Source organism: Martes martes (genome assembly GCF_963455335.1).
Source record: "Martes martes genome assembly, chromosome: 9".
In the NCBI taxonomy this organism is placed as follows: Eukaryota; Metazoa; Chordata; class Mammalia; order Carnivora; family Mustelidae; genus Martes; species Martes martes.
Genome location: NC_137896.1, coordinates 85,177,422 through 85,321,600, shown reverse-complemented (window position 1 = coordinate 85,321,600; position 144,179 = coordinate 85,177,422). Strand labels below are relative to the sequence as shown.

The 144,179-nt window shown below is 39.4% G+C and overlaps 3 protein-coding genes and 1 pseudogene across 4 annotated transcripts; 1 reads left to right on the top strand and 3 right to left on the bottom strand.

Moving 5' to 3' along the window:
- Nucleotides 1-11,568: 11,568 nt before the first annotated feature.
- On the bottom strand, nt 11,569-20,691 carry PROKR1 (prokineticin receptor 1; the record flags this gene model as incomplete). The annotated part of the gene is made up of 2 exons (XM_080814153.1): nt 11,569-12,265; nt 20,207-20,691. The coding sequence occupies 2 exons, from the start codon at nt 20,689-20,691 to the stop codon at nt 11,569-11,571; spliced, it is 1,182 nt and encodes a 393-aa protein (XP_080670279.1).
- A 30,389-nt stretch (nt 20,692-51,080) lies between these two features.
- Nucleotides 51,081-125,538, bottom strand: APLF (aprataxin and PNKP like factor). The gene is made up of 11 exons (XM_080813733.1): nt 125,255-125,538; nt 110,846-110,917; nt 101,084-101,256; nt 97,074-97,221; nt 96,627-96,759; nt 89,527-89,708; nt 76,913-77,268; nt 75,922-76,047; nt 61,139-61,185; nt 51,390-51,591; nt 51,081-51,284 (listed from the first exon to the last, which is right to left on the bottom strand). Exons 1-11 carry the CDS (start codon nt 125,348-125,350, stop codon nt 51,245-51,247), a joined length of 1,575 nt encoding a protein of 524 aa, XP_080669859.1. The 5' UTR covers nt 125,351-125,538; the 3' UTR covers nt 51,081-51,244.
- LOC308349206 (small ribosomal subunit protein uS2-like) lies at nt 98,653-99,478 on the bottom strand (annotated as a pseudogene). The gene has a single exon. The product of its transcript is annotated as a small ribosomal subunit protein uS2-like (transcript).
- Nucleotides 125,539-125,778: 240 nt separating the features above from the next.
- Nucleotides 125,779-129,714, top strand: FBXO48 (F-box protein 48). Its single transcript, XM_080814422.1, has 4 exons — nt 125,779-125,871; nt 126,546-126,689; nt 127,791-128,207; nt 128,578-129,714. Exons 3-4 carry the CDS (start codon nt 127,827-127,829, stop codon nt 128,737-128,739), a joined length of 543 nt encoding a protein of 180 aa, XP_080670548.1. The 5' UTR covers nt 125,779-125,871; nt 126,546-126,689; nt 127,791-127,826; the 3' UTR covers nt 128,740-129,714.
- The last annotated feature ends 14,465 nt before the right edge of the window (nt 129,715-144,179 follow it).

Sequence of the window (144,179 nt, the reverse complement as noted above, 5' to 3'; positions counted from 1 at the left end):
TGCTCAAAATGTTCTTCCTTGAAACTCATGGAAGACTTTGGTCGACCTACTTCCTAAATAAAAAGGTCAAAGAGCTATAGGAATGCATGTTAATGCCTTATGCTGAAAACTGTTCTAACGCTGGGTTTCTGCAAGCCTACTCCAAACAAAACATCTATTAATTTTCGCTCTCTGATATAAACATTTCTGAAATCCTAATTTTGAAAGAGTCCTCGGTGCTTACTTCTCTACTATCTGTAGCATCGGACCTCCCATCTTGGTGGCCAGTTGGGGTCTTAGCAGTGTATGCAAACTGACAGATTCATTAGATCCACTGCCTACCTGTTGCCTTTTAGCTCTGGGGACAAGGGCAGAAACTTTATGTGCTTAGATAGAATTCTCATTATGATGGAGCCTTAGCTCATTCTCCTTGTCCTCATCTTTTTTTTTTTTAAGATTTTATTTATTTATTTGACAGACAGAGATCACAAGCAGGCAGAGAGGCAGGCAGAGAGAAAGGAAGGGAAGCAGGCTCTCCGCTGAGCAGAGATCCCGATGCGGGGCTCGATTCCAGGACCCTGGGCTCATGACCTGAGCTGAAGGCAGAGGCTTCAACCCACTGAGCCACCCAGGCATCCCTCCTTGTCCTCATCTTGATGTAATTCAGAGGTATCCATCCCAATCCATGGCCTTGTCACTTTAAATACAAAGATGGAAGAGACCCCATAAGTGTAGTCTACTGACCTCATACTCTGAAGTCAAACCAGCCTGGTTTTGAATGGCAGGCTGACTACTTACTAGACAAGTGACTCTCAGGAACAATACTACCACACACCTCATAAGGTTATGAGGATTAAATAAAATCACACTTATAAACTACTGAATACAGTATATAGAAATACTTGATTAACTGGAATTAATAATGTAGTATGTTATTATATTCCATGTCACAATAGCTAAAAACAACATTCAAGCAAGTCTTATCCATAAAAAGAAAAACTTGCCCATGATACAGAAGATACATCTTGAGGTCAATTATAAAAAAAATTTTAAAATCTTCATAGATGTGGTAGAGATTAAATTAGAACTGTTCAGTTTAGATTTTTATTAAGGTACCAATTTACTAGGGAATATTGATATCTTTTTCATGCAGTTCAACAATGCAACCTTTCTTGAAAAGATGGGTATTATGTGGAAGACAAAATGTAGTTAGACCCAGCCGATATTGAGTCATTCTAGGTGCCCATTTAGGTGGGAATAGAACTCCTTACACAGGAACTTAAATCAGATGGAGGTTTATTTTTATCTCACTTAGGAGAAGTGTAGAGAGAGTCCACTTTTGCTATGGACACCCAGAGTTACCATTGGCCCAATATCCTTCTAGCTCTCTGGTCAACCATCGTTGTAGTGCAAGCTTTGTTTTCATTGTCCGAGATGGCTGCTGAAGCCATTACATCCGCATTCTAAACTACAGGATTTTGCAAGGTGAAGAGAAAGGCATTTCCCTTCTTGGTGAAGTAAGTTCCATACTTTCATAACTTTCCTCTTAGGTTTTTCTTGGTAGGCACTTGGTCATAAGATCACCTTTAGCAGCAAGGGGGCCTATGATATATAGTCTTTACTTTGAAATAATAATTTGGTTCTCTTACTAGGAAAAAGAGAGTACTAGAGAGTAAGAGGAAACTAACCTCAGCCACACCCAATTCATTTTTCTTCTCTGAGTACTCTTTATCTCTCTTTTCATTCCTGGTTCCTCTCTCTCCTTTTCCCCAATGACTATTCTACTTTTCTTTATAGATTCTGTCCTTTCAATTTTCATCCATTCCAGATGGATTCAATTTCTGAGTTTATGTGAAGGGAAGAAGGTGTCAAACCAGTTGGTCTGTGGTCCATTTCTCTCCCTATAATCAGAGAGATGTACCCAATGTGAGAAGACAGGTGGCCCAATCTAATGTTCATATAAGCCTGTTGATTACGGGATCTCCTAAAATCAACCAAAGATTTTATATGGAAAAAGTCCTCATCTGTAAAATTCTTTTAGCAGGATATCCCTGTTTCAGGATCACTTGTAAATAAAATTAGAGTCTTCGCCAGAGGAGAGGTAGGTGGGGAATGGGTGAAATGGATAAAGGGGATTAAGAATAAACTTACATTGATGAGCATGAGAAATCTATAAAACTGTCAAATCATTATATTGTACACTTGAAACTAATATAACACTGTATGTTAATTATACTTCAATTTAGAAAACAAGAAGAGGGGCACCTGGGTGGCTCAGTGGGTTAAGCCTCTGCCTTCGGCTCAGGTCATGAGCCCAGGGTCCTGGGATCGAGCCCCGCATCGGGAATCTCTACTCAGCAGGGAGCCTGTTTCCCCCTCCCCCTCTGTCTGCCTCTCTGCCTACTTGTGATCTCTCTCTCTCTCTCTCTCTCTGTCAAATAAATAAATAAAATCGTTAAAAAATAAAAAACAAAAAGAAATGTAAAAAAAAGAGAGAGAATCTGTAGATTTATGAGTCATGACCTCTAACAAATGTCATAAAATCCCTGTAATGATTTGTGTTTTAAAAAAAAAAATTGAGATGGGAGCACCAAGGTGGCTCAGTCAATTAAGCATCTGTCTGCCTTCAGCTCAGGTCATGGTCACATGTCCCTGGGATCCAGCCTCTAATGGGGCCTGATGCTCAGCAGGGAGTCTGTTTTTCTCTCTCCCTTTGCCCCTCCCGCCACTCTTTCTCTCTCTCTCTCAAATAAATAAATAAAATCTTCTAAAAATAATTGTGATATTTCATAGCTTAAGTGGTCTCCACCCAGTATCGTGGTCTACAAACCATCTTTTATTTTGGAGCAAAGACTATGTCTCACACCAAAAGGAAGGATATGCATAGTCATTGCATTTTGTTAGACAAGCCCTGTTCTATCTGAGCTTCTTGATCTCTTGAAAATGAGATGACTGGCAAAGCTTGACACTGAATAAGAACTTTAATTTATGAGTCTAATTTGACAATCTGACCCTTCATGATAGTTCAATGTGGATGGTAGCCACATCTCCCTAACTTCCCCTTTTCTCCTAAATGCCTCCTGAGGATTTCTAACTACTTGCTGGCTATACCACAATATTTTTTTTTAAGATTTTATTTATTTATTTGACAGAGAGAGATCACAAGTAGGCAGAGAGGGAGGCAGAGAGAGGGGGTGAAGCAGGCTTCCTGCTGAGCAGAGAGCCCAATGCAGGGCTAGATCCCAGGACCCTGGGATCATGACCTGAGCTGAAAGCAGAGGCTTTTAACCCACTGAGCCACCCAGGCGCTCCTATACCTCAATATTTTATCAGTAGGTCAAAATCAACATATCTAATAATAAACTTCTTATCTGCCCTAAACCAGCTCTTGCTCCTGAATTTTCCATCAGCATCTTCCCTCCCTATGCCTCTTTCCTTACCTCCGGTAACACTATAAAACCTTCACTACATCCTTCTCTTCCTTTGTATTTTTCCCCCTCCTTTTTAATCTTTCTGATTCCAGTCCTTCGGGATACTTATCCTTCCACATATTAGTCTTCTTATAGCACTCTTCTACACAAGCACAATAGACTTCTGGGGAAATACAATGAAAGAGACACGGGATCATAAAATCTAATGAAATAAACAGCAGTAACATATGCAGTTGACCTTGAACAACCTCGGGAGGTGGGGGAGGGTCACTGATCCTGCCCTCCCCACTCCCTGCACATTCAAGAATCCGAGTGTGACCTTTGATTCCCCCAAAACTTAACTACTAATAACATACTGCTGACTAGAAGCCTTACGAATAACATAAGCAGCTAATTAACACATAGCTGGTATGTATTATATACTTTGTTCTTACACTAAGGTAAGCTAGAGAAAAGAAAATGTTACTACAAAATGATAAGAAAGAGAGAATACATTTATAGTACTGTACTGTATTTATTTAAAAAAAAAAAAACTGCCTAGGGGTGCCTGGGTGGCTCAGTGGTTTAAGCCTCTGCCTTCAGCTCAAGTCATGATCTCAGGGTCCTGGGATCGAGCCCTGCATCAGGATCTCTGCTCATCGGGGAGCCTGCTTCCCCCTCTCTCTCCTCTGCCTGCTTCTCTGCCTACTTGTGATCTCTGTCTGTCAAAAAAAAAAAAAAAAATCTGCCTAGAAGTGGACCTACACAGTAAAAGCTTGTGTTGTTCAAGGGTAAACTGTGTGTAGATATAGAGGTAGATGGATAGACATATAGGTAGACAGATGGACTGATAAATACCTATAAGAATAGCCACCTTAGAACCAGATATAACATCAAGTGTATTGTCCAGGGTGAGTAAAATGAAAAGAAGCAACAGAAAAACTGTACACAATTATGCAAAAAGGAAAGGGGGTAGGAAAAAAGGAAAGAAGGAAGGGAAGAAAAAAGAAAAGACGGGCACCTGGGTGGCTCAGTGGGTTAAAGCCTCTGCCTTCAGCTCAGGTCATGATCTCAGGGTCCTGGGATCGAGTCCCGCATCAGGCTCTCTGCTCAGTGGGGAGCCTGCTTCTGCCTCTCTGCCTACTTGTGATCTCTCTGTCAAATAAATAAATAAAATCTTAAAAAAAAAAGAAGAAGAAACTGTCAAATGACTTTTTTATTTTTTATTTATTTTTTTAAAGATTTTATTTATTTATTTGACAGACAGAGATTACAAGTAGGCAAGAGAGGCAGGCAGAGAGAGGAGGAAGCAGGCTCCCTGCTGAGCAGAGAGACCGATTTGGGGCTCAATCCCAGGACCCTGTGATCATGACCTGAGCCAAAAGCAGAGGCTTTAACCCACTGAGCCACCCAGGTGCTCCTGTCAAATGACTTTAGAAAGAAAGAAAGAAAGAAGACTAGAGCCTGCGAAAGAAAACTGAATAGTCTACTCTGAAAGAAATAAATATCGTGGGAAAGGAAGGAAAACAACAAATCCTGGGAATTTTAAATATGTAAGGAGAATACGGAAACAGTGACCCAAGAGATACACATACCAAAAATGATGAAATAAAAAGGTGTATTTCAGAGCTCAGGATGTTCTGCATTTCCAACCAAGAGTTAAGCTCTGTTCAAAGGAAACTCATTCCCTTAAAGTGACACAAAAAATAATAAAAACATGTGTATGTTCAACTCAATATAAGAAAAAACCAAAACATTAAAGGGAGGAAAGCATGACAAAATAGAGACAGAAAGTAAAAAAAGAAACAAGAGCAAAGCAGGCAACTTGACAAGAAATCTGCAATGCTGTGCTTATAGGATTTTCCCTTGCACTTCTCAACAACCAAAACGTCCTATCTCCTTAAGTCGGATCATTACGCAATGAGGGCTAGCACTGTGTCATTCATTTTTGTAACATTACAACCTAGGACAATAAATGTTTGTCACATAATTGTGTAGAACGGTCCTGAATCTCCACGCTATAAAGAGAGACCTTGTCTGGTTTCTCAGAGGAATCTGTCACACGGATGAGGTTTGGAGGCACCGAGAAGGCACAGGGCAGAGTCGGTGAACCCCAATGCCTACAGAGGTGTCTTCACAAGAAGAACACCCAGTGAAGATCTACTGATTTAATTCCATTTAAATGTGTGCGCCTCTTCCTGCCATCTCCATTCTACCCACTCCAGGCTGTGCTTGCCTTGGTCTTCTTCAGGGAAGATCTTCTTAACCAGGTCAAGAGCTAGGAACATGGAGGAAAAAAATTCATTGTTATTCTCACTAACCTATAACCAAGCTTGAGCCTGCCCCGCCATTATGACATAGACAGCAAGCCACTCTGGTCTTAGCAGTCCCTGAAGTCTCCCCAAGAGAGATCACAGATATTTTATGTCATGTTGCAATTTGGGTAAAGACCTAAAAACTCATTCCCGTTCATCACTACTTCAAAATCATGGTAGTTGTTAGCCCTGATGCTAAATCTTGTTGTTCGAGGCATTAAATAAAGATTTAATATAAAGAAATCTGATTTAGGGGCTCCTGGGTGGCTCAGTGGTTTAAAGCCTCTGCCTTTGGCTCCAGTCATGATCCCAGGGTCCTGGGATCTCTGCTCAGTGGGGAGCCTGCTTCCTCCTCTCTCTCTGCCTGCCTCTCTGCTTACTTGTGATCTCTCTGTCAAATAAATAAATTAATTAAATCGTTTTTAAAAAAAGAAATCTGATTTAAAGATTTATACCATTTTATCATAAACTTTAAAAAATATTTTAATCACAGCACACCTGTGTGACTCAGTTGGTTAAGCATCTGCCTCTGATTCAGGTCATGATCTTGGGCTCCTGGGATAGAGCCCAAGGATCGAACCTGCTTCTCCCTCTCCCTTTGCCCCTCCCCGTTTGTGCGCACACACTCTCTCTCAAATAAATAAATAATTTTAAATAAATAAATATATTTTAATAACACTTCAATATAATTTATTTCATTAGCATTCATTAGAAATTTTCAAATAAATTTGAAAACATTATTCTGAGAAGGGACTCTAGTCCAGTGGATTCCAGAGGCACCCATGACACCAAATGTTAAGGACATTTATTGTCCTAACATTAAATATTATGGTCAGCTGTTGAGGGTGAGCAAAACTTTTCACAGAAGGAAAAACAAAGCTGGGGGGTGCTGTTCTCAGTTTTTGAGACAGATCTAGTTAGATTTAGGAGATGATTTATCATTTCATGTTTGCCCTCACGGAGAGAGGCATTTATGGGGTTTTCTAGAAAACACAAGGAAGAGGGAGGAAAACCCGCTAGAGGCTGCAGCATGCTGAGATCAAAAGCGTGGGTTTGGGTTCAAATCTCAGAGCACCATTCACTCCTCGTGTGTTCCTGAGCCACCCCTCTGAGTGGAGACTTGATTTCCTCATCTGTAAATGAGTGTCCTTCGAGCTGGGAGGGCGGCTGTGAGGACGCAGTGAGATATCCCAGTGCCCTGCTTGGATCCTCCCCCGCACACGGTCGATGCCCCTGGCTGTTAGTGTTCCATCAGCCACATTTGTGTCTGCCAGCTTCCCCTTCCCTAGTCCTTCACTGAGTGTCTTCCCATTGTGAGCAGCGTCCCCTCACCCCATCATACAGACCTGTTTCTGGAGGCTAGTTTCTGTCTCTCCTTATGTCCCTGTTTTTTTTTTTTTTTTTTTTTTTTTCAGTTTTTCGGTTACCTGTTCCAGGGATGACAATCTCTTCATTGTGTGAGAAATCTACCCCCATCCCCAACCCCAACCCGGAAAAAGTCCATTTCTGTTTCCAGGAGCAGGTGAAACAGACATTTCTCTCCTGTAGAGCATCCCCTCTCTTGCTTCTCTGCACCCCACTTGTCCAGTTAAAGTCGCCTCTCATCCAGAATGCTTCCGCATCTCCGTCCTCCCCCCCAGGGGCTGGAGGTAGGTTCTGATGCCAAGGAACCCTGAACACAGAGGCCCGCCCTCTAGTGTGGGCATTCAGAAAAGCATGGCTTCTTTCTCGCTTCTGCTTTGCTAGGGCAGGGTCGCCGTGCTCATGAGCTGCCTTGTATATTTCCTTTTATATTCCTAGGCACCCTAAGTTGGGCCAGGTGAAGAAAAAGCAGCAGTAAACAGTCTTCAGCAGTTCTTCCCTTAAAACCTCCTGATCTCCCTGTCTGTGCTGTGAGCTCCTGGGAGTAAGATGAGTTAAATTTGGCTTGCAAAAGAACCAGGAATGTTTCTTCTTAACTCCTTAAGGGTCTCCAGAGAGGGTCCTACTGAAGCTGACTAGTCACCTCAAGGATTCTTGGAAAAGATCCTTCCTTTCCGAAATTGATGCTTCCTGCATCCGTGAAAGCTGGGGTAGAAAAATCCTTAAGTCTCATAACTGGTCATCCTGTCCTGGTGACCAGTTATGAGACCAGTTATGAACCTCTCTTCTCCATTCTGGGTTTCAGTTTCACCAACCATAAAATGAATTTGATGTATTTAATATTCTCACTAACACTCTAGGTAGGAGAACTGGACTCATTCTTTGTGGATACATTCCAAAGCATATCAGATGTTTCAAGAAACAGGATTCATACTTAAAATTTTCTGGCCATCTCACAAATTCTTTAGCATTCTTTTCTGTAAGCATAGAACTTGTTTCACACTTGAAGGCTCGCCATGGTGATGACCACCTTGCCGTGTTTTAGTGTCTTTTTTTTTTTTAAGATTTTATTTATTTGAAAGAGAGAGAGGGAAAGAGAGAGCACAGCAGAGGGAGAGGCAGAGGGAGAGGGAGAAGCAGGCTCCCCGCTGAGCAGGGAGCCCAATACGGGACTCGATCCCAGGAGCCTGAGATCATGACCTGAGCTGAAGGCAGACGCTTAACTGACTGAGCCACCCAGGCGCCCCAGTTTTAGTGTCTTAAAAAAATTATTTTTAAAATGTGTAATCATTAGGCAAAATTTCCAAAAGCTTTGTTGTGAATCTGCCCTTCTCTTCTGCTTTGGTTAAGGAAATGGTGTGATTTTTATAAAATCACATCTTTATCCTTCTGTATATGACGACATGCACATCTCTTTGCATATTGAAAGTACGTAGAGAACGGCAACAGAACACATAATCACCTGTGTCACCTTGTCGGACTCACCTCCAGTTTTTGGAGAAAACATCAGCTGGGCAGGCTACCACTCAGTTCAGTGAGTCAGCCACTCATCTGAACCTGGTGTAGAATCTTAGGTTCATCTCCTGGTCAGTTTCTAGTATGCAGAGACATTAAGCCTATTCAAAGGGTTAGCCTTAGCTTATGTAAGAGGCATGAACAGGTCCTCAGATTTCAAGTCTTGGCATTCACATGCTAAAAAGCATTAATGGTTTTACCAGAGCAGACTTATAGGAAGAAGACCTAAATCAGTGAAATCTCTTTAGGACAGAGAAGAGAGGTTTGAAGGCAAAAAGGGTATGAGTTAGTACTGTTCTCACAATTGCTGTGATCATGGAATCAGCGTCTATTCAGTGCTCACTGAAAGAAGCACCACACCGTAACTGAGAAGGGGGTGGGAAAGAGAGGTGAAAATTACAGGCACACTATGGTCTGTGATTATATATGTACCTTTTTTTTATTTTGTTTGATCACAACACAACACTTTCATTCACTGTAAATTCACAAGCAGACACAACATCTAAAAATATTACAGACGGCTCAGCAAGTGAAAAGTTGATACATTCTAGGCTGAAAAGCAAAAAGAAGTTTGGTTGTCACATATAAAAATCTCCTATTTAACCATCGATTCTTGCTTAGAATTTCTAATGGAAAAGGTGAACAGAACAACAACAAATTATGTCCTTTTATTATTTTTTGGTCCAAAGCTAACTTTCCCAATTTTGGAATGTAATATGTAATTTTATAAGAAATAAGAATTGCCTTCCAAGATATGTTGGATTTGGGCTAATAGTTTAATCAGTTTTAATTCTCTGAGATCATTCCCATTACACTGTAGAATAAGTCTGCTGGATGATTAATAGGAAGAAATAAATACGTTTCTGAATGGGTCTTTCAGGGAAATAAAGTAAGTATTTAAAAAATGAACTTTGCTGCCAAAAATCAAGAGTTGACTATATTTGGGGAGGAAACGCCATATGAGTGTCAATTAAATAGCCTTAGAAATGTGCTACTCTAGAATCATTTGAGAGGAAAAGAACACGTCTACTCTTTAGGTGCACATACTCATGACAGTAAAAAAATTGAGAAATAATATCACATTGCCCAGATTCATGCTGGCTGGGAAAAGGCACAGGAACATGGCCAACACTTCCATGATTTTAAAGATAGTCTGATTCTGAAATTCCTAAAACCCTGAGCTCATCTTCTGACTGGAGACACTCTACCACTTCCTGTTACACTTTTACCACCAAATTTCACTGCCTTGTTGTACCAGCATGTGTTAGGAACGTAACACATATAACACGGCTAAAAGAGGTAAAGGACTAATTCACACAATGATTAATAAAAAGTGGGAGATGGTAAAATTTCTAGATACATAAGCCAAGGTGACAAGTTTTTCCTTGTCAGGCATGTTACACAGTTATTCGTCCATTCCTTTGATGACTCATGTGGCTGAAGAGTTTACCCACATATTATCTCATTGATTCTTCACAACCCCCTCATCAGGAGCTATCACAGGTATTATATTTGTCCCCTAGAGAAGCTTTACCAAGGGTCACACAGGGGACTGAGCCACGAGGCTGGATCAGATCTTCTGGTTCCATGAGTTCAAATTCCAAATTTGAAACACCGAACAATGAGGGTGCGTTAGAAAGTAGGATGAGCCCTCCATAAGTCTGTGGAGTCACTGAATCTCATTGGGCACCGACCACCCATTTGTATGTCCCCATCTTTCTTGGGTGTCCAGGGCCGTACCACCAACCTTCACCATCTGCCACTAGATCACATGGCTTCATTTACACTGAGGAGTAGAAATATGGCAGGTAATCTGTCCCAAGGGTATATCCATTTTAAAAGAAAAACAAGTCTTAATCCAAAGGATTAATAACTGTGATGGACTTTGGGCACTCGTGACAAACACATCTTGCGTGAGAGCTGGTGGAAATGGAAAATGGCTGACAGCTATATCCATGAGTTGTTGTGTCTACTTTCAGAGATTCTATGTTTCACAAACATGGATACAAGAGGAGGAAAAGAAGGACTTAAGAAGAAGCCTAATTGGTTCAAGCCAGAATAACTGAGAGGTAGAAGCAGTATCATCCTTTGACCCAGAAAATCTGAGCTCCTGACCTGAGCTGTGCAGGCTTTCAGAGGTCTGCCATTTGCACTTCTCCCCATGGGATGAGAAGTCCATGGAGCCAAGAGAACATATCCATCCTGAGCCTAAGCCTTCCCTGGGACAAGTCGAGATACCCGGAACCCCTTAATACCTTGACCAAATGGCTTCCAGGGTCTGTGTGGCTTCTCCTGATAATGAGTCTCACCATGTATGGACACAGCCATAAGCCCAAGGGGTACCCATGGATCAGTGCTGGAGAAGAGGGTTTGGACAGAACTTGCCCGTGCATAGTGCGGTGTCCATGTGCATGCATGTAAGACTCCTCCCAGTGAAAGTCAGGAACAGAGATGAGAATAAAGGGTTGAAGAAAGAACTAGGAGCCTGTTTTGTATTCTTGCTCCAACTCCACAAACGTTAGGAGTGAACTCAAGCCTAAGGACAATCCTAGAGATGGGCTACATCAGTACCTGATGAGTAGCTGAGATGGTCAGATAGACCATCACCCTACAAACACATGTACCACAGTCCTAGATGCCTACTTGGGTTCCTTCCGGAGAGCCTCTCATTTCAGGCTCTCTATGCCCCAATATTTTTCTTGGCTTAATCCTTATTTCTTTCTGCCAATTAAATGTTGTCAACATACATAAGTTTCACCAGTGCCTACTCTGCACAAACGAGACTTTCAGTGAGTGTTGGCCACTGGTGCTGGTATCTAGTCACATCAGGTTTAGAAATGCTGAGCTCCTTGAGCACGGTGCTCACACTCTCGTCCATGCACTCTGCCCTCTGCAGCAAACCAAGGGTTCTTGGTTGATGGTTTGTATCAATGTCAATTGGTCAATGTCGCAAAGGTCTTTGTTTAAACTTTGAAAGGTCCACCAGGTTATTTCAGTCTGATGCAGTCCACCTCCTCGGTGGCCGGTACCCCTGTGGTTTTAAGATCAAGGTCTGCGCTGGACTTACTCCCATTGTAGGAAGACTTCCAATGGAGCAGCATGATCTTCTTGAAGTACTTGACGGTGTTGTTCTTGACGGTCACGAAGCACAGAGTGTTGATCATGCTGTTGCTCATGGCGATGCACTCAACAACGTAGAAGGCGGTGAGGTAGTGCTTCTCCTTGACGAACACGGCGGGGAAGAAGTCGCGCACGATGGTGAAGCCGTAGAAGGGCGCCCAGCACAGCACGTAGGCGGTGAGGACGCCCATGAGCACCAGCACGGTCTTCCGGCGGCAGCGCAGGCGCTTTCGGATCTGCTCCGTCTGGAAGCCCGGCACCGCCTTGAACCACAGCTCGCGGGAGATCCTGGCGTAGCACAGGGTCATGGTGACCACGGGGCCCACGAACTCGACGCCAAAGATGAAGAGGAAGTAGGACTTGTAGTAGATCTGCTGGTCCACCGGCCAGATCTGGCCACAGAAGATCTTCTCTTGGCTCTTGACGATGATGAGGACCGTTTCGGTGGTGAAGTAGGCGGAAGGGATGGCGATGAGGATGGACACCATCCACACCAAGGCAATCAAGCCAGTGGCTGTTTGATACTTCATCCTGGGTCTCAGCGGGTGGACAATGGCCAGATATCTAGACCAAGAACAGAAATAGGGTCAACCACTGCCAGAGGGGAGTTCTGGGTGATGGTACTGTTTTGACAATAACAGAAGGTGCACGTGTGCAGGATAAACAACTGTGTGGGCTCTCAAGAGAAGCAGGCTGAAGTGCAAACCACAGTTCCGCCCCTCACTGGCTATTACAAGCTCAGGCAGGTTTTGTTCCATCTCTCCGAATCTCAGTTTTCTTACCTGCAAAATTAAGGTTGCTTGTTTGTGCCAAAATGTATGCAATTTTTTGGCACAGTTTTAAATATGATATATCTGCAATAAAGGGTAACTGTTATTAAATGTAGTAGTAATGACTTCCATTGGTCTCTGGGCTGGCACTATTCCCAGGTCCTTCCTGTTTCCAGGGCCATTCCATCCTAATTACCCCACCGTTTAAAGGTAAGAGGGCCTGATAATTACAAAGAGTTGTCAGGAGAACTTGCCCTTTCCAGTGGAAGCAGTGGGCAAAGTTTGGTCTTCATTCCACATTTTTAAAAATATTGCTCTGTATGCAAAGGTGAAGGAAGAACATGTGACCACATTTCTTATTTTCCAGGTGTAAAAAACGGAACCTGGAGACAGATGAGTGACTCTCTCAAGGTCATATACCACAGGACCCTTGATAGAAAATATTTAGCCCTATCTCATGACTGATGTGAAAAATCAATCAAGAATATACATTGACTGTATTTTTTTTTTAACCACAAAGCACCAGACAGTAAAAGATATTGCTTTTGCCCTTTTGCAAAAAACCACACTGCTGTTGCCGTAGTGGTCCAGGAACAGAGAGAGAGCACTTTCTGGGGGATGTGAGTCATTTGTGTGGTATGAAAGCCTCCTTCCCAGAGAGCTCTGGTTTCCTGGAAGACTTTCTGTGTCTGGCAGGGAGTAGAAGTTGAAGAACGAGAAAGATGGAGAGTGAAGTGTGAGGGAATGGCTAAACAACTTTGGAAATAAACACATTCTCACGTGTCCATGGCTTATCCCAGGTAGAGCCAAGAGCAAATGTGAGAGAAGCCTGAAGGAAAGCCAGACCGAGTCTATTTCCTTCTAAACAAATCTCTTTGAGCTCATTGTTCTTGGGATTTTGATTGGAAGAAGAAGTTCATTCCTATGGTTTTTTCTTGATTATACTCCTGCTGTTTGTGTCCCTCTTCCCCCAAACACAGGCAGCCAACTCCACTGAGTGTCATTTGGAGAGTTCGCTGGAGTGAGATTCCTGCTCTCTTCCAGAGATGAGAGATGAAGTAGGATGGGTTGGGTCCACCCTCTGTACACTCAACTGGCTGTTCGACATGCTTGGCCACTGGCAACAGTCCCTGTCACTCTTGCCAGTCCTCCGAGTGCTGAAGGGTGGAATGGGAATGTCTATAGGGTGTTGGCAATGCTCCTGTCAACACACACGTATGGCCCTTCATAAAGACCACAGAGCTCCCACTCTAATGAGTGAACGAAACTCACTCAGACTCATAACAAAGTCTAAGAGTTTGGCATCTTTGCTCTCACTCACTCTCTCCCTCTTTATCTGCCCCACCATGTTCTGTTGATTATTCTGTCGAAGAATATTTCTATACTTGTTTACTATATGAATTTTCACTAGATAATTCTATTCCTTCCTTTCTCAATGGCAACATCCTAAGTCTTTATGGTGTTTCAAGATCTGAGTGTTTTTTTCAATGAACGAGCAGAAGAGGAGTCTGAAGACCAAGAATCTAATTCCAGCTTGGCCACAAACTTGTTATATGAATTTGAGGCATTTTTCTTAGCCCTTAGTGGGCTCAGTTTGCTCCTCTCTAACATGGGAATATCACCTGCCTCGCCAGCCTCACAGAGATACTGCGAGGCTCCAGTTAGACACTGTGAGAGAGAGAAACTCTAGGACTCCATAAAAATCTGCCTTTTTGCCCTTTTCCTGCCTCTATTCTTGCTAGGAACCGCACCCCCACTTTACACATGCCTCACAACTCAAAAAGTATATATCCTCCTTGGAAGGGATAAGAAGTCAATGATTTTTTTAGAATAGGTATCTCCTAAGGAAGGACCTGGTGAGAATGACCCGATGAAGCCATCAGATGCATATTCCAGAACCCCTGGGCCCTGGTCTTTGTTCTAACCAGTTCTTGGATGCCTGAGAGGACACATATACTAGACCACAGTTCCCACTAAAAAACTCCAGACATCAAACAAAGGAGAGATTCCCTCCTTTCCTTTCTGAGTCTCCCACTCTGTCTGTCCCTGCACTCTCCCTAAACCTTCAATAAACAGCTCTCCCCTCGTACTGGCTCATGTTTGCTTTCTGTCCTGCGTGCAGCCAGGACACCTCTTGGCTGGTCCTGTGGGACCCCCTCGGGGTCCTCAGACCATACGCTTCAACTGCACATAAATAACCATAAGCTTCAAATTTACAAGAAATGGTCGGCAACATAAAATGTATTTTTTCTGAGCTATTCTGTATACGTAGCAATTTTTTTAACCTGTTATTGGCAAATAGTTTGTTTTCAGGTTCTCTGCTACTTTCTATTTTATTGGATCTATTTACCTTCATATCAAAATTAATCTTCAAGGTAACCTGACTTCCCATCAGATGTTCATCCCATCCTGGCTCTCTCGGCCTTCACCCTGACTCCATCCCCAGGGTTAGCATGGGCTGTGCAAGAGGCCCTCCAAATCTATTTACCGAAAGGAAAATCGCTAAACTGTTTCATGGATTGCCAGCGGCTTTGGCGCTGCTGGGATCAGAATTCCAGAACTCTAGCACAGTAACACTTGCTTGTGTTTGTAAAGCAGCTTACAATTTACAGAGCATTCTTTTTTTTTTTTTTTTAAGATTTTATTTATTTATTTGACAGAGAAAGAGATCACAAGTAGGCAGGCAGAGAAAGGGGGAAGCAGGCTCCCGGCTGAGCAGAGAGCCCGAAGCAGGGCTCGATCCCAGGACCCTGAGACCATGACCTGAGCCGAAGACAGAGGCTTAACCCACTGAGCCACCCAGGCACCCCATTACAGAGCATTCTCAAGTCCACTTTCTTATTACATATCCCCAAGTCTATTGAATAGGTAAGAGAACAAAGATGACCATTTCACCGATGAGCAAACTGAGATCTGGAGAAGTTAAATACCTGCCAAAGGCCACACAGCTAGACAGCGACAGAACCATGATGCAGACCCATTCATATCTTGCTCCAAGTCCGTCTGGGTCTCCAATAAGCCACTTGTCCCCTCCCTTTCCCACTGGAGCAAGCAATACTCCTTCTTCCTACCCTCCTAGCATCCTAGCAGAATCTTAGCACCTTTTTTTCTCTTTCCTCTCCAACACAGTTGGTTTTTAGCTATTGATGTGCCAAGGAGTTGGGCAACTGGCAGCTACTTTTCTCTTCTTATGCATATGCCCTTGGCTTGCCCTATGTGTCTACCAATATAATGGCTCAGGTCCAGATTCCCTTAGAGCCAACATTTCACAGAGAACAAAGAATGAAGGCTGCTGGACAAAGAAACATCCAGGCAGGGATTGTGTGATGATGGTAGGCTGAGTGATTAAGCAAAGAGTATTTGGGCTCCCTCTATCCCCACCCAGGACCCCGCCCCCCCAGATCAAACCATGGAAATGGTGGTCACAGCAGCTTCTAGGCCATTCATGAGATCATCAGGGAATTCAGAACCTACTCTTTGGGCCAGTCAGCCCCATCGGTGAGCTCACTGGGGAGCATCTGTGTGTCCTGAGACCGAGTACAGGTACTCAAGCCTTAGCTGGTCCCATGCAGACAGAAGAGAAGGGAGGTCAGTGGGCAGGCTGGCTGGCCATTTCCCCTGGGATTCTGGGTAAAGAAGGGAGAGTTCCCCAGTGCCCCACATGTTGTGGGATCTATGGATTACACATCAAGGCCAGTGCAGGTGTCTCCACATCCAATAGGGAACCCAGAACTTGGAGGACATAGTCCTCTGATGATCTTTTTCAGCTTCCTGCTCCATCAGGTCTGACTACCTATACCTCGGTCTTCTGGAATATGACCCTATCCTTTCTGATCTCGACTTTGCTTCTGTTCCTTGCCCCCAAGGATCCCACAGACCTCCCCAAGGGACCTCAGACCTCAAGCATTCCCACCTCGTCTTTTGCAAAAAATGCACTACCCTCCTGGAAAGCCTCGCCTGTCCTTAACTGACTCATTTGTTGAAGGCCATTTAAAAGTCCTCCTCCTCCCACTTGACTACTCTAATACACAATGATGTTGCCCTTCTGTAAACTGCATTTAGAATTTATCCTTTACTTTTACTAAGTGTTAGTTCACCTGCCCCCATCCCTCCCCCTGACTGTAAGCTCCTCCAGAGCTCAGTCTTACTTCTTTTGTAACTTTTTGCTGACAGTGAATGCTGGGCACCTAGGACTTTGGTAAAACTTCACTCTCAGCAAGTGTTTGGCGCTGAATGAATAGAGATGTAAAAAGCCATCGTGACAGTTCTCAAAAAGATTGCAACCTCTTTTAGAAAACAGGACATCCATGTGTTTACCTAGCCTGAAACTGAGAGGAGCCTCTGGGACTCAATAATCATAATAAAAGGCGAAGGGATTTGAGCCATATTTTGTAGACAATGGAGTTCTTAAAGGTCTTTTGAGTAAGAGAGGGGAGATGTGTAGGAGAGGGAAGATTAATTTAGCTGCAGCCTGGCTTTCTTCCCTCGGGCCACAGGAGCCTTTTCTCTGTTCTTAAAACCCTTCATGTTTGTTCCTGTCTTGGGGCCTTTGCACTGATAATGTCCTTTGTGTGGAATGCATTTTCCCAATCTTCGCAAGGCTGGCTTTATTTTTTTTTTTTTTTTCCGAAGTTCCCTTCAAATGCCTTCTCCTCAGGGACATTTTCCTGACGAGGTACCTGGAGCAGCTCCCATCCTCCGTCACTTTCAATGTCTGTCTTTTTTGTTCAGAGCATTTCTGAAATTACCTCTGTTTATTTGCCTGATTGTCATCTCTCTCCACTTCTGTGGGTAAAAGCTCCACTAAAGCGAGAAGCTGTTTTTTCTCCTGCACTGTCGTATCCCCAGTGCTTGGACGGGTCTCTGTCACATCGTAGCTTCTCTACAACAATGCGTTGTTTGGATGAACGAGCGTTTAGCAAGGGCTGTGAGGACAGGAGCAGTGGGAGCCAGGCTGAGCCAAGAGACACTGAGCCAAGGACCCCTAGCGGGAGTGAACAGGGTGTATGTAGGTGGGGGATGGGAGGGTGGGGGAGGGGGAGCACTGACCCGTCCTGTCAACCAAAGGCTTGCTGGAGAAGGGGGAAAGCAGCTGTGACAAGGGAGCCTTGCTACTATAGATGTCTGCGAGAACCATGGAACCAATCACAGAAACAGAAGCTAGAACGTGAGTAGTTCTTTCTGCTCCACGACAGCGTCACAGCTGCATTTCTTAGAAACCTTGCATTACCTTTTTTTGAAAACAGTCACCTCAATGAAAACGAATCATTTCAATAGAAAATTTTCATTAGCTTACTTGGGTTTGTTTTGTTGTTGTTCCTGGGAGGGTTAATTTAAGAATTATAAGATCCACTGTTAATTGGTTGCTTTCTCCAGTTTAAGCCTTGTTCCAGACAATTACATATATGACTTCCTTTCATCTTCAAGGCAACCAATCCTTAGGTCTTACTATTACTCCTATTGTACCCATAAGAAAACCGAGGCAGAGAGATCTTTAAGAACTCTCATGGGGCCCGGCTGCTAACACCGCAGCAGTGGGGGTTTGACCCCTGCCAGAATAACCACTAACATGACTCCTCCGATTTCATTAAACAAAAATAAAGGCATTTTTATAACTGGAGTGTATTTGTTATATCGAGATACAAATGAGTTGCCCCAAACTAACCAAATAGAACCTGAAAACCCCTAATCAAATCCTGAACAACACACAAGGCCACACAATAATCAATGAGGTCCTGTCCCACGAAACTGAAACTGGAGGGTAAAAACATACAAATACCTCGAAGCAAAGATCACAAACATCAGTAAAGGAACTTCACACCTTGGAGCAGCCAAGTTCATTGGCCAAGACCTCTGGACGGCCTGTGTAGGCAACGGTGCTTTCCTCCAGTGTTTGGTTTCAAGTCTCTAATCACAACCCCACCGTAAATGCTAGCAGTCCCACGAAGCAAAGCGTGTTCTCTTCTTATTGTATCTAAATTCTATTACAGAAACTCACACTGCCCGCAGGATTTCAGAGAGCGGAGTTTGGTATAAAAGTAGGGTATGAATGTGAAAAAATGCAGTAGATGGAGGTGGACTGGGTGACGAAGATATCACGTCTTACATGTTCAGGATAACCGGATGCCCCTTAACTTATCCTGGCTTCTGTCGCCCTTGAAGCCACTCCCTCCTGCAGTGTGACCCCCTTCCGACAAGTAGGCCCCTACAACCTCAAACGGATCTCGTCCAGGGATCAGGAGCCTGCCCCAAAGCAGGCACGAACCTACCCACTTCTAGTGGTTGAGAGCACGCCGTCTGCAAAGATGTCCCCCTGGAGTGAAACTGCAGGAAAGGACCCTCTATGTTTTCAGCCTCTGCCTTCAGAAAGGCCAGAGACAAGGTTCCTGGAGTCCCTCCTTGACAGCCCTGAAAGGGGCTGAGGGGCAGATACTCGGCTTGACTGTCCCCTTCCTGATTCACCCAGGGTCTGCTCCTGGATGGCTGAAATGCCGAGAAGCTCCAGGATTCCTGTGGAGGACCGTGGCCAAAGTAGCCCTCTTCAGGGATGACGACGCTGAGCACCTTCTTTCCACAGCTGATAGAGCCGGGACTGCTTAAGAGGCAACTCCCTGCCGTTCTTCCAGGAGAAGGGAGACAAAACCCCAACCCTTGATGCTTTTAAAGCCAGGCTTCTTCTTGAGAATGGGGTTTGAGCCCCTGTTCTGGTAGTGGCCTGTTTCCAGGTTATCCAATCTTCGGGTGTTCTGCCTTTGGTATCAGAAAACAGGTTCCATCTGCTGTGATCTTCCCTGGAACACTGCCCTGGGAAGTCCTGATGGCGAGGGGCAGGCTAAACTCCCCCAGAGCCCTGAGGCCACGAAACTGGGAGGGCATCTGGGCTCTAGGCTCTCTGAGTTCAGGGAGAGAGACAGACTGTTGAGATCTGAGGCCCTGACCCTCCGGCAACCGGCTCTGGACTGTACTAAGGTACTTCGTAAATGAGAGTAAACTTTGGGGAGAGGGGCTTGCAAAGATTGTCCTGCGGGAACAAAAACCACCCTGGTTCTTTAGCACAAGTGATTGTCCTAAATGAGAAGAATAAACACAACAGAAGAAAGATTTACATAGACGGCTCCCACTGCTTTGATTTCCCATCACTGGAAGCAGGTCTTCTATACTGTTGCATGCAAATGTATGGAAAGGAGCAAACTGATTAATGCAACCAAAAAAAAGAAGTATAAGTATGTTATGTAAAAGTATGTTACATTTTTTGCGTTCTTTTCTTTTTCTTTTTTCTATTTTGTTTAAAACAAATCAACAATCTTATTTTAAAATCAACTGGTGCTGGGGTTGGGGGAGGGGTGCTTGTATTTTGAGAAAATCTCCCTCAGGCTCTCCAAGTTGACTCAAGAGGTACCTGCCTGGAACTTGAATTTGTCCCTCCACACTTCCACTTACCTATGGACCTCTAGACCTTGAGCAGATACGTCTAAGAGCATGTCCATAGCAGAGGGATCAAAAGCCTTCCCACCACTCAGCTCTAGGGAGCTCTCCTACCTCTGTCTGCCCACAGCTGGAAAACTAGAACATTCCTTACTATTCAGTCAATGGGCCCACTTTTGAACCCCCCCCCCACACCCCATGCATCCACACAGATGAGAAATAAAGATCTCTCTCATCAGTCTACACCTGCTGTAAAGGAAGGGACAATTCCAATGCCCCTTTCCTATTGTCTCTGTGCCCCCTTACTCACCTGTCGATGGCGATGGCCAGCAGGGCATTGGTGGAGACATAGAGAGAGACAGTACGCAGGTAGTTGACAGAGGCGCACATGACATGGCCGTGCTCCCAGGACAGCTGGCGCACCACATAGTAATCCATTTCAAAGGGGCAGCAGACAATGGCCACCAGGAAATCAGAGATGGCCAGGTTGGCGATGAGCAGGTTGGTAAGGTTGCGCAGTTTCTTGTAGCGGGCCAGAGCGGCAATGAAGATGAAGTTGCCCATGCCACAGACAAGCATGATGCCCACGAGGGCCATGCCAATGACAATCTTGGCAGCAAAGAAAGTGCGGGAATTGGTCACATCCTCATCTTCATCCAAAGGCATATCATAGTCACCATAGCTGAAGTTGAATGGGAAGGGAGCAGCTTGGGCCCCGTGGGAGGCAAGCACAGAAAGGAAGTCGGCGGAGGTGTTGGTGGCATTCTCATCCATGACCCCTGTGGTGATCTCCATCTGGCCAGGTGGTACTCTAAACAACACTGCTTAGAATTCCTCTAAGGTGACGTGTGGGCGGTTGATGTCTTCTCCCCTCTCTGCTTACAGTCAGCTCTCCTTTAATGAGTCAGAGTGTATCTGCCAGCATCCTTGGGGTACAGTATCCGAGCTCCATTCTAAGCCTTTGAGAGACATACAAACAGTTGGCTACACATGTGAGTGGAACTGGCCAAATTTAAAACCATCCTATAACCCCAGCAGACCCATTAGCCACCTGCTCAGAAGGAACACTGAGTGATGGAGTGGAAATAAAGGAACCAGGGAGAGAAAACAAATGAATGAAAACCACATACCCACTCATACAGGGCAGGCTGCATTGCTGTAGAGACAACCAGATATTGGTTCAGTTTACTTCGTTTCCACTGATGATCTGAAATATTGCAATTTTGCTCAAGGATCAAAGCTAAGTGTGGGGAAGCTAAAGAGAACCAAAGTGAGCTGCTCCAAACTCGACTCCCCCTCCTAACAGCTTGAACTTAGTCTTTGTGAAATTGTACAATTCTGTGGCTTCAAAGGAATTATTCTATCATCCATCAGCTGCATATGAGACAACCCTGTCTGCTCCCCTGAGATGGTCCCCTTCGTCTGGCAGAACACGGCTCTAAGATCCCAGAGCCTATCTAGCAGCCCCCTCACCCTCTTCTCCTGGGTTTCCTGTCCCCACATGCAAGTCCGCTGTGACCCTAGTAGTCAGGCACAGCATTTGCCAAGGCAGGTCCCCAGGCAGAGGCTGCAGGGTTGAAATCACAGCCTAAATCCCTGAGTGACTTAGAAAGTGGGCTCTGGAGCAAAATCCTTCCTTGACTGGTTGTGTGTCCTGCAGTAAATAGCTTAAACACTCAAGAGTTTCAACATCCTCCAGGCAGCAGATCAATAACATCTGTAAAGCACGGAGCTCCCTAGAGAGGAAGGGTGTTACACCCTAGGACTGCAAAGAATTACTATTGAGTGCTCAGGCCTCCTCAGTCAGCCACAAGGAAGGGGAGGGGAATCCTGACCCAGATGACTCCACCACTTAGCACATATTGGGGGGTGGGCGGGAGGAGGGTTAGTTGCCCTGCTGGGGACCCAAAACCAAGAGGAACCCTTGCCTTCTCTTTGCAGTCCAATTCCTGCCCAAAGCCTGAAAACATCAGACCAGGTTGCTGGGATGTAAGGGAGCTGGGGTCCAGAGAGCAAATGTCGGGAACACTGGAGAGGGCAGGCAAGCATGGAAAGCCTGAGGTTCCTGGGAGTGAGAGACACCTAGCTGTCCCTGTACTCTGGGAAAGCCTGCTGCCCACACTCCTCAGCGGTGAGATTTCCAGAGCCTGTCTTTGGGGGACCTCTCTGCTCCCCAATGAGACCCAGCCACCACCCGCCTCTCTCCTCCAACTCCTCACCCCCATTTGTCTCACATTTTCCCCTTCTTCTGAGCCATCAGTTCTGTCCCTCTCAGTCCCTGCCCTTTGCCCCGGTCAGGTATGAGCACAACCGAGAGCTGACAGGTCAGAGGGGGCCAAGTCCCGGGGTCCACACAGGTACAGCTGCAATTCTGGTGGGACAGTCCTCATCCCTGGCAGTCCCCATGCCTCTCCGAGGCACGCCCACCCCCCAGGGGTACTCTCCAAGCATGCTACCTGGACGGCTCCAAGTCAGGTTTTAAAAACAAAGAGTAATAAAAACTTCTTGGGGCGTGGGGGCGGGAGGGGGTGGTGTTGGGAGATTTAGAACTCCGGGAGAAATTGTCCTGCGATCTCTTCTCCTGTGTTCTTACCTCAAAGAGCAACCCCGTTCAGTTCCCACCCAGGGTGCGCCGGGGCCCTGTCCTTCGGCGCTCGGCCCTGGCCAGCCCCTGCAGATCACTGGAAGTCTCTCTGCAGCCCCGGCTGAGAAGCCCTCTGGGGCTTCCAGCTTTTTCCACGGAGTCTCGGAGGCTACTCCAAGGTCAGAGGAACCGGGAGGCCGGCTCCCGGGAGAAAATGAGCGCGAAAGCAAGTCTGTTGAAAAGCCTCCTCCGCCCTCAGAAGCCCCCGTACCCGGCGGCCGCGCGTGCCGCGAGGGGTCCTCGGAGCATCTCTCCGCGAGTGCGCGCTCAGTACCTGCGGCATTCCGGCGGGCGGACGAGGTCGCGGCTCTCTCCCCGGGTCCGGGGACACGAACCTCTGCTCCCAGAGGACCGCAGGGACCCGACCGGTCCCCTCTCTTCCTCCTCTTCTCCGGGCTCACTCCTGGCTCCGGCTGGAGTTGCGCTCCCGCCGCCGCCGCAGATCCTCGGAACGCGGGCCCCGAGGCAGGGCCACCCCTAGCCCGGGCCCGCCCCGCATTGGCGGTCCCCGCCCCCGGTGGCCGCGGGGCGCCGTGGGCACCGCCAGCTGATTAGGAGAGGCGTGCTCGGGCCGAGCCCGCAGGGCTCCCGGACGTACTGGGGTGCCGGCTCCGGGGAGGTAGCAGCGGGAGGCAGGGCGGCGCTGGGCACGTCAGGGTCGCTGGGCAGGCGCGCGGCTGCGGACCCGGGAGTCCGGCCCGGGCCGGAGTGGCGGGGACGCAGAGGCGGCAGCTGGCGGCGAGGACACGCGGGAGGGAGCCGGGCCCCAAGCGGCGCGCGCTCCCGGCGCTCAGGGTCCGGAACGTTGCCGCGGGCAGAATCCGGGGCGCTGGCGCTCAAAGCGGTGCTCAGCGCGGAACCCAGCAAGGAGTACCACCCGCCCGCTGTGCCCGCCCCGGGGCACAGGACTTGTGGACCGGCTCACCTGGTCAGCTCTGGCAGCCAGAGAGGGCGGACACGGCCGGCTTAGCTGGTGGGATTTCAAAGAACCCGGAGGGGCCTCCCCTCTCGCCCACAGCACCGCCCTCGCAGGAGACGCCGGGACCGACCTAAGCCTCGCTTCTTCGGGCAAGCCCAGCTGCACAGCGGGGTCAGCTTCATCTCAGCAACTTGAACCTCTGTGTAAGAGTCTCAGAGAACTGCTTCCCTGAAAGCAATGAAGTCAGGGCATGGGGACCTGTGGACGCTGGAAAGAGGGAGGAGTCCCCCGCCCACCCACATCTGATCAGAAGGCTAGGATGACCAGGGCCAACTTAACAGAGCACGGATCTCCTTGAAAAGTCTAGATTACTCAAGCAGTTAAGTGTAGAATTACCCTATGATCCAGAAATTTCACTTAAAAAAAGAAAGAAAGAAACTCGGAAACTTGTACACCAGTGCTCGTAGCAGTATTATTCACAATAGCCAAAAGATGGAAACGACCTAAATGTCTATCAAGTGATGAACCGTTTTTTCTTACTGTGGTATATACATACCTGAGAATATTTTTCATCTTTAAAAAAAAAATAATGAAGTATAAGTGTTAGTGAGGATGTGGAGACATTGGAACCCTGGAGTGCTGATGGTGGGAAGTAAAAGGAGACAGCCACTGTGGAAAACAGTATGAGGGTTCCTCAAAAGTTAACAAATAGAATCATCGTAGGATGAACAATCTCACTTCTGGATATATACCCGGGATTGTTGAAAGCAGGGTCCCAAAGAACTATTTGTACAACTATATTCATAGCAGCATTATTCACAATAGGCAAAAGGTGGAAACCACCCAAGGATGCATCAGCAGATGGATGGGTAAACAAAATGGATTCAATCAATGGGATATAAGTCAGCCTCTAAAAGGGAGGAAATTATAACATATGACACAATATGGATGAAACTTGAGGACATCATGCTAAGTGAAATAAGCTGGTCACAAAAAGACAGATACTGTATAATTCTACTTACATGAGGTACAAAGAGTAGTCCACAGCAAAGAGACAGAAAGGGGAATGTTAGTTGCCGGTGGCTAGAGGATTAAGGGAAGGCAGAGTGACTATTTAATGGGTACTGAGTTTCAGTTTTGCAAGATGAAAAGAATCCTGGAAGTGGATGGTGGTGATGGTTGCACAATAATGTGAATGAGCTTAATTCACTGAATTTTACACTGCAAAATAGTTAAGATAGTAAATATTATGTGTATTTCACCACAGTAAAAAGGGGGGGGAGGGGAGGAATGAAGAATTGATTCATGCTACAATGTGGGTGAATCTTGAAAACATCATGTTAAGTGAAATAAGTCAAACACAAAAAAAAATATTATGTGATTCCACATATATGAAGTAAATAGGCAAATTCATAGAGTCAGAAATAGAATGGTATGTAGCAGGGGAGAAGGAATGGGAAGTTATTGTTTAGTGGATACAGAGTTTCTGTTTGAGGTGAAGAAAAAGTTTTGAAGATGGATACACTTAAAATAGTTAAAATGATCTATAGAATAGCTCAGTCCTCATTAGCAAGGGATCCAAGGTCAATCCTAATTTGACCTCCAACTGTCCATAATGGAAAGGGAGCTGCTCGGGTTCTGGATCTCTACTCTTCTTGCCACTATCAAGCCTCAGGCAAGTCCCATAAATTTCTGGAGCTCCCTTTCCTCATTTACAAAATGAGTTGAGTTTACCCTGGAAGTTACGGCCAGGTTCCAGTACTTCATGCAGTATCTTCCCCAGGGCCCCTATCCCTTCCTGAACACCTTCTTCTGTCATTCGCACGAAACTCCTGCCATTTGCAAAGATGTCACAATCCTTTCACATCTCTGAGTCTCATGTCCCCTGGGACATGGAACACAATAGCAGTTTAGAGAATGGTATATGGAGTCACCTGCCTCCTTTCCACCTAGCTCTGTACACAGGAGCTGTGTGACCCTGGGCAGTATGGTAACCAAAGCTGAGCTTTCCCATTTGTAAGTTACAGGTGGCAACGTTATTGCATAAGGATGTTGTGAGGATTAAATAAGGTAAAACCCGTCAAGTGTTTGACACAATGCCTGATGGTTAGCAGGCACCTGATAAATGCCAACTGTTACTATCATTCTATAATTCTTTCCCTATCATGCTCCATGAGATCTTAATCTACCAATTTGCTTTCCACTTTGCACTGTTACCTGAAGAAGGGCTGTATCTCGTTCATTTTTTTAATCCTTTCTTGCAATGTTTCTCAGGTTTGCCTGATGAGATTATCCAGGGTGCTAGTTAAACAGACTGATTCCCTGGTCCCACCCCAAACCCAGAGAAGGGGCCTAGAAATCTGTATGTTATACCAGCATCCCAGGTGATTCCTATTATCAGATAAATCTGGGAATCCAGGGACCTAGATCAGAGCCTGGCACAAGATAGACAAATCTTGATTTATCATTTCACACAGCATATGTGGGCATTCCATATAGCAAATGTCTTCTTGACTCTATTCATCTCTACTCAAAAATAAAAAACAAAGCACAGAGTTATCTATTGCTACTAAACAAATTACCTTGAAACTCAGCACTAGAAAACAACGAACATGTATTATCTCACAAAGTTTCTCAAGGTTGGGAATCTGGGAATGGCTCAGCTAGGTGGAACTCGGGTCAGGGTCTGTCATGAGATTGGAGTCAAGGTGTCGGTCAGGGCCGCAGTCTCATCTGAAGCCTCCACCAGGAGGATTCACTCCTGAGGTCACTCATGAGGTTGTTGTCAGGTCTCAGTTTTTCCCGGGCTGTTGCTGGAGACTTTGGTTCTTCATCATGTGAGCCTAGCCTAGGCTGCCCGAGTGATTTTAGTTGGTAGTTGGTAGTTAACCTCTCCCCACACCCCACCTCTGTTATATGTTATTCACCACAAACAACAAGGACAATAACCCTGGTGCAATGTGAGAAGGAACCACGCAAGTGTGTGAATACCAAGGGGGGCGGGGATCACTAGAGACTGATTTGGAGGCCACCTTGGGGACTGGTTACCATACAAAACTTAGACTTTCCTTTTTCCCCATCAAAGACCTACAAGGAATGGTGCCTGACTTTAGCAAGTTAGCCACAATGAAGACATTTTTGAACTTCAGAGTAAGGATAACCTGCATAACCTCTGGAGTTGGAGGGCATAATTGGGATGATTTATCGGCCCAGGACCCCAATGAAAGAAATGAAATAATGGAGGTAGGTACAGTCTGGCAGGTCATATTGGCAACTCCCTTGGAGAAGTCAATCCTTATGTGCCAAAGACGTCAAGAGATCTCCCTTCCATCTGAGGAGCACATGCCCATCAGTGGCATATTAAGTTTGTCTCTATGACAGAGTTAAACCAGGGCTACCTTAGCTTAGAGCAAAATATGGCACTAAAAAAGTTTAAAAAATAAAAGGAAGAAAAAAAGGAATTAAAAAATTAAGAACAAAATCTGCAACTCCAGTGGGGTGTGTGTGTGTGTGTGTGTGTGTGTGTGTGTGTGTGTGTATTTGTTTGTTTTTTGTTTTTTTCAAACTTACAGCCCAAAGGATGCCAACAGCTTGGAAATCCTTCTTACTATTACAATCTACTCCCAGGAACAGCAACTGTGCTTTGCCTCATCCTACCAACAAAAGAAGCCACAGTCTGAGAGAATTTGCCATCTCAGGGACCTCTGGTCAAACAAGATCAAAGAACTCATTTAGGAAGCACTTTCTTTGGAGATGTCCTTCACCCTTAAATAACTTCCTTAGGCTACTTTAGATTTCTTTTCTTTCCTATTCCACTAGCAGGAATCATCCAAAAAGTCCTCTGAATTCTCATTTCTTCATCATTTTAGTCTATAGTTATATCCTTTGGTTTACACATGGAAGTTTTTAATGAATTGGGGCGTTTTTCTGCTATGTAACCCCTGGGATGCTCTAGTAAATACCACATAGGAACTCAGTTCAAGAAGCCCTCAGAATTCATTCAGTGAGCACTCTTAGGTCGAACAAGGAGAAATCAGATGCTGGGGAGGGAAACCCACTAGCCCAATGGAACAGAAAGGGCTGATTGCAGAGCCCAGACTGAAATCCCCATCTCCTGAGGTTGGACCCTGCCCTCTATCTCCAGCGGCCCCACTCACAGCACCTACTGCTACCTGTCTTCATCTACCCCTCTCTCCGTGATCCTTGGCCCCATGGATCCTTGGTTCTGGTCACAATTCCTCCTGGATGGCAAATTAACTAAATCAGCTTATTTTCTGCTTTCATCAGATTTGTTCTCTTGGCACACACTCTCCTCCAGTGCCACGAAAAAAATCAAGGATTCCTGGAAGATACCCAGAGCTGGCTCAGAACCCATCCTGCTTCCTTTTCCAATTACCTCTGCAGTACTCAAGCCAATAGTGTTGATGGGCTTCCCAAAGCTCACTCAGAGGGTCGTGCGGACTGCTCTCTGCCATTCCTCTCCACTTCCCCAAATCCCTCTGGAGGAGTTGTGAAAGAAGATTCTCATAGATACAGAGACATGAGATCATTCTTGATGGAAGCCCAAACACTTCAAAGATGTCAATTCCGTCCTTAATTTCACTGGTTTAATACCATCCCTAACAAATACCTAATGGTTGCCTGAAATATCCCTATGTTTATCTCAAAGAATAAACAGGTAATAGCATATGAGAATTTTTTTTGAAAAAGTAGAATAATACAGAGAAATTCAATCTACTAATAATAAAATATTATGAAGGTTTAAGGAGACAGCAGCTAGTGAGCTTGAGCATAAAATGTGCGTACTCTTGAGATCTGGGTGTGTCTTGACAGGAAGTCTGATAACTCAGTGACCTGCCAATAAAGCATATTTCACATAGGGATGGGGGAGGGGAGAGCTGAGGACAAGGATGGAGCTGGTGCCTGGTATCTGCCTCCGATTCTGGTCTTCTTGGCTAAGCCTGGGGCGTGACAGGGCTAGAGGCAATGGGACTCTGAGAAACGGGGGCACAGGTAGTGCTAGCTTGGGGCCCCTGGTACAGGGAGGGAAAGAAAGGCCTTCTCGCCTTGTTTGAGAAATGTGGCCTGGTTCTAAGGCAGTAAGTACCACATGGAATGTCACAACATCCTCATACCCTGTTTTACTTTCTGAAGCCTTGACATGGGTCTTTCCTGTTAACATGGTGTTCTGTCAAGAGAAATAGCACAGCCAGGCCCCAAAAGTCTTTATGAGTGGATGTGTTGAGGGGTCGGGCAGGAGGGGAAGAATATGAGAACTTGAATGATAACCGCCCCACCCCCCCAGCCCTGCCAGAGACTTCCAGAAATGAAGGTCTGGGATTTTCTGCTTTATGCAGATGGTGGCAAGAGTCCGTTATACCTTTACGTGAGTCCACTGTACCCACAAGTTAGGGAATCCTGGTGAAACTGGAGTTACAGGAGAACACATTACAAAGGAAGCAGTCCCCATCAACTATCTCACCAAGTACAGCACTTAAAGATGGTGGTTTGATGGTTCACAGCCACTGTCTTATGAATATTCCTTATTAATATTCTTGGATACAGAGAGTTCACTTTTGTAGTTTCTTCTTTATTTTTTTTTTTAAAGATTTTATTTATTTATTTGACAGAAAGAGATCACAAGTAGGCAGAGAGGCAGGCAGAGAGAGAGGAGGAAGCAGGTTCCCCGCTGAGCAGAGAGCCCGATGTGGGGCTCGATCCCAGGACTCTGAGATCATGACCTGAGCTGAAGGCAGAGGCTTAACCCACTGAGCCACCCAGGTGCCCCCACTTTTGTAGTTTCTTCTAAGGAAAAAAAATTAAAGGAATATTCAAAACAGTGTAAAAAAATAATGAAATGTGAGAAAGATCCCAACTCCAGCAAAATTGAATTAAGTGCCTATTAGTTTCCTACTGCTGCCATTACAAAGTACCCCAATGTAGGTGTCTTAAAATAACAGAAATGCCTTCTCTCACTGTTCCGGAGGCTAAAATCTGAAATCGAGGTGTCGACAGGGCCGGCTCCCTCTGAGAGAGGAAATCCTTCCTTACTTCTCCCCAGCTTCTGCTGGTGGTTGACAACCCTTGGTGTCCTTGGCTTGAAGCTGAGCCACTCCAGCCTCTGCCTCTCTCCTCACATGGCATGCTCCCTGTGTGTCGCCATCTTCATGGGGCCTTTTCCTCTCATGAGGACACTGATTCAGACTGGACTAGGACCCACCCTGATGACCTCATCTTAACTTGACTATATCCACAAAGGCCCTATTTCCAAATAAAATCACATTTGCAGGTACTGGGGGTTCGGATTTCAACCTATCCTTTGGGAAGACACAATTTAACCCATAATAAGCATATTATGATATGTTTATTTGTGACAAAATACTAGGAAGCTATCAAAAATGGCACTGTGGAATGAATCTATGCTCCTAGAAGTCAGGATGGAAGGGTAAAGGCTACTCTCAGGGAAGGGAGATCGCTGGAAGGAGCCATTTGGAGGGCTTTGGGGTGCCATTAACGTTCTTTTTCTTGGTGTGGTAGCTGGTTACATGGTTATGTTCACTTGGTAAGAATTCGTCCAGCTATACACTTATGAAATGTGCACTTCTCTGAATGTATAGTATGTTTCAGTGAAAAGTTAATTAAGACATAATGCCGCAAAAGTACATTGATTGACATGGAAAGATGGTCATGATGCATTACTGAATGAAAAAATGTCAAGTTACAATACCATATTGCAATATGATTCCATGTGGAGGGGAAATACGTGCATAAATCCATAGAAGAAAATATCTGGAGAAACAAAGCAAATTGCTAACATTTAACTCAGAGTAGAAAGAAAATACAAGTTTCCCCCCCTTTATTTCAATTATTTTTTTTCTAATTTTTAAAAAATGAACCTGTATTATTTGTATAATGCTTTACATTTCATAAATGAGAAAAGAGTGAATTAAAAACAATGACTAGGAGATTCAATGACTACAGAAAATTATTAATTTAGATCTTTATCTCACACTATATTCTAAAATGCTATATGGAAGGATTAAACAGTTGAATTTAAAAAATTTTAAAGTTAAAAAGACTGCTAAAAATTTATCTGATTTCAGACTAGTGAAGGCTTTACTAGGCAAAAAAAAAAAAAAAAAGGCAATCGATGATCTCCCAGAAGAAAAGATGAATAATAGATACTTATATTTATTTCTACATTAAAATTCAAACCATTTGAAAGAAAAATCATTTAAAAAACTAAAAGACAAATGTCAAATCAGGGAAAAATATTTATGACAAATGTTGCAAAGAAAAGGTCATGGTTCTTAATATATAAAGTATTATTACATTGTAATAAGAAAGAAAACCAGTACTTTAAAGAAATAATGAGAATACACAAATAGGCAATTCTCAAAAAGAAATGTCATCTAGGGGCTCCTGGGTGGCTCAGTGGGTTAAAGCCTCTGCCTTCAGCTCAGGTCATGTTCCCAGGGTCCTGGGATCGAGCCCCACATGGGCCTCTCTGCTCAGCAGGGAGCCTGCTTCCCTTCCTCTCTCTTTGCCTGCCTCTCCATCTACTTGTGATCTCTGTCAAATAAATAAATAAAATTAAAAAAAAAGAAATGTCATCTAAAAACAATGAGATACCACTTTGCCTATCAAATAAGCCAACATCACGAGCTAAAAATTGAAATTGAATCAGTAGCTTACTTTAAGAATTCAAATAAGCTCTGTAACTTTGGAAGACTCTTGAGCTTTCTGAGATTCCTCAGCCTTTCCTGCATTGTGTCTAGAGGTGCTTTGTAATAAATACCGGTCGATTCTGTTGATTTCACACAACTGTTTTCTCCTCTTCAAATTTACTTCCTCCTGACATTTACTTGAGTCGCAGCCAGGAGGACAGATGCAGGAACAGGGCCAAGAAGATGATGTCATTCCAAGGAAGGTTAAGTGTCAGAGTACTTTGCTCCCTACACTTAGAGAGAAACCAACAGGACAAGATCGAACTCAAGTTATACCCCAAAAAGGTGTGGTTAATCTTTTGCATGGTTATTGAATAAGTTACAATATTGTCTTATATTCAGACCATTTTCAAGGATGTGTGTGTGTGTGTGTGTGTGTGTTGTGGGGAGTGGGAGACAGGGGATATGAGTGGCAAAGCCCCAGAGGCACTTTATTACCAACCAAAAGCCAGAATGTAGTGACACAACCGACCTAATGAAAACACACTTAATGTTGATTAACCTAAAGAGTATTCGGGGAAGGGGCAATGACAAGAAGGGCAAATATCAAGACAAGGGACTAGAACTTTCTGTGACGTAGGTGAAGTAGAATAGAAGCCATCACTTAGCAGGGTCTGAGAAGAGCTGAACCTGCTCAGACAGAACAATCACCTTGTACAGCAGTACCTTCTCTTCAACTCCCCGGCCTCTTCAACAGCCCTCCCAGAAAGATGGCGTCCCCTCAGCCGTGCTCAGGCATGTGTCTAGAGCTGGCGCTCATCTGCACCTGCTCTCTGTCTCAACCTCTCTTTCTCCCTCCCCGAACCAAATACTATTTTCAAGAACAAAGTGATATATATACACACACATACATATAATATATGCATAGCATACATATATTGTTTAATTAGGAATAGTACATGAAGTATGTATTTCCAATGCCTTTAGGTTTTGTCTAATCACAAAAGTAACATGTTGTCATTTAAAAAATGTAAGCATATTAAACAAAAAATAAAAAATTGTTCACATTTACCTTTATCCCTAATCCCATTATTAACAGTTGGATATAGAGACTTTCCCAAATATAAGTATTTTTAAATAACCTTACACAGAATTCATTAATGTGATAGTAGCTTGTGTTAATGTACATTTTGACAAATAGGATAGATTATAAAGCCACAAATGTTCAAAATAGCTGCCTCAGTGCCAGAACATTAGTTAAACATTCCAAGGTGTCCATGGTTTGTTAGCATAGTTTCTATGTATACGTGTCAAAGAAATCAGATGGAAGGCTGAACAATCCATGCTTTGGTAGAATTCCAAGCTCAAATTATCCCCTCCCCACCCACTTCCCAGAGTTGGTCTCTTGGGAACCCAAGAGGACAAGACAATAACACAGTTACTCTGCATCTCAGTCATACCCCGGCAGGAAATGGATGGGCGTTGGGGTAGGTGGCAGGGAGGCACAGAAAGGCCATATGGAAGAGCCAATAGTGGAAGTGAGCTGGTCTTCGAGAGGCAAAATGGTTGTGTGGCCAGAATTCTCCACTGTCCTGACCGATGGTCAGAACAACCATGAGAAAAGCCTTGACAATGTGTGGGAGCCCTCTTCAGTCTTGGTCCCAAAATGAGAAGAGAGAGCAGGCCTGGATCTTTCCCATATGCTGTAGCCAAGTCCAACCCAGCCCAGCAGCATTTAGCAGAGCCATAGGCACAGATCCATGAGTGTAGCAAAGTCTGATCAGTACAGCCTGTAACGGTTTACAAAGACAAGAAGCATGGAATGCTGGCATATCCAGAGGTAGTCCTAAAGATGCCATGTAGCTCAGTGCTTGTATCTGTTTGCTAGGGCTCTATAACACAGTAACACGAACTGGGTACTTTAAAAAACAGTAGTGTATTGTCTTGTAGTCTTGGAGCCTAGAAATCCAAGATCGAGTTGTAGTTAGAGTTGGTTCCTCCTGAGAGCCATGAGGAAGAATGGTTCTATGTCTCTCTTCACTTCTGGTGGTTTGCTGGAAGTCGTTGACATTCTTGGGCTTGTAGAAGCATCACCCCAAACTCTGTCTTCATCTTCATGTGGTGGTCTCCTTGTATGCATGTCTGTGCCCCAATGTTTTAATAAGCATGAAATCTTTTAATAAGGATGCCAGTCTTATTGGATGGGGGCCCACTCTTCCCTAGCATTACTTCATCTTAACTAATTATATTTGCAATGGCCCCATTTCCAAACAAGGGCACATTCTGAGCAACTAGGAATTAGGATTTCAACATATGAATGGGTGGGTGGGGGCACTGTTCAATCCTTAGCCGTGTTTTCTATACTTTGTTCCTTGAATCAGAGAAAGAAAAGAGACCAAACACCATTATGGTGACCTTCTCCCCCTTGCGCCACTGGCCCCTATTGTAATGATTCTCATTTTGAGAGAAATGAGTTGTTCATGGCATGGTATGTGTTGAAGGCTTATAAGTTCTGGAACCACGATGAGAATCTTGGTATCTTGATATTAGAACATTTCCCCTGTTGCATTCTGCCCTGTTAGTGGTCAGTGATTCAGGGAGGTAACTGAAGCAACAGAATAAAGGAAATAGCCAGGTAGTGGTAGGGAAAGAAAACAACAAGCATACACATTCAAATCACCATAAACTTCATCCACTATTACTAAGGCAAAGTTTCCCAGGCATGAAACCTCTGAAGGAAATGAACAGATCAGTGGTAGAGGACACTTCAGCAGTCAAAAAAGGGATATCAGTATGGTTGTGTAGGAGATTTTCATAATGTGAAAGTAAATTTTTATATGTTCTCATTTTACGGAAATTAGAAAAACTGACCCAAGAAGAGGTATAGATCACAGTAATTATAGATAAATGAGAGAGGAGGTAAAGATTTAAAGGTACCAAGCCCAGATTTATGCGAAAAGTCTATTGTTGAGGAATTGCTGAGGAACAGATAATGGAAATCTCCCCAAGTATTTGTCCATCACCCTTATCAACAAAGATCAAAAAACATTTAGTAAATATTAGCAAAATTGGATACAGCAGGAGAATCATGGGATGGATTTATTCCAGGAATACAAGCATAGCTCAATATTAGAAATATACTATGTAATTCATTACATTAATAGGTGGATGGTAAAGAAATATACTTAGTAGATGCTAAAAATTATGATAAATTCAAAACCGCTCTTTCTTTTTAAAATTCTTTTTAAGCTATGAATAAAAGTAACTAGAAACGTAACTAGAAACTCATTTACAGAAAAAAGCAGATCCAGTGATCAATAAAATATCATGTCACATATTCTAAATGTTAACATTTCAAAGAATTACTTAATATTTTACTCCTCTGGACCAACTCTGGGATCTCTTTACAGGCACTCAGTGTTTGACTCCCTTGGAAAAGATGTTACAGTGCCTTCTTGAATACTTTCTGGATAAATATCATGTGTGTTATCAATGACCTTTCTAAATTAGGACCCAAGTGCCACTCTCACCTTCCTTTTTGAGCTTTATGGGTCTTACCTTTCCCACTTTATGTCATGAGACCCTTTTCCTCCTTACTCACTCTAAAGCAATTCTTGAGAAGCTCTTAGATTATACTTACATTATATATACGTATCTAAAAAAATACCCCATGATTTTAATGCATAAAGGACCAAGCTATTGTTTTTTTTTTTTCCCCCTTCATTTCTTCCTCTATACAATTCTTCAGATAATAGACAGGAGTTTCATTTGTAAAATTCTTTTTGAGAGAGAGAGAGAATCTCAAGCAGGCTCCAAGCTTAGTGCAGAGCCAAGGGGGGCGGGGCTCAATCTCATGACCCTGAGATCATGACCTGAGCTGAAATCATGAGTCATAGGACACTTAACCGACTGAGCCACCCAAGCACCCCCATTCATAAAATTCTAATACCATGATTTTTTTTTTTTTCCTGTAATGGCAACAAGTCCCATACCTCATGGTGAAGCATTGGAAGCACTCCTATTAAAATCAGGAACAAGATAAGGATTCTTGTTGCCACTTCTGCTACCAACACTGTCCTGGAAGTTATAGCTAATTTAATGCAAAAAGAAAAATTAATGAAGTACAAATATCGGAAAAGGATGGGGGCAGCTGGGTGGCTCAGTCACTTAAGCATCAGCCTTTGGCTTATGATCACAGGGTCCTGGGATTGAATGAATCAAGCTCCCTGCTCCACCGGTAGTCTGCTTCTCCCTCTGCCCTGCCTCTCACTCATACTCTCTCTCTCTCAAATAAATAATAAAATAAAATATTTTTAAAAACTTTTAAGGATAAACAAAGCTACCATAATTTGCAGATGACATTGTTGACTAGAAAATCTCTAGAGTATGTGAAAGAAATATTAAAACTAATAAGACATTCCATTAAATTGGGCTGATAAAAGAGCAGCACAGGAAAATGGACTTGTTTTCATATTTACAGCAATAGCAACAACCAATTAGGAAATGCAAAGAGAAAAATATTCCATCCACAGAGGCAACAATAATTATGAAGTACTTAGAAATTAAAGTGACAGGAAATACGCAAAGCCTATTAAGAAAACTGTACTATTAAAGGACATAAAAGAAGAACAAAATAGATCGAGAGGCTGGTATGTTTCTGAACGAGACTGAATTTTGTAAGTATGTCAGCAGTCCCCAAATTAAATTATAAATTTGGTGTACTCCAGTTACAAATCTGAAAAGAATTCCTTACTGAATTTGGAAATCCGATTCTAAAGTCTATCTCCAAGAACAGCCATGACAGTTTTGGAAAAGAACAAGAAGGGTTGTGGTAGGCAGCCTCTAAGATGATGCCCACTGACACATTTCAGCATTCATGCCCTGTGAAATCCCCTCACCCTCAAGCAGGGGGTGGTCCGGCTGCCTCACTTGTAATAACTAGAATATGACAGAAGTATGACATGTGTCACATCTGAGATTAGGTTAAAAAAAGACTATGGCTCCATATTGGGCATGACTTCTAGGTGACTCATTTGGTCTAGAGCCAGCAAGCTGCCATATTGTGAGCTGCACTATGGAGAGGCTTTCTTGACAAGGAACTGATGTCTGACCAGTAGCCACGGGAGACCTAAGGCCTGCACTAGCCACATGAATGAGCTTAGAAGTGAGCCTTGAGACAACCCGGGCCCCATATGACACCTTGACTGGAGTCTTGTGAGAGATCCTAACCCAGAGGCTCCCAGCTAAGCCATGCCCAGATTTCCAAACCCACAGAAATTTAGAGAAATAAGTGTTTGTTGTTTGGGGCAACATGTAGGCCGTGATCAATATTAACATACCCACAAATATTTGATTCCTTTATTTAACCACCACCACCTCAGTCTCATTCAGTTTCTACTGAAACTTAGAACAGACGAGTCACAGGTTCTGTGAATTCAAGGTCCCATGAGAATTAGGCTCCTCAGGACTCCTGCTCACTCCCAGGTAGTCAAACTGAGGAGTTTTATGTAGAAAAGCAGGTCCATTCACCAAAGGAGTGGCTTGAAGGCTGCCGTTCCCTCCCAGGGCAATCACTAACTTCCTGTGTTCACAACCACTCAGGGTAGCATCTTGCAGCCTTACGGGCTCAACAACCTGGTTTTGCAGCCAAATGAGGCGTGTCCACCTCTTAACAGAGGACTCCTATCATTCAAGCACGTGAGACAGAAGCATTACACCAACATTTCCATGGACAAGCTTAAACGAAGAACTCTAACTCCCATGGGATCTGGAACAGGGAGATCCCCAGGAATCAGCTGCTCTCTCTGGGTAAACTTCTTGGGCAGCCATGGAAGTGGAGTAAGTTTTGTTGGTTGGTTGAAGGCATCAAAGCAAACATTCATTCCATCCATTATCGATTGCTGCATAAAAATTACCCAAACTGAGCAGCTTAAAACAACAATCCTGAGCCTCTGAAGTGCTTCAGAACTGAAAATGCTTACTGCAGGACCCAGCGGCTCTCAGCAAACTGTGATGGTCACATTCATCCATCATCCGCGTTCCCGCTGGTGCTTCACTATAAGAGGGGCTGAGCGGAGCCTTGGACGGAATGCCAGCCTTGGGAGCAGATACCCTGGGCTGCCATTTATTATCCGTACTGTCTGTGTCCACTGCGGGCCGGGAGCAGCACTTGGCTTCTGTCAGAGGTATTTGAGAAGTGAGTGGATGCCCTACAGTAGTATTTGAAAGCATCCACATGCCAAGAGTAGTAAAAAAGCCCTAGCAATCTAATACACACTTGCTCAGAGGCTAGAACTGAATGATTCCAACTGCTGAAAAGAAAGGGTAATTAGGCAACATGACAGAGGCGCTCATTATGGCTACAGGGACAATCATATCACAATGTATAAATACATCAAATTAACCTGCTGTATGCCTTGAATTTATGCAAGGTTATATGTCAAGTACATTTTAAATCCATGTCAATAAATAAATATAAAAGTAAAAATGAAAACTAGACAAGTCTAGTTAAATAATCACCTAGAGAAATCCAAGGATGATAAACATAAATACGCCTTGAGGCTGGAGGCATTTTAGAACTAGGGGTTGCGAACTCACATGTCTGCCTAGAAGGCAGTGTAAATAGATGAAGCCTCAGGAAGGCAGACACAACCAGACTTGAGGGTCATTTAACTTCTTCAGCTCTTCCAGTGGGAGCGGAAGTCTTCAGTGCTGCTGTTCATGCTGGCGACTTGGTGAACAAGCCATCAGGGTAGCATGGCCTGTATGCTGTGGCCTGTGAGATGCTCTATGCTTTCCCAGCCATCAGCTTCCAGGGTCCCGGGGAAACGGGAAATGATAAGAGTGTCGGGAGCAGAGGCTGGGCTGCCTTGCCACAGAGTTAGAGAGGAGTCTGAATGCTGGTGCTACAAGGCTTTAGCCATTTAAGGTGTAATTCTAGATCCATGTGTTCATTTTAATATTTGTGCATCACAAGGAATAATTATGTGACTTAAAAGGGGGCTTTTGGACAATCAGTCTGTTATGGACATGGAATCATATGACAGAGGGGTATATGAAAGTCAAAGAGAGTTATTAAATTCATATATCCTAAAAGAGGAAGGCACAGTGTGTCATGTGGGGGACCACTGGCAGGAGTGTCAAGGGAGTGAGCTCAACCAAACAAGCGGGGAGCCAACAGAGAGTGAGGACCTGTGGACAAGTAACTTCACTGTGGTCAAGGTGAATTACACAGCCAAAGGCATGAAGGGATTACATCAATGCAATTGAATGCCACTAGCTCACAGGAAGGGAAGAAGGGGAACCTGTGGGTGCCTGGATGGCTCAGATGGTTAAGCATTCTGCCTTCAGCTCAGGTCATGATGTCTGGGTCCTGGGATCAAACCCCGAGTTGGGCTCCCTGCTTAGTGGGGAGTATGCTTCTCCCTCTGCCTCTACTTTTGCCCCCCACTCATGCTTGTTTGCTGTTTCTCTCTCTCTCTCTCTCTCTCCAGTGAATAAATGAAATCTTAAAAAAAAAAAAAGCAGGGGGGGGAACCTGTGGCAGGAACCAGCCTTATCACACTGGTACACCTGGGCAGGCTGTTCACAGTCTGTTTGTGGAAGACATCAGAAAAATATGAAGTTTTAGAAATGTACAATATGGATTTAAAATTTATTTTGTAATAATCTCCTTGGTAGCAATGAACTTACAGAAAGGAAAAGACTCTCATTTTTTTAGGGATGTTGATGAGAAATGTTCACTATGGGGGTCATGGCACTATCACTGACCATGAAAACAAGAAGATATATACCTGCCAGAAAGCATGAGAATTAGAAATCATTTTAAGAAGATGGGGAATTTGCTAAGTCTGAATGCAGAAGGTGCATTTCCTTACATTCTGTGAGGTAGGGCTTTTTGTGTAGATCAAATGACCAATCTTCTAAGTTAACTTAACTCTGTTTTAATTCAGGGTTTTTTTTGTTGTTGTTTTGTTTTGTTTGTTTTGTTTTGTTTTGTTTTTTGTTTTGTTTTGTTTTGTTTTTGTCTGTGCAAACAAATGAAGCAATAGCTATTAGTGTTTTGGCTCCATTTATAAAAGAAGAATTGTATATAAACATTTCATATTGGTGTCTTCAAAGGATTCTAATCGAAAGTCAGTTGAGCTGATTCCAATAATGGTTTGATCAGCTTTTTTCAACACTTATAGACTCAGAGTAAAGCTTTTGGAAATTCATTCTGACAAAGGCAAACATTTGACATTATAGTAAATGTTATTATAAATTCAAGTAATAAGTTCAACATTGGTGATAAAATTATATGGGGTTTGTGTGTGCGTGTGTATTGATATTCAGAATTTCAATGCAGCACAGTATCATGGCAAAAACTATGTTATTATTAAATAAAGAAATCTATGGAGTAGAATTCTATCTCCAGAATTGGTTTTGTTGCACACATAGTTCAATATTATACTCAAATTTCAATATTTTACAAAACCACATAGAAGGTACAGTTGTCAACATTTATAAATATTATTAATATACATAGAATAACAGAATTTTTAACATTAAGTTACTGCTAAATTAAAAAAATGCCTTTAGCTTAGCAGAATGTTCTCTACTTTGTGTTATCAATCAGATTTTAGAAATGTTTGTATCTTTGATGAACAACTTTGTCAACTAAAGTTATATAAAATTGTATAAAACCATTTTAATAGGACCTCTAAACTTTGGTTGCATTTTGAGTATAAACAATTTCAGATCTTCCATTAAAGTATTCAGTGACTGTAACAGCAAAACAGCTTAAATTTTAAAGCTTTTAGAAAATTACAATTATTGAAAACAAAGTTTATAAGCAGAAATATTGAAGTTTGTCCCTATGAAAGCTAGAGGGTCTAAAAAATTTGAATAAGTTTTAACTGGTATTCTCTGATTGTACTTTGGAATGTCTCTACTTGTAAGAAGAATTTTTTTTTAATTGTGATAAAATATATAAAATATTTACCATCTCAACCACTTTTAAGTGTACATTTCAGTAATGTTAGATACATTCACTTTGTTTTGCAAACCATCTTCAGAACATTTTCGTCTTGCAAAACTGAAACTCTATCCCCACAAAACAACAACTGCTCACTTTCCACCTCTTCCCAGCTCCTGGCAACCATCACTCTGCTTTCTGTCTCTCGGACTTTGACTTACTCTACCATCTCCCCTAAGGAGAATCATAGTGTATTTGTCTTTTTGTAATTGCCTTATTTCATTCAGCATAATGTCTTCAGGTTTCATCCACGTTGTAGCAGGTGTCAGAATTTCCTACTGTCTTAAAGTTGAATAATTTCCATTGTACGTATATACAACATCTTGCTTATCCATTCATCTGTCAATGGACATTTGGGTTGCTTCCACCTTTTGGCTATTATGCATAATGCTGGCATGGAAATGTCTTTGAGACCCTGCTTTCAATCCTCCGGGCAAACTCCCAGAAGTGAAATTGATGGATCGTATGGTAATTGTATTTTAAATTTTTTGAGGAACGGCCATAATGTTTTCAACAGTAGCTGTACCATTTTACATTCCCACCAAACAGGGCACAAGGATTCCAACTTCTCCATGTCTTCACCAAAATTTATTTTCTGTGTTTTGCTGCTGTTGTTTGTTTTTTGAAAGTACACATCCTAATGGATGAGAAGTGATATTTTCCTATGATTTCAATCTCCATTTTGCTAACGATCACTGATGTTGAGCATTTTTTCATATGGTTGTTGGTCATTTGTAAATCTTCTTTGGATAAATGTCTATTCAAATCCTTTGCATATATTTATCAGGTTATTTGTTTTTTGTTGTTGTAGAATTGTAATGGTTCTTTATATTCTCTGGGTATTCACTCCTTAATAGATACACAATTGATTAATAGGTATTTTCTTCAATTTTATAGGGTGAATTTTCATTCTGTTGGTTATGTCCTTTGATGCACAGAAGCTTTACATTTTTTTTTGCTTTACATTTTTATGTAGCCCAATTTATCCATTTTTAATTTTTGTTTTCTGGGCAGCTCCCCACCTGCTCAGTTAAACCCACTCCCTTGGAGCTCCTCTCCTGCAGCTCCCTGCGTGGCACAAAGTTGCTGCATCACCCAGTCTTCCCCAGTAGAGGGCGCTGGAGAGCAATGAGGAAACCAGGAAAGAGCGCTGAAGGCAAGAAAATCAAGTCTACAACTTGAGAAAACTATTTCTTCATATGAGCCAGCATAAACAAAGACCCTAAGAGGATATGGAAAATCTAGGCAGTTCAAAAGAAGTGGGTTTCGGAGGCTCCTGAGAGCAGCAGTCTGCTAGAGCCTTCATTCATTTCCTCAGAAACAAGCCCTCTTTGGGGTGACACATGCGCAGAGAGACAAAGCTTGGCGCTAATTACGGTGTGTCTGCAACGACCAGTCATCCTCCGGAAGTCCGCTGTGAAGTGGAATGTAGAAATAACACAGGTAATCAGATCCACAGATTGCTGGGATGATGCAAACACATTATTCTCTCCAAATTAAAGCACTTTATTCGCATCCAGAGCCTGAAAATGCATTTTCTCCGTAAAGGTCAAGAAAAGCAAACACTGCTTGAATTTAATTAGCAAGCCAGCTGTCAGTCACTGGCAGTGACAGAGGCAGGAAGACATTTTGAGGCAGGAAATGAGCTAACATTAACATGACAAGATCCTTGCACTTTTAATCACGAACTCCTGTTTCAGAAATACTTGATTTGTCACTGACAGAATGACACCAAGTTGGCATATATTTTATTTCCTGAGTTCTCATCCTTTTAAATAGCATATCTAGCAAATGAGAATTTAGTTCACTGAAAGGAGGGATTCAGTAGGGCTGGTCACTGTATTACTCTGTCATTGATTGTCCATTCTAAATTAGTGCCCTGAAGCAAGATCAAAGCACAAGATAAAAATCAGACCTCCTGGCACTTTATTTTGTTTTATGAGTTGAGGTGTGAGAGAATTGGTCAAGGCATCATGATGGTGAATGGGTTCTATCCTTGAACCCACCACTATTAACTAGCAGCAGCTTCAAAAGGTAGAAGGGACTTGGTAGGTTGGAAGGGCATTGTTGAACTATCGACTTAGACTGAATGAGGAGAAGGCCTCAGTCACCTACCATCCCTCTTACAGCCACACGCTACTACTAATTTTTACCCTGTAACTTGGGAGAATTTGCTTAAACTCTCTAATCTTTAGTTTATCAATTGCAAAACAGAGGAATACTCGAAAAGGGGATTACTAGCGATGGTCTGAAGTTGGCAGCCCCTGTGGGTGATTTTTATATTTTCTGCTTGTCTGTCTTCTCTGGTTTTTTTTTATTCTTTTAAGAGAAAACAAAAACAAAAACAAAAACAAAAAACGAAGAACTCTAATTCATTATGAAACATTAAGTAAATACAAATCTCTGAGTACCTAGAGATACTGCTGCCATTACTACTAGATAAATATTTTTTAAAAAATCAAAAGAAAGAAAAAAATTAAAAAATTTTAAAAAAATTTTTGAAAAATCAAAAGAAAGAAAGAGCTCATATTCACTTAACTTCTTCTTCTAGAAATTTTTGGAAACATTTATTCTACCTTTGGAGAGGAACCATATTTCATTTCCAGTAGAGAGAAAAATCTCTACTTTATAGTAGAATACCAGCTAATAAATGGGAAAGGAATGAGAGATTTAGGAAATCCCCATTTTCTAATCCCCCCAGTGTAAGTAATAATTGATTCAGGTAAGGATCATCAATAGATCCTGAAAAGCATCATCCCACAGATAATTTGCAAGTGAGAAAACATCACTTTGCAATGAAGAGATTAGGTGTCACCCATCAATAATGGGATGGCTTAACATGTGCTTCCTGAGGCAATGTTTTTGCCAAAAATGTTTTACTGAATCTGATCAAGCTTTTGAATCTAACTCCCAGGAGACAGGAAGTACAGTGGATAGAGGAACATGGTAAATGACACCACAGTAAAACAATGAGATCAATACAAAATGTGGGAGTTTCTACCTTGTCTCTTAAAAAATAGCTGGGACCACTCTAGACCTAGCATGAAGAATTTTTTTTTAAAGATTTTATTTATTTATTTGACAGAGAAAGACACAGTGAGAGAGGGAACACAAGCAGGGGGAGTGGGAGAGGGAGAAGCAGGCTACCCACTGAGCAGGGAGCCCAATGCGGGGCTCGATCTCAGGACCCTGGGATCATGACCAGAGCCAAATGCAGACACTCAATGACTGAGCCACCCAGGTGCCCCTAGTATAAAGAATGTAAACTACAACAAACAATGCATGAATCTTGATTTGATCCTTGTTTAAAAAACAAAACAAACAAACAAAAAAAACTACAAAAGGTGTATTTAAGACTTTTGAAGAAATTTGAAAATGAACTAAATTTGATTAGATGATATCAGGAAATTATTATTAATTTCCTCAACTACGATAACAGTATTTTGATTCTGAGGAAGAATGTTCTCACTTGTAGAAGATAGACACTGAAGTATTTATAGCCAAAGTAGCATAATAATTTTAGCTTATTTTCTAATGGCTTTGTTTATACACACACACACACACACAGATAATGAAAATATGGTAAAATGTTAATTAATGTTGAATTGAGGTGAGTATTCAAATACTCTTTATACTATTATTTCAACTTTTCTGAAAAGTTGAGATTAAAAAGATTTTATTTATTTATTTGACAGAGAGAAAGCAGGAGAGCACAAGCAGGGGGAGCAGCAGGCAGAAGGAGAGGGAGAAATAGGCTCCTCACTGAGCAGTGAGCCCAATGCGGGGCTCAATCCCAGGACCCTCAGATCATGAGCTGAGCCGAAGGCAGTGGCTTAACCGACTGAGTCACCCAGATGCCCCAAAATCTTATATCAATTTAGAGAAAGGAAAACATGGGGATGATTTCTTTTTTCCTTTTTTTTTTTTTTTTTAAAGATTTTATTCATTTACTTGACAGACAGAGATCACAAGTAGGCAGAGAGGCAGGCAGAGAGAGAGAGAGGGAGAAGCAGGCTTCCTGCTGAGCAGAGAGCCTGCTGTGGGGCTCGATTCCAGGACCCTGGGATCATGACCCGAGCTGAAGGCAGAGGCTTTCACCCACTAAGCCACCCAGGCGTCCCATGGGGATGATTCCTTAAATGTCAAAAGAAAGTGATGAATAGCTCTATCCTAGTTAATCTGAAAACAAAAGAATCCTGTTTGAAAATATTGATTATTTCAAGTTGATCTCATCCTTTCATCCTTTTAAATTTTTAATTTTGTTTGTGTTTTATAGTGTATATAAGATATTAATATAGTGGTACATATAAATACTTTACATCAAGGATTTACATAAATACTTGATATTTACATAAATACTTGATATGAAGAAATGTGCATGCTCAAAATTTCCTGCTCATGCACTATGCTTCAGTAATATTTGGAGCTCCTTCCATGCCTGCAGCTTCTCATGTTTCCAGGTCAACTTTTAAACTTCCACCAAGGCAAGTAAAATCATCCAGCTGCAGGATTGCAGAGCAGAGAGCATGTAAGCAGAGTGAGCAATTAGGATTTGTTAGGGAGGCTTCAATCAGGATTGAATGTTTTTTTTGGGGGGGTCCCACTTAAACACTTAAACAGAAGTTAGAAGGGCAGCTGCACCAAGATTGAGTAAAAGTTGGAGTGCTCTCCAGCCTGCATGTCTGTCTTCAAAGACTTTAACTTTGTCTAGGGGAAATTGGGAGTCTGTGAAATGTAATCGAGATGTTTCCTACAGCAGAGCTCCCCAGGCTCTGACTCTGGCTGCAGTGTTCCCTGGAAGAGCACAGTGATTTTCTGGGGGAAAGCAACAAGTGGCAGTGACAAGCAGATACATCCTGACTCCTCACAGTGTCCTCCAACCCACACATCCTACAATAAGGAAGACTGATGTTGGGAGGATCCTGGAACCAGGGCAAGATTGGAGAGTGCTGTCCTGGAGGTCTGTGAGATCTACGTGAGATGGATTTGGGTGTCATATTGCTGGTTACCATGCGGCTCTTTGGGTTAAAAAAAAAAAATCTCTAGAGTGGTCACCAGCAGACTTCTTTTTCTCTCCTCTGAGTGCCAGATTGCAGGTGCTCCGACTGATGAGAGTGAGGCTCTGTTTCTGGTCTAAGAAAGAAAATAGGAAATTGGAGGCAGGAGTTGGAAGAGAGGGAGCAGGGGATTGCCTAGAGGTCAGAAGATGTCACTCCCCCCTCAAATATCCTCAACAGATTTCTATAGCCAACAGCGGCCTTTCCCAAAGGGAATTCTGATGTTATAGAATGTTTATTAGGTGAGGCTCAAAAAGGAGTACAGTGGTGATCAGTTTGTGAAATGCTGGACTACAGGGGCTTCTCAGAGACCCAGCATAGCCTTGCATAAGCAAATCCATACGGTTGAAATCTTCAAAATTGGGCTTATAGTATTTACTGTCTCTGAAACTTATATAAACATGATTTTTTTTTCCTGGAGCATTCTGGAAATTCTGGAATATCCATTCACTCTTTCATTCAACAAATATGTGTCAAGAAGCTATAAGTGTGGCAGACATTGTTCTTGGCACCAAAGATGCATAAATAAACAAGACAATGTTCTTTCCCGAATGGAGTTTATATTTAAGTGGGAGGGCAGCAAGTAAACAAAACTGGGACTATGAAGCAGTATAATAAGGGCTATGAAAATAAAGCAGGGAAAAGAGACAGGGAATGGTGTGAGGGCTTGAGGGGGTGGCTATTTTAGATCAGTAGTCAGAGAAGGCTCCCTGCAGAGTGATATTTGAGTAGAGACCATGAGTGAATGGCTGTGGCCATGTGAAGATGTAGGGGAACAGTATTCCCAACACAGTAACAAGTCCAAAGACCACAGGCCAGGAGGGAGCTTGAGGGGTTTCAGAAACATCAAGAAAACCAGAGTGTTGAAGGTAGAATGAGTAAGATGGAGACGAGGGGCAGAAGACCAGGAGTGTTAGGAGACCTCTCCCTTTAGTAAAGGTAGGTAGAGCCCATCATGAAGGGCCAGGTCATGGGAATGTTCAGGGAAAAGCTGAGCAGATGCAGACTGTGAGCTCAAGGGCAAGTTCCTGACATTCCTCTTCTCCCTCTAACTCCTTCAGTGAACCTTATCTTTCCATCCCTTAAAATAGTGACACTCAAGATCTCCCCCAACTCTCTTTTCTCTAATATCACTCACTCCTTTGGTGATGGACATGACTAGTGTTCACTCTATCTGGTTCTCATCTTTTCTGGGCACCCCTTTCAGTGGGCTGGACCATGTCACTGCTTGTGGCCAACAGCCTGTGAGCAGCAGTGATGAGTTCCCTTCCAGCCTGCAGCGTTGGATTTGCGGGGCCTAACCCCCCACTCTCCCTACTCCCCAGGCAGTCCTGGTTAAGAAGGCCCCAGGTTCCAGACAGTGCAATGTAGGATGATGGAACCTCTGAAAGCCTGGGATGTCAATCTGCCATGTGTTAGTGCCCCAGAGAGTCACCTAACACAGGAAATCTTGGCTTAAGAAAACTTTCCTGTCATTAAGTCACTGAGATTTTAGGGTTATCGCACCATAACCAACCTAACTGAATGGTGCACTGATATAACGGAGTGGTTCTCAAAATTTGAGCCTTAGAACTCCTTTTACTCATAGATTATGAAAGACCCCAAAGAGTTTTTGTTTATGAGGGTCATATCTATAGTGATGTATCATTTGGGAAGTTATAATTGAGAAATTTAAAATATTTATTTACTAACTCATTTAAAAATAACAAACTGGGGCACTGGGGTGGCACAGTTGGTTTAGTGTCCAACTCTTGGTTTTGATCATGATCGTGATCTTAGGATTGTGAGATCAAGCCCTGTGTTGGGCTCTACGCTCAGTGTGGAGTCTGCTTGAGATTCTCTCTCCCTCTCCCTCTGCCCCTCCCACTCGTGCTCTCTCTCAAATAAATAATAAAGAAATCTTTTTTAAAAAATAAAATAAACAAAAATGTATTTTATGAAAAACAAATTTTTTTTAAATTTAGTGAGATGAGTGGCATTGTTTTATATTCTTATAAATCTTTCTAATGCCTAGCTTAATAGAATACAGCTAGATTTATGGAGCTACTCTCATACATTGTTTTGTTTAAAGTACATAGAGAAAAGTAGGCCTTATACAGATTAGTACTTGGGAAAGGAAGGAGTATTTTAGTAGGCTTTTCAGATAATTATGGATATTATTTTTGGTATGTCACCAAAAATAGAAAAATGGTAGCTTCTGAAAGGTTAGTTACAATATGCAGTCTGAAACTAAATTAATGAACCATACAAATGGGCTCTGTTACATTAAATTCCACTGGTCTATCTTATGCTTTGAATGGATTTTACTCAAGCCCGATTTTGTAATGTTCACTGGTCATTTGGAAAATATTGGCTTGCTCACTTCCACAGCTCTTCCAAATGTTGACATGCTACATTATATTATATTGCCACAATAACAGTTTCGAAAGCTTCAGGAAGCTATCAAGGACACAGTGACAAATCCAGATTTTCCAAAATTCTGACTTTTGCTTGAAAGCTCAAGTTTTACAATTACAACAAATAATGTGGTTGTTTTCCTTGAAAAACAGATTCACTTCATACATTTTTGAGGAAACATCTGCCAAACACTCAAATTTGAATAACCATAGCATATCTGCTATGCTAAACATTCTTTCAAGTAAAAATTGTGTTCTATGGGAAAATCTACTAGTTCAGCTTGCAACTCTATCATACAAAGGCTCTTCCTCAAGATTGAGACTATATTTCAAAATGCAACCAGACGGGATATTTAGATTATAACCCAGCATTTCCTTCTCTGACTAGTCCCATTTATCCACTGTTACTTGACTAAATTGCCTCATTGCTTTGTAAGCTCTGTGACTGTAGATCCATGTCTTATTCTCCCTTATAGCGCCCATAGTATGCAGTAGTCACTGTTACTAAATGAATAAATATCCAACTTCCCAAATAGATTGTAAGCACATCAGAATAGGGATTCTATGCCATTCTGCGCGAAACAGGGCACAACAGAGCCCAACTGTGGTCGCTTATAATAATAAAGTTTATAGATTGTATTAGGGTAGCTGGTCATAATGTCAACAGTAATTCATCTTCATCCCTTTTCTTTCAGTATCTATTGTAGAGGAGCCTTGGCGGGAGGAAAATACATGCATAGACATAGGCACCAACACACACACCCCATTTTAGATTCCTACTCAAGAAAGAGAACTTAATAGGAACAAGGTGGTCTCACAGAGCAGGGCTGAAGACAGCACATCAGCATGCGGTTTCTCCCACCATGGGGTGTGTTGGTCACATTGAACTCTGAAGAAAGTCACTGTCTATTTAATCTCAGCTTTATGTCACCATTCTTGGAAAACTATGCTCCCAATCTATTTGCTTTCATTACATGAAATGAATGTTTCCAACCACAGGATCTTCCAGTTTTAGAAACCAATAGCACTGACAAGGCCATCTTCAACCTGGGGCAAAAATAGAATCAGTGTATGGGTGTCACTGAAAAATCTTCATGTCTAGCTTCCCAAGGTCATAGAAACCACACCCCACACACAAACACATGAGAGGTCAACAAAAAACATTTGCTTTCCATGACAAATCGGTGACAAAGGTCTATGTGACAATTTTTGGCTGAGATACAGTTTAAATTCTGTGAACACCCATGATAGGAAGCATTGGCTCCTAAACACTGTTTAGGATGGCAATTATTGAAAAGAATCAAGTTTTTGTTAACACTGCTCTTGTATCCACTGACCAGCTAATGTCATAAGTTTTCCTTCTATTTTGTAAGTCACAGATTTAAATATAGTCCAATTACAAGTGGCAAAGGTTCACAACACTCTACTCAATTAAGTTATATATTTATATAGCATGCTGAAAAGTGTCTTCGGGATAATTATGGAAGTCACATCAAACTATCCTTAAAAACAGATACCATGAGGTGCGCCTGTGTAGCTCAGTCAGTTGAGCATCTGACTCTTGATTTTGGCTCGGGTCATGATCTTGGGGTTGTGAGATTGAGCCTGACGTTTGTTTCCACACTGGACGCGGAGCCTGCTTGAGTCTTTCTCTCCTATCTCTCTGCCCCTCCCTCCTCTTATTAAAAAAAAAAAAAAAAAAAAGCTACCATGAGCTATCACATTATTGCCAAGAACATATTCTGATTAAATGTTTTTTTCTTTCTGAAAAACTAGCGTCACCTTTTGCATTATCTTTTTTTTTTTAATATTTTATTCATTTATTTGGCAGAGAGAGTGAGATCACAAGCAGGCAGAGAGAGAGGAAGAAGCAGGCTCCCTGCTGAGCAGAGAGCCCGATGCGGGGCTTGCAGGACCCTGGGATCATGACCTGAGCCGAAGGCAGAGGCTTAATCCACTGAGCCACCCAGGTTCCCCTGCATTATCTTTTTATAGCAGGTTTATTAAAATACATAATCCCCATACCATAAAATCTACCCTTTGAAAGTGTACAAGTCAGTGGGTTTTGGTATATTTACAGAGTTGTGCAACCATCCCCACTAATTCTAGAACATTTTTAACAATCATAAAGAGACCCTCTACCCATTAGCAGTCACCCTCTATCCCTGCCTCCTCTGGCCCCTGGCAACCACTAATCTATTTTCTATGGATTTGTCTATTTTGGATAATTCATATAAATTTGTTCATATAATATGTGGCCTTTTGTGGCTGGCATCTTTCATTTAGCACAACCTATTCAAGGTTTATCCATGTTATAGCATGTATCAATCCTTCACTTCTTTTTTATTAACAAAAATATTCCACTGTAGAATATGCCACACTTTGTTCATCATTCATCAACTGATAGGCATTTAGGTGTTTCCACTTTTTGACTATTATATCAATTTTATTTTTATTTATTTATTTAAGTACGCTCCATGCCCAGCATGGAGCCCAACACAGAGCTCGAACTCACAACCCTGAGACCAAGATCTGAGCTGAGATCAAGAGTCAGATGCTTAACTGACTTGAGGCACCCAGGTGCCCCTACTTTTTGACGATTATAAATACTGCCTCTATGGACATTGTGTACAAGTTTTTGTGTGAACACATTTTCAATTATTTTGGGATATACCTGTGAGTGGATTTTAAAATGCTTTAAGGATTAAGTCAGTGCAGGGATGAAAATAAGTTCAAAGTTTTTTTCATTGGCCTGTCAAGCCCCCAAGAGTAAAGGGACATTAGAAGGGACAAATCAGTTCCCAAATAAAAGAGGGAAAGTCAGAATAGTAGGTAATAATAGTCTAAAGAAATACTTATCTTGTCCCGGACAGTTTAAGTTAATTTTAACATTACATAATTAACTTCAAAAGACATTCAAAAACAATAAGAAAACAAATATAAATCTGCCTTGCTCTTTTAAGATATAAATTTCTAGGTTCCCTTAGAATAGAAAATATTACTGTTAGAATGTTTTAATGTAAAGATGGAACATGGAGAGTTAAAATAACCATGCAAGACTTTAGTCTGAAAAGTCTGAAAAAATAGTCTGAGTCTATACACTGTCAAGTCATTTGGATTTTTCTACTTTCAAATTCAGACATAGAGTAAATTACAGATGTGGGGCACAAAATAACACTCCCTGCAGGGTGAACATTTCTATAGTCTAGCTGAATATATTTTCAGTATCCATTTCATACTCATTTCCCCAAGTTTCAAAGAACAAAAGTAGTAAATGAAATTGTAAAGCTCATATCCAGGGTACTAGAAAAATCATAGCCATTATATGATGGCTGTCACTTTCTAAAGCCTGATTCTGCTTGAAGAATTACTTCAATAATAAAAGAAGCATGCTCTCCTACCCATGATGTCATCAGCCTGGTTCTGCTTGCCTAGTGTTCAATAAAGATAGAATCTTTGGAAAAAAGAAACAAGGCCAAAGTTTTGTGCAACCCATGGCTTTTACTTTTTATTCCCAACACACAAAGTACATGAAAAATATCAATTATTTCTCTTTAACTCTCTGCTTCCTATTTCCAGATGCTTTAAATAGGAGAGAAAAAGCAAGGCAACAAAACAAATTCCATCTACTGCATCAAAGGCTGGCATATCAATGTTTCATCTGCAAAGAGTCAACAGCAAAGTCACAACTATAAAAAGAAGAAAAACCAATTATCACGTAAGTGCCTCTTTAGTACCTGAATTTTTCCATAAAGAATAAATGTGAGCCATATATTATTGCAGAAAAAAGTTACTTTCTCCTTTTCATAAACTTTTTTGCTTCTTTCAAAAGCTCTTCCACATCTTCCTTCTCTTGGTCTTCCTGTCCTGGTTCCCAGTCAGAATCTTCATCTGTCGGCTCATATTCTTCTTCCTCATCATCGAGAAAGCTGTCATTGAGGTCATACTCACTGGGTTGCCCAACATTATCACTATCTTCATCTGATACGCTTCTCACTGGAAAAAAAAAAAATTGGTACACAACATATTAACCACCACTCAAACTTGGGAGCAGAGATAGCCAGCTGTAAAATGTCTTTTTCTAATGAGAAGAATTACTTTTACTTAAGAAAGCACTAACCACCACAAGTTTCTAGAAAGGGGGCTAAAATGACTTTGTTAGAATTCTAACTTTTCCTACCATGAGGCTCCTGAAACTAAAATGTCCTGTGAGAATCATATTAACAGTTCCTTAATAATACCATAATTATATTCATCCTACCCTACCCTCGGGGTGGTAGAATATACTCTTGCTCCAGTTACTTACTGTCCCTCCCTGTGATATGATTATATTTAATCAGCCCCAATGGCATCACACTTGGTCAAAGGAAAGTGGGTGGAAATAGTTTGTGCCACTTCCAAGGGGAAGCTGTAAGTGCCTTTCTGGGGTTCTGCTGCCGTCGTTTTCCCTCTGCCACCATCTCCCTCATGTCCCAGCTCAGGGCTGATCCTTCAGCCTGGATTCCAGGATGAGAACACACATTGGACAAGGCCACAGCTAACACGCAGCCATAACATAAAGGAGAAAAACACCTACTTATTGTCACGAGGCACTGAAATCTGGGGACAGTCTGTGATCACAGGAAAGCTGGCACAATCTGATTAACACACCACGTTTGTGATCAAATGAGAAAATATGAGTCTATACACTTCAGAAAGTGTGGTTTAATAGATCTTAGTTTGTTTCAGGGACTGTGACTACTGAAAATATCAGGACTGCTATGATAACAGCCGTTAGAATTTACAGATTTCTAAATAATATCATAGAATTTATAGATTTCTAAGTAATATTATAAAACTAGAATTATAACAGTATAATTCTCTGGTCTCCAAATCCACTTCTTCCCTCATCCCACTCTGTTTTATTTTTTTTCCATTGCAAGCAACAAGCATGTTTTAAAATGAGCAGCGAGAAACTCCAGGATGATGGGGGAACATTTAAGAAACAAGTAGGAAGATTCTATCTGGAAATCTCTGAATAGCAGGGGACAATCCCTGTGATCAACACCACACGTATGGGTTAAAAAAAAAATCACTGTTTGTACTTCTGTATATGCTTTACTTAACTTCTTAAAATGTTCATATGCAATAGATAGATATAACTTAAAAGAAACTCAAGAAATTTGAGGAGGAAGAAATGAGGATGACAAAAAAAAAAAGATAATTTATCTGTCCTCTTAACTCTCATAGCCCATTTACATTCTTCTTGGTATCTCCATTCATTTCCAGAGAGGATCTGAGACAACTTATAATAATGAGGTCATAAAAAAAATACAAATAAAAGTAGACATTAAGAACATAAAAACCCAAATGTTTCATTTTTAACATACTTATTATAAATTGAGCATCAGCTTTCTCCCCAGTCTCTCGGTAGCCAAGGCTAAAAAGGCTAAACAATGATTTGCACAATTCTCATTAGCATAAAAGCATACCAGTGCCTTAAGGGAAATCTATGATTGTATTTATTTGTAAACATTTCTTATCTCCTGTAAGCATCCTGAGGGTATGTTTTATGTCTAGCTAATCTTAGCTTCCCATAAAACTTTCATGACGGGAAACATTTAAAACACATTTCCAGGGTAGTCTGCAGATGGCAAAGGAGGGAAGAGGAAAGACTGTCCACAGCTTTGTTCTTGGCCATTTTGCTTTGGAAGTTATCTCTTATAAATATGTGACATCTCAGTAGCACCCGTCTCCTTTCAGATTCAGAAATTACCCTAGCGGATTCACAAGAAAAACACATATAATGCTGAAACAACTTCAGGTTCTCCTCCTGCTTTATTTGGCTATTCCTTCTCAAGCCTTTGCGGGCTCTTGCTTGTCTTCCCAACCTCTAAATTTTGGAGTGTTTGAGTTTCTGGCTGGGACCTCTAGTCTCTAACACACTCCAGTCTTATATCCTTTATTCCTAAATGTATATCCCAAGCCAAGACTACCACCTGAATTCCACTCTCCTTTATCTCACTGTCTATGAATTCTCTCTACTTGCACAAGGAACAGGCATCTTGAAACATCGTGTTCCCTGAACACAGCTCTTGAGGTGCTTGACCCAAATCTAGTCATTTTCTTATCAGTCTTGAGTCTGTGACTTCTCCAACCTTCCAAGAAACCTTGGAGTCATCCTTGAATATCCTCCACTGAAAACCCAATATCCAATATGTCAAGAGAATCCTATTGACTCTGCCATCAAAAACTGTCTGCCATTTCTCACTCTATCCATTGTCTGGTCTCCATACCATCATCTTCTTTTCTCAGTCAATTCCAATGTTCACCTAACTGGTTTCTTGCTTCAACTCTTATCTATTCTCTACAGAGAAGCTAGATAGCTTCCAATAGCTTCCTACCTCACTCTGAATTAAATCTGAAGTTCTGACTTGCAGGTGCTGGCCTCTAAGAGTCTACACAACTAGCTTTTCTGAGCTCATTTGCCACTCCTTCCTTACTCTCTTTGTTTCAATTCTTCCCTTTTTCTACCACACCTTAAATAGGACAAGCAGGATCATCTCCAGTGCCTTTGGAGTCACCAATTCCCTTGCCTGGCAAAGTCTTCGCTTTGATGATCACCTGTCTTGCTCTCTCCTTAAAGCCTCTGCTCTCATGTCAAACTATCAGAGTCCTTTCACCATCCTATCTGAGATGGCACCTGTCCGCCCCCACCAACACACCCTTGCCATTCTGTCCTCTTACATACTTTTTCTTCTCAGCAGTTTCACTATATGACATCACATAGTTGTTTACATGCGCACCGTCCACCTTTGTAACATTCTACAAGGGCAAGGCTTTGTCTCTACTGTATCCTCAGCTCCTACAACAACGCATAACACACAGAAGACACTTAATATAAATATTTCTTAAATATATGACTGGATGAACAAATGAACAATCTGCAAATCAACTGCTGAATACCTTTAGTTTTACAGAAACCCTTCTTATTATAACCTACACTTTTAATCACTAGCCTGTCAATATAATGAGTTACATTAAAGACTTTTATCTAAATCCTGCTAATTGGAGGGGCTTTAAGCTTCAGTGAACCTTGGAAATCTTCAGCAGTTTACTGGGAAGGCTCATTTCTTGATCAATAAGGTCATTTTATTTATTTTCTCAAAAAATTATTTATATCTATCAAATCTTCATTTATATAAACATCAAATCATATGATTCTTTTATTTTTTATTTATATTTTTAAGATTTTATTTGTTTGACACAGAGAGCTTGCGGGACAGAGAGCACAAGGAGAGGGAGCTGTAGGCAGAGGCAAAGGGAGAAGCAGGCTCCCTGCTGAGCAAGGGGCTGATGTGGGGCTCGATCCCAGGACTCTGGAATCATGACCTGAGCCAAAGGCAGACACTTTACTGACTGAGCCACCCAGGCGCCCCACATATGATTCTTTTAAATAGCAGGTTCAGAATCTAAAAAAACCCATCCATAATAGAACTCCAAGCAGCTGGTAGCAAATTTCATACACTCTACTTCACAGGAATGGGTATTTTGTGCTTTAAGTAAAAGCACCTGAAGAGCCAACTCATGACAAAGGCAAAGTCAGCTCTCTGTCCTGTGTTAGCAGGGCCATGCCATGTGGACACTTCTTAACAGGATATTAAATGTTGACATGTGATTTTCTTTCTGGAATCAATTACATTCGGATCCTCTTTAGTAAATTCAGTTAGTGGCCTTAAGTATTCTACAATGTAAATGCCATCTAGATTGGAGTTTACCTATTTTTTTTGCTAAAGGTGTTTTTAGAAAAATAACAGTTTCTGCCTTTCAAAAGTGTAACTGGGCTACGCAGACAGTGAGACTTGACTTTCTAGGAAAATGCTTTGAATAAGCATACTTGGTGATCTGAATTATTACATGATTTCCTGAATCATAGGAGTAAACTCAGGAAGCAGGGTTCTAAAATAAATATGGCTAACACCTAACCTAGGAATAAAATGCCTGTCCTTAGCACACAATTAAGCTTTTATGCAAAAGGGATATGAAGAACATTGAAAGCAAGAGGAAAAAAACCAAAAAACCCAAAACCCATGCATGTATTTTCCAACTGGGCACACTGAAACATACGGTATGGTAGCTGGATATCTGGATTTGAAGTGGTAAAACTAGAAAAGTTCACATAAACCTTGCTAGTAGCACTTTTTTGCTAGATAAAAACTTCAAAGAAAGCTCATACAAGGAAGTTGGCTGGTAAGAGAACCAGGCAACACTCGAGGAATCCCATCACAGACCATCCCAAGCCAAGACTTCAGTATCGTACAGATACTGTAAATTGGTGAAAAGCTTATTAAAGTGCAAAAATAATAACAGAAGACATAGCAGGAGCTGTTTAATTTTTTTACTCAATAACAAAACATAATTTTTATAGTTATTTTTTGTAGATTTCCACAGAATTAATAATATAATTGCATTTTTAAAAAAATAAGTGCCTACACATAACATTTTCCTATATAATAGCTAGCTGATTTGAAATATGATTTTTTTTTTTTTTTTTTTTTTTTTTTAGAGGGAGAGAGAGTGTGCGGGGGCCGGGGTGGAGGGAGGGCTGGAGGGAGAGAGAGAGAATCTTGAGGAGGCTTAATGCCCAGTACGGAGCCAAGGAAAAGCCTGAAATCATGATCTGAGCTGAAATCAAGAGTCTGGTGCTTAACCAGCTAAGCCATCCAGGTGACCCTGAAATATAATTCTTGAGTGTGTCTAAGAAATCAGAACTGTACTTGTTTCTTCCAAATCAAGGTAAGCTCAGATGAAATAATTTTTTTCTCTCTATCTTCACCTAGAAGTTTCTTGCTGTTAGTTACTTCTATTTTTATGTGATTGTCCATCCCCCTCATCCAACAAAAAGTCTCTAAAAAGCAGCCGTGGTTTAAGAGAGAAGATAGACTGGGGAGTAGAAACCCAAAGATCTATGTCATAAACAAGCCCATAAACAATGCACAAGTCACTTAACTTAATGGCTTAATGGAATTTATGTTTTTTACCTATGAGTCAAAGGATGTTGATTAAATTACTTCAAAAATCTTTTCTGACTCCCAAGTTATAATTTTAAGTCCAAAGTGGAATCATCATTTTCTCTACAAATCAGTGAAGTCATATGAAACGTAGGGATGACAGCCTGACTGCATGAAGCAGCACAGGAGAAACAGGCGGTCACTTATTTTGAAGAACTGATGGGTAACGCTGCACTTCCATGATGGAAAAGAACCACCTTTAGAAAAGTAACAGACTCTTTTAACATCTTTAAAGCAACAACAGTTTAACTATTTGATATTAGGCTGTGGTCATTTCTTAATTTCTGCTCATGTAGAAGGATGTGTCACATCAGAATGACAATTCCTAAATTTGTGTCTAAACTTTTCTTTACAGTTTAAAATTTCACTGTCAGTTCTTACCCTAAGAACATCAGTCTGAAGAGCTGGTGAAGAGTACACTGTGTCAAATGCATATTGGAAGAAATACTGGTTTTTACAGAGAGAAAAGATCGTTCCAAATTGCTGATTTTTCCAAATAGATTTCTGGTGTTAGGATCTAAGACTGTCATCTTAGATGACATCTAAGAGATGCCTCATAACAGATTTATAGCTTAACATCAATAATTCTTCAGATTTTATTGTCCTTTCTTTACTAGTAAATCTGAGGACTAAGTAGGACATTAATTTTCATTAAGTAAAAAATTTTAGCTCAATATTCTAAAGATGAAAATCTACTACATACTACAAGAATAAACACTTTTTCAAATACTTCATTTTACTACTAAAGACTCATCTTTCTCATGTACCAAGCTACTAGTTGTGTATTCATATTTTAGCCTTGGAAAAGCAGCTTGTGTATTCTGGTCTACTTTATTATACATGAAATTTATTCCTCTTTTTAAATTCCACTGCACTAGCCTTTTTTGTATCCCCAAATCTCTCTGCTTTCCCTACACTAAGCATCAGTTTATAGAATCTTATTTAAGTTCCATTAATTTCCATAATAGCTTTCTAGAAAGGAAAGTATATATAAGTTCTACTTCTGGAAGGAAAGTATATATAAGCAAATGTGTGCATACCACTGCAGAACTAGAGATAAATTAAAATAGCTATCAGTAGAACATTTTAAATTTTCAGCCATGGGTGGTACCAATAGCCTAGAATAATGCATATCACATAATAACAAAAGCCAGAATGACTCCAATAATCAAATAATAAAATGCTGATGATAATTTTTTTAATGCTGTCAACAGGTAAGGTAGCTAAGAAAGTATAAAATAAAATTTTCCTGGCACCGATTGCTCTTGCATTCAGTAATTTGTGCCAAAACCAGAGTACTCTAAGAAGAAGTGTGGAAAGTTAGTGAAATTTCAAATCAATTAGATGTATAAGATGCTTAATAGATGACAACAGTCAAACCTACAAAAAAAAAAAAAAACCTACATAAATTGTTACATGTGTGGAAGAACTCTGTAGACAGAAATGTTTTAGGAGTGCTACAATCAGAAGTTAAATATTAAGAGTTTAATGCAGTTATTTTAACACTGGTACCATCTTAAATTTTATTGTCTCATTGCGTAGTTATGATACTCCACCTCAAATTCAACATGTTTAAATTAAAGTAACAGCTACCTGGCTCTTCCTCCTAATCTCTATGATATGTAAATGTCATCCCTAGTCTCCTGGTAAATTGTATTATAATTCTGAGTCATCATTATTTCCTTCATGTCACAGGCGCCAAACCAATTAGTTGGCAAATCTGATATTTCTTTCAAAATCTCACTTGAATCCAATTCTATCTTTCCATTCTCATGGTGGCCAACCAAGCTCTGGCCCTTTATTCAACTGCTTAACATCCAGAAATCTTCCCCCACTCTAACTCTGACAGTTCGTTGTCACCAACTTGATTTGGATAAAATACTGCCTCCCCATTCCAAGCCAATGTACCTGCATCTTTGGTCTAGTTTTCAAGAGCTTCTGTAATCTGGCCTCAATACAACCTTTTAGTATCATCCACAGTTAACTACAGACGCTCTCCATGTTAGTTAAACTTATCTACTTGCTAACCCCACACACCACTTACCATATTCCTCCTTGGTGTCTTTCACTGATCTATTCCTCACTTTGTCTGGGATATCCTCTATCTACTGACCACAAAACTAAGAAACACAGGCGATTCAAATCCAAGCACCTTAATGACCAACTTAGCCTAGGTTCCCACATCATGGTCTACCCTGATAAGCCCCAGCAGAAAGTGCTTCTTCTCTTCCCTCAGAGATTTTAGACCGTCTTTGCCACAAGCATATATAGAACCGAGCTGGTTCTCACTGATCTCTGTTAACTCTGCTCGCTTGGAATACATAATAAATGAATCAATAAGCATATAATGAATCTATATAAATGAGATTAAGATCTTGGGTGATGTTAAACTTTAAGGATTCAGGAGATGAGAAAAACTAGGATGTTAGAATTCACTGTTAGATAACTCTAAATTAAGAAATACAATGAGACCCCAATATTTAAGATTGGAAATACTCCAGACACCTTAATTTATAAGTTTTAGAGTAGGAAGAGTGTTTTGACAATTTGGCCTTGAAAGTAGATTAAAAATATAAAATTAAATTTTGGAATGCCTGGGTGGCTCAGGAGGTTAAGCATCTGCCATGGGCTCAGGTCACGATCCCGGGGTCCTGGGATCGAGGCCCACATTGGGCTCCCTGCTCAGTGAGGGGTCTGCTTCTCCCACTCTCTCTGCCTCTCCTCTCCAGCTTGTGTTCTCTCTCTGTCTCTATCTCTCTCTCTGACAAATAAATAAAAACTTTCTTAAAAAAATTAAATGTTGCTTAAAAATATCTACACTTTTATAAAAACTGGCTTTCCAATGACATGAAAACCTTTTCTTAAAGAAAGTTAGTTGCTATAAAAATATGTTCTTCCTTCAGAAGATTCCCTAATGATAATTCAAAGAGGCTTTTCAAAGAAAGCTCACATTAAACTACTGTACCTGATGTACATTGATAGTTTTTAGGAAATTGGTTCTTATTTCTATAAAGATACAGATGTGTCAAATGCATTTTCATGGGACAGTGTTAAATCTTGCCAATAAAATATGCTTTAATCAACATACATTACATGACTGCTGGTAAGAAAGTTTATTTAACCCCCAGAAATGCTACATCATTGGACACAGCCCCAGTTAAAAAAAGTATAACACGTAACGTGTAACCTCTATAACCTATGAGCTCGGACAAAATGAGTTGTGTCTGAAGTACTAAAGTACGAAAATGTGTTTCAGTGAGATATTTCCAATGGAATTCTTTTATGGTGAAATTCTTTACTCCTGTCACTTGGTTACAAAGGGGCTGTGTTTATGCACACATATGTGCATGTGGTCATAGCCTGCAGAATATGCATTTTCTTCTCTCATTCTGTGGGTAGAAATATTGTGTGCCAAATTGGCCTCTGCATTATATAAACGATACGAAGAAGCCAGAATTTGTTAAAGTTAAAAAGTATTCAAGTTTGGAACGGGGGAAAGAGAAGGTAGGACGGATGCCTGCACCTAAGACTGAAGGACATTTGATGGATGCTTCCCTGGTATCTGTCCTCCCTGCCTCTCTTTCCCCCAAAACTTTAGTTTCTATCAGGAATCCCTGTGGTTCTGAAGAAAGTGACCTATCCTAATTCCAGGGGTGGTTCAAACTCATCAGTGGTCCTAGTGATTCACTCAAGAGTAATAATAGGATCTAAATCAGTAAAAAAAGTAAATTTCATGATTCTTCCTAGGAATAGTGAGAACTGAAGTTGTTCATCCACTCTCTCTCCTGAGATGTAAACATGGGTGCTGAATAAGGATGCATCTAGTCCCTTTGTGGTGGGGAGAAGCCGGTCTTAGGATGATAATGACCCCTTTAAAGACAGAATGATGAAAGGAAATTGGGTCATTGGTGACATTATTGACATTACTAATGAGCCAAAGCAGTAAATGTCTAAATCCATCCACACTTATTGTATTTTTTCACTTAAAGAAGTCAGTCAGTTCTCATTATCACTGAGGATAGTTTGAGATTTTGTTTTCAGATACTGGCCAACAAAAGAATTCTAAAAGATACAATGATAAATATATATTGTTGTGCAACGATTGTAGAAAACATCTGGTATATAAAAAATTTACCACTTTAAAAAAAATTTATTTATTTGAGAGAGAGAGAATGAGAGAGAGAGAGAGAGAGAGAGAGCACAAGAAGTGGAGGGTTAGAGGGAGAAGCAGACTCCCCGCTGAGCAGGGAGCCAGATGTGGGACTCAATGCCAGGACTCCAGGATCATGACCTCAGCTGAAAGCAGTCGCCTAACCAACTGAGCCACCCAGGCGCCCCTACCACTTTTTTTTAATCTAAGAAAAACCATTAAAATCAGCAAATTCATAGAAGCAGACATTAAACAAAAATTCACATAAATGGAAATTGTACCTAGGTTTAACAAGAGAATCATTTGAAGATTTCATCTTGTTACCTGAGGTAAAATTACTTACCTGGAACTGCACTATGTCTGTATTCTATCTTGTGCTGGGGATTCTTCCTAAAAAAGGAGAAACCAAAAATAAGATCTAGTTTTCCAATCACTAAAAATTAGTAGGAATATTTAATTAAACTAGAACAAAAACAACAACAACAACAACAAAAAACCAGAACACTCACTAACCTACAAATAAAATTAGGCCCCAATGAGCGTCTTACTGAAAAGCATTTGCTTTTTTCGTTGTTAACTATAGTCACCAAGCTGTACAAAACCATTTTTTTTAAAAAGGATTTATTTATTTGTGAGAGAGAGCACAAGCCAGGGGAGAGGCAGAGGGAGTGGAAGAAGCAGAGTCTCCCCCTGGCAGGGAGCTCGGCATGGGGCTTGATCCCAGGACCCTTGGATAATGACCTGAGCCGAAGGTAGATGCTTAACTGACTGAGCCACCCAGGTACCCCCAAAGCATTTGCTTTTTAATTACAACATTAAGTGCTTATTACACGCCAGACATATTTCTAGATGCAAAGATATCCTGGTGAATCAGACAAAAGTTTTTCCCTCATGACTTACTGGAGAAAAACAGTATGAGGTGAAGAACAAGATGTCATATTCCCAAAATATAACATATATCTCTAAAATGTCAATGCCATATATCACATATATAAAAATACAATGTATAATCGTGTATAAAACATAGAACACAAAATATCAAATATGTGTGTATATGTGTTTGTAATCTCTAAAAGGATACTTTTATGGTCTTCTTGAATCCAAAGACAAAAGCGTCTAAGTCATGTCTCTAAAGATCCCCAATTGTTAGGAGAAAACGGAAAAGGCAATTTGCATTGAGAAATGTATACGACATACTCCAAAGTCAAACAGAAACTACTGTTTGGGGGCACCTGGGTGGCTCAGTGGGTTAAGCCTCTGCCTTCGGCTCAGGTCATGATCTCAGGGTCCTGGGATCAAGCCCCACATCGGGCTCTCCGTTCAGCGGGGAGCCTGCTTCCTCCTCTCTCTCTGCCTGCCTCTCTGCCTACTTGTGATCTCTCTCTCTGTCAAATAAATACAATCTTTAAAGAAAAGAAAGAAAGGAAGGAAGAAAGAAAGAAAGAAAGGAAGGAAGGAAGGAAGGAAGGAAGGAAGGAAGGAAGAAACTACTGTTTGGGTATCTATTTTTGATTATATGTACCTATGATCCTTCTATTATTTTATTAGTTAAATGAATGTTGGGATACACTATATATATAAGACATCTCCAGATAATACAAAACTGCCCAGGCAGCAAAAATCCAAATCAGTAACTCGTCGATCATGACCCACTTGATGGGTACCTCTCTTAGGGGACTCACACAGGAGAGGTGGGGTACACTGACAATAGGCATGTGCTAAGGTACACAGCTCACACAAAGCTGTTGTGAGGATTCATGAAGAATACAGAGCAAGTCCTTAGTCTAAGGGCATGACAGGTTGTAAGTAACGAATGTTAGCCATTGACACATCCATCACTGGTTCAATAAATAGTCATGGGGCACTAATTACATGTCAGGCTCTGTCAGGTGTCAGGGACATTTCTTATTGCTAATATCTCTTCTTTCTTGGGATCACTTTTCATCTGTGAGCATTAACACATTACAAGATTGCAACCAAACAGTTAATTAGGGTCATAACTCAACAGTTTTGAAAAGTGGAAAAAAGATTCTAGAAAAGATTGTGTATTTGGGATAATTAACCCAAATCTGACCTTTTAATGGAAAAGACACTTCGAAGTTGAAAGAAAGAAACCGGACAACTTCAACGTGGCCAAGAGAGCTGCACATGAACAAAGCTGCAGGGATGATCTGTGGGAAGACTGACTTGTTGAATGCAGTCTATGAAAACACAATTAATGCTGGACGTCAGAGGAGGAGGAGCAGAAACATGAGGGAGAGGGACATTAATACCAATAACCTGGAAAAAGATTGTTGGTCATTTGGGAGTATTTTTGGTAACCTTTTACAAAATCTTTTTGTGTGAGTGTGATAAAATTAAATACACTGGAAGCTTTTTGTTTTGAAAAAAATGGCAAACCTACTGAAAAGTAGCAAGATTAGTACACTGAAATTTCGTATACCTCTGTTGAGATTCTTCAAGTGTTAATAATTCTATATAGATGTCCAATTGTTGTTATTATTATTACTATTTATAGTCTTCTGAGATTTAAAATCATTTTCTCCATTTTAATATATATATTTTTCAGGTCCCAAGCAGTCCCAACTTTTCCCACTTTGCTCTTAATAATTAAGAAGAAATTTACTGAACAGTTAAATGTAATTTAACTGTTTGCTACTACAGCCTCTTTCAAAAGCTGCTTTTAGAAAGTCTCAAGTAGGGACTCCTGGGTGGCTCAGTTGGTTAAGCAGCTGCCTTCGGCTCAGGTCATGATCCCAGCGTCCTGGGATCGAGTCCCACATCGGGCTCCTTGCTCGGCAGGGAGCCTGCTTCTCCCTCTGCCTGCCACTCTGTCTGCTTGTGCTCACTCTCGCTCCTCTCTCTCTCTCTGACAAATAAATAAATAAATAAATCTTTTAAAAAAAAAAAAAAAGAAAGTCTCAAGTAAGTGAATGTCTGTCTTTAGAAATAAGTACAGAAATAGTACAGAGGACCTAAACAGAATTTTTCCAAAGAAGACCTATAAATGGCCACCAGACGCATGAAAAGATGCTCACCATCACTAATCAAGGAACTGCAAATCAAATCCACAATGAGATGTCACCTTACACCTGTCAGAATGGCTAAAATCAAGAACACAACAAATAACAAGTGTTGGTGAAGATGTGAAGAAAAAGGAACTCGTGCACTACTGGTAGAAATGTGAATTGGTGTAGCCACTGCGGAAAACAGCATGGAGGTTCCTCAAAAATTAAAAACAGAAATACCATATGATATTTACCCAAAGAAAGAAACACTAATGTGAAAGAATATATGCACCCCTACGTTTACTGTAGCATTATTTATAATTGCCAAGATATGGAAGGAACCCAAGGGTCTATCAAAAGAAAAATTGATAAGGAAGATGCGTGTGGGGTGTGTGTGTGTGTGTGTGTGTGTGTGTGTGTGTGTGTAATATCATAGACCCATTAAAAAAGGATGAGATCATGCCGTTTGCAACAACATGGATAGCCCTAGAGGATATTATGCTAAATGAAATAAGTCAGACTGAGAAAGACAAATACCATATGATTTCACTCATACGTGGAATCCGAAAAAACCCAAGTGAATAAACAAACAAATAAACAAAAACAGAATCAGACCTCTAAATGCAGAGAACAAACTGATGGTTGCCAGAAGGGTGGAGGTGGGAGGATGGGGAAAATGGGTGAAGGAGAGTGGGAGAAAGAGGCTTCCAGTTATGGAATGAGTAAGTCACGGGAATAAAAGGCACAACATAAGGAATATAATCAATGATACTGTAATAGCTTGTATGGTGACAGATGGTAGCTACCCCTGTGGTCAGCAGAGCATAATATATAAACTTGTTGCACTGTGTTGTACACCTGAAACTCATGTAACATATGTGTCAACTACATTCAAATTTAAAAAAAAAAAAGATACAGAAATGGAACCAAAGAGTTTACAGAGACTCAAGTACAGTTTATGCACCAAATACCAGTTAAAAGACTGCTGATAATAGCTGTCACCACCACAGAGACTGAAACTGAGAATTACTGTTTTTAAAGGCAAACAGGCTGGGGGCCTGGGTACTGATTCAACCTCCCGGTTGTGGAAGATAGTTCCCGCTTCTCCATTATCTTTAAACACAGCCACAGTGGCCCTCATAAACCCCCCGCCTATATATATCATCTCACATACTGCCTAGGAAAAGGCAAACCACTTCAGAAAAAAAGATGAGGAAAAAAGTTTTTACATTTGTATATTCCCAAACAGAAGAGCAGAAAAGTGTATTTTGAAATTTTGTACCCAGAAAAGGGTTCTGGGATCAAGCCCCACATCAGGCTCCCTGATTGCAGAGGAGTCTGCTTCTCCCTCTACCTACTGCTCCCCCTGCTTGTGCTATCTGTCAAATGAACAAATAAAATCTTTTTAAAAAGATCGTAAAGGAAACCAGAAGAAACTAGTCGATTTGATACTTTTCCACATTTAGAGGCCAAACTTCCAATTTCAAACAAAAGGATTAGCATCAGTACAGTTTTTGCTTGAAAACAAAGAAAAAATATATTCTGTGACAAGTCCAAAAGTTTTCTCTTTAGATCTTTAGGATGTATTTCCAAATATATTTTCTTTGTTGATGATAAGTATAACTCTCAGAATGGACTTTAACAGGAAAATGAGCCAAAAATAAAAGATAATACATCACATGCAAAAGCACATACTCAAAATAAAAATGAGTTTTAGACATGTCTTGTTCATGTAGCAATTTAAATGTTAAAAAAAATCAGTATTCTGAATGTTAAATTCTTAAATTATGCCCTTCTTCAAGGTGTCCTGTAATCCCAGTCCCAACCTTTATTTGCAGTTCCAAGCCTTCATTTCTACTCCAGGAGAGTATTTTTGATTTTTTGCCATCAGTAGGTACTTGCTCACAGCGTTTTTGCCAAGAACGCTCTTCCTACTATACACTGCCCAAGTTCAAATCATACCTCCTTTAGGAAGGGAATTCTGATAATCACTGGGACACAGCTCTAGAATACATGGTCCATACCTACCACTGGGTGCTCACTACATAATTTTTTTAAAATATTTTAATTTATTTATTTGACAGAGAGAGACACAGTGAAAGAGGGAACAGAAGTAGGGGTATTGGGAGAGGTAGAAGCAGGCTTCCCACTGACAGAGGACCTGACATGGGGCTCAATCCCAGGACCCTGGGATCATGACCTGAGCCAAAGGCAGACGCTTAACAACTGAGCCACCCAAGCGCCCCTCACTAGGTAACTTCTTATAGTGTCATCTAAATTTTCAACACAAATGTGTGTGTGTGTGTCTGTGTGTATGTGTGTTCTCTATCATCTATCAAATGAACCACTAGAAGCCACAGAGTTTTTCTTGCACCTTTTAATATCTTTTATAGCACCTTTCACAAGACGGTATTCATCTGTAGTTTTAACAAATTTATCTACCAGAATGTAGATTTTTTTAAGTAAGGTAAAAGTTTTTTTAATTAAGCTTTTACATATTTCCAAATTGGTGAAATATTTTATATTTTCCTATTTAATAAGAAAATAAGAAACTTGTTTTTGCTAAATTTACTACTGTTTCTTAAAATAAGTGTTGAAAGGAACTTGACAGAATATTATCAATATTGTATTGTCAATATTGTCAATACACAACGAAGTTTAAAATTCTCACTGGTTGGAGCACAAAAAGCAGTTTCTAGTAATTTTGAGACTGGTAATAAGTGTTTTTGAGTTCATGTTAACACTTAACATTTTCATAGTAATCCTAATCCATGAATCTTAATGTTTTCAGAACCCCATCCTTTGAAAGGTGGTTTTTTTTACTGGAAATTTGCCAGAGAATGCATATTCTCATGAGGTTGGAAAGAATGTCAATGTGCTGAAACTGCTTTATATCCACACTTACAAAGTTAAGTATTACAAGTACTCACTGAATCTTTTTATACAAACCTAAGACTAAAACATGTTAGAATTTCCTGCCATTAACAATTCATATTACTTCCCCAGGAAACAATGAAAATGTAACAATCATATAAAGCAGACTCCACTGCAATCAGGTTCCTGAGATACTGACTGGTCAGCATCACCAGACACTTAGCTCTAGTCAATCAATCATGCATGGAACACAGGAACACACAGTCCTTCACAAATGCTTAAGAGATAGATGCCACCATGTTCTGGATCTGTCCTCATTTGGCTGGTTGAACTTTGGACCACTGGCCTTGCTATGGAAGGGGTTCAGGTTTCAGGATCAGAAGGGCTGATTATGAATTCAAACTATACCTTTTACTGATTGTGTGATTCATGGAAAGTCCTATAAACCAAGTTACCATTTACTCATCTGCAAAGAAGGGATAATACTGCTTAGCTCACACAGGGTTGTTCCGAGGGGTAAATGAAGTAATAGGTATAAACACTTATAGGCTATTTAAGTATATTCCACGTGTCAGCTATTTTTATGGAAACAGAAATTAATTTTAAGACAGCCAACAATGTGTGAAAACTCTGTGTGCCAGTAAAAGTAACTGCCAATTAAAAAGTGCATATGGAATGAAAAAAATAAAAAAATTCGAAAGTCTATTAAATAACAAAATATGGGGGAAAAAGTATTGCCAATTAATACTAAATAGCTGAATTTTGTTTTTAATAATACATATTATTGACAGAATATTTTTCTCATCATACTTCACATATTCATGGAAAATTTTCCTTTTTTTTTTTTTTTAAGATTTTTCTATTTGTCAGAGAGAGAGAGCACGTAAAAGAGAGAGCACACGTGTAAGCTGGGGGAGAGGCAGGCAGAGGGAGAAGCAGACTCCCAGCTGAGCAGGGAGCCCGATGTGGGGCTTAATCCCAAGACCTCAGATCATGACCCCAGTCCAAGGCAAATGCTTAACTGACTGAGCCACCCAGGCATCCCTATAGAAAATTTTCTAACACTCAACTGTGCATATCTCATTTTCAAAAATCAGTCATTTCGTAACAAGGCAGAATGTCTTTTTCATATAACTCTGGGTTAAGGCTAAGTGGCAGTTTTGTGCAGCTCTGTGGGGGCACATGAGCATTTGAGATAACTTTCAAAGATAATGCCAAATTCCATACAGGACTTTTTCCTAATAATGAATGGAAATACTCAGAGTTCATTCATAAAAGATTTACATCCATCTTTTTAGCAAATGGCATTTTCTGTAACTTAGCAGACCTCAAAATCCTTTCTGAGTTTTTTTTTTATTACTCTTAATTATTAATGGCAATATTTGGTTTCTGAACATGAAACTATACACCCATAACCATGCCAGGGTTTCAGGAGCCGTTATATTTTAAAATATACATTTTCCAAAACAATTCTGATTTTAATGATATTGGTATTGGAATAAATAGATATCTGAAGGAAGAACACTCCAGGAAAAGGAAATGGACAATGTCTGTAAATTCGCTAAGTCCCTGAGGTAGGAAACAAGCTAGGGTATTTGGAAAAACACACAGATTTGTAAAGCTCAAAGAGAATGAATGAAAAAGAAAACAGTACAATATGTAGTCAGAGAAGGACTTGTAAGCTACAGTAAAGAGTTTTGTGGGAAAATACCGGGAGATTTTGATTAAGAAAACATGATACAACTCAGTTTTAGAGAATCATTCTGGTTGCTTATGGAAAATGAACCACAGGAGGGCAAGAGGAGAAACAAGGGTATCAGTTAAGAAGCTACTGCAGCACTTCAGAGGCAAGAGGTAGTGGTTATGACTAAAATGATAAGAGGTGGGGAAGAGAGAAATGCTCAGTGCCTAATATATTTTCAAGGACGAAATGGCAAGAACCGCTGATGGACTGAAAGAGGGAAGTGAAGAAAAGAGAAAAACCAAAGCCGTTTCTAGGTTTGGGGCCTAAACACTGTGGGAACGGTGAAGTCATTTACACAGGTAGAGAACACTTGGGAAAGAGTTGTTTTCATGATAAAAATCCAGAGTTCTGTTTCAGATGTACTAAGTTTGAACTACCTATTTTACAACCAAGTGTATGAGTCTGGAGCCATTTAATTGAATCAGATGCCCTCAGGAGTAAGAACCAATAGAGAAGGACCTCATTCAGGGAACCGAGCCCTGTGGCTTGGTGATAATTACAGGTGGGGAAAAAGAAGAGGAGGCAGGAGAGAAGGCTAAGGAAGAATGGGCCAGGAATATGACCAGGCTGGCTTTATGGAAATGAATAAATTGCTCTCTGCTCTGGGTATTGCCATTACTGAGTATAGGACCCTGGAACACAAATGATCCAACCTCTGCATTTCCCATGTTTTCATGAGGAATTGAAGCCCAGGAAAATCAAATGACAAGCAAAGTCATGCTACAGAGTTGGTACAACCATCTAGAACCCAAGTCCACTGACATTGTCTCTCCACCATAAAGTGTCACCTAAAGATTAACTGGGCAATGGTAACAAGAACAGAATCATACTTTTTATTTTTGTTTACTTCCAAAGATTTCATAACTTAATACCAAAACTTAATACTCACAATTTTAAATGAGTGTGAAATACTATTTTACATCAGCTCCTATAAATAGTGACTATTGGCCTGCTGGATGCTCAGTATTTGCTCAGTAAGTAAGTGATCATACTCTATTTTTGTTTTCATTCCAAAATAATTTATCTTGCATTTTTGAAAGTCAATATCTATTTTAAAATCTAAAGCAAAAAACATGAATCCTATGTTATCAAATATCTAAGTCTCAAAATGTAAGGGGAAAAAGAAGAGTTAGTTAATATGGTCTTTATTAAATAATAAAAGAGTAAACCAGCATAAGATAGTAGAAAGTAGCCAATCTGTTAATTGAACATCATTACATTTACTATCCATGCCAAAAGAACTCTGAAAATTCTTATATACATGCAATTAATGCTAAACAAAAAAATTTTCTCATTATGAAAATAGATGTATATTCAAATAAAGAAGTAAGAAAAACAAAACCACAAAAGACATTCCAGTACATTTTTTCAAGGCTACATAGACATAGTTGATGTTGTCACTACTATTTCTAAATATAGTTTAAAAAAAATTATAGCCAAGTCTTATGTAAAACTGCATTAGCTAAGCCTGTGTATGTAGTCTAAGATACTTTCTTCTAAGATGATATTCTTACATGTGATTAAAGAACCACAAGCATGGCAGGCAATGATAGGTTACTTCCTCTATATGCAGATCCTATAAAAATGGATTAAGATTCTAACAATTTTGTTTATTCTTAACCATAAATAAAATGACTAGGACACTTGGATGGCTCAGTCAGTTAAGCGGCTGCCTTAGGCTCTGGTCATGACCCCAGCATCCTGGGACTGAGCCCCACATCAGGCTCCTTGCTCAGCGGGGGGCCTGCTTCTCCCTCTGCCTGCCACTTCCCCTGCTTCTGCTCTCTCACTCTCTTGCTCTCTCTCTCTGATAAATGAATGAATGAATGAATGAATGAATGAATAAATAAAATCAATCTTGAAAAAAAAAAAAGACCGATGGCCTCACATGATTGATTCCGGGAATCTCAACTACCAGACAACTAGAGTTTCCCTATTAAAACCTACTTATTTTGCCTCAAATAAAATAATATGGATTTACGTTAAACACACATTCCTAATTTTTATGAAGCAGCTCCCAAAAATCAGTACCCTCTGGTCTGAAGTCTACATCTGCACATATGATCAATTAAGATAATATTGCAATACTTTGGAATACTTTTCAAAAATAAAAGAGGAGAGGCGCCTGGATGGCTCAATCGACTGAGCAACTGACTCTCGGTTTGGGCTCAGGTTGTGATCTCAGAGTCCTAAGACTGAGCCCCATGTCGGGCTCCAACCTGGATGTGGAGCCTGCTTGAGATTCTCTCCTTCTCCTCCTCCCCTCACCCTGCTCATGAGCACATGCATGTGCACTCTCTCTCTCTCTAAATAAAAAATATGAATAATATAAATATAAATAAATATAAATAGCAAAAAAGTTTAGATCATGGCTATAAATTTGGATCAACAAATAACAAAAGATATGAATTTTCTTACTATCAAATATACTTTTTTAAAAATGAGTTATGCTTGTTACGAAACACTGTGTTCTTTATACAGATCACATTGCAGATTCATGACAGTGAGAGCACTTACAGTTGATAACTAATACACTTCCTTACGCCATCCCTCTTAGAAGGCATTACAATTATAAAAAAATAAAAATAAAAATAAAAAGTAGGTCACTGGCTTCCAAAAAACATCAAGGCACCAACATTTTCATTTGCATAATACATACCTGCCTTACGTGTTTAAATCTGAGGCAATGTATATGAGTTTGATTTCACATTTTTACACTAAACTGGTTGCAGATGGATTCCATTCATTTTAGCACATATATACTCTAAAGTTAGTGCCTAATTTAACAAATAAGAACAGGAGTAATACACTGCATAAAATCCTATTACACACCAGAGGAAGTGAATGAGTCAGAGGCAAGCACAGCAATCACTGGGTTATATTAGACATTAAGTATCTAATGTTCTATTTCCGACAAGTATTAAGCTAATCAAATGCATTAAACTGAGCACCTCTTCTGACAGACTATAGAGTACAGCACAAAAAGAATAAATCAGATTTACTAATGGGCAAAGTACTTAAAATGACAACATTAACTAGTTCTTTCATATTACCATTTTTTCAGGTTGATTTAATTTTGTGGGGTTTAAAGAAGTATGTCAGAAAATTTTAGTAATACTTGTAGTCTAGAAAAGAATAAAATTTAATAATTAAATATCTTTTTAAAACATGAACCTCTTACATGGGCTTTAGGAATCTTTATTTTTACTATAGTATGCATTTAATATGTGATTCATATCTGTTTTTCTGTTTTACTCATGGGAATGAATGGCTGAAAATGAAATATATCTATATATGTGTACTTTGGTGTTTTCATATTTGCTCTATCATGATGAAAACTTTGACCATAGACAGCAATACTTGGAAATACACTATCACATAAATGTAGGTAGCTGACATAGTATAAAACTAAGATTATTTAGTGTACTGTACACAGTTGCAATCACCTATATATTTCAAAAAGAGAAACCGAGTTGCACACATTCAAGGGCTTAGAAGGTAAAACTGGAAAACAAAAAACCAACTCAGTGTTTCACTTGAGAGACTGTTTTTACTTGAGAATAATAACACTTACCCTGCTTTGTGAAGGCAAATTTTCAAAGATAAAAAGCAAACAAAAATGTTTCAGCAATAAACTTCATCTCCCTTCCAAATGTGTTAACAACCATCATGGAAAACAGGCTTATCACAGCTCTACTTTCAGAATACATATATTTTTTTATTTTTGTAAATATAGTAATTTCTGGCTGATTTTTGTGGGTTATTTTATGATCTCTGAGACTTTAGTATTTTTCTTCTGTGGCTATAGGAAAAATCTACCATGCATTTATATAAAACCTTGTTTTTAAACCAGATTAGAACATTTTATCATTCTGATACAGTAGGCTTATATGCTAGCACTGTAGCAATAAAAAATCTAGTCCCAAGATTGAGTTGCTCCTGCCTGGGGTGCCATGTCAGCAAACCAACACTTAGATAACTTTCATGTCCCTACAAATGCTCTCTTTGACCAAAAACATAATATATCCAGTCTGCCGATCCCCAAATGCCATACCAACTCTGGGTTGTATTCTTATTTCCTTGTTTTTTCTCACCTCAAATAAGGTTGAATCTGTGACCCCAGCTAATCAGATATTTTCTATTTTTCTCTTCCTTGTTCTTTATTCTTTATGCTCTAAAAGTTTCCCACCTTCCAACCTATTCTGCATCCTGGGATGGAGCCCAATGTGGGCTCCTGGCTCAGAGGGGTCTGCTTATGCCCCTCCCACTGCTTGCATAGTGTGTACATTCATGTTGCTCTCTCCCCCTCTCTCAAATAAATAAAATCTTTTTTAAAAAATGATATATTCTTGCAAATCAAGATTGTTAAAGAGTAAGTTGCTAAAACTAAAGTGATGTTATATTATGATCAATGACATATCTACTAGAGCATGTTTTTTGCCTATATAATAATAATAATGATGTGTCAAGAAAGGGTATATAAATATATATCATGCTTCCATAACAAGGGTTTCTTCTACTATCTTGATGATCTGAAAAATTCATAATTTCTTCAAAGTAACTTATCTAGAGTTACTTTTTTTTAACTCCAAAATATTACTTTGCCAACTGAATAAAAAACAAACACTGTAATACTTTAGAAAGCCATGAACAGGGGTGCCTGGGTGGCTCAGTAAGTTAAGCATCTGCCTTTGGCTCTGGTCATGATCTCCAAGTCCTGGGATCAAGCCCCCCATTGGGCTCTCTACTCAGTGGGGAGTCTACTTCTCCCTCTCCCTCTGCCCCTCCTCTGTGCTTGTGCTCTCTCTCTCAAACAGATAAAATGTTAAAAAAATAAAGAAAGGAAGGAAGCCAACCAGCCAGCCAGCCATAAATAACAATGGTGGAGTCGGGCCCTGCCACAGAGAAATGCTGGAATGGATCAAGGAAGAGACTTGGTTTTCATCTCACTGGCTTTAGAGTCTTTGGCAACTCATTAACCTTTCTTCTTTCCATTCCTTTAATTCCTTTAGTAGTCAGAGTAAGCAATCATATCTAACATTCTCCAAGAGTCTCTCTGAACTGTTTTTAATTAAAAAAAACAAGGGGAAAAAAAACCTTCAGATTTTATCTCCAAGTTGAACCAACACATCAAGCAGCTCGAGAGATGAAAAAAAATACACTCTATGTATATATAAATATATTTAGATCGAGATCTGAAAGTTTCTATGAGCATATGCAGGTCACTGGACTTGGAGTAATTTCTCTTGCCTACTCACAGTTCTGACCTCTCTTAAAGAGACTGATGACATGGAGGCAGCAATTTTTGACATTATTTTGACAGTATTTCACATTTGATGATTCTTAGGAAGGTTTTATATTTTACATTCATTCTTCTCAAGAATAGGCACATTTGGATTTTGCTTCTAGGAAGGGCACAGGACATCATGGCAGGTTAGTATCTTAACAACTAGGGAAAAAACACTGATAAACTGTAAAAATTATTTTTATGACAGAACTGTGGGAGCAATGAGAATTTTGGATTATCTAAAATTCCACAGAGAAAAAGCCCTTCCTAGGTTAGCTAACAATCACTGGTATTTTCTGGTATTTTCTTCCCTAGAGGTCTTTGCCAGTTCTTGGTGTGGGCTGAAGAATAAGATCTGAGTCACCTGGAGGAACTCTAGTTGAAGAAAGAGAAACTTGTAGAGCTTTTCATGGGCTCATGGGGTTGTCAGGACAATTTGAAAACTAAAAGAACCCCAAACACGAGGCTGATTCTTCCTAAGAAATACCTGCTGAGTTCCTGGGAAGTATAAGAGGTTTAAGGTCTGTGCCTGGAACTTCAAATTGGTAGAATGAAATCTCTAATTCATGCTGTATTTCAGAGGAGAAGCCCCACTAGGGAGAAAGGATCTGCAACAAACACATAACTAGTCTCCTCTCAAGAAATGTGCCAGATTTTAGGATGCATGGGTAGTAGCCTAATTGGCTAAACTCAGAATACCCGAAGGGAAGTTTCAGAGCTAAGAAGACAGAGACCTGCTTTTCTGTTAAAAGTCTAGACAAGCCATGCCAAAGGAACACAGACAAACCAAAGGCATATTGAGTTTTATGAAAATAACAACATAGGTATTACTTATAATCCAAATCTCTGACTGGACAGAGATGACTAGCCCTATCTGCCAAACAGAGTGGGGGGAATGCTCACTGATGGAAAATAACAGGCATAAAATGCAATATCAGAAATTATGAACTCTGTGGATAGGTTTATCAGCAGCCTAGACACATGAGAAGAGAGAATTACTAAACTCTAAGACAAGCAACAGCAAATATCCAATCTGAGGCACAGAGGTTAAAAAAAAAAAAAAAAGAAAAGTAATGGAAAGAATGAAACAATGTATAAGAGACATATGGGACACAGTCAAAAGACTTAACATGGCTAACTGGAGTAGAAGAATGAGGGAAGACATAGAATGGGGCAGAACAGTATCTGAGAGATGAGATAACAGCTAAGCAATGTCCTCAAACTAACAAAGACAAACAACATGCAAAAAAGCTCAGTGAACCCCAAATAGGAAAAATGTAAAAAAAAAAAAAAAAAAAAAATCATACCTAAACACATGCTAGTTAAACAGTTGAAAGTAAAAGCAATGAGGGGCACCTGGCTGGTTCACTTGGTAAAACATGAGACTCTTAATCTTGGGTCATGAGTTTGAGCCCCATGTTAAGGGTAGAGTTTACAAAAAAAAAAAAAAAAAAAAGTCATGATAAAAATCTTAAAATGGCCAGAGGAAAGGCAGGGTTAATTTCAAGGCAACAATAAGACAAACAAGTAACTTTTAACAGAAACTACGGATGCATTAGTCAATAGTACATCTTTAAAGTGATGGACAAAAAACCAAAGGTGCCAAGCTAGAATTCTACACCTAGTGAAAAGAGCCATCAACCAATTGATCAATTAGGACATATTCAGATACACAAAAGCTGAAAGAATCCTTTTCCATAAGATTTTCACTAAAGAAATAATAAAAGAAATTCCAAAGCCTAAGAAAATGATTCCAGATAAATTCTTCAGTGCATGATACAGACATGCTATGAAAGGAAAGAGAAGAAGGTGCTCTTCTTTTAGGATCAAGTTTCATGTGTTGGGAAGAATGGCAGAGTGGCAGGAGTTGAGGAAAGCAGAGATAACATCCTGAATTTATTTATGTCACACTAAGGAGTCTGGATAGAGTGTATGACGGGGTAACATCGACAGCTTTTCAATGATCTGATTTGCATTTTAGAAAGTTAGAAATGAGGAACAATTTCAGGCATTTACAAGGCTAATAACTTGAGCAATTTATAATTATCTAAAAGAAATATTATAGTCCTACCTATTAACAAATTGAAAACCTACTATCTATGGAAGTGTAAAGACTAAAGGCTTAAAGTGAGAAGTTGCCTGCCATTTCTTCTGAATATACCACAGAGACTAAGGAGAAAAGGAGTACAACCTAACACTTCAGGTGTACATACCTGTAACAAGATGCTCCATAGGGACATTCAGGCCGGTCATCAGCCTCATCTTGACACATGACTTGGACACCTCCATAATCACTATCACCAGGGTGACTGAAGTGTTGAAAATGAACAGGATTCTTCCTATGAGGGTGGCAAATATACTGTCAGAAAAAACCATTAATAGGATACACGAGAGTTCTAGATATACTACAAAAACTAATTAATAGGATATAGCAGGAAACCAACTAATGCACATCTAATTATTCCAGACATTGAACCAATGTGTTACATTGTTAAAAATAAAGCTCATGGGGCGCCTGGGTGGCTCAGTGGGTTAAAGCCTCTGCCTTCGGCTCAGGTCATGATCCCAGGGTCCTGGGATCAAGCCCCGCATCGGGCTCTCCGCTCAGCGGGGAGCCTGCTTCCTCCTCTCTCTCTGCCTGCCTCTCTGCCTACTTGTGATCTCTGCCTGTGAATAAATAAATAAAATCTTTAAAAAAAAAAAAAAAAAGCTCATGACATCTGGTCGGTACAGAACCCTCACGGTAGCAAAATAAAAGCATCATAATGATTCAAAAGCACAATTAGAAAAATATAAAGGGAAAGCACAAGTATAGTAAGACACCTTAAACACAATTTACAATTCTTTTGAGAGTTATATTATATACTACAACTATTTATGAGGCCATCTTTCTAATATCTAAAAACACATTAAATAAGCAGGCATTTAGGTATGGGTGATTCAGTTCTCAAGTCTGGATTCCCTAGTTCATGTCCTTGCATTAATCAGCATGTCTACATATGAAACAATTCCCCCACTGCATCCTGAAAGCTTCTAAGCAAGATTTATAGGACTGAATCCTGACAAAGTGTAAACAAGCAGAAACATGATAAAGCTCCTTACCCTCAGCTCAGAGTGTTTTACTAGGCTTTTAATACACATATACTACATAGCCACCTGCTATGGAAATAATGGAATTCCGGGCTACCTGTAATTTCATTTTACCTGTAGCAGTTTGCCCCATACATGCAGGATGTCCTCTTGATCTTGTTTTCTTCAGAACCTTGTGCAACTGAGTCAGTTGCCTTTGCGTGCAAAGTTTCAGGATTGGAGAGTTCAGAGCTGGACTCAGAAGGAGATCCTTGAGACTCCTCTTGGTAGGACTTGTCCTGGGCACTCAGGTGACTCTCAGAACAGCTCATCACCTCGCCTTCTTTACTTCGTGTTTCTTTCACAATACTCTTATGTTCAGGAACCTTACCAAGTTCCTCTATTGGGATTTCATTTTTCTGTGTACCAGCCTTCATATCATTCACCTCTGCATTACTTAACGTGACTGTAGAACACGACCTTGGCATTGCCTACAAAGACAAATCAGAAAAAAGATAATAGAAATAAATGAAAGATGTTTTAAAATATGTAAACTTAAGCAAAAAGGCATGAAACTGTAAGATTCATACATGTTGGATGAAACTGTAAGATTCATCCAACATGTATATTTTTTAAACTTTTAAGATTCACATTTTAAAGTTATTAAAAATGCCACTTTCCATGTCTGTAATTTGGTTACTTTAAACCAATTTACAGTTATTAGAAATGGAATATACAGCGACACCTGGCTGGCACAGTCAGAGGACCACGTGACTCGATCTCGGGGTTGTGAGTTCGAGCCCCACACTGGGTGTAGAAATTACCTTAAAAAAAAAGAAATCTTTAAAAAAGAAAATATACACCTGTATCAAAATTTACAATCACATCAAGCATTCATTGAAAGAGAACCAGAAAATACAAATGAAACATTAAGAGAATATAACTTCGCTTCCATTTGAATATAATTTTTCCCCAAACACTGCTAGTCTTTTAAACTCCCCATTCAATAATGTGTCATACTCTTAACTTGCACTGTCTTTATAATTTCTGTTACTGAAATACTTATTTCTACCCTCTAAATATAATTATGACTTTTCCCCCTTTAGTTGAATGGTAAAATTGCTCCCCCCTCACAGAAAAACTTGGATGAAGCTGTGTCACAACAAACTGAGAAAATATGATTTCTTTGAAGTGGTCGGATAAAAGTTTCAGTTTAACCAAAAAGGTGTTTTGAACCAAGTAAACATTCTCATTAGCACTGCAGAAACTTTTTTTTTTTTTTTAAAGATTTTATTTATTTATTTGACAGACAGAGATCACAAGTAGCCAGAGAGGCAGGCAGAGAGAGAGGGGGAAGCAGGCTCCTTGCTGAGAAGAGAGCCCGATGCGGGGCTTGACCCCAGCACCCTGGGATCATGACCTGAGTCGAAGCAGAGGCTTTAACCCACTGAGCCACCCAGGTGCCCCTGAAGAACCTTTTTAATCTGTACTTACTACCAGGACAAATAGTAAGCCTATTTGTATCCTATTAAAAATGACTTCTTAATTACCTAACTTCCTGTGGAGTGGAAACATAGCTCAGATAAACTTCAGTGCTCCTGGTAACCACTACTGGGATGTGCTGACAACCTAACAGGTATATGTGAAGGTTCAAACCCATTTATAACCAAGGATTCGTGTATGCTGGCTGCCACCTGGAGAAAACTGGTTTTGATATCACTTAATATCCAATGGCTCACATTTCCTGAGAAGATACTAATTAGCATGACTTCTTTGGGGCTAATTACTTAAATTTTTTTTTAAGATTTATTTTATTTATTTGAGAGAGAGAGAGAGCGAGCATGGGAAGGGAGAGGTCAGAGGGAGAAGCAGACTCCCTGCCGAGGAGGGAGCAGATGTGGGACTCCATCCTAGGACTCCAGGATCATGACCTGAGGTGAAGGCAGTTACTTGACCAACTAAACCACCCAGATGTCCAATTACTTAAATGTTTTGATAGTCTTTTCTTTTTTTATTTCATATATATATATATATATATATAAATAAATTTGAGAGTAAGAGAGAGAGTGAGCATGAGCCAGGGAAGGGGGGTGGTGGGCAGAAGGAGAGGGAGAGGGACAATCAGACTCCCTGCTGAGCAGGCAAAGTAGGGCTCAATCCCAGGCCCCTGGGATCATGACCTGAGCTGAAGGCAGATGCTTAACCAGTTGAGCCACCGAGGTGCCCCTGATAGTCTTTGCTTTTTTAAGATATATAGTACATGGGGCGCCTGGATGGCTCAGTGGGTTAAAGCCTCTGCCTTCGGCTCAGGTCATGATCCCAGAGTCCTGGGATTGAGCCCCGCATAGGGCTCTCTGCTCAGCGGGGAGCCTGCTTTCCCCACCCCCTCTGCCTGCCTCTCTGCCTACTTGTGATCTATGTCTGTCAAATAAATAAATAAAATCTTAAAAAAAAAAAAGATACATAGTACGTAAGTTTTTTTAAAAGGCTATCCAAACTGACTAAAGACCTTGCAAAAGGAACCTAGTTCTTACCATGTTTCTTGCATGGTAATAAAAAACCTACGAGAAAGGCAATCTGGCTACCTCTTGGAGCTAACCCTCACCTGGTGGTACTCATGCCACAATTCTCTAAAACACGTACTCTTTTCTCCCAAGCTGCTCAATTACACCCCGATCTCATCTCCCTCCTATAGGACCAACTCACACATGCCAGGGACTGGAACTCTTGGGTAGGAATGGGGCAATCCTGACCCACCTTCCCCTTGGCAGTTCCTCACTGAGTCAACTCGCCAATTTTCATTTTCCCTGTTTATGTAGAAACAGGGCAGGTTAGCAATCCCTTGGCTAAGCAAATGTCCAATAAAATGTCAGTCTCTTGTTCCTGTTGGCATCTCTAAACTCCGCAGTGAATTGTTTTAGAGTGCTTTCTCTCTTGGTTTCAAAGAGAGAACATAACATCTCCCCACAAACAGAGCACTCCCCCAAAACTTAAAATCTTCTGGCCTCTCAGGTTTCTTTGTATAAAGCCTGAGGGGTGGGGGGCGGGTGGCGGTAGGATGATGAACCCTTCTCATTCCTTTCAATAAGCCTCACAGGGAAAGACTTAATTGACTCTTACTGCTGGGGATCCTTTCAATCATGAGATACTTATACGTAGAACTTTTGTCCCCAGCTCTGGGCCTCAGTAGCAGTTTGGAATTGATAGGGTAAAAAAAAAAAATCCCATTCAACATCCTGTCAATTATTATAGGGAAAAAAGAGATACAATTAGGGAAGCAGTTAAGTAAATTAGAATCCATTCTTACCATGAAACACTATGCAAAGGTTGAAAATGAACAGATTTCTTTCTACATATAAGAATTTTTTTAATTAAACAAGAATCTTTTATACACACACACACACACACACACATACATACACACACACACACACACACACACACACACACGATTCCATTTAGCTTTAAAAAAAAAAAAAATCCCTGGGGCGCCTGGCTCAGTGGGTTAAAGTCTCTGCCTTCGGCTCAGGTCATGATCTCAGGGTCCTGGGATTGAGCCCTGCATCGGGCTCTCTGCTCCCCGGGGAACCTGCTTCCCCACCCCACCCCCACCCCCGCCACTCTGCCTACTTGTGATCTCTGTCTGTCAAATTTAAAAAAAAAAAAAAAAAATCCCTGTCCACCTATGTGTGTATTTACTTGTATAAATTCAAATAAAAATGTTTGGAAGGATACAAACCAAAATAGTAGTAAGGCCAATGGGATTGAAGGATAAGGCAAATCAAGATTTCTACTTTATACTCCACATGTTCTAACATTCTTTTTTTGATAACAGCATGCATTTTTTTGCCACTTAAAAAACAGAAAACAGGCCAAAGAAAATAAAAGATAAGAAATGTTTAACATTATTTCAACTCTCTCTACTGTTTTTTTTTCCAATCTTCACAGAGTAATTAACACACTAATTTATTCTAAAAGAGAAAGAAATGATAAAGTCACAGATACCAACACTATGGATCAGGGGTTCTCAAATATATTTTAAGAGGCACAAAAGCTGGAATTCATAATGTCCTTTATGGAACTTCATGAAATATTGATACTCAGTAGGCCCTTGGCATTCAAGAATTTAACATTCATAGTTTCAATTATTTATAAAGGATCCCAAAAATCCATTACATGCAGTAATTTGTAAGTTTGCTGAGACATAAATTTGTCCTATGCCAATTACAAAGCTCATGAGCCAGAGCAAGACACTGAAATTGGCAAGTGAGGGAAGAGGAAAGATGGAAGGTGCTGTGTATTTAGAAGAAGCAGGAGAAAGGCAGAGAGGTCCATGTTTTTAAGCACCCACACTGCTTAGATGAAAAGGTGAAGAATGAAATGTGGGTGGCCGAAGGTTCATGATAGAGAAACGGGGTTCCCTATACTATAAAAAGGCTACAGGCCTCAGGGATCAAGCTGGTGTAAGGTAACCTTGGTGCTTGGCAATGACTGGAATGTACTATTAAGAGTACTATTAAGAGTATTAAATTGTCTTGTTAACTTGCCCAGCAAGCCCTCCCTTGCCCTTCACCCATCTGAAGTTTTTAATGTACCACAAGGGACAGGCTACAGAACTTCTGCCCAATATAAGTTCACCAAGGTAATCTGCTGCCCCTGGAAACAATGTCTGTACTAATAAGTTGCCTTCAAAGTCCTGCATTAGTCTCATTAGCACCCACATACTAAGGATTAAAAATTCCAACCTCCAGCTCCACCTTCACTCTTGAGCTTCAAACTTACAGTCAACCACTAACTAGACATTTCTTCCACAATATCCTATGCACCTCAAACTCAAAATGTGAAAACTAAAATCCTCCCCCCGTATTCTATACCAAAGTTTCTGCCAACGTAGCTTCTCCATTCATTCTGGCCAGAAACTTGGAAGTGCATCTTTCAGTCCTTCTGTTCCCTCACTCTGCTCAGATCCAAGCAACAAGTCCTGCAGTTTTGTTTCTTAAATATTTCTCTGACCTGATGCCTCTGTGTCATCCTTAATGCCACCAACCTGGATCAGAGTCTCTTTATTTCTTGACTGAGATGTCCTCATTTTCTCTCTCATTCCCCTGTCTTTCATTTTGTTCTCTTTCAGTCTCTCCTCTAAAGAGCTTCCAGGATTACCTCTGTGGCCAAAATCCTCTCAATTCCTCCCTCTATGACTGGTCCCCACTGCCAGCTCCATCCTCACCTGGCTTTACAGCACAAATTCTAAAAACAATAGTTCCCAGCAGGCTATCAGTACCTCCTCTGCTCTTGTACCTGCTGCTCATCTACCTGGATGGATTCCTACTTCTATCTCTTCTGTTAAGATTTAGCTCAGATCAGTTCTTTGAGGATCCCTTCCCTGGGAGTTGGCTTAGGCAGCCCCAAAGCCCCCAGAAAAATCAATGTGGTATCAACATTATTTCATGATTTTGAATCATGTCCCCCACAGGACTATGAGCTCCTAATCAGCTATCTCTTATTCATGTTTTATCCCAGATTCTAGCACACCGCCTTGCATGTAACAGAAAGACGGCTTAGTGTAATGATTACCAGAATGGTCTTTGAAGTAAAAAAAAAAAAAAAAAAAAAAATCGTATCTTGAATAATAGTTTAGCCATTTCCTAACTTTTGACTTTGAACAAGTTGATTCCAACTCTCGGAGTCTCAGGTCTCTCGATCGGTTAACTGGGGCTATTATCAATCAACTTTCCAGGATTTTCTAAAAATGAAATGACGTAAGTATAGTTGTGGGTAAGAGCTCAGTAAATGGTTCTGTATGTGTTTGCTTTAGTTAATAGCATTATCAATGCCATGGTATCGCTACTACTTGCTTAATGAATGCTTGTTGAATAAATAAATGAATGAAAAGATGTCTCTGTGGGGCTGAGAAGAGCCATGTCGTAAATGGTATTAAGTGGCCCATCAGAAAAGCAAAGGATACAGGATTCTCTGATGTAGTAAACCAATACTGTGGAGCGCTGGGGCAATACAGCCTTACTTAAGAGATGGCTGGGCAGTAAGAGTTATATTCTTCATCTCCCCTGCTACTTTCATGAAGAAATAGGAGTAGGACTTCACAGCCGGCATGTGTACGGAGAGAAATGAGATGTCTCACAGCTAGCACATAGCATGAGCACAGCGGCATATACATACAGTGCAGGCAGCAACCCTGGAAATGGCTCTCGCTACCAAAGCTTCCACCTCCATATACACCTACACTCTAAATGCACTGTGTCCAAGTTTGCTTCCAAATAATGCAGATATAATAGAACTCTCTCCTTAGTCCTGATTTTTTTTTTTTAAGAGAGAAAGTGTGTGTGTGTGTGCACGTGTGCATGGGAGTTGGGAGGGAGGGATGGGAAGAGCAAAAGGGAGAGAGAAAATCCTAAGCAGGCCCCACACCCAGCCCAAAGCTCTATGCTGGGCTTGATCCCACGACTCTGAGATCATGACCTGAGCCAAAATCGAAAGTCGGACGCTTAACCTACTGAGTCACCCAGACACCCCTAAAGAACATTTTCAATACTTCCTCCTCAATATGCTGTTAGTCATCAGGTTCTGTTAATTCTACCTTCAAAATGTCTCTCATGTCCCTCTACTTCTTTCTGGTCCAGTGCCACTGTCTAGCTCAGGCCTTCATTCCCTGCGGCCTCCCATGGCAGCTTCTTAGGCAGTTCCTGCCTCCACCTTACGTATGGTTGATATGCCATCTTCCTGTCCCCTTATTCTCCTTCCCAAAACACTTCAAAAAGTCTCTGAGGCCATGAAGTACAGTCCTGATTTCTGTATAGTCTGGCATCAAATGCCATCTGAGTTGTTCCCCAGTCTCTTGAGGAAGCTTCCTCCCCTTGCCCCACCCACCCACATCCACACACCCATCCATGCAAACACTCGCGTGACACTCCAGCGCAGATGACATCCATGGGCCACACACATTCTCCTGGCCTCTATGTCTCTGCTCATGCTGTGCTGCTCACGGACAGTTTTCCTCCTCACTAACCCCATTTGCTAGCACCAACCACCTTTCAACACCTAATATAAAAATCTCCTTCAAAGAGATTAAATAAGCATCTCCCCCCCCCAAATATACACCTTCCACCAAACAATAATGTAATATAAGCAACCAAGCCAAGGTATCTACTGTGCTCAGGACAATGAAGATACTCTCAAAATAGCATAGATACCACCCTACTCCCAACCAGCTTTCAGGAATAAACAACATTTTTGGTAATGCCTTAAAAGCTTCATTGAACACCTGGACCTTTTGATATCCTGGATGACTTAAAAAAAAAAAAAAAAAAAAACCAAACAACTTTCTGAATAACCCTGATTGCAGTCTTTAAGTTGGAAGAAAAAAATGATACATCCAAACAACCAATAGGGGTACATGACACTACAATCAGTTCTCAGGATTCATACTTCCTGAGATAAACACTTGCTAAATTATTGGTTTTGCCAAATAAATCACTATAGCACCCTGATAAAGCAGAACAACCTTTATCTTCAGGATATGCTAAATTGGGTGTTTTTCTACTCTTTGTATCTCTTTAATATCTTACTGCCTGAATGGACTTCTGGGCTATTCATGGTTAATTAAACTAAGACGCCCACTGTGACTTAGGGACTCATGACCCCTATAGCTAGAACTAGAAGTGAAGATCATTTCACCTGCCATATCATCTACCACAATCAGTCCCAAGGCTCAAATAAGGACAAATTAATATAAGTACCCAAAGACTTAAATGTGAAATTTAGATATGGGTCAGACAAGTATGAGGGGGGTGGAAATGGAGGAAAGATTACATTATTATAAATTGTTAGCTTACTATGCCACCTTCTACAATGTCTAATCAAGCCTATCAAAACAGAAAGGCAAGATTAACTTTCCAAGATAGCAGAGTAGGAGACCTTAGTTCCATGTTCATGGATTGGAAAGACAAATATTATTAAAATGTCTATGCTACCTAGAGCAATCTATACATTCAATACAATCCCTATCAAAATACCATCAACTTTTTTCACAGAGCTGGAAAAAATAATCTGAAAATTTGTATGGAACCAGAAAAGACTCCTGAATAGCCAGAGGAATGCTGAAAAAGAAAACCAAATTTGGCAGCATCACAATTCAGAACTTTAAGCTCTATTACAAAGCTGTAATCATTAAGACAGTATTGTACTGGCACAAAAACAGACACACAGATCAAAGAAACAGAACAGAGGGGTGCCTGGGTGGCTCAGTCGGTTGAGTGTCTACCTTCGGCTCAGGTCATGATCCTGAGGTCCTGGGATCGAGCCCCACATCGGGCTCCCTGCTCAGCGGAGAGCCTGCTTCTCCCTCTCCCTCTGCCTGCCACTCTGCCTACTTGGGCTCTCCATCTCTCTGTCAAATAAATAAATAAAATCTTTAAAAAAAAAAAAAAAAGAAAGAAACAGAATTGAGAACCCCCAAATAGTCCCTCAACTCTATGGTTAACTAATCTTTGACAAAGCAGGAAAGAATGTCCAATGGAAAAAAGACAGTCTCTTCGACAAATGGTGTTGGGAAAATTGGACAGCCACATACAGAAGAATAAAACTGGACCATCTCCTTACACCATACACAAAAATAGACTCAATTTTGATGAAAGGCCTCAATCTGAAACAGAAATCCAACAAAATCCTTGAGAACACAGGCAGTAACATCTCTGGCCGTAGTCGCAGCAACTTCTTGCTAGAAGTGTCTCCAAAGGCAAGGGAAACACAGGGACTTCATCAAGATAAAAAGCTTTTGCAGAGCAAAGGAAACAGTCGACAAAACCAAAAGATAGTCAACAGAATGGGAGAAGGTATTTACAAATGTTTTATCAGATAAAGGGCTAGTATCCAAAATCTAAAAAGAACTTGTCAAAGTTAAGGAAAACAAAGTTAAGGAAAAATACAATTCTATACAGTTTAAAAAAAAAAAGAAAAGCAGATGGGATTCAAGGTAGGAGGGACTCTAACTCAGGTTAAAAGGAATAGACAGAAGCGGGCTGCAGGACACTCAGGCCTCTTGGTCTGCCTGGAACTGATGTGGAACAGCAGTCAGCAGAGCAAGGTGCAGACTGAGGAGTCTGGCGCTAGGCCAAAATCCTATATATGATCCTTCAGGCCCAAGCTTGGACAATCAGAAGGCTTTGGCCAGCAGGCCTCATGGGGAAAGCTGACCTCCCCACAGAAGACATGGTGCACAGCCAGTGTGTTACAGTTTTCTGGAGGGAGATGCAATCAAGGACTCAAGCCTCAGTGGGCTAGCCATGCTTATGATGCATTCCTAGCCCAGGTGCCTCCATCCAGAGCCTCTTTAGTAGGTGTGGGGGAGGGGTGTGGGCTTAGGCCCTTCCCAGGGATCTTCAGTGATCCCCCCTATGAGGCACTTTTCTGTACTTTGACTCAGTATCTTTTCACTCCTAGCTCTCCTCTTCTCCTTTGTCCTTGTCTAGAAAGAGGCAAAGCCTTTGGTCCAAGGCTCCTCAGCAGTTAGAGAATTCTCTACACCTATGCTGCTGATTCTTGCTAAGTGCTGTTCCCTGGAACAAAATGGAACACTGGGGAGCCGACAAGTCATTTCCCCTTTTGCTTGCACTGTCACACTAACTGAAGAAAGGCTTGAGTTACTTTCAGTTTGGCTCTCTGTCTTAACTGACCACCTTGACACCTGATTACTCAACAGAGGCCAAGTCAAAACAAGAGAATCCCCTCTAGATGCATGAAATTCTGAAAGTCTCTTCTTCCTCACATCAGCTCTTTCCCCTTATGGTATATCCCATGTATTTCCAACCATTCCAAACCTCATTTGTTAAGTTGATGTCGACCAACTTAAAAATTACCAGTTTCTGAATTTATCCGGATCTAACTATAGTATCCCCCTGTCCAAAAATACTACAATACCTATTATTTATTCTTTCTAGACCCCCTTTTCTCCATCTGTCTGATAATGGGTGTATATATGACTACAAAGGGGTAATGATATTACTTCATCTGTCTGAGCACTGTGAATGGTCTAAGTGGAGATTTCATGATCAAGTCCCTAGAATTTACACAGAAGCAACCACAGAGAAACTCTCATTTTTCCTCTTAAGTTGAAAAATGAGATGACATGAGCCTGGAGCTACCAGCGCCCATGTTGTATACCATGTGAAGCAAGCCTGCCATCAGCAGTGAAGGATGATTCGAGAGACAAAGATGGGAAAACCACAGACCAACATGATTTTGATCAAGTCCCTTGTACCAGGTGGTCTTTATAATCTATAGTTCCTGCTGTTTTCCTTTCCATTCTGGAAACTGAATTATTCCTCTATCTTTGTGTGCTAATCATCAAAGATGATGTCCAGCAATTCCTCCCACCCCTTTATACACAAATTACTCCTGTCATCAAGCAGTGGAGTTCTTATCCCCTCCCCTTGAATCTAGGCTGGCCTGGTAACTTGCTCTGACCAAAAGAATGCAGCAGAAATGACACTGTACCAGATCCAGTCACAGGCCTTAAGAGAAGACTGGTTCTACTTTGACACCCTTGGAATCCAGCTTTCAGGTAAAGATGTTTGACCTAGACTACTTACTGGTTAAGTGGAGAAAGGGAGGCCCAGCCAGCTGCCAGCCATTCAATCAGTCCTCATGGAGACACTATTCACGCAAGGGAAGCCATTTCAGATGCTCCAGCCTCTGCTGAGTTCCCAAATGAACGCAGCACAGCTACACCATAAAGATGTCACAAAAGAAATGCCCAACTGAGCCCAGCCAACCCACAGAAGTATAGGAATAAAACATTGTTAGGTCACTAAAGGTTAGGGTAGTTGGCTTCCCAGCAATGGTTAATAAGCTTTAAACACTATTTGCTTCAGTTGTTTCAGTTAGGCCTCCTTCTGTAGTTTATAACAGAGACCTAATTAGATTATATAAATTATGTAGATTATTTCTTTAAAGTTAGATTCAAGCACCCTCATGTTCACTCCCAAACTGGACAGTTACATAACCCATAAGGAGCTGCAGAAAGATGCAAGGAAATTAATGAGAAATAGGGAAAATTTCAGAGCAATTATCTTCATGACCAGACATTAGTAGAGTCACAAAATTGTAGGCAGTCTAATCTGTGTGTCATCAAAATCTCACAAATACCTCGAATATCTTAGATCTGTTTACTGCTCCTCTCTGCAATCTATCAATTAAGAAAAGTGTTTCTTAAGTTTTACTTGTCATTGGCAAACTTGGGTAATGGGTTGGGATAAACATAGCAAAATATATATACTACAGATTTTCTTCTGGGAAAAAAAAAAACAAACAGAAAACTTTTATTTTTTGGAAAAAAAAAACAAGGCAGTCATACTAATATGTTCAGAGAATATAGCATATTAGGACTCAAAGTTAAACAAGGTTTTTTTTTTTTTAAGATTTTATTTATGTATTTATTTATTTGACAGAGAGAAACTGCCCAACAGGGGAGAGGCAGAGGCAGAAGGGGAGGGAGAGGGAGAAGCAGGCTTCCCCCTCCCCAGCAGGGGGAGCCCCATGCCAGGCCTGATACCAGGAACCCTACATCATGACTGAAGCCAAAGGCAGATGCCCAACCAGCTGAGCCACCCAGGTGCTCCAAAGTTAAACAAGATTTATCTTAACAACTTGTTATGGTCAATACATGTGAGTCAGAAAATGTTGTGTTTTCATTTATTAAACCTGACTCTATAAGTAAGCCAAGAAGTTGACCCTATGGGGATTAGACCCCACTTCCCTACCTAGAAGAAAGGATCCAGCGAGAAGCTAGATCTTTCCTAATGGGAGAGGAAGCTGGAATGAAGCGAGTACTACAAAAGGCCCAAACCTCCTGAAGAGCAGACAGCATTTCAATCATCCCAGTGTACACTATTCTAAAACCAATCTACTCCTTTGGTGTCCACTGACACTAAAAAGATGGAGACCCATGAAGCTGAGCCATAGGTCTGTAATGATCATAAAAACTATTACCTAAAGCCACGTCTCTCTAAAGAGGAAAAATACCTAACCTTTCTGCCCTGGATTTGCTCACTCATTTGTGCAATCTCTCTCTCTCTCTAACTCCTTCTTTTTTTTTTAAAGGCATCCAATAATAGGCCCCATTTTCATTAAGTACCCAGGGTTAAAGAATGCTTAAGCCAGCCAAACCATTCTAGTGAGTTAGCAAAAACTGAAAGAGGAAAGAGAAGTTTTTCAAATGCTGAAATTAGCCCAGAAGTAATGCTGCAACAGGCTATTAAGAACGAGCCTATCAGTTGTTCTTCATAGGTATCAAGAAAAAGGTGATTATATGTAGTCTGAGAATGACCAATAAAAGAACCCAGGTTTTCAGAATGGAGGTACCAATTACAACCGTCAAGTGGTCTCCACTTTTTTTCCAGTCTGAAAACCTCTATATTAAGTAGATTTGTTTTCTACAAAGTAAGTACTATATTAATTTTAGTAAGCCAAAAAAATCTGGGCTAGATTTTATCTTCATAAACTTGGTAATAAAGAACAGCTTTGGTTTTTCCTTGCTGTATACAGCATATAATTAATTCTTATCTAGAACACTTGATGAAGAAAACGATCAAATAATAAATTTTTTTTAAGATTTTATTTTTAATTTCTACACCCAGTGTGGGGCTCAAACCCACAACCTCCAGGTCAAGAGACACACTCTACCAACTAAGCCAGCCTGGCACCCCCAAATAATACATTAAAAAAAAAAAAATCACCTTGGATGAAGTGATAGACTCTTCCTGATCAGCATCTTTGCACTTTTTCCCTGTGTCTTGTTCTGCTGATGTACTTTCTGAGCTTCCTGATGAAATTAATCGCTTTCTTCCTTGCTGTGTTATGTTTACTTGAATTTTATCTTTGCAGATTTCTTCTTTTCCACTTTCCTGGATTATATTTTCTTAAACACACAATGAAAAAGAAGAAAAAAATTACCTCCTGTATCTTCAAATGTCAATAATCCATTAAAAGAAAGAAGAAAAAGGATTAAAGGACAATTAAAAGTAAAGTTCCATTCAGATTAATGCCAACTTGAAAACACTTATTTGCGTACCCCAAAAAAGTATTAAGCAGCACTTTGGCCAGGACCTCCAGCCCTGGAGATAGCCACACCAATATGCTAATATGAACAGGTGTCATCTTTGAACTGCTTCACCTTACCTCTCTGAACTCTGGCTTTATCATTCCAATGAAAGGAATTATAATAATAACAACTCACAGAGTTATGAGGAGTAAATGAGGTACAATATATAAACTACAGCAGAGTATTTGATATGTGTTAAATATATATTTTTTATTTTAGCACTGAATTTCTCTAACAGAAAATTTAACATCTAGCTATCCAATGAATTTGACATACAATTATTGAGCCCCTAACATCCACAGTGAGGAATTCAACTTAATAACAGATTAAGAACCCAAAATAAAAATGGAAAAAAAAAAGAACCCAAAATAACCCTAAAACAAGAGTGATCACCACAAACCTCACCAATTTCGAAAATAAATCTCAATAACAATGGACACTGTACCCCATATAATATTTACCTGAGGTTCAATATATATGGCAAACCCATCAATATAATATTTTCTTAATAAATCTACGATTCCTCTAATCAGAAAAAAAAATCTACTCTTTTTAAAATTAACATACAATGTATTATTTGTTTCAGGGGTACAGGTCTGTCAATATCAGTCTTACACAATTCACAGCATTCACCATAGCACACACCCTCCCCAAATGTCCATCACCCAGCCACCCTATCTCTCCCCCGTCAAAATCTACTGTTTTTAAGAGGACAATTTTCACGTTTAATTATCTGTCTCCCCTACACTCAAATGACAACTTCCCGAGGACAGAAACTTTATGTGTCGTGTTCACTGTTCTCTCCTGGTGTCTCCAGCACCTAGAAATGTGTCTAGCATAAAACTGATGCTCAATAAATGTTTGACTAAATGAATTGTGAACATAAGCAGAATTGGTCCAAAGATTCCCTGGAGAGTCTGAATATAGGTATATAAGGCAATCCATAGTCACTAACGTTCTAAAGCAAGGTTTGGCAAATTTTTCTACAAAAAGCCAGATCGTAAATATTTTAAGTTCTGTTGGCCATATAGTGTCTGTCATAACTACCCAACTCAGCCTCTATGGCGTAAAAGCAGTCACAGACAATACATGCAGGGATGAGCACAGCTGTGTTCTAGGAAAACTTAAGTGACAAAAACAGGCAGCATGCTGGATTTGGCTCATGGGCTATAGTGTACTCAAATTTGTACGAAAGGATATTCAAGTGACCCGAAATAACAGTTCTTCATTAAAGTTAGGAAAGAAATACTGTCCACATTATTTAATAGGAAAATCAATTGAACCAATATAAACATAATGTATGTACATAAGAAACTTATGAATAAACTATTCAATAACTAAACTTTGCCTAAATTACTTAAACATTTTCTTTGAATTTAAATTAGGAAGATTTCATATCATTTTAGAAACTGTCAGGACTATACAGCTTCATGCAGCAAATGTCCAAATGCTACAACAGATACGAATTAGTCAAATCAAGAAAAATAATCAACTTACTATCCTAAGAACTAAAAATGTAAATTAAGACACAGCATTTGCCCAAACAGCAGTTTACCATATTCCAAGTGCCACACATGTACATAAAATCATAAAACTAGGGGCACCTGGACGGCTTATTCAGGTTAAGCATTAGACTCTTGGTTTTGGCTCAGGTCATGATCTCAGGGTTGTGAAACTAAGTCCCAACTCTGTGCTCAGCACAGAGTCTGCTTGAGATTCTCTCCCTCTGCCCCTCCCCAACCCCCAGCATGCTCTCTTGTTCTCTCTCTAAAATAAATAAAATCATCTTTTAAAAATCATAAAATTAAAAATATATATTTAAAATATTCTTCAATATTCCAAGTTCTCCACTACAAATATTCCTTCTAAGGACCAGAGCTCATTTCTTTTTGTATAGGAAGAAGCCATTTTGGTATTGTTGTAAAAATCCTCTTTACAAAGAGTACATAAAATAAAGAGCTTAATTAGTTTATAATAATCTTCAAATCTGGCATACCAAACATTTTTCTAAATCTGGAATAGGTACTTCGGGCTCTGCTCAGCAGGGAGCCTGCTTCCCCCTCTCGCTCTGCCTGCCTCTCTGCCTACTTGTGATCTCTGTCTGTCAAATAAATAAATAAAACCTTTAAAAAAAAAAAAAGAATATGGTATGAGGTAGTGCTCTAACTTTGTTTTCTTTCAAATGGAAAGTTAATTTTCCCAACATCATTTATAATAATAATTCATCCTCTCCCTATAAATTTGAACTGATAATTTTTAATATATTAACTATATGTTAATTTGATCTGCTTCTGGATGTTTCATTCATTTTTTACTGGTCAAACTTACCTATTCCTATTCCTGCTAGAACTATCAATTACTAAAAGTAGGAACCAGGCTCAGATTGTGATATAAAAAGGTTCTCTAAAGGAACAGGTATTCCTGTTATTCAAACTGTCCTTGCGCATATAAGGAAAAATCTAATTTATTGCATACAACACCCACATAGCTCAAGACTAAAATCTGACATAGATGGCACACATGGAGGAAAATAATAACCATACTTATGAATACAGACGCCAATGTTCTAAACTAAGTATCAGCAACTCTGATCTAACAGAGCTCAAAAATAATAAGCCATCATGACAAATCAGACTTACTCCAGGAACCCAAGCATGGTACATTAGGAAATCTACCAACATCACTAATTGCACTGACACATGAAAATGCAGGAGTATTTCTTTTTTTCCTTTTTTTCTTTTTTAGCCCTAACCCCCAGCCCACTGCTTGCCTATGCCCTCCCCTGCCTGCATCCCTATCTACCCCTTTGCAGGACTATATCTATACTAAAAAATTCATCAAAGAATTCAATAGTTATTCCTGAAGGAAAAATAAGAAAAAAAGAAAACATCCTAAACATGGTAAGAGTATCAAAACTGAATACCATTTTAATGCTGAAATACTAATAGAATCCCTATTAAAATCAGGAATAAGATAGAGCTGTCAATTTTATCCATTTTTAAAATTACAGGGTCTAGGGCGCCTGGGAGGCTCAGTTGTTAAGTGTCTGCCTTCAGCTCGGGTCATGATCCCAGGGTCCTGGGATTGAGTCCTGCATTGGGCTCCAGGCTCAGTGGGAAGTCTGCTTCTTCCTCTCCTACTCCCCCTGCTTGTGTTCCCTCTTTCACTGCGTCTCTCTCTGTCAAATAAATAAATAAAATCTTTTTTTTTAATAAATAAAATCTTTAAAAAAAATTACAGGGTCTAGTTCATGAAATAAAAATTTTTAAAGGCAATAAATGGAGCAAAAAAGCCAGAACTACCATAATTTTGTAGATATGACTGTACAGCTAGATAATCTGAGAGACTTAAAAACTATTAGAATTACTTAGCTAATTTAGCAGGCCTGCTGGAAATTAAACAGAATAACTAGCACTTACGTAAAATTTAAGTTACAGTCAAATTAACAGAATGTCAGTTCAACATTTATCATCTGCGTTGAGTGGTCATGTGGAAAATATTCAGAGTACAAAATTAAATGCAAACCAAATGATTTGGGGACTACTTCAATCTTTTTCAGCATGTGCTACTTTTCATGACTCCATGTTGGAGGGTTAGTCGATGGGAGAATAAGCGTACTACAGAGCAGAATGATTTAAAAATTTAAAAGCTCCTTTTGCAATCCAGCACAAGTGTCATAGCCCAGAAATTATGACTTGTCCTGGAGCCTAGGAGGCTAAGGGAACAGAAATGACTGGAAGCCAAGAGAAGGGAAGAGAAGCTCTGAAAGCCTATGCCCAAATATATTTATTTGTGAATCACTAAGGGATATGAAGAAAACTTTAGCCCAGGCCTAAGAAACTCATGATAACATCCAAGGGCTAGTATCTGGGAACCCAGAAAATAAACTAGAACTATATTGGCTGAAAAACAAAAAGGACAGCCTGATCACGGCAAAAATTCAGATATATTTAAGGATTAAATCAAGAATTAAACTAAGAAAAGATCTAGGAGAGCACGCAAGGGCATATTAAAACAAAAAAGCATAAAAACACCACAACACAGAAAAGGTAAATTTAGGTGGCTGTATAGTGACACAGCTCAGCATGTGGGCTTTAAAGTCAGACAGAGCTAGGTCTCAATCACGGCTCTGGCCTTTATTACATGATACTGGATAAGGCATTTAACATCAGTTCATGTTATCTGTTCTGTACCTAGTGACACAAAAGGTTCCAAAGTATCAAGTTAATCAGATAATCTAAATAGGTATCAATGAACAAAGTACAGTACTAAAAATGCAAAAGACAAGAAAGTAACCTACTTCTAAATGAGTCCAAAATGCATCCTAGAAATTGATTTTTTAAAATCTCTAGCATTGGTCTATTGATCTGGATGATTTATTACTTAAACAAACAAATAAAACAACAACAATAATAATAAAGTACACGGCAGAAAAAGTCAAATTATTTTGATTTTTAATTAGCTGGATTCAAGTGCTAAACTATACCTATGTGTATTTCTAACTCTTTCTATTTCTAAAGAAATTAAGTAACCTAAATTTGCTCTTACATGTACCCCCAAAGTCCGCTTATGAGAAAGAAGACATGCTAGAATCCAAACATTTTTCTATCTTATTTTGAAGCTTTAGCATTTTAAGTACATCGTGTATTACATAATATTCTTGTCCAAATCAATGGCAAATTGTTATCCTTTGCATTTTTAAGGTGAAGTATTCAAAAAGGTGCTTCGTATTTTACAAGGTACTTCTGGCTAGTGAAAGTTAATAATTATTTTTAATTTAAAGCAAAATGTATTTTGGACTATTATAAGCAAGCTAATAGTGGTAGCACAGAAGCAGTTACCACACAGAACAACTCTGAAAGAAAAGGACTTGCTTGCAGGGAGGCAGCTGACATTGTTCCAACCTTTAGTCAATTGAAGTTATTCTTTCTATATTAGAGAAACTGGTCTACTGAGAGAAAGTGCCTACCCCCTCTCCACGACTATTCACCACTCCCCATTTCCTTCCTGCAAACTGAGGAATTACTGCACTTAATGAGAAATGTTACTGATAAAAATGTTACATATGTAATGGTGGGTGGTAGAGGTTTGAAAACCACTATACTGGAATAAAATTCTTACCAGGAAATCTTGGGTTTATATATGAAAATTCTCCAGATCACATCTCTCACAATATATAATATATAACCTACTTTTCCCAAGAGGTCACTCTGATCCTACGAAATTCCAAACTAGAATTAAATAAGGAATATTTGGTATATAACATATGTGATCCAAGTCTTGAGACTGCTTCTATGACCACTATGCTGAATATGAGAAGCAGTGAGAGCAGTAACATTCAACTCTAGCACGTATTCAATTGTGCTCAGGGTACAATGGCTGAGTAGTGTGACTGAACTAATCATGCCAAATAAAACCAGTATAAATTTTGGACAAAATATTAAAAAACAACTATGTGAAGGCATTGCAGAGTGAAGAAAAGGCAGAACTGGAAAAATTAAGTATAAGCTGTGGGGTTTGTGAATTTGTAGCTTCCCCCTCCCCATCCACCCAGGGCATCTCCCAATCCACAGGTGGCAGAAAGCAGCCTTATTGGTTTAACCGGCCAGAGAGCACAGACTCTGAGGCTTGGCAGAGCAGGCAGAAAGTTAGGAAGCCTCAGAGGCCATGAACCAAAATTTACATTTAAAACTGACCCAAGTCCTTCACTGGCTGCTGAGCCACATGTGGAAGGACAAGCAGCAGATGGAAGCTGCTAGGACTAAGCAGAGGCTGGGGCTGGAGACGACAGCAGGGGAAAGAGCGGGCAGGGTCCGAATTAGTTGCCTATTAGAAGAAGATTGCCTCGTAGCCCAAATTAATCACTATTAAAACAAAAATATTTCTTCAGAGGAACATAAAATAAAAAATCTCTGTAACATATCATTCATAATATCCAATATCCCATAGAAAGTTACTAACTTGAGAATAAACAGAAAATATGACCCATATAAAAGAAAACAGGGATGCCTGGGTGGCTCAGTGGGTTAAGCCTCTGCCTTCAGCTCAGGAAATGATCTCGGGGTCCTGGGATCGAGCCCCACAACGGGCTCTCTGCTCAGCAGGGTGCCTGCTTCCCAACCACTCCCCTCACCCCGCCTGCTGCTCTGCCTACTTGTGATCTCTCTCTCTCTGTCAAATAAATAAATAAAATCTTAAAAAAAAAAAAAAGAAAGAAAGAAAGAAAACAATCAGTCAATAGAAACTACACCCAAGATGGCTACAAAGTTGCAAATAAAAGACTACAACAATGCAGTGAACATTATAATCTTCAATAGGAATGCCCAGCAGCTGGCATAAATCACTGTGGTATCTGCCATGACAGTGAGCTATACTGGGACAGAGGTCCTCTTCTTTGACCCCTCCAGCACATAATCATGTGTGCCTGGTAGTTTTTTATTTAATTAAATTAATTTAGAAAGCTCTTACTGTGCTGACCTTTTATTACTGACATGACACCAACAGGTATGTTTGAAAATCTACATTACTAGAAGTCCAGCACATAAATCAAAAGGTAATGAGCAGGATGGTGTATGATAAATGACATAACGTAATAGCTTATCTTTTAAGTTAGACTTCATGTACACATCTAAAGAAATGTTAGGCTAAATGATACACTTACGCAACCACTAATCTATCTCCATTTGTTCAGAAAAACTTCCGAGTTCTGCTTAATGTTTTCAAAACAAAACTTACCCCCCTTGCTGACTGTTGCTGAAAGGTTTTGATCACCGAGATTTTCTGTTAACATCCATGCTGGAAGGATTCTTCTCCTCTGCGCAGGATCTGACTGTTGCTTACTGTGGTCTCTACATTCACCTAGGAAACACTAAAAAGACATCTTTATCTTAATTATTAAAAATAATCATGCAACCTTAATGAAATTATAAAATTATTTACTTCGCAGGAAACTACCATTAAAAATTCCTATCTGCAAGTATGGGCTGAATTACTCAAATTTCTCAAAGAAAGAAATTCATTATCTCTATTAGTTGACATGGTGGACTAGTGTGATATTCTGCACAGCTTAACCTAAAAACAGTAATGCTGGTAATATTGTCATGATATAGTTAATTTCAGTTGTCTTTTCTCTCCTTGAAATAAGGAGTATGTTACAAATGGATGAGAGCTTAAATTTCTCACCTCACTGTTTGCAGAAGTAGTCTGGGTCTTAGCTATTTCTGTGCTTCTTTCCAGCTGTGGGGCACCAGTTGTCTCATCAGGCGAGTGAACGGAGAAAGATTTTGGTGTTTCATTCAGTATATTATCTTCATCAAGCATTTGACTATTTCTATAAAGTAAAATAAAAAAATCATTTAAAACACTTCTATTACACCATGTCATTATAAATGTAATTCTCCTAAGTACATCTAACTAATGAATTGTGCTCCTTCTCTTGGCCTTAGCAAGACAGATGATGCAAAAAGGAGATGATAGCACAGAATAAAATATATAGACTAAAATATGTTGTTCAAAAAATATATTTATCTTTCCAAATGATCTGCCTAGAAACCACTAGCTATTTATGAGATGGGTAGTAGCCATCTCTCTTAAGGCTTAAGAGCTCTGTCCTTACTCGGTTATTTGTCCAGATAGCCCGTTAAAGTTAAGATGGCCATCCAGCACCCCAAGAGAAATGCAAACTGGAGTTCTGGCCAGTACAGCCATTTGTGAAATCTCCCCAAATGTGTAGTCCAATCGGAAGCTAAGTCTTCTGACACAGGAACATCCATGGTCACATGTGGAACATACTAGCAGAACCAGCTACCTCCCACTTGGCTGCAAAGTGCAGTAAGATCATCCGAAGTTGATGGATTATTGTTCATTACTGATACATAAAGACAAGCCAACAAATGTTTTTGAATATTTGATAATATAAACAATCTTTTTTTTTCCTTAAGATTGTATTTATTTATTTGACAGAGAGAGAGATCACAAGTAGGCAGAGAGGCAGGCAGAGTGGGGGAAGCAGGCTCCCCGCAGAGCAGAGAGCCCGATGTGGGGCTCGATCCCAAGACCCCAGGATCACGACCTAAGCCGAAGGCAGAGGCTTTAACCCACTGAGCCACCCAGGCGCCCCTGAATATTTGAAAATATAGATGGAAATACTATTCAGAAATAAAAAGGAATAATCCACTGATACACAACAACATGGATGAATCTCAAAGAAGCCAAACTCAGAAGGCTACAAATCATGTAATTCCATTTGTACCACATTCTGTGCTTTTGGTGTTCTATCTAAGAAACCACTGCCTAATCCAAAGTCACAAAGATTTATACCTGTATTTTTTCCTAGTTTCACAGTTTTAGCTCTAATATTTAGGTCCCTGGTCCATTTTAAGTCCATTTTTATAGGGTGTGGGGTAGTCTAACTTATATTCTTTTGCAAGTGGATACCCAGTTGTCCCAACACCATTTGTTGAAAAGACTACTGTTTCTCCTATTTAATTGTCCTGGCAATCTTGTCAAAAATCAGTTGGCCATACTGTAAGGGCTTTATTTCTGGACGCTTGATTCTATTTCACTGATCTATATGTCTTTCGTTATGCTAGTACAGTCTTCATTACTGTAGCTTTGTAGTAGGTTTTAAAATTGGAAAGTATGAATCTTTCAACTCTTTTTTTTTCAACTTTTAGGAACTGCTTATTTTCCATCAACCTCATTTCCATTTTGTTTGCCTTTGTGGAAGAGCACCTTAAGGCCACTCCATGTTTGTTCCTACCTATTCAGTGGCCTCAGAAGTGGGAGCTGCAGACAACCTTCACTGGCAGGCTGAGCGCTCCAGTCTTCGGCAGGAAACTGCTGAACAGACACAGAGGGCACCTGCACACCTTCAGACCAGTCTGCAACTTCACACTGAGTAGTAATGAACTCAGAAGGTGGAGCACTCGTTCACCCTGAAATCCCTCGTTGGTCATAGCCTTTCCAGCAACAGCCTGCTCTTCATTTTCAATCTCTTGAGGATCTCTGGAAAAGCAGAGGTCAGGCATGACCTCCCAAGGGTATTCACAAGAAATGGTACCAGGTATGCACAGAACTTCCCACGCCAGCATTCACCGCATCAGACCCACTATTGAGCTCCCTTGTTGCAAGGGATGGCAATGTCCACATAGTGCAGAGGAGAGTCTGCCTTACCCAGAGCGGTGGTAGGTAGGCAGGTTAACGTGAGATGCCTCTCTGAGAATCCAGCCCTTTGACCAGTGACCACCAGAAGTTGCCTAGATCTGGTTAGTGAAGGTTTCAGGAGTGAAGCAGCCAGTAACAGGAGTGGCTCCAGTTGCAGCAGCAAACTTCAGCACAGCTCGCTGGGCAGTATTCCTGGATGGTATGACACTGACATCAACTGGTAACAATGACACAAGCTGCCAGCAGAAGCTTCTCCCAGGTTCTCTTCAGATTTATGATGTAGATGCATGCCATCACTTTTCCTTTTCAGATATACTGTTCCATTTGGAAGTCAAGGGTGGTGCCAACAAAGTGGGTTCCTGCTGCAAGGAATTTGAGGACATCCTCCTCCTTCATTGCAGGACATCAGGGGCTCCAGACATTGTGAAAGTCTCCCTTTCAGTTAGAACAGGAATCCCTCAATCCAGCAGGAATCTTGTTCTGATGGCTTTGGGGGGTGTTAGGTACCCCACAGGGCATTCATGCAGAATGCCACAGGGACCCCCTCCCCCGGGTAGTGCAAAAAACTCTCCTTCTTTTTAAAGACTGTTTTAGCAATTAAGTTATTCTTTGGGAATTATGCTTTGGGATTAATTTGCTCCTGTCTGCCTATCTTCTTAAAGTAGAAACACAGATCATTGGGTTTACAGCTTTCTTCTAATACAGGCATTTAATATAAATTTCCCTCTAAGAACTACTTTAGGTTCATCTCACAAATTTTTATTTTGTTTTCAGTATTATTTTTTTCAAAATGTTTTCTAATTCCCCTTGTGATTCTCTTTGACCTAACAGTTATTTAGAAACGTGCTGTTTAATTCCAAATTTGGGGAGATTTTCTATTTTATCGTTACTGATTTTTTTTTAAGTAACCTCTATGCCTAACATGGGGCTTGAACTCATGACCCCAAGATCAAGAATTGCATGCTCTACCAACTGAGCTAGCTAGGCACCCCTATTGTTACTGATTTTTAATTTAATACTACTGTAATCACAGAACACATTCTGTACACTTTTGTCCATCTACTTCTGTTAGTCCAGTTTATGTAGACTATAATTTAAAAGCTGACGGCGCCTGAGTGGCTCAGTTGGTTAAACGTCTGCCTTTGGCTCAGGTCATGATTCCAGGTCCTGGGATCGAGTCCGGCATCAGGCTCCTTGCTCAGCGGGGAGTCTGCTTCTCCCTCTGCCCCTCCCCCTGCTCCTTCTTTCTCTCTCTCACTCTCTCACACACATACTCTCTCTCGAATAAATAAATGAAATCTTTAAAAAAAAATTAAAAGCCGAAACAGTGGCAAATAATCTGCTAATGACTGCCTCAACAAAACTAGTGTATTAATATTAACTTTACATTAGATGTTTATTGTAATATCTCATTTCCTCAGTTTCCCAATTCTATATTTTCTGTTATTTTTATGAGGAGTTATACTAAGCCAGAGGGATTAATACCTTAATAAAATTTAAAAGCTAAAAGAAAATATGAAGAAAATGTAGTTGGTTTCAAATTACCTATCCTGGTTACTATTAGATGGAAAATACATTCTGAACACAAAGGTTAAAGACACCACATATGCGAGCAATCACTATTGAGGTGTAGGTTTCCAATGTCAAATGTTTGCTAGAGAAACACACACGAACACATATACCATACATACCCCATGTAACTCCTATACTGCAACATAGTTTCATCCTAGAATGGTTTCTACTGAAGCATTTGTGGACGGCTGAGGAATTAGGTTACAATTACCATTTTTAAAAATTCTTTTATTTAAGAAAAATTTCTTTTAAGATTGTATTTATTTATTTGACAGAGAGAGAACACAAGCAGAGGGAGTGGCAGAGGGAGAGGGAGAAGAAGGCTCCCCACTGAGCAAGAAGTCAGACATTAGGCTCCATCCCAGGACCTGAGCCAAAGGCAGACACTTAACCAACTGAGCCACCCCTAGGTTACAATTACTATTATTCGATCTAATTTCATCAGGCAATCTTACCTTAAAGTACATTCCATTTCTGCTTCAGAGTGTGTAGAGGAAACAGAGAAAATGTATTTGTCGACTAGCAAAGAAAAACTGTCTCCAGGATTCAACCAGCGCCATAGATTTCTCTTCAAGGGTAAGAGCTGGCTCTTCTCGGAAGACTGATAAAAACATGGATTTGTGTGTATCTAACAACAACAACAAAAAATAGGGATAAAATTCTAAATTATGAGAAAAATACAACTAACATGAACTGATCCAAAACTTGGGTATCAAAACAATTTCATTACAAATTTAGATTAAAAGTTTAATAAATCTGGCACTTCTAAGTACAATAATTATTATCTATACATAAAAAAGGAGAAGGAGCTAAAATATACCTCTCACTTCTGTAGGAATCAAAGAAAAAAGCAAAGTTACCAATTAACTTGTTAGAAGATATTTCTGCTTTAAGAAGGACCATCAGACATTAGAAAGAGAAACACAAAAAATAATTCTCAGTATGGAAACTGAGTCCCCCAACTTTCAAATTCACTAATTCCTTGGAAATGGCTAGTTTCTTTTATACTTATTTTCTTCTAGTAAATTCTTACTATGAGTAAAAAAATGGGGTATTATAGGAAGAGAGACTTTGATCAAATCTCTCAAGCAAACAACATAGCTTGTTTGGATTGTTTTTGCTCTTCACTGAGGAGTTTTCTAACATAGACTAATATAGAAAAGAGAGCATTAAAACAAAAGCTGCCAATAAAAAATAAGCATTGTTGCCTACATGCCCAAATTAAAAATAAAAAAAAAAAAGAAAATGTTGAAAGCTATAATGAATATAATCTATCCAGTTCTGGCAATTTAATTTCATGAAGATCTGGCCATAAATTTTTCCTATGTGTATCTGCAATTGAAAACAGTTCTATTTCCTTTAAATCTGTTAAAAGAAAGGAGTGAAATAAAATTTGGAGATGAAGAGCAGAAACAGAAATTTAAAAAGAGACTTTACAAATTTGTTAGGCAATCATTTTATAGGTCAGAGTTATTTTACAAATTAAATATAAGACTTCATAAGAATGGACAGGCAACGGAACACCATATTTATGTAACACCATATTGCTAAAAAGAACTGTGAATGTTTGATTTTTAAAAATCAAGTTATAATTTAAACAATGGTTATAAACCTTTCATTATGCTCTCAACCACCCCTAATTTATCTCTCAGAGTGGCTCTGGCTCATGGTTATAGTTTTTGAGGCAGGACAAACCACCAGATTCTAAGCTTGTGTACACTGTTGGACTTGGAAATTGTTCCGTTATTCCTCAGACTTTTAAATGAAGCCTCCCCTTCCTCGAGTGCACCACAATCATCAGGGTCAGGAATGTTGAGTAGCAGGAAGGACAAGAGTTGGGACAGAAATATCCATAGCCTCTGCCTGAGCCTTGAATGTTCTACAAATGAGGTTTGCTTCTAATAGGCTCAGATAAGATCATGTTCTTATTCCTAAGTATTTTAAAGATTCAGAGGAATCTCTAAACAACATTAAATTAACAACAGTCCTAAATTTTCAAAGGTCAAGATGTTAAATACAAAGGCATAATATTCTAAGGGTAGAAAAAGTAAAATGCTTTTTAAAAGAGGAAACTAATTACATACCTTTAATAAGGCATCACAAGCCCAAAGCCAAAGAAACATTCATTTTCAGTATTTTTTACTCAGTTGAATGTACTTAACACTTAAATTTTAAGCAGTAAAATATTTGGTATTTAGCAAATCCAAAGAGAAAGTGAACCAATGTATGTGGTCCATGATCATCTTTTTCTTTTCCTAAAATTGTTCATACAAGGGATTCCAGAACCAAGAGCAAAAATGACATTCCTATAACTAACCTAATATCTGATCCTATAATTTAAACCTAAAAAATATTACTCACTGAATAAGTTTTTAAAATCTATGTCAAACTACGAATGCTTCAGGGCACCTGGGTGGCTCAGTCGGTTAAACATACGACTCTTGATTTTGGCTCAGGTTGTGATCTTAGAGTTATGAAATCAAGCCCCCTGCTGGGCTCCATGTTGGGTGTAGAGCCTGCTTAAGATTCTCTCTCTCCCTCTTTCTCTGCTTCCTGCCCCTCTCCCTCTATAAAGAAACAAAAACAAAAGCAACTATATATACTTCAACTAAAAAGCCACACACAGACATGAAGACCAAAACAAAGGGTAGTTTTCTAAAAGTTATGAAGAAGATAAAAACTTAGCAGTATTAATAAACAAAGAGGGAAAAGATACACACACACACACACACACACAAATTTTGGAATGAAAACAATGACATAAGTACACATAAAACTTGGCAGAATACTACAAATACTTCATGGCAATGTATTTGTAAATATGGCCAAAATTGACAATGATCTTAAAAGAATATACACCAAACTGACTTAAAAACAAAAAAGTGTGTGTGTGTCTTTTTGAATTAGACCTATCTTTTAAAAATGTAATCAGTAATTAAAAATCTTTCGATCTTTCCCCAACCCAGACCTAAATGGATTTAAATTTTTTCTGAATATTCAAAGTCTTCCTAAGACCAGAAAAAGATGGAAAGCTCTCCAATTCCTTCAATATGGCTAAGTTAACTTTGATTCTAAAAGCAGATAAGGACAGGCAAAATACTGGCAAACCTAAATTCACAGTGAATAAAAGATATGATCCACCTATATGAGAAGCATATTTTTGGGAAGTGCCTTTTAACATATCCATAGGATTATAAGTGCAAACTTAAATATATTATGCTATAATTTTAGAAGTGGTGCAAAGGATGCATTATCCCTGAAGAAATGGGACTAAAATACAAATTAGTTTTCCATAGCTTTCTCTTGTAATTATCATAACCATTAAAGGATTGATGTGCACCACTCCAAAAAGTTCCTCTTATTTTCAATGTTTTCTTTTATTTAATTTGGAAAGCATTCTTTTTTTTTTCTGTCTTCTTCTTTTTTTTTCTTTTTTAATAAAATGAGCTGTGGAAGAGCTATTGCAGTATTTTATAGCCATTTTCCAAGTACACTCATAATTTCTTAGGAAGAAAAACAATCACAACTCAGGAATTTTACTACACCAAAGAAAAAACACAGTCACCCAAAGATGTATATTTTGAAGATTAACACCAAGTGGCAAAAACATATCTAATCCTTTGCAACTTATACGTAGCTAAAGAACTACTCCCTCAATCACCCAAGAAACAAAAAGAGTTTCTTAAAATGAAATAAAAGCATTGACAGCTATGAATTTACCCAGAGGACATAACTAACCACTGGTGATGCAGTGATTTACAGACAGCACTGTCGCTTTGCCTTTATAATACATTTTCTCCCGCTGATACCAGACAGTAGATTAAATTTAAATGACACACAAAAAAGCTAACATCATCTCCTCATGAGCTAACATTATCTTCTCATGCACTATTTCCAAGAACTGCTGAAAGCTAGAGCTTTTTTAAAAGGAAATGTGAGACAAAAAAAAGACAAATTCATCCAATTTAAAAGTATAAATTAGTAAATGCCCTAATCGCATTCATCAATCATTGTCAAAGTTACATTTCTATTTGATTGGATTTCTAATTTGAAGGAAAGCAGAAAAATATTTAATTACTTAAACATAATTTGGAGGAGTACACGACCTACAGAAGGGATTGTAACAAAACATTTGCTCTAATTCATTTAAAGAAGTTTATAAAAACTTTTTAAAGTAAAACTTGTCTCCAAATTTTATCACAGTTGTATACATAACCTGCTTTAGCAGATCAATTTATTTGTGACTGATTAGAGAACAGAAAATAAATGATATTTAGCACACATTAAGGTAAAATGAATGAATTATTAGTCACTCGTCTATCTCATTATTTTCAAGACCTTAACATTTCCATTCACAATTAAGGTCAGTTTAGAATTTTTCTAAATTTCTCTAAATCGCACCTTGAAGGTACAGTTACAATAAGTAGCTGAATAAATAAATATATCTATTTCAAGGAGAGAGGCATTTTGTTGAAACTATATTAACATAAACAAGAAATCAAGCATTACATAAAGCAAAGGACCTATGCATACATCACCAAGGCCAAGAAGCAGTTTTCCTTCAACTGGTAAGGTATAAACAATTGGTGGAATAAAATTCAAAACCCAATTAAATATTGTTCTAAAAGTAAAATCAAATTCTAGTACTAGAATTGTACATATCCTTAAAAAAAAATACACTTTTTCATACCTTCCAATGTTTGGTAGTTTGGCATTACAGAAGGAACTGCACCACACCATACTATTCTCTACACCTTCTTCATGTCATAAGGATTCCATAATAATTTTTTGAAAACATAATACATGTTAGATACTATATGTGGACCCACCACACAGTTTCAGAACATGTATATTAACTTTTGATGTCCCTTTCGAGTCTTTCCCTATCCCAGTTTCTTCTCAGTTCCCTCGGAGATAATTATTATACCAATTGTTGTGTTTATCACTTCCTTAGGCAATTTTCTTCATGGTTTTATCACCTAAGCTTATGACAGTGAATGTAATGTTTTATTTTGTAGAATTTTTAATCTTATATAAATGAAGTTATACTGTATATATTCTTCCAAGGTTGCTTTCATCATTATCATGTTCCTGACTCTAATCCATATTTATCATGTTTTCACTATAATTTATCTTCATTGTTGTAGGATATTTCATTAAATGAATATATCACAATATATTTATCAATTCCATTGTCGATGGAAATTAATGTTGTGTCTAGTTTTTGCTATGATAAAGCAATTTTTCCCTTCAGATTCTTGTATACATCTATTAGTACATGTGTGTGTGTGAGGTCTGACTTGTAGGGAATGCATGCCTTCATCTTTAGGAAATAATGTCAAGCTACTTTCCAAAGTGGCTGCAACATTTAAGCTCCCACCCAAACTTTATAACTATTCTACTTGTTCTACATCCTCATTAACACTTGAAATTGTTAGACTTCTCATTTTTGCAATCTGTTGGATTTTAGTATCTCACTGCAGTTTCAGTTACATTTCTCTATTTAATAAGAGGGCTGAGTACCTTTTCCATGTTTACTAAACAGTCAGATTTCCAATTCTATAATGTGCCACTCAAGTCTTCAGCCCATTTTTTCTACCGGATTGTTTATCTTTCTCTCACTGATTGAAGGTATTTGCTATAAATTTTGGATATAATTCCTTTGTCAATTATATGTTTTTTTTTTAAGATTTTATTTATTTATTTGATAGATCACAAGTAGGCAGAGAGGCAGGCAGAGAGAGAGAGGAGGAAGCAGGCTCCCTGCTGAGCAGAGAGCCCGATGTGGGGCTCGATCCCAGGACCCTGAGATCATGACCTGAGCCAAAGGCAGAGGCTTTAACCCACTGAGCCACCCATGCGCCCCAATTATATGTGTTTTAAATAACTTCTTCCTGTTACACTTTTCATTTTCATTATAATCCTTGATAAGCAAAGGTTCTTAATTTTAATATAATTGGATTTTTAAAAAATATTTTATTTATTTATTTGACAGAGAGCACAAGCAGGGGGAGCAGAAAGCAGAAGGAAGGAGAAGCAGGCTCTCCACTGAGCAGGGAGCCCAATGCAGGGCTCAATCCCAGGATCCCAGGATCTTAACCTGAGCTAAAGGCAGATGCTTAACCGACTAAGCCAGCCAGGTGCCCCTGTAATTGGATTTTTTTTTCAGTCTTTCTTTTTATAGCTTATTTAAAAACCCTTCCCGCCTTTATTTTTTTTTTTAATATTTTATTTATTTATTTGACAGACAGAGATCACAAGTAGGCAGAGAGGCAGGCAGAGAGAGAGGGGGGAAGCAGGCTCCCTGCTGAGCAGCGAGCCTGACTCGGGGCTTGATCCCAGGTCCCTGGGATCATGACCTGAGCAGAAGGAAGAGGCTTTAACCCACTGAGCCACCCAAGCACCCCCCCCCCCTTCCCTCCTTTAAGGCCACCAAGATTTTTTCCCATATATTCCAAGAGTTTTATAGTTTTGATTTTCACATTTAAACCGCCTAAAACTGATTTGTATGTATGGTTTGAGGTAGGGATCTAATTTTTTTTCCCTCTGACAAATAACATACTCTCCCAGTACCATTTCTTGATGAAAAGTCATCTTGTCCAATGATAAGAAATGCCAGCTCTGGCCCAAATCACATTCCCACATACATAAGACTGAACCCAAGATTGCTTTCAGTTGTAAAATTCTGTTCAACTGAAGGCACCAAAATTTCTTGTGGCGGTGCCTGAGGGGCTCAGTGGGTTGAGCCTCTGCCTTCAGCTCAGGTCATGATCTCAAGGTCCTGTGATGGAGCCCCATGTCAGGCTCTCTGCTCAGCAGAGAGTCTGCCTCCCCCTCTCTCTCTCTGCCTGCCTCTCTGCCTACCTGTGATCTCTGTCTGTCAAATAAATAAATAACTCCTTAAAAAAAATTTCTTGTGAAGAAAAATCAAGTTACTTTTAACTTCAAGAAATTTTTTTTATAGAAGAGAATACCAAATGACAAAAGAATCCTGAGTTGGGAAATATAATAAAAAACAAACAAACAAACCTTACATAGATTTCAAAGAACCTCAGTTCTAATTCCCATTTGACAACTTGCTGACTATATAATATTATGCATTCTTCAGAGGGCCTTAATATTCTATGCTGTCAAAAATGATGCTACCAGGGCGCCTGGGTGGCTCAGTGGGTTAAGCTGCTGCCTTCGGCTCAGGTCATGATCTCAGGGTCCTGGGATCAAGTCCCGCATCGGGCTCTCTGCTCGGCAGGGAGTCTGCTTCCCTCTGTCTCTCTCTCTCTCTCTCTGCCTCTGCCTGCCTCTGTCTACTGGGATCTCTCTCTGTCAAATAAATAAATAAAATCTTTAAAAAAAAAAATGATGTTACCAAGAAAAGGGTAAAAAATATTTATCTTTCTCCCAAGTATATAAGATTACATTTACTAGAAAATTCATAAGTTATATTAAATAATATTTAAAAGAAAAGTATAAACAAAGGTATAAATAAATAATATTATAACAAATTTTAGTTTCATATCTATAATGTCATGAGGAATTTTGGCTCTAGCTTCTAATTTTGTATCTACCACTGTCTGATACTCAAAAGGTACTTGTTGACGTCATATAGTTGTTTTATATGAGTACAGTCTAATTAAAGACCAAGTAAAAAAGGAGAAAGGTGTTCTCTAAAAGATACCTTCTTTTAATTAAAAATTGTTAAACTCCCATGTAGAAATTTGACCCATTTCACAAAAAATAAAGTTTAACTCAAAGAATTTTCCATTAACAAAGTTTTAATTTAAGTATACTTATATTACTACTTTTTTGAATAGTCATAGAAGTTCAAAATATATCTGAATACTTTTCATCCAAGTATAGACACAACTCCAGTTAAATATCTTTATTAAGCCAATCTGGAAAAAATTTTAGTTTTTAACATATAAATGTCCTTGATTAACACTGAGAAAAAAATATATGTAAGTTTTTCAATATTAATGCATTAGTAAAAAGATGGTTTCCCAAATGGCATACCTTGGATACATAAAAAATTTAATGCTGTGTAACTTTTGTTATAAGAAGGGTTTCTTCTTAGCACTGAGTAAATAAAAATGTAAAAAGAAATCTAATAGTTATTCAATTCTTCACAATTCAGTTGATTAATTTGCTTACAAATAAATGTGCTGAGTTCTCAAAATGAATCATGTCATTGTCTACAATTCTTCTGCTACAACAAATTTTTCAGATGTTATTTGAAACAAAAGCAAAGCTTTGAAAACATCAGGAATTACAGGTATAAACCAAGGATCTGTCTTACAAGTTGCCTAAAGAATAGTCTTGGCTTATTGATTAATTTCTGTGACATATGTATACATAGTAGGATTTGAATACTAATAATGCAAATCTAGAAAAGTCTACAAACCTACTTGCAGGAGCTGATATTCCCTGCTTTGGTATCAAAAATAACTAGAAATCTAATCATCAAGGACTATTTAGATGTTACATTTTCCAAAAAGTACATACTCACTAGAAGGTCTCCATTTCGTTAATATGAATGATAAGAATAGTAAATCTAAATAATGTAGTAAGTATTCAGTTGTAGGTATTCTTTGAGGAGCCATGTGTATTATTTGCCATAATTACTATTTTGAAAAAAGTAAATATCAAGTAATGATATGCTTTATCAGAAAAGTCAGGATGGGAATTTAGAGATTCCTATATTCTCTACCTCAATATGCTTCAATAACAATAAAAATAAACTTGTCTATTTTAGGCCATAGTTGTTCATGGAAATGGTGTTAGAAATTAGGTGCTAGGACTAACATAATTTGGTAAAAATTCATGATATCTCCACTTTTAAAAGTGCCACATTTAGTTCTCACTGCAGCATTTCTTCATGCATTCACAAATATAAATTAAGTACCTACTATGTGCTCAGCATTACACTAGATACTAAAGATACAAAGATGGGCCAGTGTTCCTATATTCAACAAGCTTACGATCTAGAAAGTCTCAACTAAGAAGAGGGTAATTGGAGAGGATTCAGAGATGAACAGCTGATGGTAAATAAAGGGGCTCTCACAGGAGAGATGACTGTAGCTATCCGCACTTTTCACGACAAGAAGACAATGCAGAATGATATACAAACCTTTTTTCAAGCATCTATTTAATCGAGATGGGGTAAATCCAGTTAATTCAAAACTTTTCCAATACCAGAATTAAAAGGATACTTCTCATATCTGGAAACAGCTCAACATAGGATAATAAAAGTACTATACGTGTAAAAGAAAGAACTAATGATAAATAAAGGCAGCTGTAGTATAAGATGAAAATACAAATAGGTTTAAAAATATTACAAATTAATGAATTTCATTCCATAATAATTTTACCGCCACAGTATCTAGTCCAAAACATATGGACCCTCATACAAATAGTCTATTCTCCTACACAAAACACTGCAAATGGAAAGGAATAATCACACAGTATATCCTCAGAAACTGATGTCCCTATAATACACATCAGTGGTTAAACTATAAAGCAAGCAATTAAAATTTTAGCCCTCAACAAGAACTTTCAAATTAAAATTATTTATGCAACCCTAAAGTTTAATAAGGTCTAAATTTTAGAATTATTCAATTCTACACACAGAGGTACAGAAATCTATTAAGATACAACCCTGTAACATTTAAGTGACTTCAATCAGTACTTCACCTCCTCCAAACAAACCATTATATAGTTATAGGCTTTCTTATAGAATCTTACTTGTAATACCCAGTCATAATGTATACATGAACTGGTAGTCATCTTTCACTGAAATTCTTTTTTTTTTTCTAAGATTTTATTTTTTTATTCGACAGAGAGAAAGAGATCACAAGTAGGCAGAGAGGCAGGTAGAGAGAGAGAGGGAGAAGCAGGCTCCCTGCTGAGCAGAGAGCCTGACATGGGGCTCCATCACAGGACCCTGAGATCATGACCTGAGCTGAAGGCAGAGGCTTAACCCACTGAGCCACCCAGGTGCCCCTTTCACTGAAGTTCTAACTAGATAAATGTAGCACTGCTTTATAGGAAAATAAATAAATAGTTTAGATGTTTATCTCCCAATTATCCTCTGGAAATAAGGATATATTCATTCTGACATCATTCCCTATTTCCATAACCTTAGAAAATAAGCCACTTTAATCAGGAACTGAAAAAAAGTGAGAGGCAAAAAGTTAAAAACAATTCATGAATAACACATATACCGGTTTGATTCGAAGCTGACCACCGACCACCTCAAGAATGGCATGTCTTCTGGACACTCTCTTGTCTGTTATCTACAGGGAGTAAAAAATAAACATTTCAAATACAGCTACCTCCATTAAAAACAACAGTAACAACAACAACAAAACCAATAGCAATGTTTCTAAAATTAGTAGGTTAGATATGAAATAGTCACTTAGCAACTGTGTATTAAAATGATTGTCCTCACTGAAGAGATAATGAAACAACTCCAGGATTAAAGGAATTGCCCAAGGTCATAAGAAGAATAAATGGCAGAGCAGAGACTCAGACTTGGAATCTAACACATTCCAAAGCCTTTCATGATAGTTTCCATTCGAGATAGGTATTCTGCGAGAAATCTTATCAATAAAATTCATAAAATGAGAAAAAAATCTATATATGGTGTACTTATTAGAAAACCTTTCAAATACAAGAAATACATAGTATGTTATGATGACAAAAGGATTTAAAGAGCAGCAGTCTGGTAAATATAAAGGGGTGACTACAACTTTTAGGGTCAGGCAGACCTGCAACGGAGCCTTAGGGCCATCAGTTAAGTAGTTAAGAGAACAGGAGGGTGGGAGGGAAAGTGATGAAAATCAAATATTTACAGTGAAGAAGAGATTATCATTTATATATCCATGTGTGTGTGTATAATACAATATATACACACATACTAATATTATATAATAACATATAATGAATATATTTGCTTCCTGTTTTGAGGCAACGGTGTTCTACTTACACTCACAAGCACTTCTGCATACCAAAGTTTAGAAATCACTTGTACTTTAAATGCTGAATTTGCCAATTGAGGCTTCCCTGCAAGGCTATAAACATAATAGTTAAGATTGCCTTTGCTATTTCTGGCAGATACATAATAATAACATTTTATGCACAAACTTTCCTTAACGTCATAATTATCTGGCCCATCTCTTGATCACTTCAACTCTGATATTATCCATCTCAAGACCAAAATTATCAGTAAAAACAGACTACAGCAATGCCTAATTCAATTAAACCCATTAGTTCTGCAAAAACCTGCAAAAATGTGAAAGTGCCAGGAATCAGTACTCATTCATTTTTTTTAAACAGAGAGCAGTTCCGCATGTAAGACAGTGACTATATAAAAATAGACCTCACAATAGAATGAATTCCATATAGGTGTATTTGCAATAGCTACAGTTAATTTTTAGAACATTCTCTAAAATAAAGTATCTTAAAAGTAGCCCATTTAAAATATATACACTGTTGGCCACAATGGCTAGTTCAGAAAAGTAAATATATTATTATTATTTTTTTAAAGTAGGCCCTGCACCCAAGGCAAAGCCCAAAACAGGGTTTGAACCTACGAACCTGGGATCAAGACTGAGCTGAGATCAAAAGTCAGACACTTAACGGACTGAGCCACCCCACCACCCCTCAGAAAAGTAAATATAAACTAATAATCTATTCTATCAGAAAGGAGAGAAGGAAACTGGAGGTACCTATATTCTTCCCCATCATGTGCCTTTGGGGAAGGCATGTTTTGGCCTTTGGGGCCAAAAACAACAGCAGTTGCCTGATAACCCACTTTACCATGTGCACAGATTCTATCATTTGCACAGAACTTTTACTTAAATGCTGAGACTCACCATAACACTGCCATAGGTTTATTCACATTTTACAAATTTGGAAATTGAAAGTCTAGAGAACTGAAACTGAAGTAAGTTGTGTAGGCCACTCCTCAAGCAGGTAGCACTCCAAATCCATACTCGTTAATAAAAATAAGTATGTGGGGAGAATAGTCATGTATGATTCTATACCTGCATATAATCATTTAGAAACGGCTTCAAGAAAAGAAAATTACTCCCTGTGTCAGGGAGTAAGAAGCTTCTGATTCTAACTTGGGTAGTAAGACTCAATAATACAAATTGATTTTCTAACCAACTGAGTAGCAGACTGTCAAATATAAAATCATGGTATGCAATGATGGTTCCTTTAATAGTACAACTTCAGTTTCCTTCTTTTCCAAACCACATTTTTGCAGGAAGCAATAATGGACTTTTCCTATCTAAGTCTTTCTTTGAAGTAGGCTTTCCTGACACCAGCATGAAAAAATTATATGAAAGCATAATATGACCTCTAGTGGACATTTCATTCCACAACAATGTAATTTCATGACAAGCTGTGCATTTCTATAGTATATGAAAAAAAACGTTTTTTAAAGAGTCTTTAAAGTTAATATGGTTTGGGCATTTAGCTATAACAGTCCCTTTTAAACTGTATGGCTAAATCATGAATAAGTTAAAAAATAATAATTTATGTTCCCTCTATGGGAAACTTAGTTTTAATGAATTATCATTAGAGCTTATTTTTATTTCAGGATGGTTGTGGGGAGGGTAGAAGGTAGAGGGTATGTGGAGGCTAGGTCATAAATAGATTATCCTAAAGATCTGATGACCTGCTTTATTTTCTTTAAAGGTTTATTTTTTTTAAAGATTTTATTTATTTATTTGACAGAAATCACAAGTAGGCAGAGAGGCAGGCAGAGAGAGAGATGGGGAAACAGGATCCCTGCCAAGCAGAGAGCCTGATGCAGGGGTCGAGCCCAGGACCTCGGGATCATGACTCGAGCAGAAGGCAGAAGCATATCCCACTGAGCCACCCAGGTGCCCCTGATGACCTGCTTTATTAAACAGAGATCACTGTTCCTTGTGCAGAGTAAATATCCATATATACTTAACTACTATATTAACTATAATAGTAATTGTTTATCAAGACCAAAGTGCTGTTCTATTATTTATCATGTATTTTTTTTTAATCTTCACAAAACCTGCAGAAAAGACACCATTATCTTTATTTTATAAGTGAGAAATGAAAGTATGGAGAGGTTAAGCAACAACTCAAAGTTACACAGCCAATAAGCATGACCAGATTTTAACAGAAGGAATCTGATTCTAGAGACAATCTTCCTTTTAACACTTTATTGCCTCCTTCATTACATAAAATATAATTTTATAAAAAAAATATAAAAGTATTTACCATCAGCTTAACTGTCTAAACTAGAACATACTAAAGAACTGGAAATAAGGCAGAATGACTATTTATTAAGCAAATAGACATTCTGAGAAAATCAAGACCTAAATAAAGCTCCAGAAGGTCTTTGGGTTTTCATTTGGTCCTATTTATTCTAATGTCATAGCCAAGTCTAACAAGATATGTTATCGGAATTCCCAAGAGTCTATGGCCATATCACCCTGAATGCACCCAATCTCATCTAAATTTCTATTTCTCTACTCCCAGTAGACAATGAAGTGGATAGGGCTTAGTGATCGTGCATTGATTGACAATGGGGGAAAAATGACTGATGTTGGTCTGAAGTGGAACGACCAAGCTATAGAAAAGCAAAGAAACCCAAAGACTCAAAAAGACTGCCTGGCTAGAAGCTATTGAGACAAAAGGCATTACACACTTCATAAGTTACTAAATATTTAACCAAGTTTACTGGTTGATTATCGTGTTTAAATGAAAACTTCATTTGAAAATGAGACATTTCACATTTTAGAAAGCCATAAAAATAGTTAAAATAGAGGAATTCCAATTTCCTATCAAATAACTGTAGCCACCTAAATACTAATCGCACCACATAAAAAATCAGAGATCAACAAATAGAACAAATAAAGTCACCTATATTCACATCTAAAGCACAACTAGGAGACAGAGATTACCACAAGCTTTACATGTAAAAGGGGAAAGAAACACAAAATGCAACCAAATGTTACCATGCTGGAACAGAAAGTCAAGTGAACTGGGAGAAAAAAGAGAGGGAGTGAGAAATTAGGTGTGTGGGGCACAGATAAGATAACTCCCCCAAACAGTCACATCTTGATTGGGAAATAATGAAAATATGTCTCACATCCAGCAGCTTAACGGTCCAGCAAAACTGGGAACAATCTGGGCACCAATATGAATAATGATAATAATGGAATACAACACACTTTGAATACAAAATAATCCATGAGTTCATACTGAACTCAAGAAAGGAGCCGGGGCTAGGGCTGGGAGGAAAAGCTCCTATTCATAAAAGAATGCCAACTGATGAAGAAGAAATGATGGAACCAGAAAATCACTATTTTGTAACTACCTATATAATAATTGACTCAGCAAAGGATCGATGGATGTTAACTTTCAGGTGAGTGCTTGATGGGAAAAAGAATATTCTGAAGTCTCAAAACATCATTGCAGAAATTACTCACAACAGGAACCGTGGTCTTCACTGGAGAAGTCTGACAGACTCCACTTTTCCAAAGTGACCACACAACATCATCAACAATTTCAGGGCGCCTGGGTGGCGTAGCCAGTTTGGCCTCTGACTCTTGATTTCAGCTAAGTTCATGATCTCAGTTGTGAGAAATGAGCCCCACATAGGGCTCAGCATGTGGCTCCTCGCTGGGTGTGGAGCTGCTTTAGATAATTCTCTCTCTCTCTCTCCCCCAGAGCCCCTCCTCCTGCTCACACAGGCATATGCCCTCTCTCTAAAAATAAATAATCTAGAAAATGTAGTATATGATTGCTAAATAACATAAATGAAGTACAATTTAATTTACACGAATTTCAGTAAAATTGATACGCCTCCTTCTATTTAGTTATAATTTTTAAAACCTCTTTGTTTTAGACTAGGCACCACAAACTGGTAGCCAGGCTTTTCATTCAGGTTTTTGTTATCTTATTTTTAAGTTTTGCTTTGAAAAGTATATGTACTTTCCATCTCACCACAGTCCCCAGCACTCCCTATAACCTTCCACTGAGTATACTTCACTATGGTATACCTGGCCTCTGCAGGCATTTGAATTTGCAACTTATGATTTAAACTACACCTATACTGTTAGATGCCTTTTCTTCACATGTGACATTGTGTACCAGATGCTACTGGTTGCTTCATCAGTAGCTATTCATTTCTTCTTCGGTACTAATATTTATTCCAGTTTTATTTAGGATAACAATGTACCCATTTAAAAATATCCAAATGCCCAGAATTCCCTGTAGCTATGGATGGCCAAATGACAAGTTCTAACAAAGGATGTTAAGAGTGTGTATTAACCAGATTTTCTAGTTTCCGCATCTAATGTTTTGATATTGGCATCTTGGACTAAGGAAGAACTACCTCTCCCAGAGTTATGGGCTTCTTAGAGACAGTAAATGACTCACCTGCAAGGATATCTTTCATATGCAATCTAACCAATCTGAAGCCTGTATTCCCAATTATGGTTCTACCTGGCTCTTATGCTGCCCCAATCACCCTAGGACTAGGCATCAGATAACTAGGGACAGGCCCTACAGCACAGAGCCCCATAAAACTATTCAAACTAGACCATCCTATACATTCTAGCTTTGCCCTGCCCATCCATTGCTGAGAAAACCGTAAGAAAGGCTTTCCTGCAGTTCCCCTAAGCTCTGCCTTCTACCTTCAACCAACCTCATGTGGCCCCACATGGCACTGTGTGTCCTTCTGTCTCTTGCGAACTGTGAATAATAAATTATCTTTTCAATGCCAATCATCTTCTAATCTGTTGGCCTCACCATTCCTAAACAAAACAACAAAATCTACATTTTAAAACAGTGGAGCTTCTGGAAAAATTACAGTCTTCATGATAACAAGGAACAGGCTCACCTGGCATTGACTTTTTTTGCCCGCTGCCTTTCCCTTTTCTTACTGTGTAAATGGGACACTTTAAGGTACAGCAGCCATCTCAAGCCTGTAGGCATGAAAGCCACCTGCAAAGGATGAAAAAGGAGGAACGCAGAAGAGTCCATTCCTTGAGTATCTGTACCGGCCCTGGACTGACTGCCCCAGAGATTCTCTTACAAAAGAAAACTCAGTTTGATTAAGCTGCTGTTTGTCACATTTCTGTTACTTGTTGCCAAAAGCAATTATGATTAATATCCTTTACTCTGACAATAGTTATATTGATACTAGACATCTAATAATAAATTTATGTTCAGCTAGTCAGAGAAGGAATATTAGAAAACAGAGAAGCTAACCAAATTGAACATTTAAGCCCAAGAATTTTTTTTTAATAGTAAAAAACTTGCATAGCATACAGCAGGAATTAAAGAATACACAGGCTAACGGGTAATGCTGAAATCACTCCATCCTTTGTTTTTGTTTTTGTTTTTTTAATATTTTATTTATTTATTTGACAGAGAAAGAGAGAAAGCGTGAGCATAAGCAGGGAGAGCGAGAACTGTGGCAGAGGGAGAAGCAGGCTCCCCGCTGAGCAGGGAGCCTGATGTGGGCTCAATCCCAGGACCCTAGGATCATGACCTGAGCTGAAGGCAGACGCTTAACCCACTGAGCCACCCAAGCACCCACCCCTAGCCTTTGTTAACAACAGATAAAATGACAGCAATTCTTCTTCAGATACTACAGAACAAACCAACCCTCTTTATTTGAATTCTTCATATCGTTTCTTGAATGGGGACAGGACTGTTTTTGTATCACTGTTGTATCAATAAAATGTAGATCTCTTATCCCTGATTTTCTGGTTCTAAATTGAATGTTTCATGCATTATGATAAGGACAAGTCCCTTCTCTTTGTCTTCATGTCTTGCTTTTAAGACATGAAGTGTGTGCTAAAATACAAGATAAAGACATGAAAACATAAAAGAACTGTGATTTGTTTGCCAAATATTTGTTTTTGGCATTTACTGAAGCCAAACAAAATGAAGATATTCTTATGCTACTAGCAGAAATGCTTGGATGTTTTGAATCAAGGTCTCTGACCTATTTGTTTATTATTTCCAACATTCAAAAAATAAAAAACAAACCTGAATAAAGTAAAAGCGAAAAGCTACTGGATCCTGAAACAGAATACAATGGTACCTTTCATTTCATTTTTGCCTATATATATTTACAGAAAAGCCAACAGCAGTTAATTTTTCTTAAAATGTTTCCTGAGAGAAATTTCTGAATTATCACAGACAGGTATAATATATCTCATAAATACAATGTCCCCAGGTAGCCTGGCTCCTATAAACATAAACAAACAGAAAAGAGGCAAGATTCGTTTTTTCCAGTATAAATTATATAACACACCAAAGGCTAAGATATTAAAAATTTTTCTTGTATAATACTTTATAACTTACAGTGCTATCACACAAAATTATCTGGTTTGCTCTGTCAACAACAGACAATAAATAAATAAATACATACACAAATATAACAGACAAATTAAAAAGTGACAAATTCAAACTTTTGTGGTAGAGAAAAATAAACAACCCTCTGGTATGGGATTTGAGTCTGTATTATGAGAAAATGCATAAACCTGAAGAAGTACAGCATCTATTTCAGACATAATTTACATAAAATATCTTCCTCAAAGTTGTGTATGTGGCAAGCAAAGAAAATCTAAAATTAAGACTTGAATTAAGTAGAGACTAGTTACCGTAGTCTACCGCCATACCACCCTGAACACACCCAATCTCATCTGATCTCAGAGGATAAGCAGCCTGGGGCCTGGTTAGTACTTGGATGGGAGGCAGGTTACTGGAAACCAGATGACAAACCATGAAACTTTCTTAGCAGAGTGCTTTCAAGTTATCAGATTCAGGACACACTCCAGAGCTCAATCAAATTGAGACTCTGTCATAACATTGGATAAGTCCATCTTATTCCTCAACAGGGCAAAAGTTAGTTGATACAAAGTGTTTAAATATTATTGCACTTAGAATGTACCAAAGGTCATTTTCTGATATTAACAAAGGGCAATTTTGAGGAAACAAACTTGATTTTTGACAGAGGCTCTCTAGACAGATTCCAGTAAGCTCGCTTTAAAAGGTTATTATTAATAACTGGATAAGAAATGAATCTTTGAAACTTGTGAAATACTTTCCCATAAGACTAATGGTATAATAGTAGTTAGGTTATCAGGCTACCTCACAAACATCTACTTAATCCACAATACTGGTGAAATATGGATCACTTAGATTTTAAAAAGTAAAATCCAATACCTTCTGAGCTCCTAAGTCAAAGTTGCTGAATTGTCAGCCAATATGATGGACCTGTGCTGACCTGCTATCACTGAAATCTGAACTCACCCGACCAGTTCGGCTTGCAATGCTACTTGCAAAGTGAATGCTACACAAATGTGAGAATCGTCCTTATCAAGAATATATTATGAGTTAACATAATGAGTAAAAACAGAAACAGAACTCAGTTAGACAAAACCAGGTTTAAATCCCCACTTGAGACTTTGGAGAAGTTTCTGCATGTTATTTAATTCAGTTCAGCAGATATTTCTTAAAGAATTATTCTGTGCCAAGCATTTTTCATGTGTCTAGAAGAGGTTTCCAACTCTGATTTTGCAACAAAATCATCTTCAGAGTTCTTAAAAATATGGATACCCAAATGCTACCTACAGAATAAAATTACCAGAGGAAGGAACTCAAACAGAGGTATGGAGGCATGTGAGAAGATGGTATATTCAGGCTGAGTAGTATCAGGAGACAGTTTAGAGAGACTGATTAAGAAATAAATATATATGTATATATACATACAAGAAAAGTAATTCTATACATCTATCAGAATGGCCAAAACCCAAATCAATGACAACACACAATGCTGGTGAGATTGTGGAACAACAGGAAATCATCCATTGATGATGGGAATGCACAATGGTATACAGCCACCTTGAAAGACAGTTGCGGCTTCTTACAAAACTAAACACACACTTACCATATGATCCAGCAACTGAGCTCCTTGGTGTTTTTACCCAAATGAACTGAAAACTTATATCTACACAAAAACTTGCACGTGGATGTCTGTAACAGCTTTCATTCATAATTGCCAGAACTGGGAATAACCAAGATATCCCTCAGTAGGTAAAGGGATAAAGTGAAGAACATCCAGACAGTGGACTATTACTCATCACTAAAAAGCCATGAGGAACCTTATACACACATTACCAATTGAAAGAAACCAATCTAGGGGCGCCTGGGTGGCTCAGTTAGTTAAGGTCTGCCTTTGGCTCAGGTCATGATCCCAGGGTCCTGGGATGGAGCCCCTGCTCCACAGGGAATCTGCTTATCCCTCTACCTCTCCCCTGCCCTGCCCCCACTCTTGCTCTCTCTGTCCCTTTCTCTCAAACAAATAAAATCTTTTTTTAAAAAAATGAAAAAACCCATCTTAAAAAGTCTACATATACATACTATGTAATTCCAATTATATAATATTCTGGAAAAGGTAAAGCTATGGAGACAGTAAAAAGTTCAGTAGTTGCCAGAGGTTGGGAGAGGAAGAAAGGACAGAACATAGAGCATTTTTAGGGCAGTGAAACTACTCTGTGTGATACTATAATAGTTATATGAGTCATTACACATTTGATAAAACCCAAAGAATGCATACCAAGAGTGAACCTTAGTGTTAAACTATGAACTTTGGATGATAATGACAAGTCAATATAGGTTCTTCGAATAAACCACTGTGGTATGAAATGTTGATAGGGAGGTAGCAGGGGAAGAGGTATATACAGAAACTCTCTGTACTCTGCACTCAACTCTGCCATGAACCTAAAACTAAGCAATGTCCTTAAAAGTTAAAGGGGAACAGTGATGTAATGTGATTATCCCACAAGCCTAGTCAGGACTTATCAAGTCACATTCCATCATAGAGCCAGGAAACCATAGATCATACATCCCCTCAGCCTGAAGGGCCTTTCCCTCTCTACCATCCACTCTCTACCTACCAAACTTCTAACTGTTCTGACACTTCAAAGTCAGCTCAATGTCACTGAGTTCATGAAACCTTCCCTGAAGCCTCCTCTTAACTGAGGGTTCCTTCTTATACCTCTCTGTATCATGAAACATTCTTTTCTGTTTGGCTCATGGTACTGAAACAAAACTTTTAATTAAGTGTGACCTTTCAAAAGTCAGAGGTTATGCTTAAAAATCCAGATTTCTTACTACTCTTGAAAATAACAATAGGACACTGTGGCATGACAATAGGACAGGTGGGCATGGGGTGAAGAGCAGGGACCACATTACGGATCCCTTTCCTTGTGGCCTTCCCAAAACTGAGGCAGTTGTCATCTATGACACTGCTTTTAGTTACCATCATCCCTGTTTTTCTCCCTCCCTCCAATTTCACTTACGCAAGGTGCCTGCCTGGCTCCAGTCCCCATTCCCATTTGCAACCAGTGTTTAGTTACCTGTTTCTCTGTCTCTCATACCTATGAAACTGTAAGTTTCTTGAGAGTAACAACTTCTCTTTCATCTTTCATCCATTCTGACTGGTATATATTCAACTATTTTCTGAATTTACCAAGTCATTACTCAGTAAAATAGGGAAAATACTAACATTTAATCCATCATGAATGTTGCTTCATATGCTTTAGCAGTTGGTAGCACTGCTTCTTTACTATGTTCAAATTCACTTCAAAATTCTGTATCCTTTTCACACCTGAGTTACAAGTAAGCTCTTCTTGAGGGTTGGTAGAATGAAAAAGAGAGACATGGAAGAAGGCCTACTATGTGCCAGGCACTGTACTGGGCTCAATAACTAAGGCAGTTGGTGGTGGGAGGGGGGAGGAATATCCAGCAGCTAGGGGTGCTTAGCACATCCCTAGGAACCAGGTAGGACCAGCATTCCAGAACAGCTAGTGAGCTTCTGCAACAAGCAGAAATAATGCAGAGTTGCCAGGCCAGAGTAGTTACTGGTTACTTTGTGTAAACTTTGTAGGTGGTGAACTGATGCCAGGAAAGAGTTTATACTAGAGCCCCTGATCCTATCTCCACCTACAACCGAGGGCCTCTTCTCTTTTCAGTTAAAGCAGTCAGCTCCATACACCAGCCATTAGGAAGACTACCTAGACAGCTATGTTGTCCTATTCTCTTGGAGGAAAAAGATCAGAAAAAAATGTGTCATATAAACGCTATCAAAACAGAAAAAGGAAAATTTGAAATCAGAAATAGTCGTTTTCTTTTAAGGGTATAACCAGCTTTTTAAAAAGAGTATAATCAGTTTGATTTAAGGAAAACCATAAAGCAGGGGCACCTGTGTGGCTCAGTGGGGTAAGCCTCTGCCTTCGTCCCAGGTCATGGTCTCAGGGTCCTGGGATGGAGCCCCGCATCAGGTTCTCTGCTCAGTGGAGAGCCTGCTTCCTCCTCTCTCTCTGCCTGCCTCTCTGACTACTTGTGATCTCTCTCTGGGTGTCAAATAAATAAATAAAATCTTAAAAAAAAAAAAGAAAAGAAAAACCATAAAGCAAATAATTTGGCCTAAAGGTCCTCTGTTGCTTGAGATGCTGTACTGTAAAACATTTTTTTTAAAATAAATTTTTTATTTAAGATAATTGTAGGGTGACATATAATTAGAAGATACAATACAGAAAAATCTCTTGTACCATATCCCCAGTTTTCCCCAGTGGTAACATCTTGTAACACTATAATAGGATATCCCAACTAGATATTGATATTGATACAGTCAAGATACAAAACATTTCCATCGCCACAAAAATCCCCCATGTTGCTGTGTTATAGCCATACCAACTCCCTCCTTCCCCCCTTCTTTTAATTCCTGGCAACCAGGAATCTGTTCTCCATGTTAACAATTCATCATTTCAATAACATTATGTAAATAAATTCATACAATATGTAACCTTTGGGACTGGCTGTTTTCACCCAGGATAATTCCATGGAGATTCATTCTGCCGTAAAACCTTTAATTGGTATAGATCATAAAACAGAATTACAACCTAGTAAACAAAGACCCTGGGTTCACTGAAGACTCCCACTAAAGCAAATGGCACAAGAAAATTAAATTTCACTGTGCTCTGTTATTTTTGTCTTCTTGCTACTGTAAAAATGTAAAGACATTCTTAACAAATTGTTTCACCACCAAGCCCATTTTAAACACTGGAATTATAAACCTTTATGCTTGTATGGCCATGAAGGCTTGTGAAACTTGTCTCCAAAAAACGTGATTTGTTAAGTGAGCTCCAAAATCATCATTATCATTAATCATCATATATTAATAATTAATCATTATGAATAACTTGCAATGAGCTGCCTGAATTTTCCTACTTCAACTAAGTCTTTGCTCTCTCACACTACAAAAAAAGCCTCACTGGAATTTCTGCTGTTTGAAACAGTGCCTTCATGTTGCATCGTTGTTTGTTTGTTTTTTATTTATTTATGGGGGGGACAGAAGGAGAGGGAGGGGAGGAAGCATACTCCCCACTGAGCAGGGAGCCTGGCAGGGCTCAATCCCAGGACACCCTGGAGATCAGACCTGAGTGGAAGGCAGATGCTTAACCAACTGAGCCACCCCTCATGTTGAGTTTTAACCACTGCAAAGGAAGAACCATGTCAGTTCCAAAATCTTTAAAACCACAACCTGATTTGTTTGTTCTTCAAATTTTTCCTGCCAACAGAGTTAGGACATTGTTCATAACCACTTCTAACAGCTGCCAAACTTGGCAAGAGAACCTCATCACTGAATGATTATTTGAAAAGGAGAAGTAAAATTCTGACCAGATAGACTAGCTTCCTACTCCTTTCTACTCTTACTATTTTAAGACAGAAACCAACTATGCTCATCGCACCTTAGCGAGCCTATAATACAAAGATAAAGCTACAAACAATGAAAGGGTCTGTAACCTGTTGCTATGTTTATAAAACACAGACCTAAAATTTATCAATCTCTTAACCAGATCCACAGTACTCTGTACTGGTGATACAATTTGTTAAGCAAATCAAAACTCAACTGTCACCAGATGTAAGATTTCAACATGAAGCACATACTCTGTAACATTTCATATATATAGAGAGAGAGAGAGACAAGAGTGGGAGGAAAAAAACAAACCTCTCAGGCAGTTCTCTCAAATGTTTGTATAAATTAAACTATGGAGAAACGTAACAGAATGTTATCGAAACATTTAAGTAATTACTTGTCCAGTTAAAAAATAAACAGCACCATAAAAGACTCTTAATCTCAGGAAACAATCTGAGGGTTGCTGGAGTGGAGGGGGGTGGGAAGGATGGGGTGGCTGGGTGATGGACCCTGGCAAGAGTATGTGTTGTTGGGAGTGCGGTGTATTGTGTAAGACTGATGAATCACAGACCTGTACCCCGGAAACAAATAATACATTATATGTTAACAACAAATAAAATAAATAAACGGCACGTAAACTTCAACTTTCTCAATACCTTACTTCATGTACACACATGCACACGAACACATATACACACACCGCTTTAGGACTGATCTCATCAGAACCCCCAATTACCACTCCTTTTCCTGCTCAGAGAAGGGTCCTAAGGCCTAAGGGTTCCACTTAGACACTGGAGATGAACCCGGGTAATAATCCACACTCTTTACTCTGACACTAGTTCACTGACACAGGTTTGTCTCCGTAGCCTAAGAGAAAACTCCTTGAAGGCAGAGACCCACATCTCCACCACAGTGCTACCACCTGCAAATGTGCTACACAAAGTAGGCACTAAACAAGATACACTAAATGTTAAGACAATAATACATGTTTTAGGTAGAGACCTATGTAATTCCAGAACGCAACAGGAAAATTTTTTAACTCCTAAACATCCTAAGGAGGGTGGAGAATATATAGCTCAGTGGCACTATGTGTCTTAAATCTTTAAATAACCACTCTAGGGCTCCATTTTCACACCTGAACAATGAAGATAGTAGGAGCACCTAACTCACAGGATTTTGAATGGGTTATAAAGTTGGTATAGGTTAAGTCCTTAGATCACCGCCAGGAACATTAGACAGTACATAAGGGCTAGCTGCTGATCTTACTGGAAAAGACTATTACAATAAAAGTAAGGCTCATGCAGTCCGACAAGAGGCCAAAAGCTTAAAAGAAATTATTGTAGGAAAGGTAAGACCAGAGGTTGGCAAACTTTTTCTGTAAAGGGCCAGATTCTACTACAAATACTGTACCTTGTCAGGCCAAGAGACAATATCCTCAACCCTTGGGTCAATTATTCTCCCTGAAAGGCTAGCAGGCTTTTTGTTTGTTTGCATTTCACATTTTATTATTTTTTTTAAAAGACTTTGTTTATACATTTCACATTTTAAAACTTAAGAGCCGTTCTTACTACGTGGGCCCGCAAAAAACAGGCTGTATTGGAACTCAGGGACATTAGCTTGCCGACCTCTGGGTAAGACTGTAATAACGATAATACAAGTCAGTGCTTTTTAAAGGCAACATAAGGAAAAGTTTGTGAGTTGGTTAAAGTTGACTGAAAAACGTGCTGCTCGTAAACTTCTAAAATCCAGACATGCAGGGCCGTAGTAGCGGGGAAGCCAGAAACGGGGAGTAGGGCTTCGAGAAACAGCGAGGACCTAGCACGGCTCTCCGGGTCCGGTAGAGCCCCCCTGCCACACTTACTCCCAGCAGCGGCCCGCGGCCGATCACCGTCTCCCCGGGCGCCAGGACCACCCGGGGGCCGCCGTCCTGCGGCTGCAGCTCGAAGCCCCCAGACATGGCGGCGAGTACTACACCCCTTCGCAAGGAGACGGTCCCCGCAGCCGTTTCCGCCTTCCATGGACACGCGCGGGTCCTAGGAAGGCCCTTAGAAAAACGCAGGGGGAGGGGGAGCACAGGCTCCGCTCGAGTGTCTCCAGGCCTCGCGCAGCTGGGGCCCCAGCTCCGCGTCTGGAGCCCCGCCCCCACCCTCCGTCCAGTGACGCGCGCCGAGATTCTTCCAACACTCCGCCTCAAAATTATTTTTTAAAAGCCCGGGCTAACCACCCCCACCCTTTCTCCCCGCGCCGTGAAGTATGTCGGGGCTTGTAGTCCTTGACGTCTCCGTCTCCTCTCTTGTTGAGCTGAGGTGCCCTGGTAAAACTACCACTCCCAAAAGGCAACGCGCGCTTCTCTCTACGCCTGTGCGAAATCCGAGTCAGCAAGGCGGGGCCAACAGTGGGCGGGACTGAAGGGACTATGGCGAAGGATTCGAATTCCGAAGGATTTAATTCGCGGGAGGAGCTACCGTGGCACTGGAGGTAGGAGGGTTTTCCCTTCCAGCCCACTTCTGGAAGGCTCAGCCTCTGCTCAGTCAGCCTCTGCTCAGTCAGCCTCTGCTCAGCCCTCTGGAACTGCGGTGACAGTCGGTGCTGACGGTTGTTATTGTCGCTTAATTGTCATTGCTCCGTGTTCTTGGGACTCGGGCAGCTGCACACTGCGCGAGACCCTCAAGGAGGGTGGCTCAGTGGGATGTGGGGTCATTCCTTCCGACCCGTGGGGTTGATCTGCGCTGCCTCCCGATCCCTCGCTCCCTGTGACACCGTAAAAGGGGCGAGCTCTTACCTAACTAGAAAGGTAATTCAGCATAGTATGGTTCCGGAAGAAGAAGGGGCAGAAGAGGGATAGATAGTTTTCCAGGTAGAAGAAGATGCCTAGTGAGAGTTTAGGAACCTCACCAAGGCACCCCCAACTGTTAAATTCAAAAAATTAACTTGTCTCATGGGGAAGAACAATAACGAGAGGACGCATTTTACTCCCCATGGAGATTCTGGGGAAAGTAACAAATGTCTAAATGCATGGTAGTGTTCTCTTAATATGAGATTTTTTTTTTTTCCTCAAGAATATGGTAGTTTGTCTTGGTTTGTATTGACGGGGAGAGAGATGAGTTCCGTGGCAAAAATTTGTTCTTGACTCATGAATTTGTTTCTATCAGTTTGCTTCCTCACTTCCCCAAAACTTCGAGAGGAAGTTCTCTGTTGAGCAGAGACATTAAAATTCTAACCACCATAGCTAATTCGGATCATAAACAACCAAATGAATGGGAGCAACTGTGGCCTTGGCAAGTCCAGAAACATAGGTGAGTAACATGTCTAGAAAAGGGAATAATCAATAGCTGAGTTAAAAAGAAGTTTTTAACAAACTCCTCCTCCTGCACTGTCAGCCCCCCCATTATGAAAGGAAGTGCAATATGGAATAAGCTGATTTTAAGTAATATGAGCTGTCTTTATATGCAAAAATAGCGCTGTGCTTTGAACTGATTTTGGATATGTATATCCAAAATATATATATATGTATATATGTGTGTGTGTGTGTATATATATATTCTTCTTATATATATAACATATATAATCTTTAATTATATGCTGTACCTAGCTGAATCATAAACATTGTTTATAGTTGTTAGTTACTGTTGCTTTATGGCCTCAATGACTTCTCCTCTTAGTTCATAATTATGCATGTAGGATAGCTTCAAGAGGCCATTTCTAAAACACTAATCTGAACTGAATACTTGAGTCCTTGTGTCATCATTGTAACCTGGACTTGGACCTCTTGTCTATTTCAGATAGTATTTATATTGACTGTGAGCACCTACCCATTAGGTACAAGTAGATAAATAACTATATAAACTACAGAAGTACATCAGGTTTATGATTAAGTCACAAATTGTAGATAAAGAACTTAATGACAAGGCATCAGTTCCCACAGACAACTATTCTGGAGTTTAAGAGAATTGAATCATACACATTTTCAGAAATATTTTGGGCAAATGCTTAGAATCAAATATGTTCCTACAACAGTCATTTCTACTACTAAATTCAAATTACAGTCTGTAAAGAATCACTTCTCTTTATTAGCTAATGTTCTTTGGGAGGAGAAAAACAAATGTTTAGAAACAAACCCATTTACTAAAAACATTTACAAAGAAGAAGGGAAGTAACATGTGTTGAGTTCCTCCCATGTGCAATTCAGATGTGAAGCTAGGTGCTTTACACATAATCCCTGTTAATCCTTGTAAGAACACACAGGAGGGATGCATCATGGGCCCCATTTTACAGATTGAAAAACTCAAGTCAAGAAAGTTAAGATTCTTTAAATCATACCCAGAATGTATCTGGCTCAGAGTAGGTTCTATAGTCTGATCTGAAGAGACTGAGCATGTTTAAACTTTGCCTTTTAGGTTACATATGAGGATAATTTGCTAAGACATCAAGCTATGCAGAAAAACTCCGAGAGGAACCATAATTCAAGAATTTCTGGCATAGAATTGAATTCTGTGGATGCTGAGAAGGAAAAAAAAAAGAGTCAAAATAACTTTGTTGAACTGCTACCTCCAGAAGTTACTTTTAAAATTTTCAATCAGCTAGACATTGGGAGTCTGTGCAGGGCTTCACTAACCTGCAAGAGCTGGAATAACATTGTAAGAAACAGTGACTCCTTGCGGAAACCTCATTGCTTGACTCTAGGAGCTGTATGCCAAAGAGAAATAGACGATGATCTAGAAAGTGGATACTCCTGGAGAATAAGTTTAGTCTTTGTAGTCTGTCGTGTTTTTGACAATGTGGTGGTAGGCCAACTCCACTTTCTGCATGAGGAGGTAGGATTTACTAGACAGAGTGGCATACAGAGTGTGTTGGCTTTTGAAGTTACTCTTCTCTTACAAACCATCCCATCCATTCTTTTACATTTTTTTTTAATCCTAAATTTAGGCATATTCCTCTGTTAGCTACTTCATTCTACTTTATCCAAAACTCACATCAAACTCTGTGGCTTTCCTTGTATATGTACCCGTATGCATACGCCCACATGTACGCATACGCACACAACACATCTATTAGTGTATGTATTTATCGGTGTAAATACTTAATATTCTTTTCAGCCCTGTCAATCAACTCCTCTAGTTTTAAACAAACTCGCTCACCAACCACCTACTACATTCTTTAACAATGATGATTTACCTCTTTCAGGTAATACTACTGAGGAATTACCAGAAGAGTAAAGTGAAACACGAATGGCTAAGTGGCAGATACAGCAACATATGTTCTCCTCTGAGCCTACCAGAAAAAATCATGTACCCAATGGATGTAGATACCTGGGGGGAAATTCTAGAAGCAGAACTGGAAAGATAAGCTGAAAAATTACCAAGATCTTATAACTTTGAGTCTTTGAAACTAAAATGACTCTTAGGTTCATTTTGTTGTTGTTTACCATCTTAATGTTTAACATTTAGAAGAAAACTAAGTAGAAAATAATGAAAGTCAAACTTTGTTTTTATTCTGCACTTTCATAAAAATTTTTCTGGTTTTATTGTAAGGTGGAAAAAATCATGAAATGTCTATGTAGGAAATACTATGCTGATGGAGTGATTTCAAAATGTGTTGTTTCATGTATTTATAAGAGCATATTGCACTACTTTAATGACAAGAGAGTTTGATTCGTATTTTCTACTGAATAGTAATTCAAAAATTCAGGAAACCATTTGAAGAAACTGATTAGAGATTCATTCAGTAGTAGACCTAATTAGGCTCATAACAGGAAGTAGACCACTAGGAAGACTACCTAAATGAAATGAATCACAATATGTTTAAATGTAGAGTATAATTTATAGTTCAATAATTTTAAAATGTCCATTTCAGTGGAATCAGATTGAATTGTCAAACACTGAGCCCATCTTAAAATGTGTTAAACTTGAGGTTTAGTTTAAAATTAACCAGACTGGAAGGCTAAAACTTGTGAGAGTAAGATTCCCATCACTTGCCTACTGACCTAGAACTGCTCTCAGGGACATATGGAAAGTTTCCAGAACACTTGAACTGCCAGTTTTTCTTGGCAAAAGCTTTCTTTCTAACAACCTTTTAGCACCATCTAGTGTACTACTGGTAGATAACCAAGACAAAGGACTTCAGGTCCTTTTTGTTTTCCTCACATTTCAAAGAAAGAAAATATATATTATTTTAGAGAACCCCATATACCTGACTTGTTGGAGTTTTTAGCTCTCCAGGAACCTTCAGTTTAACTTTTGTTCTCTTTTTCTTAAAAGTAGATTGTATGGTACTTACTATACCAGATTGTTCATTCTGAATCTGTGGTTAGCACCATGGTTTAAAAAAAAAAAAAACTATCTACAAAACATTTTAGTTAGTATAGCATTTTCTTTTTAAATTGTGCTCCATAGCACAAAAAAGAAGAATCCAGGGAAGCTGTATTTTAAAAAGACACACAGTATCAGAAAGATGCCTCACTCTATACAAATGCCCCTTGTTGGATCAAGCAGGTGAGGATCAACTAGAAGGGGCCTTGAAGACCAGGCAGTGCCGTCTTTAAGACTAATTAACAATCCCTTCTAGAGAAATTCCTCTCACCCAACTCTCTTCTTGGCAAACTTTCTTGTAAAACTTACCCTCTTTACCTGGAAACCATCCCTAGATTGTACCATTCTGGATTAAGTGACCTTCAATAGAGTTCCCGTAGTTCTGTGTACATACCACTCTTAAAGCTGTCTGCTACATTAAATTGTCTGTTTTATTTGTCTGTCTCCCCCTTTAGACTGTGAGCTTCTTGAAGGCAGGGACCATTTATTTATTTTTATGCTCCCCAACCTGGAATATAGTAGGTATTCCACAAAGATTTGTTAAATTATTTCTATATTATTTATTTTAATCCTTCCCAGACTGTGTAATAAAAATAATTTGCTATATTATTAGCAGACAACACTGTACTGAAATGCAATGTACAACCCATAAGATAGATGGGTTGCTTACTATTAATGCAAATACATGAATAATTGTTTTAGTCTTCTCAAAAGCTGTAAGAGAGAAACAGGGAAATAGAAATGTTTTGTTTTATGTTCTGGAATAAACACTTGAAAATAAACTTAACCCAAAAGTATCACTTATTTTTTTTAAAGATTTTCTTTATTTGAAAGAGAGAAAATGAAAGAGAGAGAGCATGAGAGGGTGCAGGGGCAGAGGGAGAAGCAGACTCCCCACTGATCAGGGAGCCTGACGTGAGACTCAATCACATGACTCCAGGATCATGACCTGAGTCAAAGGCAGTTGCTTAACCAACTGAGCCACCCAGGTGCCCCAGTATCAATTATTTTTAATTACTGGGTCATCCTAATGAGTTTTGGGGTTTTCTCGTTTTGTTTTGTTTTGTTTAATTTTTTACTTTTTTAAATTTTTAGTTTTTTTAAATTATATAATATTTGCTTCAGGTCTGTGAATCATTAGTCTTAACAATTCACACCACTCATCATAGCAAATACCCTCCCCAAGGTCCATAACCCAGCCACCCTATCCGTACCTCCGCACCCACCAGCAATCCTCAACTTCTTTCCTGAGATGAAGAGTCTCATGGTTTGTCTCCCTCCCCAGTCCCATCTTCTTTCTTTTTTTCCCTCCCTACCCCCATGGCCCCCGCCCTGCCTCTCATACTCCTCATATCAGAGAGGTCATATAATAATTGTCTTTCTCTGATTAACTGATTTCACTTAGCACAATACCCTCTAGTCTCTAGTTCCATCCACATCACTGCAATTTGGAAGATTTGGGGGTTTTGATGGCCGCATAGTATTCGCGCGCGCGCGTGTGTGTGTGTGTGTGTGTGTATCACAACTTCTTTATCCATTCATCTGCTGATGGACATCTGGGTTCTTTCCATAGTTTGGCTATTGTGGACATTACTGCTATAAACATTGGGGTGCAGGTGCCTCTTCAGATCACTACATTTGTATCTTCAGAGTAAATAATCAGTAGTGCGATTACTGGGTCATATTGTAGCTCTATTTTCAGCTTTTTGAAGAACCTTCATACTGTTTTCCAGAGTAACTGCACCAACTTGCATTCCCACCAACAGTGTAGGAGGATTCCCCTTTCTCCGCATCCTTGCCAACAGCTATCGTTTCCTGACTTGTTAATTTTAGCTGTTCTGACTGGTGCGAGGTGGTATCTCATTGTGGTTTTGATTTGTATTTCTCTGATGCCGAGTGATGTGGAACACTTTTTTATGTGTCTGTTGGCCATTTGGATGTCTTCTTTGCAGAAATGTCTGTTCATGTCTTCTGCTCATTTCTTGATTGGATTATTTGTTCTTTGGATGTTGAGTTTGTTCTTTATAGATCTTTATAGTTCTTTATAGATTTTGGATACTAGCCCTTTATCTGATTAAGACATTGGCAAATAGCTTCTCCCATTCCGTTGGTTGTCTTTTGGTTTTGTCGACTGTTTCCTTTGCTATGCAAAAGCTTTTGATCTTGATGAAGTCCCAATAGTTCATTTTTACCCTTGCTTCCCTTGCCTTTGGTGATGTATCTAGGAAGAAGTTGCTGTGGCTGAGGTCGAAGAAGTTACTGCCTGTGTTCTCCTCAAGGATTTTGATGGATTCATGTCTCACATTGAGGTGTTTCATCCATTTCGTGTCTGTTTTTCTGTGTGGTGTAAGGAAATGGTCCAATTTCATTCTTCTGCATGTGGCTGTCCAATTTTCCCAACCCATTTGTTGAAGAAACTGTCTTTTTTCCATTGGACATTCTTTCTTGCTTTGTCGAAGATTAGTTAACCATAGAGTTGAGGGTCCATTTCTCAGCTCTCTATTCTTTCTGTTCCATTGATCTATATGTCTGTTTTTTGTGGCAGTACCATACTGTCTCGATGATGACAGCTTTGTAATAGAACTTGAAGTCTGGAATTGTGATGCTGCCAACTTTGGTTTTCTTTGTCAACATTCCTCTGGCTATTCAGGGTCCTTTCTTTCTTTCTTTCTTTTTTTTTTTTTAGATTTTACTTATTTATTTGACACACAGAGAGAAATCACAAGTAGGCAGAGCAGCAGGCAGAGAGAGAGGGGGAAGCAGGCTCCCTGCTGAACAGAGAGCCTGATGTGGGGCTCAATCCCAGGACCCTCAGATCATAACCTGAGCTGAAGGCAGAGGCTTAACCCACTGAGCCACCCAGGTGCCCCTCAGGGTCTTTTCTAGCTCCATATAAATTTTAGGATTATTTGTTCTATTTCCTTGAAAAAAATTGATGGTATTATGACAGGGATTGCATTAAATGTGTAGATCACTCTAGGTAGCACATACATTTTCACTATATTTGTTCTTCCAATCCATAAGCATGGAATGTTTTTCCATTTCTTTGTGTCTTCCTCAATTTCTTTCATGAGTAGTTTATAGTTTTCTGAGTACAGATTCTTTGCCTCTTTGGTTAGGTTTATTACTTGGTATCTTATGGTTCTGGGTGCAATTGCAAATGGGATCAACTCCTTAATTTCTCTGTCTTCTGTCTTGCTGTTGGTATATAGAAATACAACTGATTTTTGTGCATTGATTTTATATCCTGACACTTTACTGAATTCCTATAAGAGTTCTAGCAATTATGGAATGGAGTCTTTTGGGTTTTCCATGTAAAGTATCGTATCATCTGCAAAGAGTGAGAGTTTGACTTCTTCTTTGCTGATTCAGATGCCTTTTATTTCTTTCTGTTTTCTGACTGCTGAAGCTACGACTTCTAGCACTATGTTGAGTAGCAGTGGTGTTAGTAGACAGCCCTGCCATGTTCCTGACCTTAGCAGAAAAGCTCTCAGTTTTTCCCCATTGAGAATGATATTCGCTGTGGGTTTTTCACAGATGGCTTTGATGATATTGAGGTATGTACCCTCTATCACTACACTTGAAGAGTTTTGATCAAGAAAGGATGCTGTACTTTGTCAAATGCTTTTTCAGCATCTATGGAGAGTATCATAGGTTCTTGTTCTTTTATTAATGTACTGTATCACATTGATTAATTTGTGGATTTTGAACCAAACTTGCAGCCCAGGAATAAATCCCACTTGGTCGTGGTGAATAATCCTTTAAATGTACTGTTGGATCCTATTGGCTAATATTTTGGTGAGAATTTTTGCATGCATGTTCATTAGGGATATTGGTCTGTAATTCTCTTTTTTGAGGGTCATTGTCTGGTTTGGGGATCAAGGTAATGCTCGCCTCATAAAATAAGTTTAGAAGTTTTCCTTCTATTTCTATTTTTTGGGAAAGTTTCAGGAGAATAGGTATTAATTCTTCTTTAAATGTTTGGTAGAATTCCCCTGGGAAGCCGTCTGGCACCAGACAGTCTGGCCCCAGACTGATGACTGTTTCAATCTCCTTACTCGTGATGGGTCTATTCAGGTTTTCTGTTTCTTCCTGGTTCAGTTTCGGTAGTTTATACATCTCTAGGAATGCATCCACTTCTTCCAGATTGTCAAATTTGCTGGCGTATAGTTGCTCATAATAAGTTCTTATAGTTGTTTGTATTTCTTTGGTGTTGGTTGTATCTCTCCTCTTTCATTCATGATTTTGTTAATTGGGGTCCTTTCTCTTTTCCTTTTGATAAGTCTGGCCAGGGGTTTATCAATCTTAATTCTTTCAAAGAACCAGCTCCTAGTTTCGTTGATTTGTTCTACTGTTCTTTTGGTTTCTATTTCGATTTCTGCTCTGATCTTTATGATTTCCCTTCTCCTGCTGGGTTTAGGCTTTCTTTGATGTTCTTTCTCCAGCTTCTTTAGGTGTACGGTTAGGTTGTGTACTTGAGACCTTTCTTGTTTCTTGAGAAAGGCTTGTATTGCTATATACTTTCTTCTCAGGGCCACCTTTGCTGTGTCCCAAAGATTTTGAACAGTTGTATTTTCATTTTCATTTGTTTCCATGAATTTTTTTCATTCTTCTTTAGTTTCCTGGTTGACCCATTCATTCTTTAGTAGGATGCTCTTTAGCCTCCATATATTTGAGTTTGTTCCAACTTTCCTCTTGTGGTTGAGTTCTAGTTTCAAAGCACTGTGGTCTGAAAACATGCAGGGAATGATGCCAATCTTTTGGTACTCGTTGAGACCTGATTTGTGACCCAGGATGTGATCTATTCTAGAGAATGTTCCATGTGCACTAGAGAAGAATGTGTTCCTGCTGCTTTGGGATGGAATGTTCTGAATATAGCTGTGACATCCATCTGGTCCAGTGTGTCATTTAAAGCCTTTATTTCCTTTTTGATCTTTTGCTTAGATGATCTGTCCATTTCAGTAAGGGGGTATTAAAGTCCCCTACTATTATTGTATTATTGTCAATGTGTTTCTTTGATTTTGTTATTAATTGGTTTATATAATTAGCTGCTCCCATGTTAGGGGCATAGATATTTAAAATTGTTAGATCTTCTTGTTGGAAAGACCCTTTATGTATGATATAGTGTCCTTCCTCATCTTTTATTATAGTCTTTGGTTTAAAATCTAATTTGTCTGATATAAGGATTGCCACCCCAACTTTCTTTTGATGTCCATTAGCATGGTAAATTGTTTTAACCCCCTCACTTTAAATCTGGAGGTGTCTTGGGTCTAAAATGAGTTTCTTGTAGACAGCATATTGATGGGTCTTGGTTTTTTTATCCATTCTGATACACTTTGTCTTTTGATTGGGGCATTTAGCCCATTTACATTCAGGGTAACTACTGAAAGATATGAATTGAGTGCTATTGTATTGCCTGTAAGGTGACTGTTACTGTACATTGTCTCTGTTCCTTTCTGGTCTGTTACTTTTAGGCTCTCTCTTTGCCTAGAGGACCCCTTTCAATATTTCCTATAGGACTGGTTTGGTGTTTGCAAATTCTTTTCATTTTTGTTTGTCCTGGAAGTTTTTTTCTCTCTCCTATTTTCAATGACAGCCTACCTGGATATAGTATTCCTGGCTGCATATTTTTCTAGTTTAGTGCTCTAAATATATCATGCCTGTCCTTGCTGGCCTGCCAGGTCTCTGTGGCTAGGTCTGCTGCCAGTCTAATATTTCTACCATTTTATGTTACAGACCTCTTGTACTGAGCTGCTTTCAGGATTTTCTATTTGTCACTGAGACGTGTAAGTTTCACTGTTAAATTATGGAGTGTTGACCTATTTTTATTGATTTTGGGGGGGAGTCTCTGTACCTCCTGGATTTTGATGCTTGTTCCCTTCGCCAAATTAGGGAAACTCTCTTCTATAACTTGCTGCAATATACCTTCTGCCCCTCTATATCTTTCTTCTTCTTCTTCTGGGATCCCAATTATTCTAATATTGTTTTGTCATCTAGTATCACTTACCTCTCGAATTCTTCCCTCATGGTCCAGTGGTTGTTTATCTCTTTTTCTCAGCTTCTTTATTCTCCATCATTTGGTGTTCTGTATCACTAATTCTCTCTCCTGCCTCATTTATCCTAACAGTAAGAGCCTCCATTTTTTATTGCACCTCATTAATATATTTTTTTTAGTTCAACTTGTTTAGATTTTAGTTCTTTTATTTCTCCAGAAAGGGATTCTATAGTATCTTCTATGCATTTTTTGAGCCCAGCTAGCACCTTGATAATAGTCATTCTGAACTCTAGTTCTGACATCTTACTAATGTCCATATTGATTAGGTCGCTAGCCATCGGTACTGCCTCTTGTTTTTTTTTTGTTTTTTTTTTTTTTGAGGTGAGTTTTTCCACCTTGTCATTTTATCCAGATAAGAATAGATGAATGCTATTATCTCTCTGATATGAGGAATGTGAGAGGCAGAGCGGGGGGTCATGGGGGGGCAGGGAGGGAAAAAATGAAACAAGATGGGAGTGGGGAGAGAGACTAACCATAAGAGACTCTTAATCTCACAAAACAAACTGAGGGTTGCAGGGGGTGGGGGGAGGGATAAGGTGGCTGGATTATGGACATAGGGGAGGATATGTGCTATGATGAGTTCTGTGAATTGTGTAAGACTGATGATTCACAGACCTGTACCCCTGAACCAAGTAATACATTATATGTTAATAAAAATACTTTATAATAAAAAAAGAATAGATGAATGAGAGAACAAAATACTAAAAGGGTAGCAAGGACCCCAGAAAAATATACAGTAACCAAATCAGAGGAGACCCGAAACTGGGGGGAGAAGAAAGAGGGGGGGGGAATATATGTGTGTGTGTGTGTGTGTGTGTGTGTGTGTGTGTGTATGTATACATATATATATATATGTATGATATATGTATATATATATGATATATGTAGGTATGTATTAGACTGGTGAATACAACAGAGCACACACTTGATTTCAGATGTATTATTTTGGTCTGTTAGAAGAAACTGTCTCTCAAAATTTTAAAGAAAGAAAAATTTATATATACACAAAAATGAGGGTAAACATGATGAAGGGATGGAATATGACTGTAAAGATGAAAATTTTAAAAGATTCTAAAAAAAGAATTGATGATAAGTTGGTTGAAAATAGAATAATAAAATAAAAAATTTAAAAAAAAAGAGGAAAGAGTGTGATCAAACTGGAGACTAGAACAAAGCCATGTGCTAGATTTATGGTATATTTTGATCTGTTAGAAGAAACTGTATCCCAAAATTTTAAAGAAAGAAAAACCTATATGTATACAAAAAATAAGGTTAAATAGAATGAAGGGATAGAATATGATGATAACAATGAAAATTTTAAAAGATTTTTAAAAAATGTATTGATAAGATAAAATAGTTTAAAAACATTAAAATAGGAAAGAGGAAAAACTTTTAAAAATAGAATAAGAAAAAAAGAAAATTTAAAAAATTTAACTTTGAAAGACTAAAGAATCATGGGAAAAAAGCCATGAATTCTATGGGCCATATTCCACAAACTCTGAAGTTTTGTAGTTCTCATTGATTGGTGACCTTGGTCTTGGCTGGATGTTCTTGCTGATCTTCTGGGAGAAGGGCCTGTTGCCGTGATTCTCAAATGTCTTTGCCAGAGGCAGAATAGCACTGCTCTTGCCAGGGACCAGCCTAAGTAATCTGCTTGGGTTCGCACTCCAGAGCTTTTGTTCCTTGAACGCTTTCCGTACAACTTTGAAGGACGGGAATGAAAATGGTGGCCTCCCAAGCTCCGGTCTATAGGAGCCGAGAGCTTGGGCCCCACATCTCAGTGTGCCCTTGGTGAAAAGCAGTCAATCCCTCCCATCTCCCTGTTCTCCAGCTACACTCTGTGCTCACCTGGCCTGTGACCGAGCATTTCTCTCTCTGGCACACAGCCCCGTTTGGAGTCTCCAAACCCAACAGATTCCTGAAGCGTGCTCCTGTGCCACTCCTTTCAGAAAAGGAAGGAGGGTGTCTCCCCGGATCTGCTGTTTGTGGGGTCCCTGCTTGAAGAGTAGTGGTCCGACTGTGCCTTGGATCACGATTTAAGATAACCCCGCGCTAACAGCCTCCACCTTGGCTCTGTCTCTGTAGCCAGCTTCTCTGCACTGATACCTGGGTGCTCTGCCACACTCACACCCCTGGTCTTTTTGTGACCATGCAGGTCCTGAGAGCACACTGTCCCCGCAAGGGCTCCACCCACGCTCAGGCTCTGGAGCAACATCCCTCTAAAGTTCTGGTTTTGTGCTCTGCTGCTCTACCCCTTGCCAGGAGCCAGCCCCTCCCCCCAGAGCCTATCTTCCCATATATTGCCTCGGATTCACTTCTCTCCACATCCTACCTTCCAGAAAGTGGTCATTTTCTGTTCCTAGAATTGCTGCTCTTCTTCTCTTCAATCTCCTGTTGAGTTTGTGGGTATTCAGAATGCTTTGATAATTAGCTGAACTCCTGGGACCAATAATATTTATCCTCCACCATCTTGTTCCTCTCCACCCTAATGAGTTTTAAGTATTATTTTGCAAATTATATGAATAACCTTTATTTGGTTGCTTTTAGTACAATAGCATTAAAATTATTTTGTATAATAAATTATAAGCTGTGATCACAGTCCACACAGAAAGGAATATTTGGGAACTTAATGATAAATTTTGTGGCAAGGGCTTAGAATGAACTGTACCTTTATCAGACCAAGCCATTAACATCTGAGGACATGAGTGGGTGGAGTAGAATGGAGGGAAGGAGTGCTCTTACTCATAGATAAAATAACATGTTACATAGACACAGTTTCCTAAAGAGGCAAGATTGTTGGCATAGAATATTAAGGAGTTTCCAGCATTATTAATATTTAATCAGTTCAAGATCTAATATTTTTTAAATTTAGAAACCTTTCTTTAGTTTCTCTAGTCTATAACCCAATCTTAGACCTGAACATAATTATCAATAAAATCTGCATGAATAAGAACTTCAGACCTTAGAATACTCAAGTAAATAAAAGCCTACATTGAAAAATATATCCCTAACCACTTTAATTTCAGCTTTGCTTTGATTTCATATAATATCTGCTCTCCAAAACTTCAAATGCACTAGTAATAGCAACAAAAATAAGATGACTAGTAACATCATAGGAAGAATAATACATAAGATGAGAGAGTACACGTTTTATTTAAAGTAGAATTGAAAGATCAAAATCATCAAATAGATGAAATTAGGTCAACAATGGAGAACGTTGATTAATTGTAACAGCCAACATTTATTGAGTGCCTACTCTGAACCAAGCATAGTGCTTGCTTATATAGGGGACACTATTACTCTACATCCTTTCTATGGATGAGGAAACTGAAAATTAGAGAATGATCTCATCTATCCAGTTCATCACCACTCCCCAGCACCTATGAAAATGTAACATGTAGTGAGTGCACAATAAATTTTTATCAAATTATTTAAAAACTTACCTGAGACTGAGTAACTTGAACGAAATATCCAAGAATGTTCCTCCAACTTTTTATTTTAAAAAATTTCAAACACACAGAAAAGTAAACATAAGACAAAAAACTCTTACATACATCCTCACCGAGATGTATCAGTTGTTAATATTTACACATTTGTTTTATTTATTATTTATTTTTGTTGAAGCATTGGAAACTAAGTTGCAAACATCATCATACTTTACCCCTAAGTACTTCGACATGCATCTCCTAAGAATATTCTCCTATATGCAATACCATTGTCATACCTAAAATTTTATATTGATTCAATAATATAATCTAATTTACAATCTTGATTTAAAGTTTCTTAATGGCCCCCAAAATATATAGTTTTTTTTCAACTCAGGATCCAAACAAGGTTTACAAGTGCATGTAATTTTTTTTTATGTCTTCTTAATCTCTCTTAACCAGAAACATCCCTCTGCCTTTGGTTTTGTTTTTCAGAATATTGACTTTCTGGGTTTCTTTAAGAATTCAGGTTTGTTTTCTCATAAAATGTTCTTTAAATTATATGCTGATCATCTCTTCATGATTTGATTTAGCAATTATGCATAGGTGAATTTAATAGACTTCTTAATGTACCACATTAGGAGGCACATAATGTCTAATTGTTTTACTGTGTGACAGAGTAAGTTTGATTATTTGCTTGAGGGGGTAATCATCAAATCTCTTCTTTCAAAGAGATATTTTCCCATAGAACCAAAATTTCTTTTTTCAAGAACCTGCTTCTGGAGTATTCCCCTTTGACTAAACCTATGCTAAATGGGTTTATAATAGCTATAATTTATCATATAAATTATTATATAAAATTATATAATATTTATTACATAAGTATTTACATAAAATTTATTAAATAAATTATATACTATAATTTATTTTATAAATTATTCTATATATTATATAAATATAATTATATATAAATTACATATCATAAATTATGTATAATTTATTATATATGTATAATTTATTATATAAATTATATTTCATCTTCATAATTAGACTTTCAAAGAACACAGGAGATCATCTTCAAGTTATTTTCCAGTTAGTTTAAATATCAATATATGAAGATGTAAAGCCACTATTTAAACCCAAATCCCTTTGATTTCAGAGACTAAGTTTTAAACCACTAGAGTATAGTGCCTTTTATAATTTTGACTCTTAGTCCCTACACTGAAGCAACATGAAGGACTAAGACTAACAGGGAACGCCTCCCATACAAATATCTAGAAAATCAGAGGAAATCAATATAAGATACATAGAACTTAACATTTCTGCTAATAGAACAGTTAATTCTAAGCCTTCCTACTTAGGACAATTTGAAAACCTCAAGCAAATAATGTACTCTACCAGAAGGCATCATGGAGCTAACAAGATAGTAAAGAAATACCGGACCAGTTACTAGAAAAAGAAAGAGAACCAGAGAGGTAAGTCCATGATTAAGATTAATCTTGCCGTGGAGTATTTGCTAATTTCTGCAAGAGTAATTGAGAGGTAAATAGATGCTAAAAACCTCTTGAGACTATGAGGACAATGAGTGGACTCTAGGACTCACTCAGAGTAGGGGAATGGGGAAACCTTCTCCTTAGTAATTCCCTCTTGTAGTTTGGGACCCAGAAGGACTGCACCCTAGGAATGGGAGTGACCTGGACGTACATCAAATCTCACAAGGGAATCAAGCACTTTCAAAATACCTCAGTCTCTGAAACTAGCATGTGAGGATCCCAGAATAATAATGCCTTAGACTCCTGGCAGAAGGAAAAAAAAAAAAAAAAAGTCCTCCCTAGAGGAAAAGATCAACATTGTAGGCTTCACACTATGTCTGCAAACATTTTTTAAAATCAGTGTCTGATGCAGATACACATACATACAGACACACACATAAATAAGGAGTCATGGTAACATGAATAAAAACAGAAAGACACAATAGAAAAGACACACAGTTGGAGTTATCAGATGAAGCTTCCAAAACAACAAAACTTGAAGTAATCAGTGAGATAAAAGGTATGCTGAAAATTTCAACAAAAGGACTGAAAATAATAAAAAGAGCCAAATGGGAATTTTACAACTAAAAAGAATGACATATTTAAAAAAACAAGTTAAAAAAGTGATCTGCTGGGTGTGTGGGTGGCTCAGTCAGTTAAGTGGCTGCCTTCAGCTCAGGTCATGATCCCAGGATCCTGGGATCGAGCCCCGGAACGGGCTCCCTGCTCAGCGGGGAGCCTGCTTCTCCCTCTCCTTCTGTCTGCCTCTCTGACTACTTGTGCTCTCTATCTCTCTGTCAGATAAATAAATAAAATCTTAAAAAAAAAAGAGAGAGAGAGATCTGCTGTTTAACAGCAGCTTAAACCCTGCTGAAGAGAAGGGGAAAGCATTTGTGAATCTGAAGATAAGAGCAAACAAAATATCCAGAATAAAGTAAGGAGAGGAAAAGAATGAAAAATACAGAGAAGAGGACAGTGAGAAAATATTAATTAAGGGAGAAGTGCTAATATATGTGTACTTAGAGTTCAAGAAGACAAGGAGGGATAGAAAAGGCAGAAGCAATTTTGAAGCAGTGACAGCCACAAACTTTCTAAAACTGATGAGAAACCTCAAGTCACAGATTCAAGAAGCCATACAATCTGCAAACATGTTAAGTAAATCATATACTCACTCGACTGTAACACATTAAATCTGCTAAAAAACGAAGACCAAGAGAAAAATGAAAGCAGCCAAGGAGAAAGGAAACACTACCTCTGGATGATCAATAATTAAATTGAATGATTTTCTTTTCTTAACAAGTACAAAGAAATGTTATCTTCAAAGAAACTTTCGGAAGAAGGAAACCACCAACCTAGAATTCTGTACTCAGAAGAGATACTTTGCAAGAAAGAAGGTGAAGCAAAGACATGCTCAGGAACACAAAACCTCGAGAGAACTCCTCACGAACAGACTTCTATTCAAAAGGTAAAAGGAATATGTTCCAGATTTCATCTGGTTCAGGTATAGGAAATACTAGAGAGCAAGAAAAGTGGTAACTATGTGGACAAATCTCAATGAAGAGCAAGCATGAGACAATAGTCGAATACAGAGTGAATTAAAATACAGGATAACAATGGCATTTAAATAGGGAGGACATAAATGGGACTTAAAACTCAAATCTCTTGCATTGTCTAAGAAGAAAGTAAAAAAGCCAATTAATGTTCTGCTTTGGGAAGTAATGGGTATGCAAAGCAATCTCTATGGTAAAACCCGAAGGAATTGTAAAGGAATATATAACTACCAAGCTAATAGGTAACTACCAAGGTAAAATGGAATTTTAATTTAAGACAATTTAAAACAAAATCAATTTAATTTAAAACAAAAATCAATTAACACAAGAAAAGACAGAGATAGTAACATGGAACAAGCCGGATAAACAAAAAATAAGTAGTGAGATGCGAAATTTCAACCAAATGTATCTGTGATTATAGTTAATATAAGTACACTAAATGCTCTAATGTAAAGATAAAGAGATCAGACTGCATTTTATAGGAGATACATCAAAACATAAGGGTACATAAAAGTGTAAAGTAAAAAGATGGAAAATTATATACTGTGCAAACAACAACGAAAGGAAAGTTGGTATGCCTAATATCCGACAAATTAAATTTTCAGGGAAAATGCATTACTAGAGATTTTTTACAAAACTCTACAAGGATAAAAAAAAACAATTCATCATGAAGATTATTTTTTTCTATTCATATGAATTTAATAACACAAGGGTCCTAGGTGGTTCGGTTGATGAATTTAATAACACGGTATGAACATATGGAAAGAAAATCTGATTTAACTATAAGATGAAGTAAAAGAATCCATGATTATAGTGGGAGATTTAATCACACCATCAGCAATTGATAGGAAAAACAAACAAGAGACAGTAAGGATATACAAGAGCAATGCTACTGCCTCAAATAAGTAGAAAAACTATACTAAAACAGAAAACATCTGCTTAAAGGCATTGGAGAGCCCCATAGCAACCAGGGCGAGAGAGACCAAGATTCTGGAGAAGGGTGGACCTGAAAAGGCAAGCTGATATTCTGCAGTTTTCTTTTCCATGGAAGCATTTGGCGACTGCAGATGTGATACAAAAACCTGAGAATCTGGACTTTGTCTAGACAGAGGGCCCTGGTCGGGGAGCAGAGCTGTGGGTGGTCTCAGGGGTGGGATGGGGGGGTACTGGAGAGATAAAACTGGAGATTTGAGGGCTCACCAGAAGGGACAGGTAGAGAACGAAATCTGACACATGGCTAGTCTCCTTCAGACATTTGCCAAATTCTGGAGCTCTGCTGAATTGGAGACTAAGAAGTTAAGCCAGGAAAGCCTTTGGGAAGCAGAGTGGAGTTTCCCCAGAATCTCACTCTGCTGAGGAGACAGTGATTAGAGCTGAAGACCCACCAGAAGCAGCAGCCCAGGTGAACAGACCACGTTCTCAATTTTAAGCCCCTGGAGGGTCTTACAAAAAGGGCTCCAGCCTCAATTCAGCTACAACCCTAACGTGATTAAGGTGAGCAAAGCACTCCACTTGCCAGAGGAGAGGGTGAACCCTCTCTGGTGGGAGATGACATCGCCTGGAGCCTCTAGCTGGTCTTATGCAATGTCCGCCTCCAATAAAAAATGGTCAGGCATGCGGAGCTGTAGAGAAAAGAAGAATTACTGGGGCTAGAAAGTACAGTAGGAAAGGTTACCAAAATGCCAGCCCATTCTATACCCCCTGCACCATAAAACAATGCTGGGCAAGGAAGAAAGAGTAAGGACTACGAAGAAAGGCGGAGATTGAATGACACCAAAGAAAGTAATAGCGCAAACCAAGGGCTGCAAGTCAGGTCTCATAAAAGCCCGGTACCCTTATCTTCAGCCCTGCCGCAAATGAAACCCACTCTTTTAGTAAATCCATTTTGCACTTTCCAACACCTCCTAGTCCCTGCC

Excerpts from the sequence above, each read along its gene's own strand:
- APLF (XM_080813733.1), bottom strand. The coding sequence starts at position 125,350 with ATGTCTGGGGGCTTCGAGCTGCAGCCGCAGGACGGCGGCCCCCGGGTG. Across the intron at positions 97,222-101,083 it reads GAAATGGAATGTACTTTAAG|AAATAGTCAAATGCTTGATG; the intron begins GTAAGATTGCCT and ends TTTACTTTATAG. Across the intron at positions 51,285-51,389 it reads AAGTTTATGAAAAGGAGAAA|TTGTGACTTTGCTGTTGACT; the intron begins GTAACTTTTTTC and ends TTCTTTTTATAG.
- FBXO48 (XM_080814422.1), top strand. The coding sequence starts at position 127,827 with ATGCAGAAAAACTCCGAGAGGAACCATAATTCAAGAATTTCTGGCATA. Across the intron at positions 128,208-128,577 it reads TCCACTTTCTGCATGAGGAG|GTAATACTACTGAGGAATTA; the intron begins GTAGGATTTACT and ends TACCTCTTTCAG.